We start from the raw sequence: 144,179 nt of genomic DNA, 5'->3' as shown, positions 1-144,179 counted from the left end.
AGAAGAACTATGGTACAATTAATTCTTATTGTAAACACGTTCAACTGTTTCTTCTGTGTATCTCTCTGAGAGCAAAACAAGCAAGCACAAGTGACAGGGTGTAAAGTAGTATATTGTTCCCATGAGTCTGAGGTTCTTATGTTCCGAGGTTGCAAAACCTAATCTCTCTGACCCGTAAACAGCGTAGGTCTTGCATGAAAGGGTACTATCTGAACTACACTAAACGGCGCCCAACGTGTTCTAACGGCACACAACGTGTCAAACATGGTTTGCCCAACGTGGTAAATACATGGCGCACATACTCAACAGTAGAATCTGAGTAGCTCATTTGTGCTTATTCTCAGAGACTCTACTTACAAAACCCAGAGACGTCTGGAGTAGGTGGGAAAAAGCTCCGCCACAGCTGAATAGGTGAGATATCCTATGTATTGGCTGTTGATTAATCAAGCTGGAAAGGAAATATTCCTAAAATTGTGCACAAAACCTTTGCATAAAACCTTTTTTAATTTCCTGGCAATGTTAGTCTGTGTTCTACACACAATGACTACTCCAATCCTAAACCCACTAGAGCAACCATTTCCTGATGATGAGGAAGATGCAGATGCAATACATATTGCACCCAAAGTAAGACAAAGTCTTACAGTTAAACTACTCAAACATGGGTTACCACCCAGAGGAGGTGTAGTAATATTCGTGATAGAGGCACACAAAGATTTCAAAACAGAGGTATTCTAATCATTGGTTATATTCCCACAAGCAGATTCTGTAATAAATACTTTTGATTATTACACACATGAAGAAGTTCCAGCGGCCTACACGGCATTTGAGGAGACTGAGATTCCGCTTGCTTTCCAGGAACATAATTTCTGGTTTAATGGTGCCACACCCCACAGGAGAACAAGAGCAATGCTTGGTCCTTTAGGAAGACCAGGAGCAACATGGCCGATATTAGTGACCTATGCACCACATCCAGACATTGACACAATCGCCACGTGATGAACTACTTGTTCAAATGCAAGAGTTGATAAAACTCTACAGGAACATGACACACTTTGTCTTAAGGACACTAGCGGTCCAACCTACAGTAATTAAGCCTACTGCAGCTCTTACCCAGAGCACTGGTACTAAAATTACTCCACAAACGTTACACGCGGTAATGGGCTAAGTGCCCACAAAACGTGAACAAATTTCTTTTTGGGTAGCTCAGAAAATAACCCAGTTAGAAGCAGTATTCCCAAATACAAACACGTTTGAAAAACACAGATGTTAACAATCTGTTTGCCCATGGGGATTACACCACAGTTAGAGGACTGCACATCTTGGGGTACAGTCTTTGCTGCCATATATACCAGAACTCATGGTATTCCTTCATTAGCAGTAACACCAGATGTATTAAGACAAATACAAAATGACTATGGAGCAGAACCAGCCCAAAACTTAGAGATGAAGTTATTAAATAACTACGACCAGGTATCAGCCACAATACTAGCAAATATTAAAGGGGAAGCAGCATCAGTGGCAATCCGCCAATGCCTAAAGGAGATCTCTCCATTAGATCAGGAGGCTGAACTACCCAAAATAATTGAACCTGCATACGCAGAATCAGGCAGAGATAGTTTGGGGGGAACAGCTTTAAACCCTCAACTAAAGGGCAGTCCTGAAAAGGACACTTCTAAGCAGACACATACTTCTTCTAAAAAGAAGTGAGATAATAAGAAAGAAAACTCCAAAGACAAGAGATCTTAATCCCGAGGTAGGTATTCTCAACAGGAGCCCTCGAAAGGAGGTATAACATTAGGAATAGGGATAACATTAGGAAACCTGACAGGTATCAGGATACTGATACAAGTTCCTCTCGTTCCTTTCAGGGCTCGAAGAAAAGCTTTGAAAGGGAAGTCCGGTCAGAAAATAGAGAGGAGCGCACACAGTCCAGACACAAGCAGCGCGCTCAAGACTTCACTTCTAAGAAAGAAGATAAGCAAATCCAAAACCTCAATTTAGGAAAAAGAAAGTTGCTGGTCTGAAAATCAGACATGGCCAGAATTCTGAGGAAACAACTTCTGAACGGGAAATGGGCTTTGACGATGCTAGAGAGTGTGCCAAAAGTAACAATGGCTTGCCTGAACCTGAAGTACTTTCTGGTGACAGAGGAGTTGAATGATTACATCACGGTGGACACCAGACACTAGGGTGAGCGCTCCACATAAGTTATATGAAATAACATTCCGGTTGGAGGGGGACAAGCCCATGAAAATAAAAGCTCGTTTTTGGAAGAACATTTCATCTGGTCATGAGATCCTGTTAGCAGAACAAGATTGACAGCCTGCATTCGTAATGGAGTGCCCCAGGGGAGAAAGTATAATTTTTCCTGCATTTTCTAACTACGTTCCCGTTCACCTTAAACATACATATGCACAGGAGTGGGCAGTAGCCCAGGCTCCAACATTGTACAAAAATCATGCAGGGTGGGATGAGAACTCAACCTACCATGTGATCCCGTTAAAAGTTTCACCTATTGCTCAGAGGCAATATCCAATAAAACAAGAAGCTAAAAAACAGGTCAGGGAGATCTTAGATCAACTTGAATACCAGGGAGTAATTGAAAAATGTACCTCTCCAATGAACAATCCTTTGTTTCCCGTCGCTAAACCCGACGAGAGGCACTTAACCAGGGTAAGGACCATTATCATAGGATTTGCCGCAGAAGGCTACAAATTCAACTTTAAAAAATCGAAAATAGCCCACCTCAATGTCCTATTTTTGGGATATGAGCTGTCAAGTGAAGGCAAAAGTCTGACAGCTAACTTTTTGGCTCCAGCCTCCAAAATCTTTAAAAAATGTACAATCAATACTAGGATTCCTAAATTTTGGCAGGACATGCATTTTAGAATACGCACAAAGGGTAAAACCTTTCTATGACTTAATAAAACCTGAATTTTCAGCCAGAGATTGGACACAAGAACATACTAATATTATTTGTTTACTCCAGGAAAACATGAATACTTCCAAACACTTACAAACACGCGTAAACGTACGCCACGTAGTGATCAGAATAATCGTGGGTCAATGCGGGTACACTTATTTGAACTTTAATGAAGGAGAAACTGTACCAATCGCATACAAATCACACCTGTACACAAATGCAGAAATGCGTTTCACTTCAACAGAAAAAATCCTCACAGCAGTTCAGACTGCTGTAGCAAGAGAAAGAGCACTGGCTCAGGGGAATCGCATTATTGTCGTAACTCCAGTACCGGCTTTAGAAGCTGTTACAAAGGCCAGAATCCCAAAATGCGAAAGCATTACATCCAAGTTGGATACAGTGGGCTAACTCTCTTACTGCAACAGACATTGAATACAGATTTGATACAAGTTTAAAAACACAAGCATTCCTTCAATATGAACAAAAATATCCTCTACCAAATCAAATCTTGCCTCTAGATCAGTATGAATATATTATTTATACTGACGGATCTGCACAACCGGCCATAGGAAGTAAGCAGTAATATTTTTCGGCTTGTGCTATCGTTAAAGGACACATGCGTGAAGGCAAGTTCCATCCTAGTTGCCCAAAAACATAATCCCTAGAAGATTGCACAGCTCAATTGGCAGAATTAGAAGCACTTATACTGGCACTTGTAAATACAGTTCAAGAATTCCCCACATTAATTGTGTGTGGTTCTTTTTACTGTGTACCGTCGTACAATGAGTACTTACAGCATTGGTAACAAAACGGGTTTAAAGACGCAAAAGGTGGGACCATTAAACACAAATTCCTATGGAAAGAGGTAGCGGAATTAAAATCCAAGCTACCGAGGACTTACGTGATCCATACACTGAGTCATCAACGCAATGGCGTTCCCGATGAAGGGAATTCCTTGACTGATAAAGCCGCAAAGTGGGCTGTTCACACGGTTTCCGTAGCTGCAGTGACCCGTTCAAAAACGAGGATAGACGGAGAAATAACTGTCATCGCATCACGCAAAAGCAGCACCGCAGTACCTAAAACATTTCCACTCAAATACTCCTACAAGTTAGATGCACAAAATATTCCATAGGCTCAGATTCCTGGAGTGGGGGATAGAGTAATACCAAATATGGATCATAGGCAAGGTTTAATATTAGCTGCAAGAGTTTAGGCTCTGCGCACACAGGCGTTACAGCAACTATTTCTTTATCGAAACAGCACTATTGGTGGCCAGGGTTAAATAAGCAAACTATAGACTATGTCTTGAGATGCAACATCTGCCAGCAGATGAAAGGCTCCACCGTTGCACGCCCGACACAGATGCCATTACTGAAGTCAGACAAACCTCTCTCTCGCATGTGTGTACTTGGACCACTGTGGCCCCTTACAAACGGACAGTGCTTACAGGTATATCATGGTAGCAGTGGATTCATGCTCAAGATTCCTATGGGTATGTCCTCAGCATTCTGCTGATGCTCGAACTGTTATAAAAGATTTGCAAGTCTTTATCAGTACATACGCAGTCAGCACGCTACACTCTGACCGCGGACCTGCATTTAGCTCTCTGGCTTACAAAGAGGCCATGGAAGGAATGGGGTTAGCATTGCGGTTCTCATCTCCGTACCATCCTGAGGGAAATTTGGTTGTGGAGAACAAAAAACGGGACTTAACGCAATCTTTAACAAATAGGGTACTAGGCAAGGGCGGTAGTTGGGTCAAACACCTATATGGGGTACAGCGGGCATTAAATAACCAGCCAAGAAGCTCTCTAGGGGGTGTCACTCCATATGAGATCCTCTTTGGAACACAAATGTGGGTACCTGATCTTGATTGTGAAGGTGCAGTGGCGGATGAAAAACATTGTTCGTGTGACTGTTTTACAGGATCTAAATGAATCCAGGACAAAAAAAAGCAATGTCCATCTAAAGCAGACCACCACTGAAGAAGTCAAGGTAGTCATAGCAAGACCAGTCTGGATCCCAGAAGTCGGGGATCTGGTCAGAGAGAAAATAGCAGACAAAAAGGAATTTGGACCCTCTTACAGAAAACCTGTACCAGTCCTTGCAGTACATGAAACAAGAACTGTGTTGCTCTTGCCTCTTGCCGGAAAAAAGGAGAAAAGATTTGTCTCAACTGACTTAATCAAACCACACTATGTGGCCGATATTAAACAGTATGCCTAGTGGACTCCGATGTAGCAGACGTCCTCCTCTATCTACAATCCAAGAAGTTCAAACAGAAAGACTCGTCACGTTTGAGGAGCAATCTGTAAGGAATGAAGGAATAAGAACAATGCTATGGAACTTGAGCCACTTGAACCAGACATTCAAAATCAAAATGAAAATCAAAAAAATTCACAAGTTGCAATTAGACCGAATACAGAAGTCTACATCACCATGCCTCGTCAAGAGGAAAATAACATTTCAACCAATCCCGATGCAATTCTAACAATTGATCGAACACCTTCTGGCTATTTCATTAACTTTGATACATTTTCTCTGGACCCAAGTGAGCCCAGAAACTACGCCAGCCAAAACACTGTTTAAGCAAGAACTAAAGAACTTTCTTCAAATATCTGGTATCACCTTGGACTGAACTCTGGGTAATTTCTGGGATATAATTTTTTTTACTTTTCTGGTTAGGCTTAGTATTGACTTTTAGTATGCTTATCAATGGACCCTTTCTTCAACAAGGATCCACAACCCAAAAGGTCAACATCCTACTGAAGCCACATCCATCATCACATCGTGAACAAAGAGACTTGTCATCAGTGAACATCACAACTGTTCCTATACCCGATGGTATAGTATGGGAGAAGGTTGATTTCAACATATTCGGACCTACCGAACTTTTAAAAATTAATCATGTATTTAAAATCTCATTAAGTGATTTCATTAACTTCAGTACATTTTCTGTTGATTGGAACACTGAAACAGCAAATAACATGATGTCTGATTTAGAGAAAACTGCTGCATTTTCTAATAACTAAATGTTAGAGGGTTCTTCAGACTATGACAAATTGTACTATTATCAACATTTTGGTCATCATTCCCTGCACAAATCCATTTCACCTAGGAGTAAATTTGAGTACAATCAGTGGAAACATTGCACAACACCACCAAAAATAGTTCACAAATGTTTGCACAGAAATGTGCATACTTTTCAGGGTTCAACACCATAGATCCAGCCTCATTTTATTATAAGGTTGTACAAAAATCCGCACTGAAAATGATGTTGACAAACACCAAACAGATTTACTCTGCTTCCTTTTTAGCCCAATTGTCTGTACAGGGTTTCAACCTACGGAAACACAAAATTGACTCAAATTCGATTTAGGGTTGAAGGAACTGGCAAGTCCATGGTACAGAGGCACTATTTAGAGCATGCCTCATTCCACAGCAGATGACCTTTTTAAATGATACTCTTCAACAGACATCCTGTCTTGGAATAGCCAACATAAAGAACCTGAACACTCCAAAGTTTCCTACACCATCACAGGGGTGGCAGAATTATTCTTCAAGGGAAGGGGCAACAATTGATGGCGTACTAACTTACAATAGATCAGACCCACATTGGAAGGAGTGGGTGGTTTGGCCCTTAGACACTAACACATGTCATAAACAGTGTCTGCACATCACTGAGGGACTCAGTATGCATAGGCCAGATCCACGTTATGTACAGAGAGAACATCCTGGGGTAGTGACATCCTATAGTGTTGGGAAGTTGTGCCTAGAATGGCTAGAAACCTCAACACTTGCAGAAGTGAAACAACACTTATCTTTACTCTCATAAGACATGGATCTTAGGGACTTTTTACTAGGACCTAGGAAACACGTCGAATCCATTTTGCAGTTCGCAAGGAAAAATCACCAGATCTCATGGAAAGGCCAGAGGATAATATTTACCCAGGATTTCTCCAAAGAAACTGTGGAAATACGAAAAGGATTTCTCCGGCTTAGAGACAAGCTGAAAGCGAAAAGTATCCTATTCTCCTTTGCTGGCCCATCCAAATTCAAATTCACCGAAAATGGCAAGCAACTTTTCTTCTCTGACCCACGTGATCTAGCACGTGATCTAGCACGCCACTTGGAAGGTTGCCCGGCACAGAACATGGACTTGTCAATTAGTTCATCCAACAAAAGGAAAGCGGACTACCAAGACACTCCAAATGCCTGAAAACTCCTGCTACTTGCTCATCATTAATACAGTCGTAGGTCTAACTAACTACACTGTTTATAACGTTTTGTCTGTTTTCTCTTCTCGACGATTAACCTGCTCGATTGTCACCAAGTTACAACATTTACTGTGCTCTTTCGCTCCCAGTAGGGCTTTCGTTAGTATTTTTGAGTAACTATAACTACGCAACACACTATGTTAAGTATGTTGAGAGCTATGCTAGTTGCATTTGCAGTTTATTTTTGCCTGCACTGTTTATATATAGTCACTATGTCGTTTTATAACCTACTCGTTGTCTAGCTACTTATAAGCTAATAACTACCTGTCTAAGGTCTATTGTGGGCTCTCCATATAACCTGACTATCCTGAAGTTCTATTGTCTCACTTATAACCTCTGTTCTGCTAGCAGACGGTACTGCAGTCGCACACTCTAACTTTCGATCACTGAGGAGGGTGGGAGGGGAGGGTTGGGAAGAGGGAAGATGAGGAAGGTAGGGAGGGGTCAAAATTGAGGTTTTTCACCTCACCGGTCGTTTCCACTTGTTTTGTTTTTTGCCTCTTTTTTGTTGTGAAGGCTGGCACATCTATGATAGTGCACAAATCATACACTCCCAAATGTCCACACACAAGAGTTGTACCTGGAAATCTCCAGTTAGCATTTCCACATCAGACGACAACTGGTTTGCATTGGCTAATTCCCGTAGCGATAATAACTAGGTAGATGGCTATGACTAATTCCCTAGCAGAGAACCTCACTGTAGTCTCACTGAATGTTAAGGGTATTAAACACCCTGTGAAAAGAAGGTCTTCGAATACCTCTCTAAATTAAAAGGGGATGTCATTCTGCTTCAAGAGACTAAGCTCTCAGAGGAGGACACACGCTTTATTAACCTTAACTGGATCTCCCTCACTCTCTGCTCCTCGGCAAACCATAAGAAGGGAGGGGTGATAACCCTAATCTCAAAAAAATCTAACCTATCTGTCACCTCGCATACACACGACACAGACGGTAGACTACTGATTACCCATCTGTTGAGAGACGATGACCCAATCCATGTGGTGAACATATATGGGCCCAATTCTGATACGCCTGACTTTTAGGAATCAGTCTCCTAAGAAATAGAAAACAACTCTCAGAATGAGCTCTTAGTGGTGGGTGGAGACTTCAACCTTCCCATGGACCCCTTATTAGACCGCCACTCAAAATGCTCATTCCAGCCTTCTCGATCCCACGATTCACTCACGTGCCTATGCAATTAATTCCTATTAAAAGATTCCTGGCGGCTCCAACACCCTGACGGGAAGGACTACACCTTTTACTCTGCCCCACACAACTCATATTCCAGAAATGACTATATCCTGATATCTAGCCCCTTTACTCACCTCATTGAGGAAACTGATATTGCTCCAAAGTTGATTTCCGATCATGCTTGCATTAGCGTCAAGCTCCCACTCGATCTTACCCCAAAGACGCTGGCGCTTTAATGACGAAATTCTATCAGATCCCGCAAACAAACAGTTAATAGAAAGCGCCATAATTGAATACATCTTAATGAATGACTCCCCTGAGATTCCCACTTCCACAGTCTGGGACGCACTAAAAGCCACAATTAGAGGGATAATTATTGGCATCAGAGCAAGAACAAATGAAGAATTAAATCAGTATCTAGATAGACTCGAAAAAGACATTAAATCCTTAGAAATCACCCACTCTACTGACTTGGACGACAAACGTGTTTTACAGCAATTGATCAGAAAGAAATACGAATATAACGCCATTGTCAGCAGAAGCTCAGGTGTCTGGCTCAATAAGTTCAAAGCCCTGAAACTATGCGATGGGAATAGAGCTGGGAAACTCCTCACATCCTACCTCAAGCGCAAACAGAAATTGCTTTCCATAACCTCAATCAAGGACCCGTTTAATATCACACACACCAGGCAGGGGAAGATTGTAGACACTTTCAAGTCCTTTTACGAAGACCTTTACAGAAATAAGATGTCATTTGACCCAGCAGCTTGCACGGAATACCTAGAGGTCTTGAATCTACCCAAACTCTCTGAAGAAGAGAATACTACATTAGGATACCCCATTAAAGACACTGAAGTTCTGTCCTCTATCAAATCACTTAAGAGCAACAAAGCCCCGGGTCCAGATGAGTTCTCTGCGAATTTCTATAAAACATTTGATAAGTCACCAACCCCCATGCTCCAAAAGCTCTTCAATTCGATAAGCCCCTCTGGTAGTGTTTCGAAGTCACCATAATTGTCATCCCGAAGGAAGGTAAAGATCCCCTCCTAACTAAAAACTACCGCCCCATCTCCCTCATAAATCTAGACTGCAAAGTCTACGCAAAAATTCTAGCGAACAGACTAAACGTCAATCTCCCCAAATTAATCAGTGATTCCTAGGTAAGGTTTTTAAAACACAGAATGTCCAACGACAACACACGGCTCCTTTGCTATATCCTTGAGAAAGCAAAGATAACACCCTCCCCAATGGTAGCCATAACCCTCGACGCTGAAAAAGCGTTTGATAGAGTCTCTTGGTCCTTTATTCATCATGGCATGACAGCCTTTAATCTAGGGAACTCCTACATCAACATGGTAATGGCCCTTTATTCTTCGCCGTCTGCCAGAATCGCCATCAATGGTACCCTTTCAGACTCATTCCGACTACAACAGGGCACCAGACAAGGATGCCCTCTCTCTCCGGTCCTGTTTCTTCTAGCCCTCGAACCTCTTCTATTAAATATAAAACAGAATAAAGATATAGCTGGAGTGAGCTTCGGTGACACACAAGTGAAACTAGCAGCCTACGCTGACGACATTCTAATTGCCACAGAGAAGCCCGAGACCTCCATAGAAGCTCTTATGGACACCATTGAAAGATACTCACTACACTCGGGATACAAATTAAATCGCGATAAATCAGAAGCAAAACCCCTAAACGTCCACGGTACCAGGTATATGCTAGGCTCCTCAGGCCTTACATGGCAAACTGGCTTCATTAAATACATGGGAATCGAATTCGGCAGCTCCCTTCTCGAAACACTTCAGCACAACGAATCCATCACTCTAAACAAAATTAAAACACAATTAGATGGCTGGTCCCCCCGCTTTATTACTTGGTGGGGAAGGGCCGAGACCATTAAAATGATGATCTCACCCCATGTCAATTATCTTATTATGATGCTCCCTCTCACCTTATACCAAGACTTCCACCATAAATTGGACAATCTTCTCTCTAAATTCCTGTGGAAAGGGAAAAAAGCTAGGATTAGCCTAAAAAAATTAAGCCTAGATAAATCCATGGGTGGAATCAACCTAGCGAATTTTAAATTATATCAGACGGCCTTTCTTGCCAAGGTCTCCAGACTCTTCAAAATGCTTTGTCCACAGCATTCTAACCTCAATAAAGAGCTCCGACAGTATTGGGAAGCTTACTCATCGTTACCATTTTCAGAAGGGGAATGGTCTAAAACATGGGAATCAGCCACAAGACATAAAATAAGCCCTACACTTTCCCAGATGAAATTTTGGCTGCTCCACAAAGCCTTCTGGACACCGGCGCGTCTCTTTACACATAACATTAGGGACAACGCTACATGCTGGAACTGTAACGAGAAAGATGGTGACCTTGAACACCTAATACTAAGCTGTACATGTGTTAAGATATTTTGGGACAAAATATTTGCATTAATCACAAAGGTTTTCTCCTCCCCTACCAGAGAATTCTCCACCTTAGTGACTGGTTTTACCAGAGCTGCTCCACTGTCGATGACAGGGCCCTACTCGACCTCATGTTCACTGCTGGAGTGAAAGTTATCCTAAATAACTGGAAAGACACCAGCAAGGCCTCCTTTAAATGCTGGCTAAACTGGGTCACATACCTGAGTGGTGCTGACAACATCTCACTCCAGAACGCCCCATGGCGACCCCCTCGCCGGCAAATGTGGATGTCTCTTGACAATTACTTCTGCTTGCACAAACCCCCATGACTCCCCGACTTGATCTCTCTGCCCGCCATGCTTATGGGTTTGTGTCTGCCCATCTCCAAATTTAGTCAGTAGTCTCTTGTCAGCTTTGGTTAACCTGCCCGGGGAGGGTTGATATCTGTGTACGAATGCTCAACACTTATGTGTAGATACCGTGCACAAAACTAATGTCTGCTATTATGTTAACTTCACTTACTATTCCATATCTTTCTGTTGTTGCATATATTCTTTTCTGTTTTCTGTAGTATTTCGAACCTCCCCCATTTATTTAACTTACCCGGAACTATGATGTTGTAATACCTCCATTTCCATTGTCTTCATTGCCAAACCATCTGAACTTAGTTTTGTCGCCTATGCTTTTTTAATGTATGTTTTTTTTTTGATTTTCTTTGTATATATACATTTTTTTTTTCTGGAAACTACCAATAAAAATGTGTGAAATAAAAAAAAAATGTTTCATATATGCAGGCATTTATGTTGCCCATAATGAAATCTGGAAGATTTCCCAACAAGAAGCCGCAGATAAGAATGGTGTCAGCCACACGTTTCGCTGTTCTGATGATTAGAATTAACTAGTTCGGCGTACAGCGCCACACTAATAATGACCAGTCTTTCAGAAACGTTTCGTCTTGGAGGAAAAGCCATTCTTATTGAGATTCAACTTTTGGAATCACAGATTAAAGCTTACATTACATCAACCTCTTTCAAAAAGAACCAGGAGGAATCGAACAAAACTAATAAAGAATTCAAGGATATGATCTTATTTGCCAAGATCGAGAAATTTAAGAAAGACTTGGCACGGTTCACCCATGAGAGGGTGTATCCGTATACAAATGATAATTATATTCCCCCTGAATTCAATAGTAAAGGACGGAAACATGGCTCCTCCTATGGAACATCTAGTTCGGAGGAAGGATAAAGTGACTCTGATTCCTCAACAAGAAGTGGCCAACAGACCAGAGGTCGTGGGAGAAACTATCAAACCAAGTGGAGGGTAGGACCGCCGAACCAGTACCAACCAGGGTGGCAACACAATCCGTGGGCCTTTGCTGCCCCTCCTTTCCAACCACCCATGGGACCATTTCCACCGGCACAATTTCCTAATAATTTCAATAACCAGCCTTTTTTAGGGTTTGGCCGTGGGCGCTCCAGAGGCAGACGGCGAAACGAACAGGCCCACGTATATTGGAGCCACCCTCCGTCTCCCAGGAGTCTGCACAGCAGCAAAAAAAAAACCACTAAAAGCAGGGACCAGCGTAGAGACAGACTAGTGGTCACTTTGAGCTCTCAATCAATATCTATGGATGAACAACTAGTTCTGAATAGAGGCTTAGGCTTTGTCTCTACTTTTAGAGGCGATCCCTTTCAGACCCAATGCGAACTTGCTAAATTCTTTCGCAAAATCCGTTTACACTTTTTCTTTAAGAAAGAACAACAAGAGCTCTCAGATGCAGGTGACATGAATACTGGTTTAAAGAAATGCTCAACCTTCAATCCACCAGCTCATCTAATACCTGCACAAGTTCAAAAACTTGCAGTGAGTAGCGATTTAATGGCACTCTGCAAAAGAGAGAACAATCCTTTCTGCAACCGTCCTAAGCAGGAACAGATGGCATTACGGAAACTCACTACAGAAGACCGGATTACAATCAAACCGGCAGATAAAGGCGGAGCGATCGTTGACACCTATCACACAGAATGCTTACGACAACTAGGTGACAGAAGATCCTATCGCCCATTAAAAGTCGATCCAACTGAGAAAATAAAAAACACCATCTCGATCATTGTAGTAGAAGCAGTGAATGAAGGTTGGATAACTACCCAGGAGGCAGCCTTTTTACAAACTGAACATCCGGTTATGCCCTATTTTTATGAATTACCCAAGGTGCATAAACTACAAAGGCAACTGCCTGGGCGACCTATTATTTCTGGACTGGGCTCAGTCCTGGAACCTCTGTCTACTTTTGTGGATCATTTCCTGAGACCTATGGTCAAGGAAATGCCCACATTTTTGCAACAAACAAAGAACGTGTTGCGCTTATTGCCACAGGTGGATTTTGAGATGGAAACTGAATTTTTAGTTTCATTCGATGTAGAGTCTCTCTATACTTCAATTCCTCAGGATGAGACACTTGGGGCCCGATGTAGGTAAACGCGATTTTCCGATTTCAAAATACCGAGGCGGGCCGAATCGGTATTCTGAAATCGGAAAACGAGATGTAGGAAAAAAATACCGATTGAAAACCGATTCGGTCGGCATCGGTAATGAGATTCGGTACGTTCCGATTCAGCTCGGTCCGAATCGGAAATTACCGAATCGGCCAACAACGAATCGGAAAACACCGAATCGGCTACCACCGAATCGGATATTTCCGATTCGGCGAATACCGATTCGGTAAAAGCCGATTCGGTAAAAACCGAATCGGCAATCATAGACCCATGGCGAAAAAGCCCATAGGAATGCATTGCATGAACCGATTCGGCTTTTACCGAATCGGATAATACCGATTCGGATTTTACCGATTCGGATTTTACCGAATCGGTAAAAGCCGACTCGGCAATAGGCGATTCAGCCAATGAGGTGGCTCCCCCTCCCCCACCCAAACAGGGAGTGGCAACCCTGGCAGGTGCAGCCAATTAAGAAGTTTCTAGAAGTTACTGGAAAGCCTGCCTGAGCCCAACACACAGTTAGCAGCAGTGGGAGAAGGAGGTTGCAGACTGAGCAGGAGCAGGAGAAAATGGCAGATCAGGCAGGAAGCCAGAAGTCCTCCCAAAAGAGGAAGCCCAAATTCACCACCACAGAACTTCAGGTGCTGGTTGAGGAGGTGGTGAGGGTGCACCGCCAGCTCTTTGGCAAGCTGTCCCTCAACGTGCCAGACAGCACCAAGAGGAGATTGTGGGCCGACATCGCCCAGAAGGTCAGTGCTGCTGGAGTCACCCCCAGGTCCATTGAGGAACTTAAGAAAAGGTTTTATGACCTCCGCAGCCTCACGAAGAGGAAGCTGGCCGACCTCCAAAGGCAGGCTGGACACACCGGAGGAGGCAAGAACCCGGCGCCACCCCTCACCGAGCTGGAGGAAATTGTCTCCAGCACCATCGAGAGGGAGAGCATCGTAGGGATCGGGACCCTGGACAGCACTGCGATGGCCACAGCTACAGGTAAGAAGCATGCGCATCATGACACACCCTACCAGACACCTCCCCATTAGACACAATGCACAGGCAAACACCAGCACTGTACTGTCACCAACATACAAGAGACAAGCATCATGGTACATGTAGTCAGCAGAAGTTAGCCAAATATGTCAGTGCAGAATCACAAGACAGGAAACAGTGTGACACGGTGTAAGGAGATGCAAGGACATGTGGAATGCCATAATTGTACTGACTGTAATACATCGGCACTCAGTTTACAAATGCTTCTTTGTACCTAGGGGCACCATCAGGCAGCACCACTGTGGCAGCAGAGGGAGCTTCGACTTCAAATACTGCAGTGGCAGGGCCGAGCACCAGCCAGCCTGGCCAGGAGGAGGAGGATGAGGATGAGGAAGGAGACACCCCAGGGCTTGGAATGGAGGGAGTCCTGGTGATTGATTTCCAGGCAGTGCACTCCCCAGTACTGCCCAGCTCACCCCCCTTGCAATTTTCACCATACAACTCCCCTACAAGGCAGACCATTCCGCCGACAACAGCTCCTGCCACAACCGTGGCCTTGCCACCCGTCCAACCTGTCGTGGGAGCAGGGGCTCCGGGACCGGCCAGCACCACACCACCACCAGTGGCACCCCAGCCCACTCAGCAGGCCGGAGGCAGCAGTGCCAGACGCCGTGCCACCACCACCACCACTGCTGCACCAGCACGGGAGGGCAGTGTGTTCCTGGGCCTGGAGGGCCAGATGGTAAAAATCCAGCGCCAACAGGCCAAATCCACCATGGCCTGCCAACGCCAGCTCCTGCAGCACAACCTGCAGATGGGGGAGTTGGTGAAGGGGTTCCAGGCTGTTGTGGACAGCAACAAGGAGGTGGCAGCAGGGTTGGGCAGGCTGACCACTGCCATCACCCACTCCTCTGCCAGGCAGGAGGAGCATGAGGTTGCGCGCAGGAGGGATGCCCGGGTGCTCAACCGGGCCATGGCCCGCCTTGCAGCGGCGACCGCACAGCTGTGCCATCGCAGCTCAAATCAGGAATCGGCACTCAGTCAGCATACAGCTGAGCTGACTAGGGGGATGGCCAGGATCACCACGGCCATGGAGGCCATGTTAATATCAAACGCCGCCTCCAATCCTGCCCTGGACCTGGGTGATGCTGGAGACAGCAGCAGCCGCAGCAGCCCGGCCAGCGCTGCTTCAGAGCCAAGGAGGAGCACCAGGCGATCCGCTGATGCTGCTGGCCATTCGGAGGGGGCCGAGGGACACCCCAGTGGGTCTGGAAAGCGGGCCAAAAAATAGGCTGGCAAGGGGGGATGAGCACACCAGAACCCTGGACTTTATTTTCGTTAACAATCTCCATTATTTGATGCACATCAGTGCTGTAACTGTGGTGCATCATTATTAAAACTTTTTTTTTCCAAGCAACATTTAGCTGTCTTTGCATCTGTACTCAGTCAGAAATAGTTTTCAGTGATCTCCTCACGTCTGTATCTGCCATCACATGGCGTACACACCCCAGCTGGCTGTGTCAGTGGCACAGCTTCGTCGTCGTCATAGTCCTCGTAGTCAGACAACTCCACCTCAGTGCCCTTCTTGACCGCAAGGTTGTGTAACATTGCACATACAGCTATGATCTTGCAGCAGGTGATGGGGGTATACTGCCTTGCACCTCCACTCTTGTGCAGGCATCTGAATCTACTTTTCCAGATGCCAAAGGTCCGTTCAACAACATTCCTGGTGCGTATGTGGGCCCGGTTATACCTCCTTTGGCTGGGTGTGGAGGGGTTGAGGTAGGGGGTGAGTATGAATGAGCGGAGGGCATATGCACTGTCGCCTGGAAGAGAAAGGGGTCACATTAGACACATGCATACATGTATTACACCTACCTACTATGTGTTATGGGGGTCTGATGATGTGGCTCACCTAGGAGGTATCCTTCTCCAAAATCGCCAGCCATCAGCCGTGCATATATGCCGCTCTGTTGGAATATATATGAGTCATGGGTACTTCCTGGAAATTTTGCTACCAGGTCTGTGATGGTGCACTTGGCATTGCAGATCACCTGCACGTTGATGGTGTGTGTAGATTTCCGATTGCGGTATATGTATTCGGTGTCCGCTGGTGGGCAAATCGGAATATGCGTGCCATCTATGCAACCGATGACTTGGGGAAAGTGTGCCATCTGGTAGAAGTCCGCTTTGGTTTGTAGCAGTTCTGCGTGGGTTGCAGGGAATGAGATGTATTGGTCCATCCTGTCTATCATGGCGTCAAGGAATATGTGGAAGAACCTTGACAGGCTGCTCTGGCTCACCCCTCCTGCTGCTGCTACTCCACTTTGATAGCTGCCAGACGCTACCAGGTGTAGGCTGCATAGCACCTGGACGTGCGCAGGGATGGCGTGTGCCCTTGGGGTGTGGTGGTCCAAGTATGGCTTAAGGTCCCTGATGAGCTCAAGTATGGTGTCAGAGTCCAGCCTGTATCTCTGTAGGATCTCAGCCTCAGTGAGCATGAACAGGGTTATCCTCTGTCTGTAGACCTGTTCATTTCTTAGCCATTCCCTCTGTCCTTCCTGCTGTAGCCGTAGCCGCCTCGCAATGACATAGAAAGCTGCCATCCTGCAAGTTGCAATGCATTTTGGGACTGTTTATATGGGTTGGAGTTGGTTACCACCTGATTGCAATCCATGGTAAATACCGAGTGAATTCTACCGATTTTGAGCCGATTTCGGTGTTTCTGTGCCTCCCTACATCTCCCCAACTGTCGGAATCGGGGAATTTCCCGATCGGAGATTCATACGAATCGGCATGTTTTCCGATTCGGATCATGTCCGAATCGTTATTTTTTCCGATTCGGTACATGGACCGAATCGGTGATTTTCCGATTCGGTGTCACTAACGAATCGGTAGTAGGACCGAATCGGTGATTTTCCGAATCGGTGTCACTAACGAATCGGTAGTAGGACCGAATCGGTGATTTTCCGAATCGGTGTCACTAACGAATAGGTAGTAGGACCGAATCGGTGATTTTCCGATTCGGTGTCACTAACGAATCGGTACATGGACCGATTCGGTCTTTGTAACCGAATCGGTGTTTTTCCGATTCGTTACATATCCGATTTTCGGTATGTACGTATCGGATTCTTTCACATTCTGTACACATTCCGAATCGGTTTTCTATCCGATTCGTTCTGTTTTTGGGTCCCTACATCTCGATGGCTGTTTACCGATCGGTAAGGGCCAAAAATCGGTATTTTCGGCCGATACCGATCGGTAAAGCCCTACCTACATCGGGCCCTTGATGCCATTGCATTATTACTGACTGAGAGAGATTTTTTAAGTTTGAAGACACTATTTATTTACAAGTCTCCGGTACCAGCATGGGAAGCGTATTCGCTCCCATTGTGGCTAAATTGTATGCATGTGTTGGCACAGATTAACCCCTTTCGGTCCTCAATACGTCTATGGAAGCGCTATATAGACGATGTCCTCGCTATATAGACGATGTCCTCGTCATTTGGTGAGGCAATACAGAGTCTATCGGACTATTCCAAACATGGCTCAACAGCAGGAATGAATTTCTTAAATTCATGGTGGAATATGATAAAAACAAGTTAGCCTTTTTGGATCTATTAATCGTAGCCACACCATCAGGCCTCGAGACAGAGCTATACAGAAAGCCGATGGGCAGAAACTTGTTACTGTGCTATGACAGCCACCATCCAAAGTTACTTCGTGACAATTTACCATGTGGCCAATTTCTTCGGATCCCGAGAAACTGTTCTACCAAAGAGAGATTTGTGAAAAATGCGACTACATTGTCATCCCAACTGTGTGCTAGGAAATATCCCAAAAAACTGGTGCGCCGCTCACTCAAACAGGCCATAAATAACAATAGAGAGGCCCTGTTGGACCTATCAGGACCTAGACCAGAACTGACTTGGCTTACCTTTGTCAACACTTTTAGCACCATGTCTAATAGCATCCAAAAGAGTGTATGTAAACATTGGTGCATACTAAACATGGGTAACAAACAAATCTCACCCCCTCTCTTCTCTTTTAAAAGGAGCACAAAAATTTGGGACTAACTAGTCCATACCAAACCCAAAACCAAATCTCCACCCGGTGTAGGGGCCCTCTGGGACCTCCCTGCTGTTCGGGCCACTTTCGCTGTGGGTCCTGCACAGCCTGTCCCCAAACACAACAATCCAAATTTGTGGACATAGGGAGTAATAGACAGTGGGTACAAAATAAGTTTACCAACTGTAATAGTGATAAACTCATTTATCTCATCACGTGTCCATGTAACTTACAATATGAGCATGACCACTCGCAGGATCAAGTTGAGGATCTTGGAACACAAGATTACGGTGAGATGTAAGAAACAAGCGACAAGACTGATGAGACATTTCCTTAAAGCAAACCACCGACCTGGTGACTTTAGTTGGGCTGTTTTGGAACAACCATTCATTCACGAACACATTACAGATATCTCCAGGTTCCTATTTGTTAGAGAACAAAAATGAGTTTATAAATTTCAGAGTGACAAATTAGGATTGAACTATGCAATACCATGGGTTGCACTGTAATCTGAACCCGAGGTTTTACAGCCAAATGCGTTATTTTGTTCGAGATTAGGAGAGAGGCTATACATATTTTTGTGCCATGAGATACAACCATTTCAGAGAATGGGGCTATACATTTCTTTTAGCCATGAGATACAACCATAAGAGTGATGAGGACCCGTTTTCCAGTAAGATGCCTGATAAAACCGGTCTTCATGGGTATCTATATGTATGTGGTGTGTATCTAATAATGTTGAGCGTCACACCAGAAAAGAGCCTTAGTGAACATGGTCCATTTCATGTAACCTCTATCATCAAACTGTGCATACATATTGCACACTTCCCTCAGTCACATTTATAAGCATAGACGTGGTACTATTAATGAAAATGAAGGGTTTAGCACCAGTGGGCGTATATCCTTTAACCATGTCTCAACTACATGGTGTGCAGAGAAATAGCAACTGCAATAACTGCTGTAACCACATATACTACAGCTGTAAAGATATGATCATACGGCTCAGTTCGGGTATGGAGGCTAGGTAGAGACATCCCCTGTATATATGAGTGATTGCGCACCTGAATTAACTGTGGTTAGTCAACAGAATGTTTGTTGAGCTCCAGAGATTGGCAGAACACTTGTATTTCGAAAAAAAAGAATAAATTAAGCCAGACGAAAGTATTTGGCATTGCTATTTGACAACAAGAAAATTTAGTAAATTTAGACATAATAACATCTGGTGTCCTTGATATTTATTGCCAAATACAAACTGCGGAAAATAGGAGTAGCTTGGGAGTCTTTGTCCCTGTTTCATTCATCACGCCAAATTTAGGAACTACAATTCCTGTGATTCCTATCGCCCTAGTTTTGGGCAAGTCATTTGACTTGGGTGTGCCCAAACATTGCGTGTGACGCATTAAGACTGCGGTTCTTTTAAAGATGGTGTATCCCTCCCTTCGGTAACTCCCCAGACGGCTTAATGAACTGACAGAGATACCGACCGACAGGTGAGCATGCAGCATTTATGTGCAGATACGGCGTGTTTTCTGCGTTTTTCCGTTTAAATTTGAGTTTATAGGTGGGAACCGGACTCGCGCATTAGCGTAGTTGTTAAGGAAAAGCCACTTCTGCGTCTTTTGTTTCAAGGGTAGTATCCCGGGATTTCCCCACTCCTAATCAGTTTGATCTGAAATGTTTTATCAGCGTATTCAGCACAGTTCTATAATCGGGCTCCAAAATAGATGGAGACTTGTCTTCCGGACACATAGGAACGGGTCCGGTGAATGTACAGCTCTGTTTTATAGGGAATGAGCTCTGTTATGTCATAAATGAGCACGATCAGATTGGTAGCCTGTGGTAATTGTTTCAATCAATCAATCAATCATAGTATTTGGAAAGCGCACTACTTACCCGTGAGGGTCTCACGGTGCTGGGGGGTGAGGGGGGAGTGCTGCTACTGCTCGAAGATCCAGATCTTAAGGAGTCTTCTGAAGGTCAGCAGGTCTTGGGTCTGTCGTAGGGTGTTCCAGGTCTTGGCAGCGAAGTGGAAGAACGATCTGCCGCCAGAGGTCGCTCTCCGGATGCGGGGGACTGTAGCAAGGGCGAGGTCGGCGGAGTGGAGCTGGCGGGTGTTGTGGAGTGCCATGTGTGCGTGGGTGAGGAGCTTGAAGGTTATCCTCTTGTTGACAGGGAGCCAGTGCAGATCTATCAGGCGGGTTGTGATGTGGCTGTGGCGAGGGATGTCGAGGATCAGATGTGCAGAGGTGTTCAGGATGCGTTGAAGCTATTTCAGGAGTTTGGCCAAGGCTCCAGCGTAGAGGGTGTTTCCGTAGTCCAACCTGCTGCTGACGAGGGGCTGGGTGACCGTTCATCTCGTTTTAGTGGGGATCCACTTGTAGATCTTGCGGAGCATGCGGAGGGTGCTGAAGCAGGCAGAAGAGACGGCGTTGACCTGCTTAGTCATGGAGTGGGTGGAGTCGAGGATAACCCCTAGGTTGCGAACATGGTCGGTGGGTATTGGAGCTGTCCTCAGTGCGTTCGGCCACCAGGAGTCGTCCCAGGCCGAGGGGGTGGATCCGATGATGAGGACCTCCGTCTTGTACGAGTTCAGCTTCAGTTGGCAGTTCCTCATCCATTCGGCGACAGCCTTCATTCCTTCGTGGAGGCTGGCTTTGGCTGTATGGGGGTCCTTGGTGAGGGAGAGGACCAGCTGGGTGTCATCGGCGTAAGAGATGTTGTTGAGGTCATGCAGTCGGGCAACGTGGGCGAGCTGTGCCATGTAGATGTTAAACAGCGTTGGGCTGAGTGATGAGCCCTGGGGTATGCCGCAGATGGTCTCAGTGGCTTCGGAGCAAAAGGGGGGGAGGTGGACGCTCTGTGTTCTGCCGGAGAGGAAGATGGTGGTCCAGTACAGGACATTCTCTTGGATCTGGCGTTGTGGAGGCGTGTGCGTAGTGTGCAGTTATAGACCGTGTCGAAAGCAGCTGACAGGTCCAGGAGGATGAGGGCTGCGGTCTCTCCGTTGTCTAGCAGGGTCCCTATGTCATTGGTGGCGGCGATGAGGGCAGTTTTGGTGCTGTGGTTGCTGCGGAACCCGAACTGGGATGGGTCCAGGATGCTGTTCTCCTCGAGGTAGCGGGTCAGTTGTTTGTTGACTGTCTTCTCGATGGCCTTCGCCGGGAACGGGAGCAGGGAGATGAGCCAGAGGTTCTTGATGTCCTTGGGGTCCGCCTTGGTTTCTTGAGTAAGGCGTTGATCTAGGCGTGCTTCCAGCTCTCCGGGATGGTTGCTGTCTCGAAGGAGATGTTGATGCCTTTCCGGAGATGGGATGCCATGGGGGTGCTGGCTTTGTTGAAGATGTGGTGTGGGCATGGGTCTGACGGAGATCTGGAGTGGATGGTGTTCATGATCTTGATGGTGTCGTCATCGTTCATGTTGGTCCAGGAGAGCAGGTGGTTGGTGTAGGAGAGTAGGGTCTGCAATCCTATGGTCACCCCAGATTTGTGCTTTTTGCTTCACTGGTTTACGACTTTCCCTGGCTGTGGGCCTGCTAATCAGACCCACAGCCTAGCTGTTCTCTCTCTAAATTGACATCCATGTACTTTAGGTACATTTACCAATTGGTATTGGGTCACTCTTGTAAGTCCTTGTACAGTGTACCATAGGTACCCAGGGCATAAGTGCACCCAAGGCCTACCAGGGGCTGCAGCACGTATTGTGCCACCCCTGGCTGGCCATCTAAACAGACACAACTGGCTGGTAACACAGCTGGGGCAAGGTGGTGTAATCACCCTTTGCTTTAGATATAGTATACCTATATCTAACCCTAAAATGGACACATATCCTCCTATAAGTCACTCCTATGGCAGGCCTTAACAATCCTGGAGGCAGAGTGCTTGAAATTACGTGAGATGGCGCTCTAGCATGAGCTGAGCCTGTCTGCAGCTTTCGGAACCAAGTCCTTTAGCTGTTTCCATGATAACGCTATACCATATACTCTTAAGTGCATTATAATCCTCGCGGTTATTGCTAACTTTGGCATAGAACTATCAAAACATGTCGAGTAAGGTGTCATACGAATTGAATACTACCCCCTCGCCAGTTCTGGCGACGGGGGTAGCATTCTACCCTTTTAGAGGGACACAACATGTATGTAACTGAGAACCCCGGTTAAAGTTAACTCGAGCCTCAGCATCACAAAATGGATGCTGCCACCACAGACACGAGTCTGACCTCCTGCTGCTGGGAGTCCTTCCAGCGAGGGAGGCCTGGACAAAGGGTTTCCTGGGAGTCCTTCCAGCGACGGAGGCCTGGACAAAGGGTTTCCTGCCTTGGAAGGGGCTAGCACCACCCCAGACAGGATTTTGTGTATTGAGGTATGTCAGGCTGAAAGGAATGAGACATGCCTGGGGCACACAAGGTGTCCCTGTGCATACCCCGGTTCAAACCAGTTGCTGGGGCACTCCAGCCCCAGCTCCGGCGCGAAACCGGACAAAGGATAGGGGGTGTAACCACCCCCTTCCTGGTCCCACCCATAGGAGGGACTTAGTCGCAGTACAGCCCCCCTTAGGAGAATAAAGGTAGGAGCTGGTCCCATTCCAAATTAGATTAATCCTGATTTGAAACTACAAAGAAGAAACTCTGGACTTTGACGTTCTGCTCCACAGAAGACTGAAGAAATCTCCCTTGTGGCCAAGGAGTGACCACCCTGCACCAGCAGGCACCATCAAGCGTCCTAGCGGTTCACTTTGTCGTCCTTCCCGGTGGAACCAGACTTCAGAGCCCGACGAGACCCGGACTTCGAGACCTCTCCGACCTCTACCTACATTTGCAGCACAGCTGAGATCCGTGGGTGCGACGAGACACGTGGGACCGGCCATCTTGGAGAAACTGCACTTCGCTTCCAGCACGACTTCAGAGGCATCCTCGACAAAATGCTTTTGGGATTGATAAGCCCCAACCCCGAGCAGCTCCTGCACAGAAGATCAGCCCTCCAGCATCCACGAGATCTGCATGGGGCCCTTTTGCTTGATTGCTGCTTGACGCGTTGTCTGGTCACTTGTCGGCTGGCTAGTGGCCTCCTAGACGACGATCCACGAAATCTGCACCGCTGGTCTGGTTGCTCCAGACTGGCCCTTGCTTCCCTGCAAAGGAGAAGCACCCCGGACCCTACTGGTCCGCACCAGACGTCATCTCCACTCACCGCGTGGGTTGCCTTTGCCAAGACCTGTTGACTCCGAATCCGGATCCGACACCGCCGACAGCGAGAGCCTGCGTGGGACAGCTCATGCCTCCATCCTGGTCGTCGAAGACACCTCCTGGTCCACGTGGGTGCAGAGTCAAGCGTCCACTCTTCACCTGATCGCGACGACAGCATCTGGTTCCTTCCTTGTTCCACTCCGGTCACTGGCTAGTGACTGTGATCATTGTCCCCTCTGCTTTCAGGTCTCCATCTTCCTCGATCCACCCTTGGATCGCTCTGGACATCTTCCTCCTGGTCGCCTGCCGCATCTTTCTTCAAGGCTCCATAGACTTCGACGCGGAAACCCGACACACTTTCACACCTATGCACCAGCAGCCCGTGGGTGAGGTAACGAGAGCATTTCAGTGCTCAAGGGTAGATTGACTCTCCTAGTGTCCAGGTATCCTGTCGTTTTAGTCTTAACTAGTCGGAACTGTCTTTTACTTCCCTTTTCGTAACTTGTAGTGTCCATTGACTTTGTCCCGCATCTCGCATGTGAGTTCACACTCTGCACACGCGTCCCGTGGGCCTCCTGCTCCTTACCTAGGGTTAGGGTAGTGTAGTTCCAGCGATCCTACAGCCTCTGGACATCTTCATTTCCTCTATCGATTTCCTTATACCATTTACTTAGTATATGGTTTGTCATGCCCCTAGGGCACCATTGTAATTTGTGCAACTTAACGTATTTTTCTTAAGAGTCTTGTCATGTGCTTAGCCCTCTGATCTCATAAAGAGTTCAGAGGTGTTTTGTTAGTAATTAATATCTTGTTTATTTTCATAACAACCTGTGTGGTGTCATTTCATTTGGTATTCAAGGGGTTATATGTGGTAAAACAGCTGGCTTCACATGCCAATAGAGTTTAGCCTAAGACTGCTTTGTCCATGCTACCATTAGGATAGCTGGTCTATAAGGTTGACTTACAACCAATCACCATAAGGGTTGTTTGGACTTATACAAGGTGATCACTAGAATTAGTGAGCATCATATATCAGGCCAACTTCTCAGTTGGTGCGGATGGTGGTCGTGGAAGTGGAGGTCTCAATGGTTGTCGGGCGATCGTGCCGTTGAAGTTGTCGTGGATTTCTGCGATCTTACAATGGAAAAAGGTGGCCAGCGAGTCACATAGGTCTTGTGAGGGTGAGATGTCGTTGGTGTTGGAGCTGGGGTTGTAGAGTTCCTTCAAGATGTTGAAGTGCTCTTTGCTGTTGTGTGCACTGTTGTCTAGGCGGTCTTTGAAGGAGGCCCTTCTGGCAGATCTGATGAGGTGATGGTGTCTGCGGGTTCTTGTGGGCTGCTTAGCTGTCCGGTGTTCGTTCAGGGTGCCAGTTCCTTTCGGCAGCTTTCGGCAGGTTTGCTTGGAGCCCTGGAGGTCTTCAGTGAACCAGCTGACTTTCTTGCAGGTGTGGCTGTTAGAGGGATTCTTGAGAAGGGGAGGGTGTTGGCGCAGTCGTCGATCCACTGTCTGAGGTTGCGGGCGGCGGTGTCGGGGTCGGTGGGGTCGGGTGGTGGGCTCAGGGCGAGGGTGGTGGTTAGCTGGTCTCCGGTGATTTTGTTCCAACAGCGGCGAGGCATCTGTTGGGTGCGGTGGTGCGTGGTGGCTTTCCGGAAGGTGAAGTGGATGAGACTATGGTCGGTCCAGTGGAGTTCGGTGGTGTGGCTGAAGGTGACGTGGGAGCTTGCAGAGAATATAGGGTCAAGCGTGTTGCCAGAGGAGTGGGTGGGTGTTGTGACGAGTTGTCTGAGTCCGAGGTTGGCGAGGTTGGCGATCAGGGTGGTGAAGTTGGAGTTGATGCTGTTCTCGAGGTGGAAGTTCAGGTCCCCGAGGAGGATGAAGTCAGTGGAGGCAAGGACGTGTGTGCTGACGAAGTCGGCGATGGAGTCGCTGAACTGTGGTCGGGGTCCTGGGGGGTCTGTAGATGAGGGTTCCTCTGAGGGTGGTGTTGGGGTCAGTGTGGATCTGGAAGTGCAGGTGTTCGGCGGTGCTGAGGGTGTCATCGGTGTTGGTCGAGATTTTAAGAGTGTTCCTGTGGACTATGGCGATTCCTCCTCCTACTCCGTTGGGGCGGTCTCTGCGGGTGATCTTGTAGCCTTTCGGGATGGCTATGGCGATGTCGGGTGCCGAGGAGGGGTTCAGCCAGGTCTCCGTCAGGAAGGCGACGTCTGGGGAGGTTGAGTCGAGTAGGTTCCAGAGTTCCACTGCGTTATTTCAGGCGGAGAGGATGTTGAGAAGAATGCAACTGAGGTAGTTGGGTTCTTTCCTGGTCGGTGGGTTGGCGGGCCGGATGCTGGTGAAGCTGCAGATCTGGCAGGAGAAGAGTCCTTGGGTGCGCTTTGGGGCGGCCAGACAGCAGGTGCGTGATCGTCCGGTGTTGAGTGCGAGGAGGGTGCTGGCATCGTAGCGGTGTCTGGTGTTGTGGCGGTCGCAGGGACCAGGAGTTCTAGCGCTGGGTGCGGTCCGGGAGCAGACGGGCGAGCGAGCGGTGCGGCCGCCCAGCGGCTGCCATAAGAAGGGAACAGTAGGTAGGAGGGAGGAGCAGCTGGGAGGTGGGAGCGGGTGAATGGGAGAGTGGGGGGGGCGGGGCCGCAGGGGACGCTGCGGCGGGAAATCGAGGGCAAAGACTGCGAGGGGTACAGAAGGCAAAACAGGGTACAGAATGGCACAAGGGGAAAAAGGAGCAATAAAAGGAGACAAAATAACAGTGACAGCAGCAGTACAATTACGCTAGGCAAGAGTGAAGTGAGCGGGAGCGGGGACGCAGGGGACGCAGCGGCGGGAAATCGAGAGCAAAGACCGCGAGGGATACAGAAGGCACAGGGCACAGAAGGCAAAAAGGGGAAGGGGGGAATGACCAACGAAGCAAAACAGTTACCAGGGGCCGTACAGTACAATGAAGCAAAAAACAATTAACAGAGGCAGTATAGTACAACGAAGCAAGAAACAATTAACAGAGGCGGTTTAGTACAAACAACCTACGGCCTACCACTGGCCACCAGTGATGAGGCGCAGGAGGTGGCCTGCTGTGGAGGAGGGCCTCGAACTTGCGGCGGAGCTACCAACATTGACCAAGGATACAGGGGCACAGCAGGTGGTGCTGTTGCAGCGTGGGGAGCGACCTGCCTGGAACACAGGAGAGGGCTCTGGCTGTGTGGTCTTAAGGTTGCCTCTCCGCTAATCAAGCATGTCATATCAGGCCAGTAAGCCCATGTGATAACGGGTGTTAAAAACTAACCGAGAATACGAGTATACATGCGGAGGCTGCTAGTACAATGACCATACTATTAATATAGAGAAAGAGAGTAGTGGAATGGCACCCTCATCCATAAAAAGTGTGTTGCAGTACAGACTTAGCACTGGAGAGTATGCGTGCATACTCTCATATAGAAATAGTTTTAACCCGAGTATATATCATGCTGGAATTGAACAGACCAGTGTATAAGTCAGCATTTTTAGTTTTTAGTCCTGGGTCCAGTTGTCGTTTGTGTGCACCGTGCTCCTTTTAAACATGAAATAAATGAGAGTAAAGAGAGAATAAGGTTACCATGAACATTTTGTGCTCTTTCCTATGTTCTCTCATAGAGCGGTGCTTCCTTTTTCCTGAGCCGTGGCCAGGTGAGGTGAGGTCTTTTCCTTGTGCAACACAGGTAAGCATGAAAAACATGCAATTATTAATGATCATAAATCATAGATGATGATGAAATATGTCACTATCTAATGTTTCAGTGTCTTGAGCTCATGAATCCCATTGTAAGTCGTGTCAACCTTTACAATTGGATCATTCTTTCACTCTTTTACAGATTCTAACAGTATTCCGTCACTTGCAGAGGACTTGCTAATCCCTGAACACAGGTGACTAGGTTGTATCTGTTCCAACCTTTTCTTATTTATATTTGGTTTTTCACTATTACAGTAGCAACATTTTGTGGTCCTGAAGAAGGCATAGGATGAATATATCCTTTTTTTTGCTGAAACCTGTTGACCCCTATTTTCTATTCACTGTCTTTTTTTAAAATTGTCATTTGCACTGTTTTTAAACTTGAGCTTTGAGAGTTATTAATAAAAGGTTTCTTCTCTCACTGTTCAATTTTAACTCACTATCTTTCATTATTTTGCACCGCACTCATCACCCCTACACGTATTGATTGCTCACATCTGTAGGACCAACCACAGCGTGTTTAATCGCTACCATCTGAATAGCATAAAAACATCTGCGAGCTCCCCTTTCCTTTTGAAAGGGTTGTAGCCCTTAGTGACACTAGTGTGTTACTAGGAGGAGACCCAGATGATGAAGCATGTCACCAATGGTGCGTGATGGGAATCCGTTCTTTTAAAGGATATTTCTTTGTAGCCTGCAAGAGGTGTATAGGTTAGTGGTTACGGGTTCCTTAGGTCTCATGTGGCTCCAACACATAGAAATTTAGTATGTCTTTATGAATAGACCCGTGGATACTGTGGTTTGTATCTAGCTTGTGACTGGGGAGTATATCCACGCCAGGTCTTAAAACATTCCCTTAGACCCTTTACACGTCTTAGTTTTTCTCGCATTGAATATGCCACCACAGTGTCACAAAAAAGTGATGCTACGCCGGCGTAAGGCCTCATAAATAAGGCCCAAAGTTCTAAGCTGTACGATCAGCAGCTCTTTAACCCGCCGTGGTGCAGTGAAATAATGGGTGGGAAAGATTTGGAGGGCTCCCGGCCATCCTCCACACACGGCCACTGTGATGTCGGACGGCCCCTGGAAAAGGGTTAATGGCAGTTTATAGGTTAGTGTGCGATATAAGGATAGTCAACTTATGAACTGAAAGTAAAAATAGGACCTTTATGGAAAAAGCAGTGGCTCGCTGTGCTATCCACATATAAAAAAGTTTTGAGATCTGCATGGTACATGTTCTTTGCAATAGACATATTTATCCTTTGCACTACTTTATGGTGAGACTCAAGTGCCACACGACAAAACACCCGACCTCTCTCCCTTAGGAACATCAATCACCAGAGGTATCTTGACATTTTCACTGTTCACTGAAAACTGCTAGACACACAAGGAACTCTGCCGTAGGTGTTTTAAACCCATAGTTTTTAACCCAATCAGGGGGAAAAGAACTGATGAAAGGCCTCGTAGGACGATCGAGGAGAAGTGATAGTTAAGGCTGGGATGACAACATACATGGGGTCCTAGAGAAAGATTTTCCAGCTCCCCCACATTCACCCTGACCGAAGATTCAAACAGAGGAAAGCTGTGCTTCTGGTTAAGGCGTTTGGCTTTCTAAAGAGTTTATTTAATATTGCTTAGATGGATTTGTTTCCCTTAGTGCTTAATGTGAGCCAGTGGTTTCCGGTACTCGGTGCCAGCAGTTAATTGTTGGCACAGACACTTAATTGTAGAGACCAGCACTTATGACAGCTGTCTCATGGTGCCCCTGTTAGTATTATTGAGAGATGAGCAGAACAACAACTGTTTATTTATTCCGTATGAATTAAAAACAGCTCATACCTGCCGCCCAAGCTAGTTTCATAGCTTTGGGGCCTGAAATAGTCTGAATTGTCACACTGGTAGCTGTGTGCTGGTTAGTGGTTGTGCAGGTAATGTCATTAGCAACGCTAGCAGTGGCGATGGGTAGTGCAAGATGCAGTGGCCTCCTGATTAGAGCCCTGGGCCTTACTTTTTTTTTTTTTTACAAATGAAGCCCTGGACTTCCCTCCGGCGTACAGCAGAGGTCCTGGGTGGCTCGCCTCCTCCATCAGCTGCATTAGGAGGGATGCTGTAAACGCCTCAGATTCCGGGCATAGGCAGGCTCCTGAGCCCCATACGTGCACACATAGCTCCGGCATCACTAATGTTCTATCTATATTATAGCCGCCGCCACTTGGCATCCACGATCATGTTTAATTGCAGCTGTTATTTATAGAGTTAAGTGTACATTTGATTTTGTCGCATTCGGTTTCTGATTTCCACCAGTAGAAGGTCACCCGTGCTGAATCAGCAGATGGGCCTGTATATAAGAAGGGATGGCGGCCCACTGCTGCAGCTTCAGACTTTACGGTAAGTGCAGCAGCCCTGGGCGCTGATTTAAGTCGTTTTACAGCTCGTTTGAGGGTGTGCAGCAAAGGTACCTCGCAAGAACTCCCTCACTCCAGGCTCCCTTCATCCCCTCAGGCACCCTTTCCCCTCACACCGAGTCCGAGCAAAACTAAGCATTGTGGCAAAAATGAAGCATTCCTAACTTAAAGTGGAAATGCATGCACGTAGCTCAAGCTGCTCGAAAGCAAACTGTGATGTGATGTTTGATCGGAAGGACTTACTGTACCGTGCTTGCTTTTTTGCAGGGGCTCCGGGAAGGATTTGGTTTCTGAAGCTAAAGGCATTGGGAGGTAAGACTCGAGTCCACTGAGGTGGACGTTAACGCATGAATCAACAGGTTTACACTCCCCTTGTAGTCCGTGCACGGGGTATTCAGTGCTGAGCTGCATACAAAAGCGCGTAGAAGTGAGCGAGGCTGGAGGGCAGAGAAGCCTCTCTACAGCCTGTGTGAGGGTGCACAGGGTAGCACCCACAGAGCCTTCAGACTCAGGTGAGGCCTCCCATCGATGGTGTGAGGAGGAGCGACAGATAACTTGCCAATGTTCCCACCAAGAAAAGATCTTCGTAGCTTCGCCTTCCTTCATTTGAAAGAAGCACCCACAAAGTTTAGGACACCGTTTGCACTCCAAGTCCAGACTTGCTGCGCTTCGGGCCAAGAGGCCATTCCCATGGGTCTGGGATGCAGTCACTCCCACAAAACCCCACTATTTCCAAACCTCTGACGTTTAGACTTTAATAGCAGAAGGTACATGGGGCTGGGAAAGAAGTTTAATCGAGAAAAACTGGGCAGCACACTGTCACCCTTAAAATGCACTCTTGGACAAAACAGAACACCCCCACGACTAGTTGTGAGATCTGTGGATACCTTTTCTTCGCTTTTTGAACCAGTGGGAGAGCTACAAAGTGAAGAATATACTCTACCATTACTTTAGAGTAATGATGTCACTAGAGTGCTATGCATGTACCAAATGCATATCCAGGAAACGCAAATAGCACATATTAAGAGGCCAACTTCTAAGACCGACCTGGAACACCTCAGAATCTCAAAAATTCAACAACTCTGTATGACACGAATCAGAAAATCCGTGTTTATTTTAATTGAAAAAACCGTCCGTATGAAAGTAAAGGTTATTCCTTGTTTCCTCCCACTGGAATGTCACATTTCTCAAGAGCTTTAGATGAAGTATGAATCATACGGTGAAACCAGGGAGGGGCACACAGTCTCATCTAACAAGCTACTGTAGTGCACCTTCCAGGAGCCTGGGCTGAGGTTCCCCCCCCCCCCCCCCTTCCTGGCACCTGTTCAGTGTGAGACAAATTGTCATTTGCTTCCCAGTTAGGTCTCTGAGGCTGGATCAGCAGTCATCCCTCCAGGGGGCTGAAGGCGACTCTCGCCTTATTAAGAGGCTTTTATTACAGCGCTTAGATGCCACTGCTAGTTAAATAGCTGCTTCTGGGTCGTTAACTATTTATTTATGGGACCTGGCTGACTTTCATGGGGCCGTAACTTTGAGACTTTAATGGGCTCAGTTGGGATTCTCTCATCGTGAGGCAGATTGGTGTAACTCTTGTGCGGTGGTCAGTCTTTGCGGTGCCGCGTCCCATATTTAACGGAATGCGCTAAAGAAACTCTTCCTTCAAGAGCCTTCTCTGCAGCTTTCAGACCCCCCCCCCCCTCCCCAAGCAGTGAAACACATCGAGGGGGCGCAGGGACATCTTAAGAATTTTGGAGCACTGGGCCAAAGTATTTTGGGGGCCTTGCTCGGATCAGCTTTGAATTTATGATCCCATTTCAGCTCTTTTATGCCCCCTGTGGGACACTGGTCCAAATTATAATTGTGTTTAACATCTAATATTCATGGGTAGTGGCATGTGTTTTCAAGTTTATAATACATAATCAGATAATTAATATTATTGCAAATAATCTCTGTGACCCCCCTTCAATTTATCACATGTGAGGTCCTCTTATGATCTAATAGAAAAGAATCAGATGTTGCATGGTGTGGAAAAATGTAAACATTTCTCTGCAAAATGTCTGTAATAGCCTCCCATACACCACCCACATTAAAACTAAATTAAAGGAAAATCGTACTTAAAACAATATGTTTAAGAATTATTCACGGTCATCAGGGCAAGACACTGGCGCTAGCTCTACCAGGGGGGCCCGTGGAAGACTGGTCTGTGGGCCAGGGCCCACTTTGGCCATGCCTTAAAACGTCTCTGAGGGGACCCCCTAGAATTGTAGCTCTGCACTGGGGCTTCAGCCCCATCCAGGCGGAGGCTGCACTGACACTCGCCTGTAGTGGGAGCTCATTCCCCAGGCACTCAGTACTCTGGGCGGAGGCTGCACTTACACTCGCCTGTAGTGGGAGCTCATTCCCCAGGCACTCAGTACTCCGGGCGGAGGCTGCACTTACACTCGCCTGTAGTGGGAGCTCATTCCCCAGGCACTCAGTACTCCGGGCGGAGGCTGCACTGACACTCGCCTGTAGTGGGAGCTCATTCCCCAGGCACTCAGTACTCCGGGCGGAGGCTGCACTGACACTCGCCTGTAGTGGGAGCTCATTCCCCAGGCACTCAGTACTCTGGGCGGAGGCTGCACTGACACTCGCTTGTAGTGGGAGATCATTCCCCAGGCACTCAGTACTCCGGGCGGAGGCTGCACCGACACTCGCCTGTAGTTAGAGCTCATTCCCCAGGCACTCAGTACTCCGGGCGGAAGCTGCACTGACACTCGCATGTAGTGGGAGCTCATTCCCCAGGCACTCAGTACTCCGGGCTGAGGCTGCACTGACACTCGCCTGTAGTGGGAGCTCATTCCCCAGGCACTCAGTACTCCGGGCGGAAGCTGCACTGACACTCGCCTGTAGTGGGAGCTCATTCCCCAGGCACTCAGTACTCCGGGCGGAGGCTGCACTGACACTCGCCTGTAGTGGGAGCTCATGCCTCAGGCACTCAGTACTCCGGGCGGAGGCTGTATTTACACTCGCCTGTAGTGGGACCTCATTCCCCAGGCACTCAGTATTCTGGGCGGAGGCTGCACTGACACTCGCTTGTAGTGGGAGATCATTCCCCAGGCACTCAGTACTCCGGGCGGAGGCTGCACTGACACTCACCTGTAGTGGGAGATCATTCCCCAGGCACTCAGTACTCCGGGCGGAAGCTGCACTGACACTCGCCTGTAGTGGGAGCTCACTCCCCAGGCACTCAGTACTCCGGGCGGAGGCTGCACTTAGACTCGCCTGTAGTGGGAGTTCATTCCCCAGGCACTCAGTACTCCGGGCGGAGGCTGCACTGACACTCGCCTGTAGTGGGAGCTCATTCCCCAGGCACTCAGTACTCAGGGCGGAAGCTGCACTGACACTCGCCTGTAGTGGGAGCTCATTCCCCAGGCACTCAGTACTCCGGGCGGAGGCTGCACTGACACTCGCCTGTAGTGGGAGCTCATTCCCCAGGCGCTCAGTACTCCGGGCGGAGGCTGCATTGACACTGGCCTGTAGTGGGAGCTCATTCCCCAGGCACTCAGTACTCAGGGCGGAAGCTGCACTGACACTCGCCTGTAGTGGGAGCTCATTCCCCAGGCGCTCAGTACTCCGGGCGGAGGCTGCACTGACACTGGCCTGTAGTGGGAGCTCATTCCCCAGGCACTCAGTACTCCGGGCGGAGGCTGCACTGACACTCGCCTGTAGTGGGAGCTCATTCCCCAGGCGCTCAGTACTCCGGGCGGAGGCTGCATTGACACTGGCCTGTAGTGGGAGCTCATTCCCCTGGCACTCAGTACTCTGGGCGGAGGCGGCACTGACACTCGCTTGTAGTGGGAGATCATTCCCCAGGCACTCAGTACTCTGGGCGGAGGCTGCACTGACACTCGCCTGTAGTGGGAGCTCATTCCCCAGGCACTCAGTACTCCGGGCGGAGGCTGCACTGACACTCGCCTGTAGTGGGAGCTCATTCCCCAGGCACTCATTACTCCGGGCGGAGGCTGCACTGACACTCGCCTGTAGTGGGAGCTCATGCCTCAGGCACTCAGTACTCCGGGCGGAAGCTGCACTGACACTCGCCTGTAGTGGGAGCTCATTCCCCAGGCACTCAGTACTCTGGGCGGAGGCTGCACCGACACTCGCCTGTAGTGGGAGCTCATTCCCCAGGCACTCAGTACTCCGGGCGGAGGCTGCACTGACACTCGCCTGTAGTGTGAGATCATTCCCCAGGCACTCAGTACTCTGGGCGGAGGCTGCACTGACATTGGCCTGTAGTGGGAGCTCATTCCCCAGGCACTCAGTACTCTGGGCGGAGGCTGCACTGACACTGGCCTGTAGTGGGAGCTCATTCCCCAGGCACTCAGTACTCTGGGCGGAGGCTGCACCGACACTCGCCTGTAGTTGGAGCTCATACGCCAGGTACTCAGTACTCCAGCCTGGACCCAGGCATGGGGAGTGACTGTCACCAACAGCACGCGCGGCCCTGCTCCATCACCTGGGAGATCAAAATGCGATATCTATCAGTCCATGACGCGTGATCCTCTAGGACCATCTGGTCCCAGATGAAGAACACCTTCTAGGAGGGGCTGCCAAGGACATCCAGCCAAGCCCTTCATGGAACTCCTCAGCACGGTGGGCATCAGCCTCTGTAGCCCATAGGGGAACCGGGCTCCTCTTGGGGCATGAAACCCAGCTTCTAGGACAATCTGGTCCCAGATGATGAACACCTTCTGGGAGGGGCTGCCAAGGACACCGAATCAATCCCTTCATGGAACTTCTCAGTACGGTGGGCATCAGCCTCTGTAGTCCATGGGGGGACCGGGCACCTCCTGGGGCATAGACCCAGCTTCAATGTGCCATTCTGCAAAGCTGCATTTGACTTGATACTGTGAAGGTTACCAATAAAGGGGATGGAAATTGTAGACAGGTGCATTTTATGTATAGTCTACAAGATCACATGGTGTCTGTGGGGTCGCCAGCAGCACTTCTCTGCCTAGAAGCACTTACCATAAAAGATATGGCACACTCCACCTTGTTGCAGGACAGCACTTTACAGTCAACGACCAGACACAGTACATTACCCTTCAAAATGCAAGCGTAAATTAAGGAATGACGTGAACTTATGTTTACTGTGCAACATTCAACTGAGGGATAGGTCTGCTTTCTAAAGCTGAGATTCTGACACTTGTGTTTTTTTCTAATTCAGCCCCTTTCAATGTATAGAATCATGTTTGATACTCCATCTGGTAGAAGCAGGGTGAGAAAAGGAAATTTGTTAGATATAGGTGGCTGACAAGACTATAATAATAATAATAATAATAATAAAACCACTTATAGAGCGCATGGTTACACTAAAGACAGTGTGTCCCCGCGCTAAGAAGTGCTACTGCTCCCTGAAGAGGCCGAGGACAGGGGATAGACTGCGTCCCGGGAATCCGAATCAGTTATTCCTTTGGGAAGAGGTAGGTTTTTAGTTTAGATCTGAACAATATTTCAGAAGGCTCCATGCGCAAGTCGAGGGGGAGATTGTTCCAGTGCTTGCTCGCAAGATAGCGGAAGGAGTTGCCTCCCATCCTGCTCCTGCGTACACAAGGAATTTGAAACAGCATTGCTCCCGCAGATCTGAGATCCCGGGTAGGGCGATGTATGGTCAGGAGGTTGCGCAAATACCATGGTCCTTTACCCTGGGCAATGCGGTGTGCAAAGCAGAGAGCTTTAAACTTGATGCGCTCCTCAATAGGGAGCCAGTGAAGTTTTTGTAATGCTGATATGCCAGATGCCCTGCGCGGGAGGTTGAGTACCATGCGGGCTGCAGCATTTTGTACGCTTTGTAATTGGTGTAAGCCTTTCCTGCTCAGTCCCAAAAGGAGGGCGTTACCGTTGTCCAAATGTGGAGTCACTAGGGCATGAACAAGAGTCTTCCTAGCACTGATGGGGAGCAGATCAAGAACTTTACGGAGTTTTTTTAGTATACCAAAGCATTTGCCCGTAATTTTGCTGATCTGTTGTTTGAAGGAGAGCTCTGCATCCAACCATATCCCAAGAATTTTAATGGAAAGTGCTGGACGGGGAACTACTCCGAGTTCTGGTGGCCACCAAGCCTGCGACCAAGCAGAGGAGGACTTGCCAACCATCAATAGCTCAGTTTTATCGCTATTGGAGCGGAGGCAGTTGTTATTCATCCAGTCTGCTACTGATCGCATGCAGTTGGAGAAATTGGTGGCATCCTCAGCCTGATTATTGGAGAGATTGATTATTAGTTGGGTATCGTCAGCATATGTGACGATATCCACGACTGAAGATGGTATTTATGTTTCGTAAACTTACAAAAGTTACTTTGAGAGCATATATCCAAATTAATTAAACTCCCTCTACAATCTATAGTTTTTAGTCCATTTATTTAAAGATTCTTGCACCTAATGCACATTTTAGTCTGATTTCCTTGGAAGATTAGTTATCTTAGTGTTCTGGATAGTTACAATAAGGCCAACCTTTCCCAAAGTCCACCAGCCGCCACTGAGTCAACACACAGTAAGGATTGAACCCTTTCAGGGACAGTGTGAGCTTTAAGGGGCAGATTGACAAGCCCCTTGCGCCTCTTTTACACCACCGTTGCGTCAGTTTTGTGACGCAGCGGCGGCGCAAATCCAGCGCCATGCTGCGGAGTATTTCCAACGTGACGCACGTTGGAAAGCCCTGCGCTACATGGAGGCGTTCCGGCGGGGGGGGGGGGGGGGGGGCGTTCTGGCACATGAACGCCTCCTAAAAGTGGCTGAGTGAAATCAACAAGGCGTAAGGATTGACGCAGCATGTTAGGGATAGGGCACCCCCGAGCCTTGCTGGAGCTGCCTTGCGCTTGCAACGCAACTCCAGTAATGCGCCGTCTTTCCGACGGGGATGCAACACGCATCTGCCCATCCGTGCGCCATGGTGCGCATGCGGCACAACAGTGGTGGGGCACGGGTGGGCAGATGTATCGGAACTCTTCTGGCGCTTCCCTGCTGATAAGCAGAGATGCGCCAGAAGTAGTAAATCTGCCCCTCAGTGTGCTGCAAGGTGCAGGGGGGAGAGCGCTGGAAACGCACCAGGTATTTCAAGCGCAGCAGGCTTCACGCATGCTGCAGCACAGCAAAGGTGATGATTGCTCTGCAGAGGCCCATCCAGGCTCCAGCTACATCAATGCTGGCCTCTCTGCAGTGACTACCACAGGGGTCCAATCAGAGGGAATTGTGGGTGGCTTTGGTGAATTGGACTTCTATCCACAGAGAAGTGGACAGAAACCATGAGCTCATCCCACACAGGCCTCTGAACAGACTGGAAATGATACCAAGCGTTTATCTTTACCTGATCAGAGTCCAACTCAACCACCAACCCAGAAGTACCACTCTGCACTAAGCTGACCAATTGATCTGGGATAGGTTATTGGTGATATTTTGAGCTTCATCCAATACACATAATTTGCAAAGGATGAAAGGCCATTCACATGGCTTTAAGTGGGCTGGGTCCCACCGGTGCTGAGTACAGGCAGCTTTTTAAAGGAGGCCTCGAAACGGGTCTCTATCGGGCTCTGTTTTGTGCTCAGACACTGGAGGCCGTTTTTTTCAGACTGCAGTGACAGCAGGCACATGGATGTGCGCATGCGCACACTGCTCACTTCTCGCTAGTGGAGATGCTACGGCATGACGTCATGCCAGCTGAAAGGTGAAGGGAAATCCTTTATAGAGAGTCATTTTCCTCTGATTTCCCTTCTCTCTGTGAAAGTCAGGAGCAGCAACATTGTCGTGGTGTCCCCAGGGCTTTAAGTGGAAGCTTTTTCAATATTATATACAAGCCATAGTTGCTGCTTATTTATCTCATGCAACTAACAACCATTGACATAGCCAATAGTCCTGACTTGCTGTAGGTATTATGTTACTTGTTGAATGGCATCAAACAGCTTATTGCCAACAACGGAAGTACTGGGGTTAATTGATTCTGTCATCTTCTCGAGTCCCACTCCCCTTGAGGCAAGGATAATACTGGATAAGGGAGGAAGTGATACATTTAATGGCCCGCCTAACACCCGGTCTGTATTGCCCTCAGGGAGGACATCAATGACCTCTTTGTCTGTCCTGTCGTGGAATATAGCGGGCTTGGGTTCCAAAACCAGCTCCCCTGAATGGCAATCTTTTATTTCTGGGCATGATTTGTGCCTGTTTCAGGAAACTTGGGCAATGTAAACGATCTATTGTGTGGGCTATTTGAATTTTTATGTTTCAGCAATTGCAGGTGGTAAAGGCGGGCCATCGGGCGGTCTATCAGTCTGGGTTCGCCAAGATGTTGGCTTTGTGGGGAAGGTTTTAGAATCTCACAGTATGGACATATTAATACTTAGATTCACATGGGGTGAGGGCAAAATGCTTGATGTGTATAACATCTCTGCGAGGGGCACTAAGGGAAAGAACTCGGATGTAATGGCCTCCCTAGACTCACTGCTTGACCAGCATTCTAGGGGCAGAGATGTAATGTTAGCAGGAGATTTTAACCCGACATTTGAACCCATTTTAAACGGGACTTCTAATTTTTATGATCTCGAAGATGTATTGTGGAATATCCCGAAATTAGAACTAATTCCCGTAAAAAAATAGACAGAAGCCATAATTCAGATGAATTCACTCTGTATGGAGAAAGGCCTGAGGGCCACAAATGGCAGAACTTAGTCAGACAAAGACGGTGCGCCCACATTTAACAATGGCACCAGTCAAAGCCGAATTGATTATGTTTTAATACATTTTCAGTTATGGCACAAACTAAGAGATATGAGTGTTGTTGTTCGCATCAATAGCAATCACAACCCGCTAGTTGTGGTCTTTGAAATTAGAGCAGACATAGTTACATCTCCCTCTGAAGGGGATTTGTTAACCCTTGTTCCAATTCCATCAAATAATATGAGGCGCTTGAAATGGGCTATTCTCCTAGTAAAACCGGAAGTTCTAGAGATGTTGGCAGTAGATGCAGTTAATGCAACTTCAGTCATGGAGGAACTTTTGTTTAATAGGGCCTCGTCTGAGGAGGTTATTAGATTCCACAGGGAGTTCTTTAGAACGCTTTGCACCTATTTTCTTAAGACTGGTAAAAATAATGGTACCATCCGGAAAAAGGGAAGTGCCTGGTTTAATAAGGAATGAAAAGAATCCCATAGCTCCCTGGGGAAAGCAATTAAGGGTGGTAATATTCCCTCAATTCGATATTCTAGGCATAAATATAGGAAAGCCCAGGAGATGGCAAAAAAATCTTGGGATGAAAAAAGGTGGCAGGAACTTAAAAGAGCCTGTGAAAATAAAAATCAGAAACTCTTCTGGGATGTAGTAAAATGGGGCAGAGGTGGGACCCATGCAGAACCAGTCAATTATGTGAGCCAAGATCAATAGGTCAAGCACTTTGAATCACAATATGAGTCTAGTAATGTTGACGAGGAACAGTCTGCCCCCCCATGGGTTTATTATGACGACCCTGCCTTCTTAAAAATGGATGTCGACATTTCACTAGGTACCCTGCAGGGAGGTAAAGCGCCAGGCCCTGACGGCATTCCAGTCGATATTTTTCTCCATGATAAAACTATATGGAGCTGTTACATCTTACTACTAATGAATGAAATTGCAATGGGTGCACCGATACCTGAGTCTTGGAAAGGTGCTGTGATCATCCCAATATTTAAAAATGGTGATAAATCCAATCCGGGAAATTATAGACTCATAAGTCTAATTGACTAATCCCAAAAGATCAGGGGTCGCCTTGTTTTAGATAAAATCCAGGACTGGCTTATTGAGCAGGACATCCTATCCCCCCTTCAAGCAGGCTTCCGTTCAGGCGTAAGCACTATTGATCAGACATTTCGCTTCACTTTCCTTTGTTGGAAAACAGTGGTCCTGGAAAAATGCAGCCTGTTTGCTGCCTTTGTAGACCTAAGGGCAGCTTTTGACCTAGTGCCTCGAAATACACTGTGGAGAGTTTTGTCTGATTTAAAGATGCCCCAAGATCTATTATCTCTTGTAGCTGGTCTCCAAGAGGACACCTATGCGAAGATTAGGTGGGGAAGTCAGGGCCAGGTTACTCCCGCATTTAGAGTGGGCAGGGGGGTGAGACAAGGTTACGTTATGGCCCCCACTTTGTTTTCCATCTTTATAAACGGGGTTGCAAAATTCTTGGAGGACACTCCAAAGGACGCACCTAAATTGGCGGGCGTAAGAATTCCAATTCTTATATTCGCCAATGACACCCTCTTAATAGCAAAATCTCCAAGTGGTTTACAGCGAGCATTAGTTCTCTTTAAGGAATTTTGTCACATACAGGGTCTTGAGATAAACGTCTCAAAAACGAAATACATGACATACAACCCGCAAAGATCCTCAGGAGGAGTAATGCTATTGAATAAGCATCCCTTGGAGAAGGTGAATGACTTCACATACCTAGGAGTTATTATCCAGGATAATATGAAGTGGGATAAGCATCTGGACATGGTCACATTAAAACATTGCCAGTTAGGGGGTACCATATTGTCCGAATTTAATGCATACCTTACCAAGCCAGTAAGTCCTCCTTTGACTATTTACAATATGAAAGTCGTTAGCGCAGTCCTCTATGGGGCAGAACTTTGGGGCTTTAATAACCTGTCTAAATTGGCTGTAGCGGAGAATAGCTTCTTTCGAAAATTAGCGAATCTTCCGCAAAGCACCCTGGTAAAGCCCATGCTCTACGATCTAGGAAGGAATGCACTCACGGATAGCGCTAGACTACGCCCCTTGATGTACTGGCGGAGAATCTGGACAACCCCGGAACTGGCTCACTATGCTAAGGGCTTTAAAGATCTGATACGCTGTGACCGTTTAAAAAAGATCTCATGGTTACAGCAGGTTAGATCACTTATGCTAAACACTGGTTTGGTGGCCCTGTGGGAAAACCCTGAGAACGCCCGGTTCCCATCCAGAGAACAAATGAAGGAAATATACTGGGGATGGGTAGATACCAATACATATAGGAAAAGTCACCCCTTGACTCTGACGGGCCAATTCCTCATGGTTAAACCAGTCCAAAACTTAAAACCTTACTAGGATGCTATCACAAAGTAACAAGATAGAAAGCTCGTGTTTCAATTGAGAGTAGGTGCGCTCCCAGTCAAACTGTTTACCGCAAGGTGGGAGGCCTCAATGGACACTCTTTGTCCTAGTTGCAAGGATACCTCTGAGTCTTTGGCTCATTTGCTATTTGCCTGCCCCACCTATATTCGCCCAAGACGAATATGGCTGGCCCCTATTTGTCGAGTCCTGGGGACAAGGAAATGCGATGAGGTGCTAAGATTGCTTCGCTCTGAAACATGGCTGCCACTTAATATCGCTGCAGCCAAATATTTAGGCTGGGCATGGACTATAAGAGCCAAAGCTACTGTGGCATCATGATTAATGTGCTTAGTGTGTATGTCTTTAATTGTTATAGAAACTTGTACATATATGAACTTATTCATAATCATGGCTCCAAAACTAGCAACATTGTACTGCTCCTTTTCTATTGTTACTATGAGCTGGGTTTCCATGTGTGTTTATTGCTCTAGTTGCACTGTTTTATAAAAAAAATGTATAGATGTTTTTTAACTGAGAGATGCTACTCATTTTACCTGATTATATCTGTTTTATTGGGAGCTGATGTAATGGTTTATGCTTTTATGACAAACTGTTGAATAAAGCTTAATTGATGATGACTTGTTGTATCATATATCTGGATGCTATGACAGAAACAGAAAAATACCAGTCGGGCGGCACATTATGCTAAGCACAGATTTTTAGCTTATGTGTTTTAAGCCACGCCCCTTTGAGTGACACCCCAGTTATTTCATCCTACTTAAAGCCCTGGCCATTCATTTTTCCCATTCACCAAATTTAAAGATACGCAGGGGTATGTTTGCAGGAGTAAAATGTATTCTTTATAACCAACTTGTTTTTTTACCCTAGTAACTGTCGGCAGTCATGTCGTCGGACTCAGAAATGGCGGTGTTTGGGGAGGCTGCGCAGTACTTGCGTAAGTCTGAAAAGGAAAGGTTGGAAGCCCAAAACAGGCCATTTGATGCCAAGAACACCTGCTTCGTAGATGACGAAAAAGAGCTCTTCGTCAAAGGAACCATCACGGCCCGAGAGGGTGGCAAAGTCACCGTGAAGACCGATGATGGAAGGGTAAAAATAATCTTATACCAACAACAGCGTACACAAGCCTAGCATCATCACACAGCCAGACATCTCTGCTCAACTCCAACTTTATCTTTGCCTTTCTTTCTTTCTTCCTAGACTGTAACAGTCAAAGACACCCAAGTCTACCCTCAGAATCCTCCCAAGTATGACAAGATTGAAGACATGGTCATAATGACCCATCTGAACGAAGCCTCCGTGCTGTTTAACCTCGCTGAGCGGTATGCAGCCTGGATGATCTACGTAAGTAAGAATGGAGAAGTTTGAAAGGCCAATAGACATATCGCAGAACACCCCCAAAGAATGTCCAGCCAATGAGCGCAGCCTGTGCTTTACCACCCGAAAAGCAAACCTATCCTCAGCGACCGTGTCTGAAATGTCCAGCCAATCAGCGCAGCCTGTGCTTTACCACCCGAAAAGCAAACCTATGAGCAGCGACTGTGTCTGAAATGTACACCTTTAATACTTTCACATTCTGACTTGAGGAGTGCCGAGGGGCCCCTCTTGATTCAGTCCATTTAGCTTCACAAACTAAATGAAGCAGCCATTTGCTCGTCATAGGTTAAGGTTGAGTTTAACCAAAGGGGGTTTACACCCATTAAACAGTTTACATAAATTAGCCTATTGAACAGTAGCAACACCCAACATAGCATTAAATTGCAGAGCACGTTGTTAGTATTTACAGAAGACATATAGGCAAAGGAAGCTTTATGTAAAAGAGTATGTCCCATACATTCCATGAACCAAGCACAGAATATCACACTCTTACTCATGTACATGACTTCACTGGAGGGAACGTACCCACCATTAGTACCAGTAGCAAAAACTAAATTCAGAGAGTGGACCTCTGACCAATCCCAACCACCAACCACTGAGTCCCAGTAGGTATGATGCCTGCCCCAAGCAGAAGCTAAATACAGAGATTGGACCTCTGACCAATCCCAACCACCAACCACTGAGTCCCAGTAGGTATGATGCCTGCCCCAAGCAGAAGCTAAATACAGAGATTGGACCTCTGACCAATCCCAACCACCGAGTCCCAGAGGTATGATGCCTGTCCCAGATGTATGATGCATGCCCCAAGCAGGAGCTAAGTGCAGAGAGTGGACCTCTGACCAATCCCAACCACCAACCACTGAGTCCCAGTAGGTATGATGTTTGCCCCAAGCAGAAGCTAAATACAGAGAGTGGACCTCTGACCAATCCCAACCACTGAGTCCCAGTAGGTATGATGTCTGCCCCAAGCAGAAGCTAAATACAGAGAGTGGACTTCTGACCAATCCCAACCACCAACCACCGAGTGCCAGAGGTATGATGTCTGTATTCCCACAGCTGCCCGGAGAAACAGAACAGAATAATCCCTGTGCCTGAGCGAGCATCAAACCAGCCCGCTCAGGCCAATCCTCATGCTGCTCTCATGCTAGGTATAGCATGAGAGAAGCGTCTAGATTGGATGAGGAGCCTGTGATGTTTTCCAGGGACTACTGGGAGCAGGAGAGCAGAGGAGCACGAGATGCAAGGTGGCCGGCACCATAGGGGAAGTCTTTTATTTATTTATCTTAACCACCACCCCTGTGCTCCCCTCCCGTGCTCCAACTGCGCTCCCTCCACCCACTCTTCGCTTTTCACTTGTATCAGCCGCCACTGCCAGACATCCCTTTGTGCATCACCACTCTGTTCCACTAAATCAAGAGACTAAACCTCAGCTCAAAATTGAAAGATCCACATATCTGGGCAGTGGATGGATGCCACTTTTAGGGTCTATCACAATACAAAAGATAACCTATATCCACAATGCAGAGAAGCACCCAAAATGGTTTACGTAGATTAAAACCTGTGGTTATAACAGCGTGGCAGTCATCACTTGGTAGTTATGATTCAGGACAGTTTTCCATTGAAAAGGCATTTTTTGAGATGCTGATAGCTTTTAACCCCATAGACATATATGATTCGAATTTGGCCATTGCATGCGTAGTCTGGTGAGTCCCGGCATGACAATTTTCATGCAGATCCTTGCAGGGGGAAAATTCTGCTTGCACATAGTCAATAGTGCTTAACAGATTTACGTCAAACTTCACCTGAACCTACAACCCTCCTCAGAAAGTGCTTCCTTTGATGTAGTATCATTCGCTTTCGTATTTTTGGAACTATAAGCCTGTAAAAATGGTGCAGAGCAGTCTCGAAAGTTTAACACTTTTTTATTTCTGTGCTCTTATGAGTCATGATTCAGTGATCTGAGCCCCTTGTCAACCACATTTGGATTTCTTCACAAATGTCATTAGCTGGTGAAGGTCTCTGGAGATATTTTTTTTGCCATCTTGAATACATAAGTCAAGTTTGATTCAGGACTTCTGAGCTGGGGGGGAAAAATGCACAGTAATGGGCAGACCCTAGTTGTTCCACCCCTGGGGAGTGCTAAGGGGCACCCAGTGATGTGGAAAAACTCAAGTACCAGAAGAATAAAATGCGAACAGAGTAAGTCGCAATTTCAAGGAGTAGATTTGATTTTCATTTTGGGAATAAATTGCGAGCTGGATTCAATTAATAATTTTTAAGACCGTAAAAAAATACAGAAAACGGGTGGCTCGGGGAGACGAAGAGAGACAGAGAGGGAGAAAACAAAGAAAGAGGAGGGATAGGGCACACAGGACTAGTGAGGTGGAGAGCCTGGCCGTGGGCCAAGCCCACTGTACACTATTAAAGACCATGCACAGTGGGAGCCGGTGTTTGTAAAGTGTGTTATTAACACCATCGATGCTAGTGTTATTTTCCTCCCTTGCTGATCATTTGATTTTCCCATTGTTCATGACGAGCTCAGCTCGTCATGAGTGTATGGAGGTGTACACCATGACGAGCTGAGCTCGTCATGAGCGTCGAAGGAGTTAAAAAAAACTTACAATTCACTGACAAATTTGAAAATAGATGTATGTCTTACAATATTTTGCTTTGGCCAGTCATATATTTTTACATTTAATTAAAATCCTTTTCTTTAATTTCATTATTTTGCTTTGGCCAGTCATCTATTTTTACATTTAATTAAAATCCCTTTCTTTAATTTCAGACGTACTCTGGTCTTTTCTGTGCCACTGTGAACCCCTACAAGTGGTTGCCAGTGTACAACCCCGAGGTAGTGGCTGCTTACAGAGGCAAGAAGCGCCAGGAAGCCCCGCCTCACATCTTCTCCATCTCTGATAACGCCTATCAGTTCATGTTGACAGGTGATGGTTTACTTGATTTAACAGTTATAATTGTTACTCAAATAGAGCATTTCTTAACACAATCGTTTCTGACATTTCTTGAACAGATCGTGAAAATCAGTCTGTCCTGATCACGTAAGTAATACATCATTAGTAGAAAGTTGAGGTGCTTAATTTACAGCACCAGCTTTATGTGGCTGAAGCACTTAAAAGAATTGTTCGGAATTTCCTATTTCTCTACAGCGGAGAATCTGGTGCAGGAAAGACTGTGAACACCAAGCGTGTCATCCAGTACTTTGCAACAATTGCTGTTGGTGGTGGTGACAAGAAAAAAGAAGCTGCCGGCACAGGCAACAAGATGCAGGTTTGTTTCTCTGCTCAACTCATTTTAACACCACACACTATATGTATGTCAGACAACTTAATTGATGGTGAAACCTTGGTTCTCTAATAGGGAACGCTGGAAGATCAAATCATCCAGGCTAACCCTCTGCTGGAAGCCTTTGGTAATGCCAAGACCGTGAGGAACGACAACTCATCCCGTTTTGTAAGACTTCCAATTTTTTCCAATTCACGGGTTTGAAGAACTATTTGCTGTCTCTTAATAAACACCTGAATTAATTCTACCCTCTATTTACTTTTTAGGGTAAATTTATCAGAATTCACTTTGGAACCACAGGAAAGCTGGCTTCTGCAGATATTGAAACATGTAAGACATACATATATCTACGTTTATATATACACGCAGACACATATCCCAAACGAAAAAGATATATATTTAGCAATTTGTCATCAATTATGTTTGCATTACAGACCTGCTGGAAAAGTCCCGAGTCACATTCCAGCTGTCAGCAGAAAGAAGCTACCACATCTTCTACCAGATCATGACCAATAAGAAGCCAGAGCTGGTTGGTTAGTATCTAACATGGTTCAAATCTCCCTTTATATGCACTCTATAGAAGTATGTGTTAAAAGATTATATTTTTGTAGCGTAAAAAAAACCAAAACATTGTGGCTCACTGAGTCCTGTTTGCTAGAATAACAGTCTCAGAGAGAAAAATGTGTAACTTAGTGAATGATTAATATGATTCAATCAAATTGTCTAAAAGGCAAAGTATTGCAGAATTGATATTAAATTGTAGTAAATAAAACATGTGGCCAGAAATCTAAATTCTGCATTGGTGGATTTCACTAACAAGATCAAAGTGTAAACGGATCATTTAGCACTTGCTGTCATCATTGATAGATTTTCCATTTTTATAATGGAAATGCAGCACACATTGATTACCTGCAAGAGTTTTTGATAAAAGTACAGCAAACAAACGGAATTCATAAATATGTAGGCGGTTGCCTAGTGTCTTACTGCATTATTTAATGCATTCAATTTTTTTGTCTACAACAGAAATGCTGCTCATCACCACGAACCCATATGACTACCCAACCGTCAGCCAGGGTGAGATTGCCGTGAAGAGCATTGATGACGAAGAAGAACTTCTGGCTACAGATGTAAGTGACAATGAACTGAGGCTTCCTCGCCTACTCACCCAAACCTGCTACAAGAAAGGGGTGTAAACGTTACCATACATGGTCATTCCATTAGGCAGGTCTCTCATTCATAAAAGGATCCCCCTTATTTCATGACAGAGTGCCATCGATATCCTGGGGTTCAACCAAGATGAGAAGATCGCCATCTACAAGCTGACAGGAGCAGTCATGCACCACGGAAACATGAAGTTCAAGCAGAAACAGCGTGAGGAGCAGGCCGAGCCCGACGGCACAGAAGGTAGGGCATGCTATAACCCTCATCTTAGATAATAGCATCAGACTTTAAAATGCATTAATTTTAAGAGGATTAATCTCATTATTCAAAGTGAAACTGGCCTTACTGTAGAAAGGTCAACATTAGAGGGTTAAGGAGAAACAACTGCATACCTTAAGATCAGTGTGAGCTGCAGAAATACACTAATTTTACCCTAGGCCGAAAGGGTATCCTGCTACAACATTGTTCAGTGTCACTCTCATCTGCTTGTTTCTTCCTCAATGGCTTTCCTTTTTCTTCTTGTATTTTTCCTCCCTGTGGAGCATGGCCTCTTTGTGATCCTTTGGACTGGATGACGTGTATCCTGCAACTTCTCACATATAACGAGCTACCTTTTCCTTTTTCTTTCAACATCCCATGGAAGTGCATGTATTTACTAGATCTCTCCCTCTTGTGCTGCTTTATTCCTCCCAAATCTCTTGCACTGTGATTCTCCTCACCCCTCCCAGATTGTCTATAAAGCACAAAAAGAAGAATATTTTTGCTGGGGTATAGCTGAATAGCAGACTTTAAGGATTCTTTTTATTTTCTCTCCTGCATTCTACATATTGCATGAAAGCACTGAAGACAGGCTCTTTGCAGCACCCAGTCAGCAGCTGTCTGAAGCAGAAGGTGTACTTAGCAGAACACATCTCCTGGAGGCCCCTAAATCTGCTCCCAGGGCCACTGCAGACAGAAAATGGCTGAATCTTGTGGATATTAAATTTGGCCTTGACAAGCGTTTCCCTTTACATTCTCAAGGGGCCAGATGTATGACCCATTTTTGCATGCGCAAACGGGTTAGTGACCCGTTTGCGCATGCAAAAACGAATAGGGCCATGAATAAACCCTATTTAGCGAGTTGCAATGTATTTGATCGCAATTTGCGAGTTGCTAAATGCCCCGGTTGTTCATATGGCCCATAATTCATAATTTAAAAAAAATTAGGTTCAAAGTTTCCTGAGAGAAAAGTATTTGAAACATAAGCCATGCCATAAAAAAAATAAAAACATTAAATTCAATGTAGTTTTGAGATACCATAAGACAATTATTTGCCTTTCTTTCAGAAATTTGAAATGTTTCTTTGCTTTTACTGTTCTTAAACAATACTTTACAGACAAATGTTGGCAAAGCCAACAGTTTGGCACACACCTTTTAAAGGCAAGATTTACTGCCTTTGCCAGTGCTTGTTTAAATGTACTAATCCCATTTTAATAATCTGTAAACTTTTACTGATTCTTAAAATGGGATTGCGAACCCATACTCATTTGGTATTTGAAAGGCGCTTGCTGTAGGTGTTTCTACCAAGTACCAAATCGTGCAACGTATCAATGTTTTATGTCTGTAGTAACATCGAAGAACTGTTGGCTATCAAATTGGGGTGGTAATACACTTGCTGACGGGAATTAAAAATATAATTTGTTAGGCAGTAGGGAGTGGTCCTGTGGACCTCTGCCAACTCTCAAGCAAACTTTTCACAAAACGAAATCTTTTCTTTTTAAATGCAGCAGTCTCCTTTTGAAAACAGGTTGCATTAAAAAAAACTGTATCTCATTGAAATGCAATCACGGACATGATGGTCTGCTGACCCTACTAGACTACCATACTTTTGATGGCCACCAATTGGAGTGAGTCGCCTACCTTATTAAAACATCCGGCCCACTCTGATTTGTAATGTAACAAGCGTGCCTATTAGTACATAGATCGATTCATTAAATGATTTCCCGGTTGCAAAAATACTAGTTGCTCATTGTGATTAGATATTTACGACCAGCAATTATTTCATCTGGTCTATTGTGCCCTTAGTTTGCACAATATTAACATACTCACCCGCCCAAAAATGGTATGATTCTAAATGCATGAGAGCAAATAGGCAAATGAGCCTTAACGGCGTTTCCCACGGTTCCTGCTGAGGTAGCGCATGCGCATAGATTTTATAAGGTAATATTGGATAATAGGAGGCAAGAGGTTAATGTAGCAAATGGTAGCAGTGGCTAAACTAAGCGATTCACAGGAATTGTAGACTATTGCCAAGATATGTAAGCTAGGCTTTTGTCAAGAAATCCTAATTAGCTGTCACATAAACACTGCAGCGTGGGTTAACCATTTCTCAGATGTTTATAGTACGATGGAGGGTGGATCATCAGCTATCCTGTCCGAGCCTAGGATATCTCATCCAGTTAAGTTGGACTTAAAACTAAAGGAGGTTAAGGAAGCCATCAAACTTAGAACAGGCCAGAAGGTTCCCGGACCAGATGGACTGCTGATAGATTTAAAGAAGTGGAATGTGGAATTATTGGCTCCCTTATTGACCAACGCTTACAATAACCTGCTTAGCAATAACCCCCCAAGCTGTTGTTCTTTCTCGATAATAGTACCAGATTTTGAAAAAGGTAATCTAATCAGGAAATCCCAAGTCCTACTGCCTGCTATCACTCATTGATTCCACAGTCAAGATAATTAATTTTCAATTGGATGTGTGCCTTGGCTCATAGTAACAAGGTTTTACAACCCGTTCAATACGGATTTAGGAAGTGACTTTATACAGTCGAGCAGTGCCATAAACTCCACCTTATTTTGGGCAAATACACCATTGACAAGAGCTGTCCACTGTACCGAGCTTTCATAGATTTGTTGACAGCCTTTGATTCAGTTAAGCACTATAAACTGTGTCAGATCTTACTGAAACAGGGCTTTGACCATACATTGGTTAATTTTTTGCACTTGTTCCATGCAAACTTCATAGCAACGTCTAGATATGGGGCCTGAGGGAAGCTCACAGTGTCGTTTTCAATGGGTAGAGGGGGATACTAGGGTTGTGTGCTTTCCTCATTGATATTTATTTTATATATTAACAATCTAACTCTGTCCTTGGCAAATTCCTTGTGTGATTTGTCCATTGCCAATAAGATACCACCACCGCCTCTGCTGTTTGCAGAAGAGGCTGTGTTCATAGTATTAACACCTAATGCTTTACATTCGTTGGTCGACGCATCTGTGGAATTCATGTCAAGTTTAGATCTCTTGATGAATTTTGGGAAGTCACACATTTTGGTTTGCGGCCACAAACAAAAACGTATTTCAACTATCATTCATGGTACCAGCCATTCAAATGATAATAATTTTTCATATTTAGGCATTTGTTCTGATTCATCAGAGTCATGGGCTACTCACGTCACCATCACCTAGCTAAAGTCCACCAGACACATAAGCAAGTAATTAAGGGCCTGATTACGAGTTTGGAAGTCTTAGAGTGGGCCGACACGCCAGCGCCCCGCTCCAAGACTCCAAACCTCTATTCAGTCAGCCCGCCGGATTACGAGTTATAATCCTGGCAGGCGGTCCTGCAGCGATGCCTTTCTATGGCTCATAGGAGAGCCTTAGGAAGGCATCGCCATAGGAGTGCCACAGCCCGTTCCTGCACAGTATAAATGCATAATATTGTGCATTTCTCTCCTTGCAAGAACAGGGGGTGCAAAAATACATAAGGACACAACATGTTCTCCCCTGCATGCACCCCAAGTGCACAGAGAGTATAGGGGGCCATGTAGGGCCCCAGTAGATTTCTCACCACACCACCTCAGCGGGATTAGGATTCCCCGACGGTTGCAATGGTCCTGTGGGGTCCCAAAGCCGTAGTTGTAATATGACGGTTGGACCGCCAATCTGGCAGTCCTGGGTTGGCCACCACAGGTTCAGCAGTCCGATGGGCCGCCAAACTCGTAATTCGGCCCCAAGTCTACCACACCTTTCTGGGCATATGGGCCTTATCCCAAATTGTGAGATCTATAAATGACAGTGAGTTCCAACTGTAGCCCATGGCACTGGGGTGTGGAGATTTGCTAACTGTACCAATTTATTGATAGAGGAGAACCATTTTTGTAAGAGGGTGTTAGATATCCTCTTCAGATATTGTCCATGGGGAATTAGGTCTCAGCAACATGGAAGATCACATTAAATTGGCACCTTTGGCTTTGTGGTTTCCGTATAGAGTAATCCAGAAGAAACCCTTAATCATATCAGCCAAAAGAACTGCCCGAGCCTAGAAAAAGCTTCTAGTATTCTCTGGTTGGTTGATGTATCAGAAACCTTAAGTAGAAAAGGCCTTTCCCATCTATTAGACAATCAGTCATTAATACTTGCACAAGATAAGAAGGCAGTGAAATCATGGTATATTGTGAGTAATCACCTCAGGAGGAAAAAGGCTGAAATCATGAAACCAGCTTTGAAAGAAATACTTTCCCTGAAGCTGGACATAGAAATGGCTTTTTAACAGTGTTTGGTGCTTGGTAGATGGGATAGGTCATTGCTGTTTATATTCCAGTCAGGAACGATTGTTTATCTACTTTGTTTCCTTTTGGCTAACAACATTCTCAGTCGTCTCAAATTTGTCAATGTGATGTGGCAGGCACTGAATTCCTCATACATTTAATTTTTTTCTCATTTCTATGTAGTATTTAATAAAAGGTTTTTATATTTCATATTTAAAACAATTAAAGTATGTACAATGTAGAGCAACCTGTCAGCATTCCCAATTATTAAATACTGCAGATTTGTTTTAGAGGTAATATTTATCTTAAACGTGCAGTTTTTTCTTGTAAAGGTATGCTATGGTAATTTTATAGGTTTTATATTTTTAATCCTTAATTAATTTCATTCTCTAAATTTCCATGAATTGTTTTTTAACTATATATTACTTCTATGTGTGTGTTTTACATGCAAATAAAGTGTGTTTGACTGACTCACTTAACATACCCACCCAATGAAAATGTCATATTAAAAGTGCGAAAAAGCTCCTATAGATGATTGAATTAAGAAAATATGCACTCAACTAGTCTAATAACATCGATGCAGCTACTACACAGACAGGGCCACAGACACATTAATGTCACAGAATCTTATTGACTATAAGGGAGCAGGAATGTAATAGAAATGAAGAACCAAAAAAAAAAAATGTAAGTGGAATGGGAGATAACATGTGTAGCTGAAAATCATATCAATTATTATGTGAAACAGTTTAAAAGGCCAACATAAAAAGGTAGCAGAAGTGACAAAGAAAATGTGAAATATACAGAGCAGAAATATAATACTCATCTGTTCTACCTTTAGTTGCTGACAAAATTGCTTACCTGATGGGTTTGAATTCAGCGGATTTGCTCAAAGCACTGTGCTACCCAAGAGTCAAGGTCGGCAATGAATTTGTCACCAAGGGGCAGACGGTTAATCAGGTAAATGTGTTTTTTTTTGCATGTGTTTCTCAGGAATATTGATTGCTTTTTATGAAGAAAAATATCTGCAAATATTTTATTGAGTACATTGTTTCAAGGTCTAATAGGTAATCTTTCCTCCATCAGGTCTATAACTCCATTGGCGCACTCTCTAAGTCTGTCTATGAGAAACTCTTCTTGTGGATGGTGATCCGTATCAACCAACAGCTGGACACCAAGCAAGCCAGGCAGTACTTCATTGGAGTCCTGGATATTGCAGGCTTTGAGATTTTTGATGTGAGTTTAACATATTTAGCTGTAGAAGCATTTTGATACTATAATCATAATGAATATCTACTCACTGAATGACTGTTCTGGTTTAGTTCAACACCTTGGAACAGCTGTGTATCAACTTCACCAATGAAAAACTGCAACAGTTCTTCAACCACCACATGTTTGTCTTGGAACAAGAGGAATACAAGAAGGAAGGCATTGACTGGGAGTTCATTGACTTTGGTATGGATCTCGCTGCCTGCATAGAACTTATTGAGAAGGTGGGTCATATTTATTTATTTATTTTGAAGGTTTTATAAAGCGCGAACAAGATCCTTGCGGATATCAGAGCGCTTTCCAGTGATCAGAGTTGAATTATACATAAAGAATACCATGACACATTATACAGGTAATAATATGAAGGAGAGAACAAGCATGGGATAATAGTACGAATGCACAGTAAAAGTCGTGGAGTACAGAAGCATGGGATAACAGTACAAAAAAGCACAGGAACAGTCGTAGAGAGCATAACATGAGTATCTCGATTGATTAAAGTCCAGGGCAAGATAACGTGCCTAGGAAGATTAGATGGACCCTTAAGAAGGTAGTAAGGGTACTATTGTTCTTCAGATTTGCTTAGTGAATTTGCTTATTGTGAATAATGTTTTAGTAAGGTTACAAATATGTAAGTGCTCACCCATAACATCTATTCTTTTCAGCCCATGGGCATTTTCTCCATCCTTGAAGAGGAGTGCATGTTCCCCAAGTCTACAGACACCTCCTTCAAGAACAAGCTGTACGACCAGCATCTGGGCAAGTGCAAGAACTTTGAGAAACCCAAGCCAGGCAAAGGAAAGGCTGAAGCTCACTTCTCTCTGGTGCATTACGCTGGTACTGTGGATTACAACATCACCGGCTGGCTGGAGAAGAACAAGGATCCATTGAATGAATCTGTCATCCAGCTGTACCAAAAGTCATCCCTTAAAGTTCTGTCCATGCTTTACAGCGCTACTGCAGCAGAAATCGGTAAATATCATGCTATATTGTATGCAAATAGTACAAAATGCAACAATAAAACTAAGTCATCTTGACAGAATGCCTGATGCATGTAATATTTTGTTACTTTCAAATCCTAGAAGCTGCAGCTGCTGCTGGTGGAAAAGGAGGAAAGAAGAAGAAGGGCGGGTCCTTCCAGACCGTGTCTGCTTTATTCAGAGTAAGTGTAACAGATAACTGTAGGTCACTGTGGTACAATTAGTCCTGTGACATGATATATCAGACAATACTGCTCGAGAGGTGTTTGTTTTACCCGATATTTCACAAGTGGTCTTCTATGTGTTTAGTGTGTTAAACACTTGTATTTCCCCTATTACAGGAAAACTTGGGCAAGCTGATGACTAACCTGAGGAGCACTCATCCCCACTTTGTGCGTTGCCTGATTCCCAATGAGACAAAGACTCCAGGTAGAGTGTCATTTTGATGATTACCCATTCATACAGTATTGGAGTATCACTGTGTTGCATGAGAGTGTTACGTGAACTGATATGGTCTCGACTCTCTGTCTGTAGGTGTAATGGACAATCATCTGCTGATCCATCAGTTGAGATGTAACGGTGTGTTAGAAGGCATCAGAATTTGTAGAAAGGGATTTCCAAGCAGGATCCTCTATGGTGACTTTAAGCAGAGGTAAAAAGATTGCAAGTAACACCTGTGTGAAATATAGTTGAATATACCCTGTCTTAAAGATAAAACATGATTTTACACTAAAGCTGCAATAAAAGCAAGGTTTCACTGGTTGTGAATTTCTTAACTTTCATAATATTCTTTAGATTGTAAATCATGTATTAACGTTATCCTATACATCAGTTACATAAAATTGTATTATAACACAGTAGCATTAATCCCAGAACTATGTTAAGTAAAACAATGTAGCAACACATTTTTCATTTGTGAATTGACCGTAAAACTAAGTTTAATCATAATTTATTTAAGGTACAAAGTGCTAAATGCAAGTGCTATCCCTGATGGTGCCTTCATTGACAGCAAGAAGGCTAGTGAGAAACTTTTAGGTTCCATTGATGTTGACCATGCTCAGTACAAGTTTGGCCACACAAAGGTAGGAAATTATATATATATTTAATTATTAAAATAAGGAAAATTAAGAACGCCAGTAAGTGTTCATCGTCCACTTCTTCATTGAAGGTGTTCTTCAAAGCCGGCCTCCTTGGTACCCTAGAAGAGATGAGAGATGAAAAGCTAGCAGAGCTTATCACCCGAACCCAGGCTGCCTGCAGGGGATTCCTCATGAGAGTAGAATTCAGGAAGATGATGGAAAGAAGGTATTTATTAAAATGCACAGTTCACTAAAATCTATATTAATGACTCAAACTGAACCTTTCATAATACATTTATTGTTTTTACCCCGAACAGAGAATCCATTATGACCATCCAGTACAATATCAGATCATTCATGAATGTTAAAACCTGGCCATGGATGAAGCTTTACTTTAAGATAAAGCCACTTCTGCAGAGCGCTGAGACAGAAAAGGAAATGGCAAATATGAAAGAAGAGTTTGAAAAGACAAAGGAAGCTCTGGTAAAATCTGAAGCAAGAAAGAAGGAATTGGAGGAGAAAATGGTAGTCCTTCTTCAGGAGAAGAATGATCTTGCATTACAGGTTCAAGCGGTAGGTGACAGTTCATAAGTCAAAGACAACTAGCTATACTTTTACAAAATAAATATTAAACACATTCTGTATTTAATATTCTATTAGGAAAGTGAAAACATGGCAGATGCAGAAGAAAGATGCGAAGGTCTCATTAAAAATAAGATCCAAATGGAAGCTAAAGTGAAAGAGCTGACAGAAAGACTTGAAGATGAGGAGGAAAGTAATGCAGAGTTGACAGCAAAGAAGAGGAAACTGGAGGACGAATGCTCTGAGCTCAAGAAAGATATTGATGACCTTGAGCTAACTCTAGCCAAAGTAGAGAAGGAAAAGCATGCCACAGAAAATAAGGTAAATGTAGACAGATTGTTTACATTAACAATAATATAGAAAGTAACTGCGTCCTAAATTATTTGTATTCATCTGAATATTTTAGGTGAAGAATCTCACAGAGGAAATGGCTGTGCTTGATGAAAACATAGCAAAAGTTTCAAAAGAAAAGAAATCTCTCCAGGAGGCCCATCAGCAAACCCTGGATGACCTACAGGCAGAGGAAGATAAAGTCAGCACTCTGACCAAAGCCAAAACTAAGCTGGAACAGCAAGTGGATGATGTAAGTATACATTTAAAAGGAAAGTGTTTCAAAGAGCATGAAAGGAAACCTTAGGTTGACGTTTCACATTATGTTATGGCATACAGTCCTCTACTAATACTTTCTTTAATACTATTTACCACTATTTGCAATACGATACTGTCACATTGTTACATGTACTACCTTAAGTTACATAAAAGACACATAATTCTACAAATGCTTTTATACCACTTGAGCAACATTGAGAGAGTCTATTTGTGCAGCAACTCACATATTATTTCAGGGAAAAATAGCTAAGCGCAAAACAACTAATTTTATGACATGGTGTGTTAGAGTAAAATATAGTTAAAACTCTTACATATGGATTCCAATTATAGGCAACTAGAAGCAGCAGCTGTAGGTTTTACGTGTTGTCCTTTGGTACTCCTAGTCTCACTAGCCATGAAAAGAGCAGCATGAAATTAAGGTAAACAAGGCTCTAGGAGACTTCTATTCTGTGATCTTTCTACACCTACTCAATGGGAGGCACTGGAAAGTGGGTCAATCCTTGATGGCAGAGAGTATCGAATAGTGTGTGAAACCTGTACATATTGCTTAAAATTTGGTGAACAGAAGATCATGTGCTCACACAAGGTTGAATTGGTTCTAAAAATTGTAAGATACCAAAAGACAGATTTCTCCCAGAGTGGGCACCTCTTTCGAGGTTGAAAGAGCATCTCACTTAGTACTAACTGATAAGAAACAATTGTCTATTAGTATGGTATATAGCAGGACCCATACAACTCTGTACACAAGAAGTTTCTGCTGTGTTGTCAAACAGATTCAGTGAGAAGTATTACATTATGTAATTGGTCATGAGAATGAATCAAAAGTAATCCTTTCCAAGCTTCATAAATAATGTATTTATTAAACAAACTTTACATTAATTAATGCTACAATGAAATATAACACCCTTCTCTGTAGTTAGGTACAAATATCTTTCAGTTGTACAATACTTCTGGGTAACTTATTACCATCTAATGTCATGCTCCAGTATGAAATTACTCCATATGAGCAAAGTAATATTGAATCCATGACAGGCAGAGTAAGTCTGACACCACGGTAACCTGAAACCATTATTTCAATTTACCATTACATATGATGCAGTCTAATTTTGGCCTACGCTATGCTGAAAACCTCAATAATGGAAATTTGAGAGAAAAAAAATGTTTTTACAGCGTTTTAGCTAAATCATTTGTGTTCATACTTACACACATGCACACACCCATCAACCCACATAGAAACAAACCTCTACCACCTTCCACAAATCTAACAAATAGTTTCTCTCATTTTGTTTGATTTAGCAATGCCTTAAAATCTCCTTGGTGAAACATTTTAACCAATAATACTCTATTTCTGACATAGTTCATGTCATTATGGATCCTGACCACATAAAAGAGCTAAACTTATCACATTCACACAATATTAAGCCTGCTAAATCAGTGTACCTGGGATTACTGCATTCTAGATAAGCTTGATACCAGAGATATTAAGAAGCAGATGTTAAAAATAGAGCTCAAAACTTTGGATTAAGCAAACTCTTTCTGTGAGCACCTTTTGCCAATATAGCAGTATACCATCACTTTGTCAAAAATGACCGTATTAATGTTCATAAAAAACTGAACCCTATTCATCATCATGGCATTTAAGATATGAATTTAAATACTCAGCTTGAAGGATCTTTGGAACAAGAAAAGAAACTTCGCATGGACCTTGAGAGGGCCAAGAGGAAGCTTGAAGGTGACCTGAAGCTGTCCCAGGAAACTGTGATGGATCTTGAGAATGATAAACAGCAAAGCGATGAAAAACTGAAGAAGTAAGTACATGTAAGGGGGATATAAAGCTATATAGTTTCAATGTTTCAATTCAATTACATGATTTCCATAGCTTTCTGAAAACGTTTGTAGTAAACTCTTTTACTGCAAAATGCTTATTTCAAAGATAGACATCACTGTCAAAGGTTAGTAACATTGTGAAGGTTGATATTGACAACGATTTCTGTTTTTCCTCTTCTCTGTCTTCAACTTTTTCTCGCATAAAATAATTTTTTAATAGAATTTGTTATTTATAAAGAAAATCAGGCACATTTGATTTATGTATGAATTTGTCTATTGTAACTTTTTTATTGTGTGATTCGCATTAAAGTTTCATTTTGGCTAAACTAGCGACTCTGAAGCAGGTCAGCATAACATGCAGACTAGAGCCTTAAATATACTAACATGCATTTATTTGTGAAATTCAGGAAAGACTTTGAATTAAGCCAAGTTCAGAGCAAGATTGAAGATGAACAATCTCTGGCAGCCCAGCTGCAGAAAAAAATCAAAGAACTCCAGGTACTGACTTTAATGTATCAATTATCAGCTTAGTTAGTGTAGTTAGTATTGCAGAAGTGGAGAATGTTATCATTAGAATGTCATTCTTAGAATGTGATATTTAATTTATCAGGCGCGCATTGAAGAGCTGGAAGAGGAAATTGAAGCAGAGCGTGCAGCTCGAGCAAAGGTTGAGAAACAAAGGGCTGATCTCTCCAGGGAACTTGAAGAAATCAGTGAAAGACTGGAAGAAGCTGGTGGAGCCACTTCAGCCCAGATTGAAATGAACAAGAAACGTGAAGCAGAGTTCCAGAAACTGAGACGAGACCTGGAAGAGTCCACTCTACAGCATGAAGCTACTGCTGCTGCCCTTCGTAAGAAGCATGCAGACAGTGTTGCAGAACTTGGGGAACAGATCGACAATCTGCAGCGGGTCAAACAAAAGCTGGAGAAAGAAAAGAGTGAATACAAAATGGAAATAGATGACCTTGCCAGCAACATGGAGAATGTATCCAAATCCAAGGTAAGCCAATGACAAGCAATCTTCTAATCAGTAAATATTGTTCTCTAAAGACTTCTAATTAAATTCCTCTTATTCTAAAGGCAAACCTGGAGAAGGTGAGCCGTGTACTTGAGGATCAGCTCAGCGAGATTAAGGCCAAAAATGATGAGCATCAGAGTCTTATTAATGACATCAGTACACAGAAGGCACGCTTTCAGACAGAAAACGGTAAGAATTTCAGTTATAACTTGCGTAGGAGATTCCAGTTTGTTCAAGTACAGCACACACATGTTCATATTTACACCAAGATTGTACTTACTAAGAACAATTCAGGGCTGTGCAGAGTCACTTTGTTTAGAGTAAAAACCCTGTCTGTGACCACAAGTGACACTAAACACTAGCCACTGGACCACGGGAAACGGCTACTACAACGCAGCCATTCCACGCACACCATAACCACACATGTATTACAACGCATGCGTGGTTACAACAAAAAGCCTTTGCCAAGCATACCTTTACTACGAAATAGGTAGTAAAGGCATGTGTGCTAAAGTAAAAAAAAAAAAGAAAAGGGGGGAGCTTGGGGGGGGGGTCTTCCACCCACCAAAAAAAAAGCGTGGGTTTTAAAACAAAAAAAGCACGTGTTTCTGAAAAAAAAAGAAAAAGATGTGAAGGCAATCGCTGTCATAAGAGGAAACGGAAAAACACTTCCGCTTCCTCTTAATGATGTACCGCGTCACCACAGAAAATCAAGGAGAGGAGAGGTAAGGAGTAATGAGCAGGTGGTGTGGCAGAGAGGTAAATTAAAAAGGTACATTTTTAGGGTGAAATTCCTTTAACATGAAAATGCCATTTACATGCATACTTTTTCACCGAAAATCGTTGTAAAAGTATGCGTGTAAAAGGAATTTTCGTGGTCAAGGATATTCATGGTGATGGCATTCGCGTTCTAATGCATGCGTGGTAAAGACATGCGTTATAACAGAATGTGCTGTAAAGTCATACAACCCTGGACCACAGTCAAGTAAAGCATTGTCTGACTAGCATTCAACAAAGGACAAATGCCCGACCTTTGTAACACGTTCCATATATAAACCAAAATGTGCCACTCTACTATCAATCAACATTAGTCTCATCATAAAATGGCCACAAGTGCATGTACACTCTATAGGTGCCGTTTTGGAATTAATACTGAAATTAATCTAAAATCCTGAAAGGTCCCAATAGGTCATCAATATTCAATGCACAAGACATGCAAGGTTGACATCCCCCAAGTAACTCACAATGCCAGGAGTTGATTTGGTCCACAAAATGCACAGTGTAAATACCATAACGAATTAATCAACAGATAAGTAGCATGCACCTACCACAGGTTTACACATGAGTATTTCATATATATGAATAGGTATGGTACCAGAATATCAAGGCATAACTATTGTCTTAGAAAAATAGTGCACTCTACATATTATCTGCAAAAATAGCACCACAATGGAGGTAATAATAGTAACTCAACACTCAACAGAGCTATACTTTTAAAAATGTGTTTTATAAGCCAGACAATATTTTTGCTTTTAGTAGTCTGACCTACAAGCTATTCTTGTTCTATTTCAAGAATGAGAGAAAGTAATGGGCTAAGGGGTGAAATTCAGGTATATTAATGGTACTGAAGCTATTTGGGCAAAAGTTAATTTTCTGTCACACCACAGAGTTCCTATCTAAAGGTCTCTCAAACATATTAAACACAGCATTCCAGAGGCCATTTTATTTCTAAGGATATACATTATTTACAGTTTATACTCTGAAGTGATTAAAAAAATAAAGAATTGCGCACAAATAAGTCAAATATTCAAATGCACTATAAAGTTACTTACATGGTTAACTACTTAACTATTTTTGATAAAAGGTGAACTCTCTCGCCAAGTGGAAGAAAAAGAATCTTTGGTCTCTCAGCTCACAAGAGGCAAGCAAGCCTTTACTCAGCAGACAGAAGAACTGAAGAGACAGCTGGAAGAAGAGACAAAGGTATCCTACTTTCCGACTTTATTATTAACTGTGTTCCATGGAAATATTACTGCTATAGTTACCATCTTACACATCACAAAAACATCCACTTAGGCACAATTGGGCATAACTGTCAAAAACAGCACAGCACATCCTTACAAATCTTCCATTCTGGCAGGGTGCTTCTATAGGAAACCTAAAAACAGAGAGCAGCAGACACTCTTAGATTAATCTTAAACCTACAACCTTTGGGGCATTCCAGAAGTGTAAAAGCAAAGATTTGATCTTGAACTGCTGTCTACAGGTCTGAGATAGGATATACGTACAATATGCTAATATTTAAAAACGGTGCATCACTCTCCCTTCATCCTCAAACCTGAGTTCCAGGTTAGAGTTGGTTCATCAATTTCCAAGCTCCCAGAATGACTGGTGCGTCATTCAAAACGGCTGGAAACATATGCAGCACACAATTGTAACCGGTCATTTTCACAATAACAATCCAGGAAGAATATTTAAGGTTCGAATAGTGAAATCCCTTTACTTCAGAAGTGCCAGAAGAAGAGCAGCCCAAATTGAACGCTAGGGATGGACAACTACTACTTGTGGAGTAGGTTTGCATATCTGGGTGTCTGTGGTCTTGTCAGAAAGAGAGCAGCGTTACCTGTAAGTCTTAGAGGATGCCAGAGATTACAAAATCACATGTGTTTCACAGAATCGATGCTTAAGTCCAGGATCACAACAGAGCTAAGCGAGGTGTTGAGGCTCATTTGCAGTTCAGTGTGGGTAAGCTTTCTGATATCCTTGTACATGGAAACGGGATAGCGACCATTGCTACACAAACAAGGGTTCCCTAGGAATTTTCTTGAAACACCTCACTGTGGATTACTATTTGAGGTTCTGCACAATCACAAGTGTAGGAGGCCCGCCATAAATCAGCAGATCTCCTGAACTGCAAAACATGTAGTTTCCCACCTCATTTAGAGGTTTGAGAAGCTGCAGGCTTACACCGGCAGAGCCCCAACGGTTTCAATTAGCATGAACCCTGACTTGGCAGCACATCTAACCCCGGACCGCAGGTCATAGTGACAGTTACCCCGCCCAATTTAAGGTGGGACAATCATCTTTCAAATTCCTTTTCTACGACAGCCGTGCATGACAGGGCCGTTAAATCAAATAATTAACCCAAGGCACTTTGTTTTTGGCAAAGTTCAGTGGCTTCAGTAGAGCTGCAACTCTAGTGGCTTCACTAAATAACAGAGATCAGTGTCTCTCTGGAAGTGATCTTTAAATTATGTGAGCGGTCCACCTCCAGTGGAGCGTAAACTACAGCTTGTGATGTACTGATGGGACAAATGCCCCTGACAACCATTTAAAAATGATGTCTAGGGAACATATCTTTGCTTAGTATCTTATTATCAAGATTCCCTATTACAAAATAAAGGGTAGTTCTTATGTTGATGATAACGTAAAGAACCTCAAGATGACTTGAATTCTAAATAGAACCAGCATAATATACCCACTAAGAAGAAATAGAATCTGGACACATTGCTTCCTCAGTCTGGCTTTGGAGGCTAGATCTGGGGATGTACTGAAGAGGTTTGTGTGTGCAAACCCTGTGGTTTGCAAAGGCAGATTTGCACGCAAGAATCATCCTCAAAGCATTCATGTTACCTTCTTGAAGACCACTAGGTTGAATTGGGAGGCTTTTCGACAGTGTTGACTGAACCGGGGTAGGTGTGAATGTGTGTTTACCTTTTTTATCTGTTTAAAGGCAAAGAACGCCCTGGCACACGCCTTGCAATCTGCTCGACATGATTGTGATCTGCTCCGTGAACAATATGAGGAGGAACAGGAAGCCAAGGCTGAGCTCCAACGCGCCCTGTCCAAAGCCAATGGGGAAGTTGCCCAATGGAGGACCAAGTATGAAACTGATGCCATTCAGCGCACAGAAGAACTGGAAGAGGCCAAGTATGTTCAATTCAGTAACAAGGTGCAAGAATGTGATTGGCTGTTTTTTTATGATCCACAATATTCTTGTTTTCTTCCAAAACTGCAGAAAGAAGCTGGCTCAGAGACTACAGGACGCAGAGGAGCAGGTTGAAGCTGTGAACTCCAAGTGCGCCTCTCTGGAAAAGACCAAGCAGAGACTGCAGGCTGAAGTGGAGGACCTCATGGTGGATGTGGAGAGAGCCAATGGTGCTGCCGCCGCTCTCGACAAGAAACAGAGGAACTTTGATAAGGTAACATCTGACACAAACCTTCAGAGAAAGCCTTAAGGTTCCCTTGCAATTCAGATTTGTAATATACACTATAAAATTTCTTTTACCAGGTCCTAGCAGATTGGAAACAGAAGTATGAGGAAGGTCAGGCTGAATTAGAAGCAGCGCTAAAGGATACCCGATCCTTGAGTACTGAGGTGTTTAAAATGAAGAACGCCTATGAAGAGTCTCTGGATCACCTTGAAACCCTGAAACGTGAAAACAAGAACCTGCAACGTAAGATTCTCCATTCTGTATAATGGCAGTTTAAATTATTCTAATTCTGATGATTATAAAGATAAGACAATGCAATTATTATTATTATTATTAATATAGGGACTTGTAAAAAGCGCATGGTTGCCCTGGGGCTTCCCAGCGCTGAGCGGTCAGGTGCTAAGTGCGGACAGTCCATGCCTTAAAGATATTGCATAAACAACCAGGTCTTGATCTCTTGATGGAACTGTAGTTCTCTGTCTATCCGTCTGTATTCCAACGGCAAAGAATCCCAAAGTTTTGGAGCTAAGTGGGAAAAAGATCTTCCTCCCCATTTCTCCCTCCTGACCCTAATCTGTTTTAGGCGTTCTTCCATATTAGATCGCAAGTGCCTCTTTGGAATATAGGGGGAGACTTGGCTCATGACTTTTTTGGGGTCTTTATTAGGTCCTGCTCTATGTGTAATGACCAATGCCTTGAATTTTATTCTGGCTTCTACCGGGAGCCAGTGAAGTTTAAGTAGATGCTTTTTTACTGATTCCCGTACTGGGATGTTACACAGTAGTCTTGCGGCTGCATTCTGGGCCACCTGCAGTTTCTGCAATGAAGTCGTACTCATAATAAGGAGCTGGTAATCAAGCCCATTATGTCAATAAATGTTTCTATGTCTTTTAGGCATGAAGACAGAAACCATTAACCTTTGCAACCAGTAATGATTTCTCATGTTGTACATAGAATGCTGTCATTTATAGGTTGCATAAAAAACGTTCTCGCCAATGAAGCACAATGCACACACTAAAGCATCAGCACTCTATGCTTGCTAAATCTATTTCTCTTATAGAGGAGATCTCAGATCTTACTGAACAAATTGGGGAAACCGGAAAGTGCATCCATGAATTGGAAAAATCCAAGAAGCAAGTTGAACAAGAAAAGAGTGAATTCCAGGCTGCCCTAGAAGAAGCGGAAGTGAGTGAGGGCTATCATTTTGGCAGTAACCAAACTACTTTAATGACCTACTGCCTAATACAAATATACAGATTAAAATGTTCTTTACTTACTAATTTTTATTTTCATGTTCTAAAAGGGATCATTGGAGCACGAAGAGGCCAAGATCCTGCGAATTCAGCTTGAGCTGAACCAGATCAAGGGTGAGGTCGACAGGAAGGTGGCAGAGAAAGATGAGGAGATTGAACAGCTGAAGAGGAACAACCAGAGGGCTGTAGATTCTCTGCAGGGTACATTGGACTCTGAGATCAGAAGCAGGAATGATGCCCTGAGGCTGAAGAAGAAAATGGAAGGAGATCTGAATGAAATAGAGATTCAGCTCAGCCATGCCAACCGCCAAGCCGCTGAATCGCAGAAGCAGCTGAGGAATGTACAGGGACAACTTAAGGTAAACTCGCTCACGTTGTATTTCGGCATCTTTAGCTTTTCATTATTGTACTATACACATTTTCAGAAAAATACATATATTACTAATCAGGCTTTGAACTACAGATTAGCCTTCAGTAGTATTCACATTATACTTTATTGGAAGGGGGGCTGGATTTTTAACTTTTTGTGAGTAGGTGTTGTTTACTTCTGAAATTTGTGACTTAGGGCCATATGTATCAAGATACCAATCAGCGATTCTGTAAAAGCGATTTTTAAGAAATCGCTATTTCAGAATCGCTAATTGGTATGTATCAGGAAAATCGCACATTTTAGCGATTTCTTGATATTCCTTAATCGCGAATTCGCAAATTGCGAATTCGCAATTAAGGAATACTTTTCCATTCATTTCTATGGGCCTCCTGGCCCATAGGAAGGAATGGGAATTTATTCTCAATTTGCGATTCGCAATTTTCTAATCGCAAATTGAGAATAATTTCAAGGGTGCAGAGGTGTCCAAAGAACACCCTGTTGCACCCCTGAAATAAGTATGGGTGCACATGTGGTGCACATACATGCCCTAAGGGCATGTATGTGCGTCACATGGCACTTTGAAAAATGCTGAAATTTGCATTTTTCAAGGAAATCGCAACTTACCACCAACTAGAAGTTGTTGGTAATTTGTGATTCCTTTAAGGACATTTTGGATTTTTTTTGCTTAATACATTGCATTTAAGGAATCGCAAAATTTGCGGTTCCTTAAATGCAATCGCAAAATAAGGAATCGCAAATTTTGTGATTCCTTATTTTGCATCCAAATTCTTTCATACATACCATTTTGCGAAAATGAGTTTGCAAACGCCGAAATTCTGCGAATTTTGACGTTTGCGAACCCATTTGGCCTTAATACATATGGCCCTAACTCCTTAATCGCTGTTAAGTCACACTCATGGAAAATAGTTGCGCAAATTGGACCATGTGTTTATACCAGTAGTGACCCTCAGACCTGCACCTAGACGCTGCATAAGTACACTCAGTCAACATGTATTGCTCTCTTTGATACAAGTTATATTTTGCAAGCATGTAAACAGAAGAAATATTGAAATCCATTCTGTAGAAAGTATTTTAGCAAGCACACGGCGCCCAATTTTGTTGGTACCTGTTGATAGATTCATGGTTTTCTGCCCTTATCTTCAGCAAAGCACTTAGGGGCACATGCATCAAGTAGTTTACCAGTCGCAAACGCGCTGATTCAAGAATCGGCCCGTTTGTGATGGGTAAAATGCCTTTCCCGGTGCAGTAAAAGACAATGCATTCGCAAAATAGGTAATCACAATTTTTGCGATTTCCTAACTTGCTAATACATTTAGGGAATCGCCATTTGCGATTTCCTAAATGGGATGTATGTAGGGTTTCCAAAATGCAACTTTGCATTTAGGAATCGCATATTACAATCAACTTCAAGTTGATGGTAATAAGGGAATCTTTTTGGGGGTGCATCAGTGGGGCCTTAGGCCCCCTGACACCCTTGCAATTGCATTAGCAATGTGCGATTACCAATTTGGTAATCTCAAATCGCGAATGCATTCCCATTTATTCCTATTGCCCTATAGGCCCATAGGAATGAATGGGAATGCATTTCCTAATAGTGAATTGCAATTTGCGATTCGCTATTAGGTCATGTTAAGGATCCGCAGAAATATTTGTGAATCCTTCATGCATAGGCATTTGCGATTACCAAATAGCGAATCCTTTAAATTCTCTATTTGGTAATTGCAAATGATTACATTGATGCAAGTGCCCCTTAATCAACAAAGGACCATAACTGTTCCGTTGTCTGCTAAGGGAAGTGGATTTGGAGACAGAACGTTCACAATAAGTGTTAGAAAGAAGGGTTTCAGTAGAGGTTGATATTATTCTGGGTGGTAGACTAGCACAAGGTATTGTGAAGTTAGAACTCAACTGTAATACGTCATTTGAGAATATTTATATAATTTTTCAATTGCACGTGGTCAGTGATGTCACAATTTGAGTAAATAAAAAATTGTGAACATTTGTATGTAGATTTTTCTGTAGGTTGTAGAGGTGAATGAGATGTTTCGCACACTATGGAAGTTACATTGTGGATCTCCTTCAGTGTATCATTATTTCCATTGCCACACAGTGCTTCTTTCACATAGCTAAGATATATTGATTGCTATCTTTGAGTTCCACGTACTTCCAATGGTAACTTGTCATATCAATCTTTGGCTCAAGAATATATGAAATCATTTAAAGTGTAATATATTTTCTGGAAGGATGCCCAACTTCATCTTGATGATGCTGTTAGAGGACAAGAGGATCTAAAGGAACAAGTGGCTGTCATTGAACGCAGAAACAACCTGCAGCAGGCGGAAATCGAAGAGATGAGGGCTGCTCTGGAACAGACAGAACGATCTCGCAAAGTTGCAGAACATGAACTTCTTGATGCAAGCGAACGTTTACAACTCCTCCATTCCCAGGTATAGCTTATGTTTTTTACATTGTTTACATGATATATCAACATAAGGTGTCGCATGTAATATAGGATAAACACTGAATTAATGAATGAATTTATTTTTAGAACACAAGTCTCATCAACACCAAGAAAAAGCTTGAGAGTGACAGTTCTCAGCTCCAGAGTGAAGTAGAGGAAGCCGTCCAGGAAGCCAGGAATGCTGAGGAAAAAGCCAAGAAGGCCATCACTGATGTAAGTTTCTTCTTAAAGAACTTGATAACTAAAGCTTTAAGTATGTTTTATTAGTGGTTTAAAATATCCTAAAAACAATATATATGTTATATCTTGGTGAGGTAAACCACAAACTCTGGCAATATTGTGATAATACAATCACATGTTATTACCACAGCACATTCATGGTATTTTACAACCCTGTGTAGATTACATGATTCACTGATCACTATGAAAAACCAAAACTCATATACTTAATTTTAGTCATAACAATAAACTTTCTGTTCTTTTTATAACTGAGACCTGACTCACACCAGACTATGGGCTTGATTGAAAGGAGGCTGGTCACAGCAAATATATGTGAAAGTGGCAGATTCAAGGTTTGTGCCGCTGGCAACAAGGCCACTGTATGTAGTACAGGGAGTGTATGTAGTATTAGGGAGACTGTGGAAGTCCCACCCTTGGAAATTTCCTCAGGTTTGCCATCTTCTCTGCTAATGTGTAGCAAAACCGGTACCAGAAATGGTTACAGGTCAGTCTAATGTCTAGAGTTGCTGTTCCACCAATATTTGTTGGAGGCAGAGCCCCTGATAGAGCCAGCTCTGTTCTGAAGAGTCTTGCTCTGATGAGTTTGAATACCCCTTTAACGGGTTGTTTTATATACCGTTTTCCTTTAAATTATTTTTTATGTGGGTGACATATTGGAGTCTATTACAGATACTTTGCAGAGAAAAGTTCGTGTTTTTCACACGATGAACATACATAAAATAAATTGTTTTAGATCAAAACAGGACTTCACTAATGAGAAATGGGAGGGGGAAGGTCACAAAGATTATTTGCAATATGATTAGTTAACTGCTTCTGTATTGTAATTTTAAAAACACACTACTTTCCTTCAATATCAGATGTAAAAACAGTTCGATTTTGGAGGAGTGTGCCTGAACACTGTCAATGATCTGGCCAAAGAGGGCATCAAAGAGATGAAATTGGATCCTAAATTCAAAGCTGTTTCAAACAGGGCCTCTCAAATTGCATTTGGTCCAGGGCCCCAAAAATCCTTAAGATGTCCCTGATCACTGGTTGGACCAAATCTCACTTCCAGCAGTTCAGACGTTTTGGTCAGCACAGGAGCTTGTCATCTTAATTCACTCTATGCACCCCCCCCCCCCCCCCCCCACCACCACCACCACAAACTCAGCTAGGCATATCCTATATCCAGTTGTTAATCCTTTTCCTTGTGTTCTGGAAGGTACTTCCTCCCACTTGTTCAAACATGGATATTTATCCAACTTCGCACTTCTTCACTGATCTTCTGCTAAAAACTACTAAACTCACCCAATCCTGAAAGAATGAAGAGACTGTACCCCTCGCTTTGGTAGTCTCTAAATTCCAGAAAGACCTTAACATTGGTAGATGTTCTAGCTTTCCAATGCAAATTTAAAGGTATGTTACTTGAAAATGTGTTCCATGCCTGGTGTGTGCTCTATCCATCCGAATCAACGTGTGGATGCCATTTCACCGCTAAAAGCATATTAACCAAATTTGAAAAAGCCTATTTCAACAAATGCAAACTTATGGCCCGAAAACGCAAACTCTCCTGCCTATTGTAGGAGTGATGTCACTACTTTTTGATGATGTTTGTGGAGCCATCCAATCTTTTACATCAAGGTTCAAACCTCTGCAGGAATACTGAAGCAGAGGATTTCCCTCTGTCTTCTGATATTTAGAATCTCAGAGACTAAATGTAAATGTAGTATACTTGTAAAGCGCACAGCTGCCCCAGCAACGGGGCATCCCGGCGCTGTATAACGCTGTGGAACCCTTCCTGGCTCTCCCTGTGAGATGCCCCTCCTGGGCACACCCAAGGTGAAGCCAGGCATCCCAGTGTTGTAGGGGCCATTGTGGAGATTAAGCAAGCTATTTCCCAGATTTGCAGCGTGGGACCCATGATTAGAGTAGGCGCTGAGGCAAGAATTATCGAGTCAGCGAACATTAACCCCAAGACCCTGCTGCGTCTGGACTTGAACCCTGGTCCCGGGCCTGATCTCTGCTTCAGAGTCTGCCGCTCTAACCAGTGAGCCACACTTCTCCACAACTACCTCTTATATTTCCCTTTTTTCATACTTTAAACCTCTATTGAAAGTTACTTTTATGAATCTGAGTCTTCTAATTATCAATCGAGACCATCCGGAAAGGAAACTTATAGGATTAACACCACTGCTGAAAAAAGCCTTTTTTAACCGACTTTCTAAATTCAGGCCCATTTCCCAGATGCCACTTCTGGGTAAATCATATTAACATGCTGGTATGGCTGAGCTTCAGCAGAAACCAGTAATATCCTGGACCCATTACAGGGGTGTTTTGGTCCAGGAATGAATATGTAATAATGGTTGTATAGGTAGCATATGAATGGCTAAAGGAGGCAAATGATGAAGGTGGTGTTTAGTTGGTTATTGTGGTGCGGCTGACTGCCACTTTTGACCCCACTGATGCCCATTCTTGCTTCAAGCCTCCAGATCTGCCATCAAGAAGCTGCACAGACACCTTTCAAATATACTCCTACATAAGTTAAATGGCATGCCCCAAAGGCTCGAAAATCTTGCATTTTTAACTATGATCTTTACCCTTTAGAAGCCCTTCACCATATCTGGTGGAGATTCATGTACACTGATGACAGCTATTTAATTTGCAGTTTAAAAAAATACATAGAAAGCCCAACAGCCCCCATTGGTTGTACTTGATGTTCTCTATCTGTGGATAATTACCACCTTTTTTTAAATTAAACTCTGCTCCTGCTTACCAGCACGGATGTTCTACTGTGAGTTTCAAGATGCTACTCCCAAAATAGGACTTGTGTGAAGGTAATTCTAATTGTGACCCATCTCTCATTATTGTCCATAGCTCAGCATCAACAGATTTAGATTGCTGCTGGCATACTATATGGTCGAAATTCATTTATTGTACTAAGATCAGGGCCCTCTTAGTGGCCTACAGAGCCTTGCTCATACTGGATTTATTTTATTACCACTCACCAGCTCAAAACCTTTGTGAGAGGAGCACAAAGAGCTCCTCTCACAAACCAAAATTTGTAATCTCCAAATTAAAATTATGCTTGGAGGGATATCTTTTGAATAGCTCTCAAACTCAATACTATGTTTTTTCGTAATGAAAGATTATACTTAAAATTAATTCAAGACAGCTTTTAAGACCCGACTTTACCTGCATAATTTGATAAATACATTATCCTGCCACAATATTTTGGGCGTTAGTGAAGTAAAAAGTGTTTTTACTAAAAAAGGTTAAAGTGCTTGGAAGAAAAACATGTCCTCTGCAATACTAAGCACAAACTTATGATTCAATGTAGGCTGCATTGATGGCGGAGGAGCTCAAGAAGGAGCAGGACACAAGTGCCCATCTTGAGAGAATGAAGAAGAACCTGGAGCAGACTGTGAAGGACCTGCAACATCGCCTGGATGAGGCCGAGCAGCTTGCGATGAAGGGTGGCAAGAAGCAGCTCCAGAAACTGGAGAGCAGAGTGAGTTACACAGCAGAGCTCGCATTGTTAGAGTATGGAGGTAGGGGTCAGTGAGAGAATAATATATCCATATTAATTCCACTTTTAGGTCCATGAACTCGAGAACGAGCTGGAAGCTGAACAGAAACGCGGGGCAGAAGCAATTAAAGGTGTCCGCAAGTACGAGAGGAGATTTAAGGAACTAACATATCAGGTATGTATAATTAACCACTGTTAGAAATGTGGTTACCGGTTGACAGGAGTATAAGCTCTGGTCAAGCAACAACCTCAAACCTAGTCAGGGTAAGGAGCACACAGACCCTAAATTAACCTTTGCTCATCCTCTGGCAGCTTGGCACAGAGCAGTCAGGTGTAACGTGGAAGCGATCTGTAAAGTATTTGTGTAACACTTCAAACAGTAAAACTGTGAAAACACCACACAAAAAGGTCCCACACATGTTAGAAAAAAGATCTGACCTCAATAAATCAAAAGAGACCAAAACAACAAAATTCTAATTAATAGAACCGGAGATATTGATTTCTAAAATTTATAGTGAAAAAAACGCCAAAAAGCACAAAGCGCTTTGGGGAATATCTGGTCACGCCAAACCAGGACAAAGTCACAAGCTCAGGCCGACCGCGATGCAAGGTGGGTCGGTTACATAGACCCAGTTAGACCTGCTGCACCTAAATCCTGGTTGCAGAGTGTTTGGTCCCAAGATGCGGATTGCAGCAGTGATACAAGTCATTTGAGTCAGATCCCAGCCACACCGCAGCAGGGGTGCAATGATTTGCTCAGGGTTGCGCTGTTCACCCAAGGATATGCATCGGTTCTGCTCGGGTATGTGTCACGCAACGGAGATGTTGTCAGTTCCACTGGCAAGCACCTTATGCCCACATCCAAGGGTCCAGTACTGGAGTGGTACCCCGTGGCGGGGTAGACTCATAGATGTCAGAGTCCAGGAGTAGGGGTTGGAAGCCTGCTATGTCCCTGATCAGGACACCAGCCAACTAACCTTTGGAGTCATTCTGGGCTTTGAGGGTCAAGAGATGCAGGTTCAGTCCTTCTCACCCAGTCAAGAGGGAAGCAGGCAGAAGAGCTGTACAGCAAAGCAGAAGTCCAGCAAAGCAGGAGTCCAGCACAGTGCAGTCCAGCACAGTGGCAGTCCTTCAGCAGCACAGCAGTCCTTCTTCCTGGCAGGGTATTCACAGGTTCAGAAGTGTACTGAAGTGGTGGCGTCTGAGATCCGGTACCTATACCCAGTGGTGCCTTTGAAGAGCGGGAGATTTCAAAGAAATTCTTTGAAGTGCACTGACATCTTCCTTTCCTGCCCTGGCTCCAAACTCACTACCACGGGGATATGCAGCCCTTTGTGTGTGGATAGGAGGATAGGACACGACCTATTTTGGTGGAAGTGAGGCTGTACCCAGCTCCTCCCCTTCATCCTGCCAGAGATGGCTCATTGAGACACACCAAAGCTCGCATTGTGTGTGGCTGTCTAGAAGAAATGCACAAAGCCCAACTGCCAACTACAAGTAGTCAAGTGATCAGAGCCAGGCTACAGGTACCATATGGCTAAAGCAGAAACCATACTCTGGAGAGAGAGCACAAACACTTTGGCACTGGTAAGCAGTGGTAAAGTGCGCGGAGTCCTGATACCAGCGCCAACGAGGTTAGAAAAGAGGAGGAGGGAGGAGAAAAGCTAGGGGTGAGACCACCCCAAGGCTATCAGGTCTAAAGATCATGATGCATAAAAATTTTATTCATAAATAAACAGAACTCCAATACTGTTTTTCTACTTACATATTACTGAATAACATAACAGAGGAGTATTTTATTCTGAAAAAATAAAATAACTTACAAATGTAAAGAGTTTCCCATTTCACCAATTCAGATGATGAAAATAACGGCTGTTACTAATGAATCAAACTCATTTTGTAATTATAGTCTGAGGAAGATAAGAAGAATGTCCTGAGACTGCAGGACTTGGCAGACAAACTGCAGTTGAAGGTTAAAGCCTACAAGAGACAGGCCGAGGACACGGTAAGATTTGGCAGTATTTTTCTAATTCCTCTTTTATGCAAATATATCCAATCACACATTTCATTATTATTGCTGATAAAATCCAAGCAAGATGCCTCATAGAATGGTGTAATAGCCAGAAATTCACCATAGCTTTCATTATTCTATATGACCATTGGTATGGTAACAATCTAACCACCTGACAAGTCATGAACAAGACAGGAGGGCCACAGTTTTCCAATGACAACCTGTTAGAATTACAGGATTTAACTTTTCTGATCTCCCACTCCGTAAATATTTAGGAGAACGGCCTTTTGGTACAGTCTCTTCACTGATATGAATAGGACAAACCAGAAGCTTGAAGGACCACTAATGCTTTTTTCATTTAAAAACAATACTTTTTCCCTCTCCTCTTGCATAATTGGGCACTTGCTATTTAATACTCATCATGTTAATCCTATCTGGTATTAGCTAATCCTATGTTATTGAAAAAGAGAGCACCTTTTCATCCTCTGCAGTTCCACCATCCTATTGACACTAACTTGTAGCCATACTCGAGGGGAGCTCGGCTTCCGCCCACCTCCTGTTAATGATTCTCATCCAGGCGCAATTTCAGTTGTCACAGTCTACCTATTATCTCCACGCGACTTTGTTCACTGACCATTCCCGTTTCTACGCAGATATTAAAAAGGAATTCCCTGACCTTCTCTCAGCCTTGAACTTCAAATATTTTCCATATGTCACACTTAAGGATCTCCTTCTCTCAACCTTCGACTGTCAATGCGCTTGAGTGCTCCTAAATCTGCTCCACCACTCATAAGGCTTCACCTTTGCTCATCACAGAATTGATACAGGGTTTGTCCCAGCCGGTCGCCATGCCTTCACGATCAACTACCCTCCCAACCTCTCAAAAAATTCAACCATGAAGCACAAACATAGGTTACCAAAAACCCGACCTGAAACTCTTATCTCTGAGTTTTACTTCTGTGCAAAAGCGGGGAAAATAACTAATGACCTGATCTTCTACACCAGAAAATGGGCACGATGGAGTACCATCTTCTACTCCATGCTTCGTATAAAAGGTACCAGGAAAACACAGAAAGGCCTCAAACTTACAGCTCACCCTTGTCACTCTACAGTGCAAACACCACCATTTCCCTTTACAATAACAGGATTATCCTAATTCAAGCTTCGGATAATATCTTCCCAACCCTCAAGATGGCTGTTAATTCAAAGTCTTCTCCTTCCCACTTAAAACATAATCTTACAAACTGTATCACTCTCATATCCCTCCTCAAGCCTCAGCTGACCGAATCTGATCATAACCACCCTCTCTCTCGAAGCAACCTCTGTTCCATCCAGTCCCCTGACTTAGTATAATCAGAACCTACACAGTCTACATCACCTATGAATCTAGCAGCTACTGGACCTACAGCTTCTCAAACTTCCCCGGGCTCCACACAGATGCAAATTGGATCCCTTGTTGAGAATTCTTTTCCTGCCTCCCCAACCCCTTCCTCCTCTGGTGAACCTCCCTGCTTGATCCACCCTAACGCACCTTCAACCCAGTCTATATCCAGGCAACTGCCTTCCAGGGATCTTATCACGCCTAACCCACTCATCCTTTCCTCGCTCCCATCCCATCTGCCACCACAACCCCTATCACCCGCCATCCACCAACGGCTCCTCTCCCCCCCTTAACAGAGATTCAACAAGACTGCACTGCTTCATGCACCCCCTCTAACCTCCTCAATGCCGCCTTGGTCCCCGCAGCGATCACACAAGGAAACCCCCGCCGGAACTACCCACACAACCCTTATCAAACTACCAAAAATCAGACTGGGCCGCTCGTCTAGATAAAATCTCGTGTCACCTGTGTCTTCTCACAGAAGAACTCCGAGAACTGAAGGCCATTACTATTGAACATCTCCCCTTACTCAAAACACTTAGCACGCTAAGGACCCAAACTAGTGTACTTATTTACAGAATTTCTGCACCTGTCACACATACTTTTCCCAACACCTTTAATACTTCACCCCTCCCAAATGCCTCCTCTTGCCCCAGAAGACATCAGGATTATCTCTCGACCAGTGAGATTCTTGATCTACTCGTATCTTAGTACGTCCCATTAGTCTCTGACAAGTCCATACCAGGTCAAATCCAAACTATCCACGCTAACCTGACAGAGAATCTGTCTACAATCCCAAAGCTATAAATAGCAAAAAACGCAAGTGGGTTAACATCCTCCAGACTCCTACTCCTCAATTGACTGACCAACTGAAATGCGTACTTCTCAACTGCAGAACATCTAGTAAACACACCACCGATATCTATGATCTCATCCTGACTAACAAACTGGATATATTTATCCTCACAAAACCTGGCTAAATTGTCTTCCTCCCTTACCCTTGAGCTTCTAGTACCACCTAGTTATGACATAATTTGTGTGGACAGATCCTTGAAACAGGGTGGAGTAATAGCCTGTATACACAGACGCACACCCTCGGTCTCACAGTCAGAAACCCCTGCTCCGATCTCCTGCGAATATCTATGCACCACCATATCGTGCAAAACGAGCCCGGTCTGCAAATTACATACATTTTCCACCCCACCCACCCCGTGGGAGACAATCTTTCCTTCATTCAACTCTTAATATAAATCATGTCTTCCAATTATGACCCTCTAGTGTCCCAAATCTTCTTGGGAGGCTTTAACCTACACTGGACTAACCCAAATGATCACATAGTGAATTGTCTCAAATCCTTCCTTTTGGATCAAGAACTGACACCCTTCTGTGATAGCTCAACTCATAACAAGGGTGAAACTCTGGACCTCATCATAGCCAAAGGAAACACCATCACACTGGACTCCATTACCCCATGTGATTGGTCTGACCACTACTGCATCCTCTTTTTCATTAACAGGAAGGTGTAGGTAAAGGGGGGTCCAGCCCATGAAAATGAAGCAATGGAAAAGGAATCTCAAAAATATAAACACTGAAGAACTAGCTACCTGTTGTAAAAATACCTTGTCTACCCAAGCAGACTTGATGGATGTTCATATCCTCACTGATTTTTACAATTCCTCTATCTCTGATGTCTTGGCTGCTAAAGCCCCTTTACAACATAAAAATGCCTCCCACAAACATTTTCAAACCTTGGTTCAACTCCAACCTAAACTTGGAACGTTGTAAACTGAGGGCAGCTGAAAGATCATGTAGATCGATACCATCCAGCGAACATTTAAAAATTCTTAGAGCTATCAGGAATTCTTGCAACAAAAAAATAAAGTCTGCAGAAGCAGACTTCTTTAGATCCCAACTTAATCAAGCTACAAACCGCCGTAAGAAACTTTCTGAACTCCTTAAACAACAATCGGTCAAGACACCCAACCGCCATGACCTTGGTGACGGCTCTCCTACGTGTGACGATTTAACCGCCTTCTTGTCCAAGAAAACTAATTGCATCAATATAGATATTGAATTAAAGAAGGCTCTTCTCCCAATGTATGAAACCTTGGCCCTTCTTACCTACCAAGAGGCACTCATCCCCCCTAGTTTAAGCCTCAAGAACAATGCATCTTGGCACACCTTTACTCAGTGAAATGTACAACACTCTTCTTGCAATCAATCCGTCTAACCACTTCAGCAACCCTCTTCCACCTCCCTTCTTCAAGGAAATAAAAGCCTCCACCCCTTATGGTGCAAGATCGTCAATGCTTCACTAGTGCAAGGCACAATCCCAGACTGTCTAAAAGCAGCACAGGTATCCCCCATTCGAAAAAAATCTAACGCAGACAGCTCCGATCTGAACAACTTCCGTCCCATTTCCAATATCCCCACTCTGGCGAAACATCTTGAAAAATGCGTGCTAATTCAACTGTGCTCACACATCGAGAAATTTCAATTGCTGGATCATCATGTTTCCTGGAGAGGGCACAGCACTGAATCTGCACTCACACACATCATAGGTGACATTTTATAGTTCCTAGACCATACTAAATCTTGCTTATTGATCCTCCTTGACTTACCTTCTGCCTTCGACCCTGTGAACCATATCAAATTACCATCTACTCTAGAACACAGGCTTATCAAGGTTGGTATTGAATTGGTTCACTTCCTTCCTTCAAAACAGATCCCAAAGTATCAAGATGAATCAATCTCTTTCTCAGCCCTGTACAGTAACAATGGGGGTTCCACAGGGTTCGCCCTATCACCAATACTCCTCAATTTACTCTTGGAACCGTTAGCAAATGCCTTGAACTCTGCGAACATTCTTTTTCATATGTATGCGGATGACAATCAACTGCATCTGAAAATCACCTCCCCAAAAGACATCATCTCACTCAACTCAATCCTGATGAACACTCAAAACTGGCTCACTGACAACTACCTCTTGCTCAACACATCCAAAACTGAATTTCTTCTCATCGCTTCCCGAATCACACTCCCAAGATTGACCTTTGGATGAAACACTTCACATCCTTCAACTGTTCCCCCCACATTATTGAATCAGCTAAATCCCTTGGTATCATGCTAGACATGCACTTGAATATGAAGAACCATATCAGCAATGCAAGCAAGGATGCTAAACACCAGATGAGTAAACTAAGGAATCTCAAACCATTCCTTCGATAGAAAGACTTCAAATTGGCAGTATAAGCTCTAGTTTTGTCAAGACTAGATAATGGTAGTTCCACGCTATGTTATGTGGTCTCCACAAACAGAGCCTGGCCCCACTAAGGGCTTCCCTTAATGCCGCAGCTAGATTGATTACTGGGACAAAAAGAAAAGAACACAGATCCCGAGCCCTAAAATCCCTAAACTGGTTACCATACGAGGCAAGAATACAGTTACAAATTTCCTGCATGATGCACAAAGCCCTTCATTCAAAGATACCCATTAATTCGGCTAAAAAAATAGAACTATCAGGGGACTGTAGAGTATCACGAAGTGCAAGTACAATGCTCCTTAAACCACAGGTTTTCCACAAAAGGTGATCGAGTAACAGAGCCTTCGCAGGCATTGCCCCGAAGATTTGGAACTCTCGTACTCTGAAAATCCATACAATCTCCTCCACAGCTTCCTTCAAAAAGGAAGTGAAAAAAATCCTAATACTCACGTTCCTGCCCTAATAGGCTTTGGCTCCTAGACTTCATTACTGCCCTCTACTTGGTTGTCTTGATTGACTTAAGACATGGTTATATACCTGGGAAAAAAATTGTTAGCATGTGTTGTACATACATATGTTCGAATGTTCCTCACCCATTACTGTATCCCCCCTACCCTTATATGAAGAGTTCTGATACCTACAGGAGCCTTGCACGCAACTTGCATCATTATGTAACAAATGTTTTGCTTCCCAATACTGTATACCTCTTACTCAAGATTGGAAAGTGCTCTGATACCCGTAAGGGTCACGTTCGTGCTATACAAAACTTTATAAATAAATATATTATCAAGAAAAGGAGAACATTCGTATAGAGAATCCTGTCAGCGTATCTGAACTAATCCATGTGTACAAAAATTATCTCTTCACCAAAGCAAAGGCAGAAGTGTGTGCAGGATTAAATATGTGCTGATAACCATTGTTTCTACTTTAAACAAATTTTTTAAATGTTCCAACTCTAGTGTGTGCAACAGTAAGGAAGGTGTTGGAGTTAAATCCAACACCTACCCACTGCTACACACCTTTTGCGTTGCAACGGCATGCGGGGTGATGGCATGCATTGTACCGCTTGCGGTGTAACTGCTGTTTCCCTTCCTTTCAAAATGCAAGTACATTGGTATTGTTGATTTTCTGGTATTAGGAGGAACAAGCCAATGCACATTTGACCAGATTCAGGAAGGTGCAACACGAGCTTGAAGAAGCTGAGGAAAGGGCCGACATTGCAGAATCCCAAGTCAATAAACTCAGAACCAAGACTCGTGATGCTGGGAGCAAGGTAAGATATTTCAAGCTGAAGGCAAGCTCTTCTCAACTCAAATCTGCCTTCATTTCAAAGGTTATTCTATCAGTTTCACCTAAGATGTAATTCTGCCAACATTAAAAAATGAGCAAATCCTAATTGCGTAACACCAGAATTAGTAGAACTTTTATTCTGACATGAAATGTCACACTGAATGCCTTCAGTACTGAAGGAGTTGGTGTCCTAAAAGGATAATGCAAGGAGTTTTAAAATTCTGCTTTTGTCAGGAAGGTATACAAATGAGAGATACCACAGGCACTCGAATCCCATTAGAGCATTAAAAAAAACCTTTTGGCATCCATATTAATGAGGGAAATTTGGTGGTAAGATTCATATTGTGCCGGTGGTTTGTCTGCTTATAAGAGTGTAATGAGGATGATCTCCCTCAGTGAGGGTATCATTATCTAGTGCCACATTATACACTTGCAACAGTTTAGGCACCAGTAACCTTGAGCATGACTTATAGAATTCAACTGGGAACCTGTAATTCCTAGGAGTCTTGCATGTGGGGAGACTAGAACTCACAGAGGTAATCTCATCTGAAGTGGCGGGTATCTCTAAAAGCTTCCTATGAGGGCCCTCCAGCCAGGCTAATGCTAAATAGTCAAAATAGGCAGCATAATCCATAGGGGGCTTGCACTCAGGATGTGTGTAGTTCAGTATAATATCTGACAAAGTCAGCCAGGATGGTCTGAGCATCGTTTCCACTAATAATGTAATGTCTTGTAGAGACTTTAAAGGAAGAATAAGGGAGGCCAGGGTCCTGCCCGGCCTCTCTGCCTCGCTGTATCTATGCGCCGTGGCATGTTTGTATAAGTGTTTCACCACTTGATCAGCAGTCTTATTAAATTCAGTAAGTGTGTCCCTAACACCAGCAAGTGCTCAGGCCATCTGTTGGCGAATATTTATTTTCAAGTGCTCCTAGCTGTTTTTCTAGCGTATCTAGTCATTCCATTAGAGCCCTGCGAACCCCATTATGCTTGGCCACACAAATTCCCCACATATAAGCTTTAAAAGCTTCTCATAGTGTGCCTGTTGATGGCACAGAGTGTTTATTTAGGTGAAAGCATGCTTCCATTTGTGTCTTAATCTCTTCCCTAAAGACATCGTCCAATAGGGTTGCAGGGGGCAGATGCCATGTAAATGCTCTATATGTGGGTGTGGGATCTCTATTACCAGGATATCGGGCAAATCATCAGACAATGTACGCAGAAGGTGGTCAACCCTAGTGGACCAGCTAAGAAGATCCCTTGTGCTAACTCAAAAGTCCAGACATGCCTAGGACCCATGTGCCCTTGAGATATGTGTGCCTTATTTTGTGTCAGGAAATCTATGTCTCCATGTATCTCCTAGACCGTCATCTCCCATAAAATTCCTGAGTGTTGATTCTTATGTGTGTCCGCATTCGACCAATCTGTCGGTCCAGTATCAAACTAAAATACCCTCCCCACAATATCATTTGAGGAGATACTGCCAAGGATTTGGCCTACAGTGGCCGCAGAAAGTTGGTATCACCCGTATTGGGGCCCCAGCAATTGAGTAATGTCACTTGCATTCCAACTATCAAGGATTGAATTATATTGTAACAGCCCTGTATGTCATTTGCCTCATCGAGGACCTGTAATCCAACACCCTGATTAACCCGTAGAGCAGTTCCTCTAGCATACAAAGGATAATCCACTAGTGATCTGTGGCAGCACCATTTTAATGCAAAGCGGACATCCCAGTTGCATCAAGGTATGTCGCCTGTAGGATAGCAAAGTCACTAATATGGCAGTTTAGATTTGCTAGTAAATGTAGTGTTTTTCAGGGGCTTTTTCCTCAGAAAATTCCATGTCAAAAATGAATAGTGCTATCAGTAGGATGTCCCATTATAATCTGGTATGTCAGCCTGATGATTATCAATGTGCAGATTAGCTCATCAGAAGGTGTTATCCTCTGTATGTCGTGTGCAGGATTGTGTCCCTCTTCCCTCCCATCTCCCACAATAGCCACTCCAACAAGCCAGTGAATTACCTCATACCAACAGTACTAAAACAAACAAGTAAAAAACATCCACTGATCAGACAACATTTCAACCCACAATGGAAGTACTCCTGACGGAGACCAGAATGCCAGCCAGTGAGGGGATGCCTGCTGCGCATATTGGTCCTAAGGACACACAGCCGGAGCCAGTAGAATGGAAGTGGAGGTGGGCTAAAGATGTGTGCCATCTTAGTCAAGTTCAATTGCTTCTCAATCCCAGACATCACTTATAAGCCCACTGGCTGCGCCATCATGAGGACCTCTCAATCATTTGAAAAGAAAAAGTTACTTACCTGCAGTAACAATATTACTGGTAGATACACTATCTACCTGCATATTCCTCACCTGTAGAACAATCCCCAGGCATCAGACTGGATCCGGCAAACTTCAAAGCCGCAATGCCGCCAGTAGAGGGCGTTGGACTCAGTCCACACCTAAGTGACGTCAAGCAATGCTCTTGAGTTCATGAAGCACCTACCAGAGGGTATCAACATCAGATTCCCTCCATTTTTTCCGAAGCCTTCGAGGTGAGATGGGGTGAAAAATTATTTGCCCGATATATATATATACGGTTCCCACTTTCTCAGTAGGAACTAGTTGAAGTTGAAAGGAATTTATTGAGCCCACGATGACCAGGCAGTTTCTTGGCGCTAGGGACAGATGTAAAGGAAGAACTACTCACTCAGCAAAGGTTTGTGAAAACAGCCAGGTTTTCAGCAGTTTGCAGAACTCCATATAAAAAGCTGTGGTTCTTGTAGTAAGCGGTAAGGATTTCCAAAAAACAGGGGCCAAATAGGAAAAACACCTACCACCATGTTTCTTCCTTTTAAAGCGGGGGACCTGCAATAGGTTTTTAGTGGAGGAACGAAGATCACGATTGGGAATGTAAGGCACAAATGACGGGGCGGATCCAGCTAATGCCTTAAAGATCTAAAAGCCAAGCTTAAACAAAGAACGTTCTGTGAGGGGTAACCAGTGGAGGGATTTAAGAAGGGGAGTAATGTGATGAGATTTAGGAAGCTTAAAAACTAGCCGTGCGGCTTGATTTTGAATGAGTTGAAGACGGCGAAGCTCGTAGACGGGTATACCGACATACAGAGCATTCGCGTAATCAAGACGCGAGATAACCATTGAACCATTGCTAGCAAGATCGATTTAAGCGCCTCAGTAGAAAAAAAACGGGATATCTTGCGTATGATACGCAAGTTAAGAAAACATGCCTAGACGCCACTGCACTAACTTGCTGATGCATAGAGAGGTCACTGCTGACTTTGATGCCTAAACTTTTTAACAGTGTGAGAAGGAGAGGGAGGAGAGCCAAGAGAAGGAGGCCAGATAATAGAAGACCAGGGACTAGGAGCACCACCAGTAAGGACCAGCTCGGTCTTATCTGGATTGAGTTTGAGATGGTTTGTGCTCATCCAGTCACTAATAAAGTCATATACAAAAGGACGGTGCACCAGAAGAAAGTATCCAAGAGCTCCAATTCGTATTACACAGTTTCTTTATTCAATTCCAATTAAAACAAACTCCTCAGCCAACGCGTTTTGTTCACAAAGAACTTCGTCAGGGCTGAAACAATTTAAAACACATAATCAATATTAAATATAAATAATTAAATATTAAAAAAATATAAGTGAATAAAAAAGGGGAAGAAAAAAATAGCCTAGTCATAAACACCACTTTGCAATACATGACAATATTAAAAACAATTTATTATCAAATAAATTGTGTATATAGACAATCTACAGTTCCTAACTTAACAAAAGGAAAGGGAACGCAACACATATAGTGCATGGAATAACCCTTCAAATGATTCATGATTTAAATCAATCAAAATATTTCATTATCATGATTCATGATTGGAAAGAAAGTTGCGTAAATTGATCGTAAGTAGTATTGAAGATTATACAGTCTGCACAATTCATTCCACATCTATAATGATTATCAAATACATTGTGTATATAATCAATCTACAGTTCCTAACTTAACAAAAGGAAAGGGAGCGCAACACATACAGTGCATGGGATGACCATTCAATTGATTCATGATTTAGACCCATCAAAATATTTCATTATCATGATTCATGATTAGAAAGAAAGTTGCGTAAATTGATCGTAAGTAGTATTGAAGATTATACAGTCTGCACAATTCATTCCACATCTATAATAACCCATAATTACTAATAGCAACGGGTGACTAACATATACAAAGGTTGAGGGGCAAAAAGAAAATAACTTAAAGTAAAAAGAGATAGAGAGGGAAAAAGGTTTAAAATGCAAAAGAAAAATTCCAACACCCACTGCGCAATAATACTGTACAACCACCAAGTATCTACCAATAGATTTAGATCAATTTAAAGCGTTTCTGTAAACCAAAACACAATCACAGCAATATCAACATAGACAGCTTCTTGCAATACTACACGGGATATATCTTGCAAAAAATTTCACATGATTTTATTACATTTGATAGTCATTAAAAAAATAGTTTTTTACAATTGTCAGGTAATATCCAGAGAGATTACCAAAGGTCAGTACACAGTATACAGTCTATTACACAATTTAAAAGACAATCAGAAAGAAAAATAGTAAACAAACATTTAAAAAAACCTTGAGATTAAAAAGTCGACGCGGTGTTTCGGTTAAAAACCTTCTTCAGGACAGTTTCTATAAGGAAACAGAATTACTTAAACAGTACTGACAATGTTCATAAAGTGTTTACACATGAATATAAAAAACTGACTATACATTTGCATATTAAGAAAATTTAGTGCAAAGAAGCTCTATATTCACAATATACCTTCCTAAATATTCGTGTTGTTTGGGTTTTATCAAGATTATAAGGAAGAATAACATTACAAATACATACTATTCAATGGTACCTATCTATTACACTATGGTCGTATATGTGCAATGCATCTTCTATTTTATATTGGTGGTTGTGCCAGTAAGCAAGCGGGATGTCTAGCTATTAGAAAATTTCATTTAAGATAAACGTGCAAAAAATAATACTGATACGCGATTATCTGCAGAATAGGGTAATCAATAAGGTAATGCTCTTACCTCAAAACAGTATTTCTGTATTGTGCTCAGGTATTAATTACTGAGATCTGATACTAAGATGGTGTCCTAATATAGGTCCACACTTGAGACAACGACTTGCCAACTTAATAAGGCTGGGTCTAGTTGTGTTTGGTAGTTTCTAAAAAAACGAAAACACATAGGGATATTTTTTAATTCATCCCATAAAATATACATGGTTGTGCTCATATTGTGTTCATTTGAACACAGTTACATATGAATATACCTTGTAGCCAAACTGATGAAATCCGTGCTGTGTCGGAGGTGCCACCGTTTATAAGTAGTATTGCTATTAGTCAATCTGCAAAATAAATATGAAAGGAGGCTCACTAAAACCCTTATACGTCAATACACCTTGGTTTTAGGAGATTATGCCTATCCATAAAGACTCACCAAGAGAGGAAGCTTTGTCAATTGCTTTAGCTGCGTGCTGTGTTTGCCTCGTCAGCTCTTTCTCGATATCGGGAAATCCTTGCGGGATCAAGAGACTTCTGTTGGAGTATGGATAATTCCCTATTAGTTTTTTTTATTAATTTAATTCTATTGCTTATTACATTTCAGCTTTGTTTGTCGTCTATGTATTATGCGATTTTTTTGCTAACTATACTTTTAAGTCCAAGTTGTTGTCGCTATTATTTATCTCAGTTTGGATTGGAATTTAAATGAATACGCATTTCTTTCGCGAGAGTTGAATCTTGCTAAATAATTCTAGTATTTTTCCACTCATCGCCTTTTGAATTTAGGAAACCGGAACACAAGTCACTATCAAGACCCTCCCGCCTTATTGTTTAATAGGCACATGTATTACATTTTAACAAATTATCCATTGTAACCGGCTGATTTGCTATGTCTCAAAACGGGAAGGGCATTGACTCAATAGCGTATCGACACCGCCCTCTTTAAACACTATCCTTCATGTCCCTTCGTGTGCTGACCGTGATTAAAAAGACCGGCCTCCCTGCTCCTCCGTACACAGCATCCGGGGTTCTGCTGTTTTCAATTGGAAACATCCAGTGCAAGACGAGAAGTGTTTAAATACAAAGGGCTTACGTATTGGATATTGTAAACGATAACGTAATTGGCTAATGCACTGTCACGTGATCGCGGAAAACTAAATACACTTTCGCTGTAGTCTTTTTTCTATAGATAATGTCTATAGAGTTCCGTAAAATATTCATTTAATTATTTTGAAAGAGTATTAGTGATTGTTATTCATACCTTGAGGTATCATTATTAAAGTTGAACCGCAACTACTGATGCCCGTGTGTACAGCCATGCCTGGCAATGTTCGATATTACTTTTCATAAATGAGACGCAGGGTGCAGCTATTAATGGGACAATACTCTTTTAGAAGAGTATAGTACATATCATCACTATCATTATAGTATACCAAAGGCAAGTATATATATTAATCTATCCATCTATTCAATGTCCCATTAATAGCTGCACCCTGCGTCCCATTTATGAAAAGTAATATCGAACATTGCCAGGCTCGGCTGTACACACGGGCATCAGTAGTTGTGGTTCAACTTTAATAATGATACCTCAAGGTATGAATAACAATCACTAATACTCTTTCAAAATAATTAAATGAATATTTTACGGAACTCTATAGACATTATCTATAGAAAAAAAGACTACAGCGAAAGTGTATTTAGTTTTCTGCGATCACGTGACAGTGCATTAGCCAATTACGTTATCGTTTACAATATCCAATACGTAAGCCCTTTGTATTTAAACACTTCTCGGCTTGCCCTGGATGTTTCCAATTGAAAACAGCAAAACCCTGGATGCTGTGTACGGAGGAGCAGGGAGGCCGGTCTTTTTAATCACGGTAAGTACACGAAGGGACATGAAGGATAGTGTTTAAAGAGGGCGGTGTCGATACGCTATAGTCAATGCCCTTCCTGTTTTGAGACATAGCAAATCAGCCGGTTACAATGGATAATTTGTTAAAATGTAATACATGTGCCTTATTAAACAATAAGGCGGGAGGGTCTTGATTGTGACTTGTGTTCCAGTTTCCTAAATTCAAAAGGCGATGAGTGGAAAAATACTAGAATTATTTAGCAAGATTTAACTCTCGCGAAAGAAATGCGTATTCATTTAAATTCCAATCCAAACTGAGATAAATAATAGCGACAACAACTTGGACTTAAAAGTATAGTTAGCAAAAAAATCGCATAATACATAGACGACAAACAAAGCTGAAATGTTATAAGCAATAGAATTAAATTAATAAAAAGAGCTAATAGGGAATTATCCATACTCCAACAGAAGTCTCTTGACACCGCGAGGATTTCCCGATATCGAGAAAGAGCTGACGAGGCAAACAAAGCACGCGGCTAAAGCAATTGACAAAGCTTCCTCTCTTGGTGAGTCTTTATGGATAGGCATAATCCCCTAAAACCAAGGTGTATTGACGTATAAGGGTTTTAGTGAGCCTCCTTTCATATTTATTTTGCAGATTGACTAATAGTAATACTACTTATGAACGGTGGCATCTCCGACACCGCACGGATTTCATCAGTTTGGCTACAAGGTATATTCATATGTAACTGTGCTCAAATAAACACAATATGAGCACAACCATATATATTTTATGGGATGAATTTAAAAATATCCCCATGTGTTTTCGATTTTTTAGAAACTACCAAACACAACTAGACCCAGCCTTATTAAGTTGGCAAGTCGTTGTCTCAAGTGTGGACCTATATTAGGACACCATCTTAGTATCTGATCTCAGTAATTAATACCCGAGCACGATACAGAAATACTGTTTTGAGGTAAGAGCATTACCTTATTGATTACCCTATTCTGCAGATAATCGCATATCAGTATTATTTTTTGCGCGTTTATCTTAAATGAAACTTTCTAATAGCTAGACATCCCGCTTGCTTACTGCAACAACCACCAATATAAAATAGAAGATGCATTGCACATATACGACCATAGTGTAATAGATAGGTACCATTGAATAGTATGTATTTGTAATGTTATTCTTCCTTATAATCTTGATAAAACCCAAACAACAAGAATATTTAGGAAGGTATATTGTGAATATAGAGCTTCTTTGCACTAAATTTTCTTAATATGCAAATGTATAGTCAGTTTTTTATATTCATGTGTAAACACTTTATGAACATTGTCAGTACTGTTTAAGTAATTCTGTGTTTCCTTATAGAAACTGTCCTGAAGAAGGTTTTTAAGCGAAACGCCGCGTCGACTTTTTAATCTCAAGGTTTTTTTAAATGTTTGTTTACTATTTTTCTTTCTGATTGTCTTTTAAATTGTGTAATAGACTGTATACTGTGTACTGACCTTTGGTAATCTCTCTGGATATTACCTGACAATTGTAAAAAAGCTATTTTTTTAATGACTATCAAATGTAATAAAATGACGTGAAATTTTATGCAAGATGTATCCCGTGTAGTATTGCAAGAAGCTGTCTATGTTGATATTGCTGTGATTGTGTTTTGGTTTACAGAAACGCTTTAAATTGATCTAAATCTATTGGTAGATACTTGGTAGTTGTACAGTATTATTGCGCAGTGGGTGTTGGAATTTTTCATTGATTAACCCCACGGGGGTCTTCACCCGTAGGGACTCCTCTACCGTTTTCAAGTCTATTCCCCTGGTCCCTGAACCTTCAAATTAGGGGTCCTCCTATACTTTCGTTAAAATACAAAAGGACAGCACCTAGGTCCTGGCAAGAATATTCGAGATCACTGGCTAAATTTCGACATGAAAGTGAGACGAGGTCATTCTCACTCCACATCAACCTGACTGTACCCTGGAGTGGACATATATACCGTCTAAGTTGAAGTAATGATAAGCACCTGGAGCAATTGTGGATCATATCATATCAGATCTCTCTATTTCTTTTTACTTTAAGTTATTTTCTTACAAAGAACTTGTGAGGGAAAAGGTTTAGGGATAGCCCTTGTGGATGTGGCAAGATCGTGGACAATAGAAAAGATATCCTTAGATTTATTAGAGGAAAGGAGAATTTTGGATGTAAAGTAAACCGATTTAGCAGAAAGAATAGATTTTGTTATAATCATTAAGCAAGGTGCGATAAATGGATTTTAAAGTGGGGCAATAGCCAAGCCTCCAGTGGCGTTCCGCGCGTCTAAGAGCCTGTTTTTTAGATTTTAGCTCAGGTGAGAACCATCTATTAGATTCATGAAGGCGTCGAGTTTTCAATAACTTAAGGGGCGCCAGCTGGTCACAAGTAGACGAAAGCCAATGGTTAACTGCTGTGGCCTGGTCATGGAGTGAAAGCCCAGCAAAATCAGGACGAGAGGACAAAAGAGAGGAACCAAGGAGGTACTTGTCCACACGTACCCAATTGCGAACCCAGGTGTTAAGGGGAAGCGAGGATGTGCCCATCTCCTTAAGGTCAAGAATAAAAGAGATGAGATGGTGGTCGACCAAAGACAAGGACTAATAATTGGAGTGGAAATATCTAATTTGTCCGACCAAACCTGGTCTTAAATATGACCATGGATATGGGTAGGAAAATGTATATGTTGGTCAAAATTCAAATTACAAAGAAGGTCAGTAAAATCTTTAGAATGAGTTATCCTCCCGAGGGTCAGAAGGCCAAAAGTTGAAATTGCCTAACACTAGGAGGCGAGAGTTGTTAACAACTAGGGTGGTGAGCAGTTCCCCAATTGCATGAGTAAAAAGGGGCATAGTGTGCGGGGACGATAAAAGAGGGCACAAATTAAAGGAGCAGTAGTAGAGGTTGATCTAATAATAAGATGATCTACTAATGGAATAGCTAAGGAAGGAATCGGCAAGAATTGGAGTTTCAAATGAATAATAATCGCAAAGCCACCTCCGGATTTCCCTGCTGGCCGGTCAGAGCGTGAAACGTAATAAGGATCAGGGACGGCCGCAGGATATCAGGAGAGGAATCATGTGACAGCCAAGTTTCAGTTAAAAACAGCATGTTAGGCCTAACTATAGGTCTATTTGGGCAACATCAGCGTTGGAATGGTGCTAGACTGATTCCATGCACCACCTCTGGATATGTTGGGTGATAGTCCTGCAAGCTCACAGTTCCTCCATGAGTACCCCTAAACCTGGTCACGTAACTAAAGGTTTGGGAAACCTCAGAACATGACAACCCTGACTCCCCAAGGAACCGCGATAACAGATATAAAAGTCACTCATGCATGCTCAGGTGGTAACACGAAATACACAAAAGGAGCATTTCAATAGTTATTGAACCATTGTGATTCTTGTATAGAATATATGCGCTGCCATGATTAATAGACAAAAGCAAATGAAAGTGATTAGCGATATGAGGACAGTGAAAAGAATAAACAATTTCACCATTGTGCTGAAGAAGTATATATTATGGCATATAAGTATTGTGTATAGTGTACTACCACTATGCGCTCCCTAACCTGTTAGCCTAGGACAAGTGTTCGGCCAAGAATATCCTACTGGAAGATCTAACTCCCCATTACCTGAAGGTAAGGGTGTGCAGGTCCCCGTCTTGATCACAGGTGAGACATTCCTCCTCGCAGAGGGTAAACAGGAATCAGCTGGGCTAAAACTGACAACAGCGGCCTCGCAATGACAGCATAGTGCTCCTCTGATTTGAACACGGAAATGAGTGTGTATTTATAATAACAGTATCCATGCTTATTCTCTTGTGATAGCCATGTCGCCTTATGAAAGAATAACAAACAACATTTTTACAATGTGTGTTTAGGCCTTGAACTAAATGTTCAGGGTGTCGTTATAGTGTACTTACAAAGTGGAATTTGTAAACAATGTGGTTTCAGCGAAACTAATCCTGCACTGTCACACAAGCAAATGTGTGCCAAAAGTCATTGTTAAGAAAAGAAGGCAACTTGAATAACGTGTGCATGTAAAATGGGAGTTACGTTACGTCAGGTTGACGCGTTCAACTAAATAGACATAAAGAATAGATCTTTTATTCAATTTTGCGAACTTCATTAAATCAATAAAGTTATATACCAACAACAATTAATTGAACAAAAGATTAAGTGTATTTATACATGATTTTAGTGACATGAAATGTTAAAAGGAATTGGGAAACTTTGTGGTGTGCAGCCCGTGTCATATCTTCCCTGGGTATTCGTGCTCAGACTTCAACTCCCATAACGCGTCCACGGTACCGCATGGTTGCGTTTAGTGGACTGTTCTTAGTGATTAATATTGGGGTCAGTGCCCAGTGCTGTTCTGACACTGGTTGAAACAGAATGTCGTTGGAAGCGAGTCAACGCCAATCGGAAACTAGGTATGCCAGGTGCTCCCTTGAGTAAGTCCCAGATTGAGGGGATAAAGGATGTGGGTCTCAGTAGTGACTGGTCAAAATAGCTATAGGGAAGGAGTAAAGTACCTGATTATGGTCATTCGGCTGTAGCAACCATAGAAGAGGTTTCACATTGGTGTCACTTCTCAGTGTAGATTATCGTTGAGTTCAGTGCTCATCGGTGTTGCACGTAGTGTGCCTTCTAGGATCTGAAAAAGATATAAAATAGGGTTAACCTTCAGTACGTCTCCAAGGGGATATGGTTATATATAATAACATAGCCATGGCGATGAGTAAGGCCCAAGGTGGGCAGTGTGGGTGGGAGCAGGGGTGTGCGGGGAGGATAAGATGTTTGCAGGTATATCATGTTACAACATGGGGGTATAGGTTGAGATAAAATCACCTTCAAAATCACATTGCATAGCTTTTTTTGAGAATACAGATCTGCCGGAATTCTCACAAATAATATTAATTTAATTTAAACATCAGTATTTGAATACAATAATATCAGTACAAAAGACAGTCATCCAGCTGCCTGTGTGTGGGAAGGGGGAAGTGGGGAGAGGAGAAAGGGGGAAGGAAAGTTGTGAGAGGGAACAGAGGAAAAGAGGGGGAGGAGGAAAGGGATAATACCCTTTCAGGCATAGTATGCCGCATGGATTGTGCAAAAAAGAAGCAGAACTCTGGATAGCTCTCAAGTTTAGGTGCAGTTCAGTTCCTCTATAGAACGCCAACAACACACTGAATTTGCTCACCTCAAATCTTTTAAGCATGGGATTAGCCCACTGAAAACCATGTCGAGATAGAAAGGGACAAAGTATTTTACAATTTCTACAGCAAAGTCTTTAAGCATAGGATTAGCACAGTGCCATAGAGGCCGAGCTCTAAAATGACAAAAGCCTTTTACCACTCCATGCAAAGTATTACAGCTTTGGATTAGTTAAATATCATCCAAGCAAAGCCAAACTGGACTGAATAAAGGCATTCCCTGTCGTGTTTCACTATTATTATAGCTCTTCAGAGAGGTTTAGCTTTGTCCAGACACAAGGAAGCACTCAGTATAAGTCAAACCAATACCCTTTCAAGCATAGAGTGCTGCATAAATTATGGAAAAAAGACGAAGTGAATTCTGGGTAGTTCCCAAGTTTAGGTAGAGAGCAGCTCCAGCTTGTGCATCCTACAATACCAGTGACACTCGGAATTTGCTCACCTCAAATGTCTGATTTTCTATCAAAGTTTTTAAGCATGAAATTAGCACATTGCCATCCGCACTGAGACAGAAAGGGACAGAGTATTTTGCCATTTCTACAGAAAAGTCTTTAAGCATGGGATTGACTGCAAGTAGGTAGTTTTAGTTAAGACCTAGTTTCCATAGGAAAAGCATGTTTTGATTTGCTAAAAACATCTTCGCGAATTGTTCACAACTAGTTTGCCAGTCACTTCAGCTGCTGTCTGAAAAGTTTTGGGGTGATCTGTCTAGAGGGAGCCGAGAAAAAGGGGGGTCCCAAAATCGTTTTAATCATGCAATTTCCCACAGTAATTTTAGACACTACTACAGCCCGTACCATTAACATGATTAACACCAAATTTTCCAGAAAGCTAAATCTTGGTCCAGAAAAAGTGTTTTGTAACTTGGTGTCAATCTGTTCAGTCGTTTCAGAGTCATTAAAGTAAAAATATTTATGTATATCTAGAGATGCGAATCCACCAATGCCGTGATTAACTGGCTGGAACGTGAGAGGAAAATTGTGGCTGCCATTTTGTGCATTGGGACACGATTCCCATGGGAAAGAAATGTACTGAAAAAGTTTTTTGACCCTGCAAGGATCAGCAGATCCATTCAGATCCTCACAGAACCAGGTGGATATGGGTGGATCTGTGGACTCAGACCCCAATTTAAAAAAAGACACATAGACCCACTCAGACTCATACACCTACTCACACATCCACTTACATACCCACAGAACACTCATACACCCACATATCCACTCACACACCCACTAAGTCAACAACTTACCAACCTACAAAACCACTCACACACCCTATCATGGACCCACACAGCCACTCACACACTTGCTTATATATACACACACAACAACTCATGCACTCACACACCCACTAACAGACCCATAAAACCACTCACATACCTACACAACCACTTACACACCTACACACACACCTATACACAGCCAGTCACACACCCACATAGCCACTCACACACCCACAAAGTTACTCACACAGCCACCCACACACAGGCAGTGATCCACTTATAGAAGTTGCAATAGCATATGTTTGTATTAAATGTGTTATTGTTTTAGTACTGAATTTGTTTAATAAAACTGACAGACACTTATTTGTCCAAGGATTTGCAACGGATCTGCGGATCCATAAACTGAATTAACCGCTTCGCCGCGGCGGCTTTTCCCGCTGTGCGCGGCATTTTCAAAAATGCCGCGTTACATGACGAGCCCAGCTCGTCATCCGCCCACGGCAGGTAAGGGTGATGACGAGCTGGGCTCGTCATCCGCCTCGAAGGGGTTAAAAAAAATAGAAAGACTGGGTGCATTGAATTTCTAGAAAGACTACATAAGTTACCATACCTTCATTTTTAAAATGTTAGTTTTAAAATATATACTAAGAATGGATTTGTGAATACAATATATTTATAAACTTGTGAGCAAATTGCAGCAAAATGTATATTAAAAAAACTGTGAAATTCACTAAAAAATGAAACGTTACAGGGGTGTTATAGTTAGGAAGTAGCATTAAAAAAGGTAGAAATTTGCTGGAAAAAAGGTTACAGGGACGTTATAGTTTGGAAATAAAATGATATAAACCTTAGAGCTTCACCAAAGTAAACAAGGGGTCTAGAGCCGTTATAGTCCGGTTCCGATTTTACACACACAAACCACAGAAATTCAGCAGTTATAGCTTGTGCCCTAAGGCAACTACAACTCACTCCCTCGACATGCCCTGCTAATTACCCCATATACTATATCACTTATGAAATCTTCTATGACATCATTGATAATATCACTGCAACATATGCAGGAAATTATTGATGAGAAAACTGTATATGGCGGGGGAGCGACTGGGCGGAGATATCCAGGACTACCTCCAGTAGAAGATGTCATTCATGATCAGAAAGAGGACAGTGGCTCAAGCTGTTGGCTCTAACCTTCAGAGACCACGCTAGGTCTTTGGCGGTGAGCCAGATCCCTTGTTGTGTGCCCAACACCACAGTTTCAAAGCCTTCAGACAAATTAGATGAGCCCCTACTCCCTCTTGCTTGTTCACATACCACATCGCAGTTGGGTTGTCTGTCAAGATCTGGACGGACCGGCCTACGATGGCGAGGTAGAAGACTTTCAGTGCCAGACGAATTGCTGGCAATTCTAGCAGGTCGATATGAAGGACCTGCTCCTCAAGAGACCAGAGGCCCCATATCTCTAAATTTTCCAGATCAGCTCCCTACCCCAGCATGGAAGCATCCATCACTACCGTAGCCACGTCTGGAAGGGAAGGAAAGACCATCCTGTATGTCAGGTTCGCCTCGTTCCCCCACCAAGCCACATCCGCCACAGCATGGGGAAATATCACAATGGAATCTGACAAGTCTCCCCGTACAGTAGTCACTGGCTGTGGAGGCACCATTGCATGGCCCTCATGTGAGAACGAACATGAGTCCCTGACTAGGAGAATGCAGGAAGCCAGCAGATCTATGATTCACGGGACTCTCAGAACTGGAACTCTTGCACCTGACTGAAAAGATGGAATCATATCCTTGATGTCTGAGATCCTCTGTAAAGGAGGGAAGGAGGGAAGGAGCAGAGAATGGTGGTGTTCAGTACCAACACTATGGACTAGAGTCATCGGAAGGGCCACCGTTGAGATTTGGTGAAGACTTGAGGTGCCGATGTCAACCCAAAGTGTAGTACCACATAGAACCCACTGCAAATCGCAAGTACTTCTTCTTATGGACAGCAGGATAGGGATGTGGAAGTGCCCACCCTGCAAGTCCAGTGACACTATCCAGTCTCCAAGCTCTATGCCAGTAGACTTGAGTCAGGGTCAGCATCTTGAACTTACCCTTTTTGAGGAAGACATTCAGGCTCCTGAGATCTAGAATGGGTTGCAGGCCACTGTCCTTCTTGGTGACCAGGAAGTAATATGTGTAGCAATCTATTTCCATGTCTGGCACTAACTCCACCACTCCCTTCAGAAGGAGAGCTGCCACTTGCTGCAAAATAGCCAAATGATCTGGCGGTGTTGAAGGGGGTGGGGTGGAGGGCGGAATCTAACGGAAGGGATGGATGTAGCCCTTTTCTATAATTTGAAGGATCTGGGCCAAAATAATGCCCATTTAGGGTGTAAGACAATGGGTCACCCGGACCAGAGGCTCCGTGTGAGGTTGGAGGTACAAACTAGGCCTGCTTTCCTTGAGGTGCAGGGGTGGAAGAAGACTAGGAGTAGGGTTGCAAGGTAGATCCCCTATATTGGCGAACAAAGGGATCGGTTGCTGCTGGAGCGGCTGAAATTGCCGGAAAGAGGAACCTCTCCTTTCTGGATCCAATCTGATGCTTGGAGATTGTTCTAGGGATGAGGAATCTGCAGGTAGAAGGATCCATCACAAAAATATTTCCACAATTTGCTCAAATCAGACTGCAAGCAAAACGATTCTCATAGTCACATCATTCCACATCGTTTAGGTTCTACTAAGATGTAACATGGTTTTTGGCTGAGTCTTTCTTGGAGTTGAGAGGAATATGCTACACAAATTGTGAGGCACTTTAAAGGATGGGGAACACGTGATGGTTTATCCCGATGCATAAACTTCAGGCACACTGTGCATAACATAACCTATGGTATGCCTGCTTGGCGCAGCTTGCAATTCATTGACAAAAACACATGCCACTCCGTTTGCACTGTAATTGAAAAGTTTGGGAACATTCATATAGAGATTCCCTCAAAGAATAATGCCGGTCACTCCTGTAACTGCTGCAGCACAGTATCCAATCTTTAAAATTGAGTAGCCTGTCAATAATCAGGGTGGGTGGTGCGTTAGGAGGGGGGAGAGTGAGCTCAAGGTACTAGTGCCCTCTCTCTACGGGAGGCAGCCATGACAACGCGGGCTTTACACGGCGCTGCCATTACAACGCAAGTCGTTACAACGACTTGCGCTGGATGGCGCTAGAGACTAAGGAATAGTAGATTTACTATTCCAACACCTTCCCTACTGCTGCGTAGGCTGGAGTTGGAATAGTAAATCATACTATTCCAAAATCCAGGGCCTACAGCGCAAGTCGTTGTAATGACTTGCGTTGTAATGGTTTCGTCGTAATGGCAGCGCAGTGTAAAAGCCCGCGTTGTCATGACGTACATCCCTCTCTACAGTGAACAGAGGGAAAGGATGCTCAGTCCCAAATAAGGATTTAAGAAGGATATTATCGAAATTTGTGAATTCAGGACACCCACCACACACAAAGTATTGTGCATGGGCCTACCTTCCAAATCTTCATTCTTGGAATTAATTATGGAGAGGATTTTGGCCATGTCTAAGAGCTTCTACTTTTGGTCAGCCATATCATCCTCTAGGATAGAAAAGTGTATTTTGCAGTTGAAATGCATTTTTCATGCTTATTCAGGGTCGTTGTTAATTTGTGACCCTATTGGATAAGTATCTAGCTTTTTGTCACCATATACATGAGACTTTTTTTTACATACGTAGGAGGAGGTTCTTTGTGTCTGGCTACTTTGAGTCGTGCACCGCTTCGTTCGCCACACCTCTTCCTCTTTCTCAGACCAGGTGTAGAGGTGAAGAATACAGGGGAAGAAATTCCCCTCCTAGGGAGACACCAGCCCTCAGTGGTTGGGTGGCACTGCAGATATTCAGGTCTACCAGTAGGGTGAAGAGTGGGGCCCAGCTCCCCCGGCCGGTCAGTGGTCTATGCCTCGAACAGGCCCTGTGCAGCCTCAGCCCCTCTCCCTCAAGTGAGCTCAGTCCCTCCGAAAGGCCAGGCCTCCCCCGGCCGGTCAGTGGTCTATGCCTCGAGCAGGCCCTGTGCAGCCTCAGCCCCTCTCCCTCAAGTGAGCTCAGTCCCTCCGAAAGGCCAGGCTGTCACCAGAGCTGCCATGAAGCCAATCCCACCCATGTCAGCTCTTGCCCCGGGACCACTTGTTCCTGCCTCTATGATACAGCATGCAAGAAACAGTTATATTCACTCTCAGTCGGCTCCCATGGGTCCATTCCAGGCCGATATTCTCGGCTGCATCACAGTTTGCGCCATACTTTTTTCTGTGGTCAGGCTCTCGGGCCATAATTGACTCACTCTCCATCAGAGGATCCGAAATTGTTGTCTCCAGCTGCTGGTAAATAAATAGTTTATCGGGTACAAAGAGCCTCACAAGTGTTTGGCCATCTTGGAGTCAAGCACTCTGGCATACCCAAAAAGTCGTCCTTAAATAATATGTTGGAAGCCACGTCCTCAAAATGTCAGTTTTCATTGCTAGTCATGTGAGGGTTCTGATGCATTAGTTACTGAGAATTTGATAATATCTATCTTCTATCATTTAAGTTAAAACTGTGGAATCATAAAGTATCAGATAAATGGATAAAGTGGGGTTGCATTCAATACAATGAAAAAATAATCTGCACAGCTATACTGTCTGTACCCTCTTAATTTATCCCTACTTGAGGATTTGGCTTGTGTCTTGGTACAACAATAATAATAATAATAAAAATAATAATAATTATTATTGTTATTATTATTGGTTTCTTAGTATCAGATGGTTCAGTAATGTAATCATATATTCAGGAGATTGCAACAATTTATATGTAACTTTCACATAACTATTTTAATAAACTTGATTTTATTTTCTCCTAGAAAACAGAGAGTGAAGAGTAATCATGCTTCCCTCAACAAGCAAAGAAACTGACATTTGCAAAATGTAAATTCCCTTGTTCTTTTCTTTCAATGTTTCTATATATTTTTGTTTCTTTATGTCTACCTCTTCCACAATAAAAACATTACCAAGCTGTCTGGCTGATTTATCTCTGCATCAACATTTTTTACTTTATAATCCTGTGAGTACTTGTTTGAGGGGTGAGTGAGTGAGTGTCTGAGTAATAATTGTATCACGTCTGAAGGCCTTTGTTAGGGGATGTAGAACGTCAGGGACTACCCAATGAAGAAAGCAGTCCATTACAACCCAAGCCATTACGACTGTGGTGACAAGGCCACTGGGGCAAGGGGAATGCCTATGCCACTGATTAGGGCCTACATACACACAATGAGGACACACAGACTCTCACTATATTTCTGGGCCGAAGACCCCGAGCGGTCTCGTGCCCGTTTATTTATCCCCTCGGGCGGTCCCGCCCAAGGGGTGTGTGTGTGCGTGACTGCGTGTGTGGACGGGCCGGGTGGCTCCGTTATTACATCCCTCCAATCTTTCGGACACATAGTCTCTGCTTGGGTGAGCATTAGATCTTCTTCATACACCATGCATAGTCTTTGACTGGGGGTCGGGTTCGGCCGGAGAGCATACCTCTGGCTCCGGGGTTTCTCGTTTGCTTCCGCATCTTGGGGATGTGCTGCAGGAATATTTTGACTCTCCGCGGCGCTTTCCCTGTTGCCGGTTGTCTCTGGTTCGGCCTCAAGTTGTTTCAGCCTTTCTTCTCCTAGGCACTGGGAAGTCTCTGCGGAGGCTGGTCCTTCTCCATGTTCGATATCTTCGGCCTGTTGATCTGCTGACCCCTGCTCTCTGGGGACTCTCTTGAACCATGACGTGTTCCGAGTGACCACTCGGGTGCCTCGTGCCGCCGACAAAATGGGTACCTGAATGTTGACTACCTCCCATACCTCGTAGGCAGTGCGGTATTTCCAGTTTGGATGTCGGTCTTTTAATATCACTTTGTCTCCAACTACGATGGTCATGGGTTGAGCTCTTCGAGCTTGGCTTGCTCTGTTGTTTGTCAGTTTCCTCCTGTTCTGGGTGGCGTTCTGGTCGAGTTCCGGGAGACTCCAGGACAGGTCCGCCGGCACACAGTCTCTGGGGACTTTTCTGAACAGTAGGTGTGCTGGGGCACACCGGGTAGTGCAATGCGGTGTGTGGCGGTAGGCACTAAGGAATTGTGAGATGCACTCTTCAGCAGCATCTCCCTTTTCTACCCCAATCCGGAGAGCTCGGTTCAGCGTGCGCATGAACCGCTCCACTTCCCCATTTGCCTGGGGCCACTGTGTGGTAATTTTCCAGTGCCGGATGCCACGGGACGCCAGATAGGCTTGAATGGCCCGTTGTCCGACCGGATCTCCTCCGGCAGACCCATCAAAGAGAATGCTCGATCTAGGACTGTCTTGACATGTGGGAACGCCATCGAGGGTACTACTTCCACTATGGGAAATCGTGAATGCGAGTCGATGAGCACGAGGGTACTCTGACCATCCGGGATTGAACCGAAGTCGATGCTCAGGTTGGACCACGGCTCGAGGCAGGGTTCTTCTGTGATTACGGGGTTTGGCACCGGATCACTGCTCGTGATGGTGCATGAGTGGCAGTTACACACCACCTCTTCCACCATGGCGTCCATCCCAGGAAACCACACTTTGCTTCTTAGTCGGGCTTTGGTCTTGGACGCACCTTGGTGACCCTGATGTGCTAGCCGAAGTACCTCCATCTGCAGACTTGTTGGGATCACGAGTGAGGTGCCCCGTAGTATCACCCCGTGAGGGTCTTCGCTGAGTTCGCTCTGAGCTCTCCAGACTTGTTGCCAAAAAACTTGCTCCGTTGCTGTGAGAGAACTGACGCCGTCGAGGAAGTGCTTCCAGTTCCGATTGGTCAGCGTGTTCTTTACTTTCATAAAACATTCGTCCGACTCCGTGGCTTTTCCTATGCTTTCCAGCATGAGGGCAACAGGACAGGCCTCCTGTGAGATCATTTGCACGAACTCTTCAACCTCCTCGACCTCGTCTTGCATGGGAGCTGGTAGGGCTGCGTTTGGGTTGCGCGACAGAAAATCAGCCGGATTGTCTGCTCCAGGTCAAAAGTGTACTTCAAAGCGATAAGTCTGCAATTGTACGCCCGCCTTTCTATCTGGGGTGGGGCAAGCCTAGCGGTTCCAGCAAACAGCAGGACAAGTGGCTTGGGGTCTGTGATTACACAGAATTCATGGCCATAGAGGTATAGGTGGAAGTGTTGGCTTGCCCATTTTATCGCCAATGCTTTGCGTTCAATCTGGGCATAACGCATTTCCGTGGTGGTCGGCGCCCTGCTGGTGCAGGCAGTGGGTACCCAATCTCTTGATTCTGTCTCCTGCATGAGAACAGCTCCGAGGCCAACGGGGCTTGCGTCAACAACGACCTCCGTGCGCCTTTTCGGGCGGAAGTTCGCCATCACCCTGTCGTCGATGAGGGCACTTTTGAGCTCTTGAAATGCCGCATTTTCGTTTGCTGACCACATCCATGCTTGTCCTGCCTTGGTCAGGACCCGAAGGGGCTCGGACAGGGGCGCGAGGTTGGGGATGAACCGGCCACAGTATGTGGCCATCCCCAAGAAGCTTCGGACCTCCGTAGCTGTTGTCAGCCTTGGTGCTGAGCAGATGGCTTCTGCCTTTCTTGAGTCAATGCGTAGCCCGTCCCTGGAGAAAATGTAGATAAAGAAGTCTACGGACTCTTGGTAAAAGGAACACTTTGCTCGGTGCAGGGTGAGCCCATGATCTGCCAGGAGCTGCAGAGTGGCCCTGAGATGGATGTGGTGGTCTTCGAGGGTCTTAGAGAAAACCAAAATGTCATTGCTCAACTTGATTACACCAGATAGCCCAGAGAGCGTCTCCCTTATGGCATTTTGAAAAACTTCTGCTGCTGAGGAGACACCGAAGCTTAGCCTCTTGTATCGGCGCAAACCAACGTGTGTAGAAAATGTGGTGATGTTGCTGCTGTCTGGGTGGAGCTCCAGTTGGTGGTATCCCGCTTTGAGATCTAACTTGGTGAACCACCGGGCCCCATTCAAATCTACGACTATGTCATCCATCGTAGGTGTAAGATGGCGCTCTCGCTTCATGGCCTTATTTGGTAGGCGCATGTGGACGCGCAGTCGAATGGCTCCTGGCTGCTTCGGTTTTAGGGCAACAACGAGGGGCGAAACCAACGTTGTCGGGCCCGACACCTTCTCGATGACCCCAAATTCTTGCAGCTTTCGAAGTTCTTCCTCTACATGGGGCCGCAGGTGGAATGGCACTCTCCTATGTCTCAATGCTGTCGGCCGGACCGTGTGGTCCACGTGCAGCTTGAAAGTCTTTCCCTTGAGGCAGCCGAGTCCTTCAGCATTTCCTCCGCATGTAGCTCGTGTAACTGGTTCACGAAGAATACAAGCTTCAAGTCTTCCGCTGTATGACAGCTGAGGAGAGTCCCTCTCTTTCCTTCCGTGACGTGGAATCTTGTTTTCAGGGTCTGTCCATTGCTGGCTATTTCCACCTCCATGACTCCACGTAGAGGGAGTGGTTCATCACTGTCGTACGTGTATATCTTCGCTCTGGATGGCAGAAGAGGGGGGCGAGGCAATAATTTGTCGTACTGAATACTGTCCATTACATTGACCGACGCCCCTGTATCTATCAGGGCATGCACCGGGTAACCTGCAACAGTGATGTCGCACATTGGTGGTGGTCGCCTTCTGGAGCCTTCCCTGCCGACGAACGACACAAAGAACATATCATTGTCGTCGTCTTCGAGATTGAAAGCTGATCGTGCTGTGTCACTGCAGGGTCCTGGATCCTCTAGCGTCAGCTGACGCACTCCCTGCGTGAGTCCGCGTGAGCCAGAATTGTTGCGTCGTCCACCACTGCTTCAGCACACTTTTGCGAAGTGGTTAAGTTTGCTGCACTCTGAGCTCGTTTTCCCCTTCGCAGAACATCTCGCCCCTGCATGATGGTCCATTCCACAGTTGCCGCACATGGGGGTCTGCGGAGTCCTTGCACCTCCCCTCAACTGTTGAGGCCGTCTGCGGATCACGTCTACCCTCTCCTCCTTGATTGCAGGTGTCCGTGTCGCCGCTACAGGACGATTCAGGGCCGCCTCCATCTCGTCAGCCTGCGTGTTGGACAGTTCATGAGATCTTGCGAGAACCTGTTGTCGTCAAGAGAAATGTGGGGTTGTCGGAGAATTAGACGCCTGAGCTGAACGGACCTGCAGCCTTGAATGAGCTGGGCACGAATTTCCAGTCTCTGATCTGGCAGTGAGGTGGCAAGTTTCCTTAGGCGGGCGTAATAGGCGTCGACGGTCTCTGTGTCCCTTTGCCGCGCCTGTCGAAGTTTGAACCACTCGTAGTCCGGGTTGATCTGAGGATCAAAGTGGCGATTTAGAGCAGGAACCACCTCGACGTAGTCATCATCTTTGACCCTGTCCGGCAGCGTCTCAAACAGGTCATAAAGTTCAGCTCCGCCATAGCACACGAGTAGCGACCTCTTTACTTTCCCATCCGTCTCTCTGACGCCAACGAAGTAGTGGTCCAGGCGACCGATCCAGGAGCACCATCGTGCCGCGGCGGTGGACGGGTCTGAAAGCTCGCTGAACGGCAGTTGCGGGGCAGCAATGCCGTGGCCGGGAGGAACAGGAGCCTGCTGGACAACCGGGGCGGGAGCATTGACCTGGGGGGCGGCCTTTTGCGGAGCCGGCGCGCCTTGCTGAACGGCGCCGCCGGGGGCGGCCGGATTACTCATTGCCACGAGGTGCAGCTGGTGGCGTGGCGCAGTGGAGGTCCTGTGCTCCTGCACACAATGATGGGCTGCCCCTCCTGGCAGGTAAGTGTGCCCTGTGGCTGCCTCAACACCTTTCACGCCCCTCCACACGAAATGGCTGTCCACCGGGGGCACGTGGGGCGCAGTTTTGTGTCACTCCGGGCCTAGGAGCAGGCCACGCCCAACTGCTGGTGCAGGCACGGAGTTGGGGCCTGATGAGGGCGTAGAGGCCACCAGCTGATGTGAAGGGGGGGCTGTGTGCAGAGCCAGCGAGAGGAGAGGAGCAGCGGTGGGGTCAGGATGCAAGCCACGCGAGGGCAGCGAGACACGAGGAGCGGAGGGGGCTCAGATCGCACTGGCTCCAGCTCGCGAGGGCCAACACAGTCCCTCCGTGCGAGCCTCCACAGCACGCGGACCCTAGTGCGAGGTCCCGCACGTTGGCCGCATCACATGCAGGAGCGCGCAACCAGGAAATGTGAGCACCCGGGCCAGCAGGCGGAGGCGGTGGAACGCGGGGAAGAGAGGCGCACACCGCGGCCGCCTCCGCACAGGAAAGGCTTCACCTGGGTGTTGCTCGTGGCGCTGGGCCGCCAATCGTTCTCCGTGGGTGCCGGACAGGCGCGAGCCTTTCCAGGAGGTGTGCTCCATGGGGTAGGCACCCGCAACGCGGTCTCGGCAGTGGCTCGAGCGCAGGAAGCGTGAGCGCCGCGGACAAGGGGCACAGGGCCGGCGAATGTCCGCGGGGGCGAGGCGTGGGATAGACCAGTGTGGTGACGGAGGCCACCGGGGCAAGGGGAATGCCTATGCCACTGATTAGGGCCTACATACACACAATGAAGACACAGACTCTCACTATATTTCTGGGCCGAAGACCCCGAGTGGTCTTGTGCCCGTTTATTTATCCCCTCAGGCGGTCCCGCCCTCGGGGTGTGTGTGTGCGTGACTGCGTGTGTGGACGGGCCGGGTGGCTCCGTTACTACAAGGACCTGAATCCTGTTAGTCCTTAGTTGCCAGTGGGGCAAAAGGGCAAGTTACATGTGTCATCTTGGCTCAAAGGCTAATTGTCTGCCTCTATTTGAAAATAATCCATTATTTGTATTTGATTCTGTTGGTTATTTGCAATTTACTACATTTCCAAACGCAAATTGTTTATGTACCTGTGAACCAACCTCATTGACAACGTTTTTTTTCTCTAAGTGTATATCTGAGAGTATGCAATCTACAAAGTTACAAAGATCCGGCTTGTTACAGACAAGGTGGGTGCCAGATTGAAGCTTACCATCTTAACTTAACCAACGTAGTTTAACAGGTTTTCTGTACTCAAATGGGAAGTGCAAGCAATCAAGTTTAAAGGTCTGCATCCTCTCGTGACTGAGGTATATGTCTATTTGTACATGTATTTTCAGATGTGTTATGCATCTGAAGATGGTAGCTTAAGAAACGGGTAGCTTCTCCTATAGGTGGTCAAATCTTCTCAGTGCTGCTCTGTCATTCGGTTGCACAGGCAGACATGTCATATGTATATAGGTGTTATAGAGCCCCTCAAATATTCTATTGAAATCCCCATGTACCCTGTATTGTGAGCAGAAAAAAATACATACACCTTTTTGTACACAAATGTACAGAGTATGCTGCTTGAAACACAGGTATTCAAGTATTTGTTTGTTTATTTTTATGTAACATGTCACTAGGTAAAAGCAGAGACACACGCATGCATACCTTCACAAACTTGGTGAGACTTACAACAGTGATATGGTGGGGATTGCTGTTTTATATTTGGTAGGCCTAACATTCTGAGCAGTCGATGAATAGTGAACCTTCAAGAGAAAAACAAGCATTTGCAATGCAATAGGTCTCGTATTACTTAAAGTTTGAGCTATTGGCGTTGCATTATTGTTTGCAAAAGCAATAGCTCAAACTTTCAGTAATGCGAGACCTATTGCACTGCAAATGCTTGTTATCTTAAGTGTAGAACAAAACAGTGGCCAATACTGGATAAACTTCAAAAAAGATCTAATTGGAACCTATATGAATCAAACATAACGTTCCTTTTTACGTCATTAGTCAAATTTTTATTTTACTAGTTGAGCATTGCAATTGAAATCATGTCAAAAACTTTAATCTGCATGTGTAGACAATTAGAAGGTTAGACGTATCAAACCAGCAACTTTATACATATTTACAATTTACAATTTAGACACATCCTACAAACAACATTCATCCTTCATTCACACAACTATACATAAACAACACAATAAGGCCCTTTGTCAACAAAAAAATAAGTAGTGAAATCAATAAATGGTATAATTTCCTTAGTTCAGACTATTTACATTTAAATGTATTGAACATAAATTCTTATTTTTAAAGTCAAGGATGACAATTTGTGAATGTTCGTAGCTGACAAAGAGTCCAGTCAAATTTTAGTTCTGGTCGACGCGTTTCAAACCCCTGATGTCGGGGTTTTCATCAGGACCAACCATTTCTAAAACAAAGACCAAATGCATGATTAAATAATCAGCTCTTAAATAGAGAATTACATAAACACGCCACCAGCTGGCAACTCCACTGTACCTTATAAATTCTGTCAATGGCCAAATTTGTGTGAGATGAGCAATCAACGATTTTGAAAATCACACTAGACAAAAAGAAACACGACAACACATGAAACCATACCAAAGAATTCTTTTGGGTAAATATTAAATGATAATCACTTATGGGCTACACTTACCTCTATTGGAAAGAGGTGAGGAAACCTAAAAGCGAACGTGAGTATAAATTTAGTCAAGGACTTGTAAGAGTGTGAAGCATATAGGGCAGGTGTTTTGCTCTGTTAGACAGAACTTACAGGGCTGTGGGGTTCTTACAGCTTACTGCCCGTAAGTTGTAGTCCGTATTATTCAGACTTCAATTTCACCTGAAAAGGGACATACAATTAGACTACTGTTTAGGAAAAAAGAGGGGGGGCGGGGGGGTTTCGGCCGCTGCATCGCTGCTGAAGTCCGGGGGGCCAGCTTCTTACCTAAAGTGAAACGCCGGTCGCGTCTAACGATACACAGCAAGGGAATGCGGGACGCTTGAGTCCTACATCGGTATTTACCCGGAAGGGTTTTGGAAGCACGTGACTCACCAATGAACACGGAAAGTATTTCTTCTATGTTCCGTGTGAAAGGCAGATGTCTTTGTTTACAATTGTAATTCCGACGATGTAATTTTAGCGGATCGAGATGTAAAGGAGCGTTGTATTAGGGCTTGAATGCTGCCTGAATTTGAAAACAAATGTCATGGTCACATACTCGTTTAAAGACATCGGATGAGGCTACATATATAATTAAAAGACATCAGATTGATGGGAAGACATCACAGGAAGCAAGGCAGCGTATTACGCAGCATAAATCACGCTTGAGAAATGAAACGCTAAATGCACCATTGGTTCTAAACTGGCAGATACATAAGCATCGTGAAGATGACTTCAAATGGACTATTCTGTCAAAAATAGACTCAGACCCGAGAGGAGGAGATACTGAAAGAAGACCCAGTCAGCGAGAAGCTCTGCTCATAATAAAGTATAGCACTGCAATGACGGGTCTGAATGAAATTTCAGAAATATTCAAAATAAATGCATGATCATTCCACTTCCCATCAATCTGATGTCTTTTAATTATATATGTAGCCTCATCCGATGTCTTTAAACGAGTATGTGACCATGACATTTGTTTATTGGTGAGTCACGTGCTTCCAAAACCCTTCCGGGTAAATACCGATGTAGGACTCAAGCGTCCCGCATTCACTTGCTGTGTATCGTTAGACGCGACCGGCGTTTCACTTTAGGTAAGAAGCTTGCCCCCCGGACTTCAGCAGCGATGCAGCGGCCGAAACCCCCCCGCCTCCCCCCACTTTTTTCCTAAACAGTAGTCTAATTGTATGTCCCTTTTCAGGTGAAATTGAAGTCTGAATAATACGGACTACAACTTACGGGCAGTAAGCTGTAAGAACCCCACAGCCCGGTAAGTTCTGTCTAACAGAGCAAAACACCTGCCCTATATGCTTCACACTCTTACAAGTCCTTGACTACATTTATACTCACGTTCGCTTTTAGGTTTCCTCACCTCTTGCCAATAGAGGTAAGTGTAGCCCATAAGTGATTATCATTTAATATTTACCCAAAAGAATTCTTTGGTATGGTTGTCATCCTTGACTTTAAAAATAAGAATTTATGTTCAATACATTTAAATGTAAATAGTCTGAACTAAGGAAATTATACCATTTATTGTTTTCACTACTTATTTTTTTGTTGACAAAGGGCCTTATTGTGTTGTTTATGTATAGTTGTGTGAATGTGTCTAAATTGTAAATTGTAAATATGTATAAAGTTGCTGGTTTGATACGTCTAACCTTCTAATTGTCTACACATGCAGATTAAAGTTTTTGACATGATTTCAATTGCAATGCTCAACTAGTAAAATAAAAATTTGACTTATGACGTAAAAAGGAACGTTATGTTTGATTCATATAGGTTCCAATTAGATCTTTTTTGAAGTTTATCCAGTATTGGCCAGTGTTTCGTTCTATAGTTATATTTGGCTTAGCCTTACTGGAAACAGCCAGGACCCTGTGTTGTTTTTTCCTGTTATCTTAAGTGGTCATCTGTATTGCAATAGTCATCATTGCGTTAAGTGAATGCATCATGAAATGTCCCTGTGATCTGCAGTGTAGCATTCTAGAAAGCTCCTTATTCTCTGAATGCATACCGCGGTGGGGGGCACAGTCCTTTCTTAGTGAGGCTCCTGTTTGTGATCTTCAGTGCAGCAGTCTAAATTGTGTTCTATTTACTGCATGCACACTGGGTGGGGGGGGGGGGTAAATGTCTTTTTAGTGAGTCTTCTGAGATGGACCTGTGATTTGCAATGTAGCCATCTAGATAGCACTTTATTTACCTCGTGCACTCTTGGGGGCATTAATTAAACAGGTTATGAAATGTGCCTGGCAACCTAGACTGTATTTCATTCTCTGTATGCACATTGATGTGTTTAACTTCCTTTCAGTGGGGTATGTGCCTGTGACCCTTAACACCACAGTCTAAACAGCACTTTATTCATTGTTGGCACATGGGGGGTGGGGTGGAGGGGTCAACATCTAATTAGTGGGGCTTTGAAATGTGCTTGTGATCTGCAAGATATCAGTCAAGACACCACCAGATACACTCTATGCCCTTTGGCGGCCTCAACATCTCTCCAGTGTGGCCCGGGTCTGGAAATGCAGGTCTTGGTTGGCCTGAGACCCATCATATCACTACCATGCCTGTTTTAATGGAGCTGAGATCTGATTTACATTTAAAAGACTAAAGTGGCAGGAAAATAAAGTAATTTGAAACACCACTCTGCTGAAAGCTGTAGAAACATTGAGAGCACTTTAATCTTTTTACATACTTTGGGTGGTGTATGTCCGGATACACATGTTTTGATTCGTATGTTTTGAAATCTGTGTTTTATTATGTATGTTTTTATCGGTTGTGAGTAGCTATTATTTCTAGACATTTGCACAATTTGAATACAGAGAATCCTAAGGAAGTACAAGAATGTTTGTCCACGTCTGCCACTGTTTGCCCTTTATTTTAGTCCTTAAGTGCCATGTAATATTTTTCTTGCTTTTTTGTTTTTCCTTCGAGAAACATGCCTGAAAACAATGCTAAGTTACTTTCTAATGGTAATAGTGTGTGGAATTACAGACTTTTGGTAATTGTTTTTATTAATCATTAATTGAATTGGAACTTCACTAACACCAATGCCATATATAATCTCCTAAATATCAAGCTACTTAAATAGTGCCTCAGACTGTTTCTAAGCACTTATAAGATTGTTTTCAGTTGTCTCTGCCGAGACTCGGTATCATACATGCTGTGCTGCTTTGATTATCACTGTGCCATTGTTTATTTTTGTTCGCCTGACATTTAAATAGCATTTGCCTGCCTGTACCATCTCTGCTCTGCTATTTGATTTTTGCGCGATATCCCCCCGGCGCCCTGCTCTGCTCCCCCCTCCATTTTGTCCCTGTTGTTGTTGTTGTGCTTGCTGAGCCCGCCCCGCCTCCCAGCTAAACAGCCCTCCCACTACCTATTTACGGCGCCCCTGGTCCTTGCAGCGCTGTGACCCCTCTTCGCCTCTGCCTTGAGTGGTTCGCTCCCCTGTGTCTCTGCCGAGACTCGGTATCGTACATGCTGTGCTGCTTTGATTATCACTGTGCCATTGTTTATTTTTGTTCGCCTGACATTTAATAGCGTTTGCCTGCCTGTACCATCTCTGCTCTGCTATTTGATTTTTGCGCGATATCCCCCCGGCGCCCTGCTCTGCTCCCCCCTCCATTTTGTCCCTGTTGTTGTTGTTGTGCTTGCTGAGCCCGCCCCGCCTCCCAGATAAACAGCCCTCGCCCCTCCCCCTCCACCTTCCATTTATGACAGTAGCTCCCGCGCGCAGCGTTTACGCGCAGCGACCGCGCCCCAGTCGCGCCGAAGGTGCGCCAAAGGTAAGCCCGTCTACGCCCGTCCGCGCCTGGACCGCGCCCAGCGCCAGACCCCCTGCCCCTCGCGCTCCCCAGCCCTCCCGCATTACCTACGATGCCGCCACCCTCCTAGCCCTTAACCCCGGTCGCGCCCCCAACTGCGTCCAAGCCGCTCCTGGACACACCCATGGACCTTTCTCTTGCTACTCCTGCAAATTCATCGGCACTGTCAACATCTCCGCTACGACCACACCACAGATCCCCGACCCCAATCACCTTCAATGCATCCTTCTCAACACCCGATCAGTCCACAGGCACGCCATTGACCTATGGAATCTACTAGACACCATTTCTCCGGACATCGCCTTCCTGACGGAAACATGGATGAATGCTTCCTCCGCTCCAGACATCACCATTGCCATCCCTGAAGACTATAAGATCACTCGCAAAGACCGTACCAGCCACACAGGAGGAGGAATCGCTATCGTCCATAAGAAATCAATCCGCATCTCAACCAGCTCTGACGCCAACCTCGCCAACTCCGAACACCTTCACTTCCAGATCCACATCGACCCCAAAACCACACTCAGAGGCACCCTCCTCTACAGACCACCAGGACCCCGCGCAAAATTCAGTGAAGACATCACGGACTTCATCACTCCACACGCGCTCCCCTCCAAAGACTACATCCTTTTGGGAGACCTCAACTTTCACCTTGAAAAGATCAACGACCGCAACACCACCACCCTCTTGGACAACCTCGCCAACCTCGGACTTAAACAACTAGTCACTTCCCCCACCCACATCGCAGGTCACACACTCGACCCCATCTTCACCTCCAGCAATCATGTCTCCTTCAGCCACACTACGGATCTCCTCTGGACTGACCACAGCTGCGTTCACTTCACCTACAACAAACCAAAACCCAACATCCACCTCCAACCTACCCTGCAAAGAAACTGGAACAAAATCACCACGGACCAAATCTCCGCATCGCTCCTTCGAAACTCCCCAGCCCTCTCTTCTAACGCTAACGAAGCCGCCGCCAACCTCACCCTATGGTTATCCAACACCGCCGACACCTTAGGTCCACTGAAAAAACGTCAAAGCAAACCTGGCAGCAAGAAAGCCTCATGGTTCAACGATGATCTCAAGAAGTCCAAGAAACTCTGCCGCTCCCTTGAAAAGGCCTGGAAAAAAGACCCAACCACCAGCACCAAGGACGCCTTCAAAAGCGCCACCCGCACTCACCACCAACTGATCCGAAAAGCCAAGAAAACAGCATTCAAGGATCGACTTGACAACAACGCCCACAACAGCAAGGAACTTTTCAACATCGTCAAGGAATTTTCCAATCCCTCGGCCAACTCCAACGACATCACCCCCTCTCAAACCCTCTGCGACTCCCTAGCCTAATTTTTCCACAACAAGATTGCAGACATCCACAACAGCTTTGACAACCAACCCGGAAACCAACCCACCCTACCACTTGCTGATCATCTTCCCCCCGTGAACACCCTTAACGACTGGAACCCAATCTCCACTGAGGACACCATCCGCCTGATGAATTCCATCCACTCAGGATCCCCCACAGACCCATGTCCTCACCACATCTTCAACAAAGCAGACTCCGTCATAGCACCGCACCTCCGAGACGTCATCAACTGCTCCTTCAACTCCGCCACCTTCCCGGAAGACTGGAAACACGCTGAACTCACCGCCCTTCTGAAAAAACCAACAGCGAACCCCACCGAACTCAGAAATTACCGCCCCATCTCGCTTCTTCCATTCCCTGCCAAAGTCATCGAGAAAGCTGTCAACAACCAGCTCGCCGCATTCCTCGAAGCCAACAAATCCCTCGACTCCTCACAGTCCGGCTTCCGAGCCAAGCACAGCACCGAAACCGCCCTCATCGCAGCAACAGATGACATTCGAACTCTACTGGACAATGGAGACACAGTCGCCCTCATCCTCCTTGACCTCTCTGCAGCTTTCGACACAGTCTGCCACAGCACCCTTTTACAACGCCTCAATAACATCGGAATCCAAGGAAAAGCACTTGAATGGATCACCTCATTCCTCACCGGAAGAACCCAGAGAGTCCGCCTTCCTCCATTCAAGTCCGAGGCCTCTGAAGTCATCTGCGGCGTACCACGAGGATCCTCACTCAGTCCCACCCTCTTCAACGTATACATGAGCCCCCTCGCGGCCATCGCACGCCAACACAACCTCAACATCATCTCTTACGCGGACGACACTCAACTGATCCTTTCTCTCACCAATGACCCCAGCACCGCCAAAACTAACCTACACGAAGGAATGAAAGAAGTTGCCGAATGGATGAAACAAAGCCGTCTGAAACTGAACTCTGACAAAACAGAAGTCCTCATCTTAGGTACATCCCCCTCTGCATGGGACGACTCCTGGTGGCCGGAAGCCCTCGGAAAAGCACCCATCCCGACAGACCACGCACGTAACCTAGGCGTTATCCTGGACTCTTCACTCTCAATGAACAGACAAGTCAGCGCCGTATCCTCTTCCTGCTTCAACATTCTTCGCATGCTCAGAAAAACATTTCGCTGGATCCCCACCGATACAAGGAAAACAGTCACCCACGCTCTGGTCACGAGCCGACTGGACTACGGAAACACCCTCTACGCAGGTACTAGCGCAAAACTCCAGAAGAAACTCCAACGAATCCAAAACGCCTCAGCCAGGATCATATTAGACATCCCGCGCAACGAACACATCTCTGGTCACCTTAAAGACCTCCACTGGCTACCCGTCAATAAGAGGATCACCTTCCGACTGCTTACCCACGCACACAAATCACTCTACGACATCGGACCAGACTGCCTCAACTCACGACTGTCCTTCTACACCCCCTCCCGCCGACTACGGTCTTCCAGCCAAGCCCTCGCCACTGTACCTCGCATCAACAGAACCACCATGGGAGGCAGATCCTTTTCATACCTGGCTGCTAAAACATGGAACTCACTCCCCGCTTACCTTCGCCTTACCCAGAACCACCTAGCATTCAGAAAGCAACTTAAAACGTGGATATTTGACAAGTAATCCTCCTCCCCTTCCTAAGCGCCTTGAAACCCTCTGGGTATGTAGTGCGCTATACAAATTATATGACTTGACTTGACTTACTTGGACATAGTGTGGCTTGCCCAGCATCAAAAAGTATGCTTGAGTAGGTGGCATAGAACCTCGGTTTCCAATGTTTGCAGGTTGTGTCAACTGCAGGGACTAGCACTCGTTTTGAAGGAGTGGGACCAACTTTTTTTTATTATCAGACTTTGACCCAGAACAAGAGAGTGAGAGGCAGAAAAGAGAGGAAGGAGGAAGATAAAGATAGGTAAATAAAAAAGCTTTAATGATGAAGAACCTACAAGTGAGATAGCGAAGGATTAAGGGTAGGGTGGTCAGAGGAAGAGGCATCAAGTGGAATCACTATGGGCAGCCTTGGTATTTAACTGTGGCATTCAGCAATGGCAACTTGAATTCCTAATAAACACTTTGAAACCGAGCACAATATATATACATAGTACCAATTGCAAACAGTTTCCATGGATTTCTTTCTGGTACAAAGCATTGTTTGCATTGGCGACAAAACATCCTGCAGTTCATGCACTTGGGGCATGATGTAGGAAGCCTAATACCGGTCGGTAATGGCCGAAATTACCGAATTTTGGCCGTTACCGACCGGTATTAGGCATTTGGGATGTAGGGGCATAATTTGAGGATTCGGTAATTTACCGAATCGGTAATTTAAGGAATCAGTAAATTACCAAATTCTTAAATACCGATTCAGTAAATTACCGAAACCTTAATGTAGGAAGCACTCAAGTGAGTGCTTTTCACTTGTAAGGATTCGTTATTTACCACCAACTACAAGTTGGTGGTAAATAACAAAAACCATTAAAAAAGCAATTTTGTGCTTTTTTAACAGTGTCATGTGGCAGACATACATACCCTTAGGGCATGTGTGTGCCACATGTGCACCCATGCACTATACAGGGTGTCAATGTGACCCCCTGCCACCCTTGTAGGTCTACCCCCTATTACCGATTCGGTATTTACCGAATCGGTAATTCTCATTCATTCCTATGGGCCCATAGGAATGATTGGGGAATACCGATTTGGTAAATACCGAATCAGTATTTACCGAATTTGACAGATTCTGTAAAATTTACCAAAAAATTACCTACATACTATTTACCTATTCTTAAATACCGAATCGGTAAAATTCGGTATTTAAGAATGGGTAAATAGTATTTACCTACATCTGGCCCTTGGTCTTTTATGCATTTAGCAATATGAACACTAATGCAGACGTTGCAGATAATTTGCTAAAGGTATGCTCAGGTTTTAACCATGGCATTGAATGACATTATTTTAACTATAGAAGTTAACAGTAGGACCAAAGGAATAAGTAACTTGGAAGTGGGGTGGGTGTCTTAAATTGTTTATCCGCTCTTTTGGCTCATCTTTCCAGAACTTTCTCTTCTACCCACCAATCTTTGAGGCTGTGAAGAGATGAATGCAAGGAAGCATGCCTTTTTCAGAATTAGTGAGTTAGGAATTTTATATTGAAATATTTTTGTGCTCCCTCCTATTAGTACCTCCAACTATTACTGTTCTCCCTAAGACACCTCAGTCCACAAAAATGATACACCTATTTGTTAACTCGGCATCCTTATTCATTCACTTGTGTATGCTTTGAAATGCTTCTATTTTGCCTCCATGTGATATCACTAAAGAATTCTTCTTCCCCACACAGACTGAACTCATTAATTCACTCGCTCAACCTCCCACTCCTTGGAGTAAAACCCTAGAGCAAAACGAGGTAGGGATCTATGGGCGGGCATCCTTCCAAAGGTCCCAAATTCCCCCGTATGCAAGTATTTTATTTAGTTGCTTCGCTGTGAAATGGATAAAAAAAAAAGCCTTGCAAGTGGTGCGCGAGCTACAGCGAGACGTGGTTTCAATTATTGCGCCCGTTTCTGGGCACGATAATTGAAACCACATGGCCTTTGGTGCACATAATAGACACCAATAGGCCATGGGCGGAGCAATGCGCTCGCCCTTGGCCAATTGTGTGCAGTCTTTTATAAAAAGACGCACGTAAAGGCCAATCGCGTCGCACAAAAGGAAAAGCACATGCACAAGCGAGTGCGATTCCTAGGTCAGTGCTGAAACCCTGGTTTTCACCTACTGTCTCGCGCTGCGCACTGCAATGCTAGGCGTGAGACCTAATTAGGTTTAAGACATCTTGGGAGAAGAATTAGGGACTGGGCTACTTTGTATGAGTCTTTGGAAAGGTACAGTCGAAGTAGGCCTTTTTCTGAACCCCTGTTGCTTCTTTCTACACTTCTCTTGCTTCTTTCTGCACCTTTCTTCCTCTTTCTAGACTTCTGATGCCTATTTCTGCATTTTTCTTGCTTCTTTCTGCATCTTTCCTCCTCTTTCTGCACCTCTCTTGCATCTTTCAGCACTTCTCTTTCCTCTTTCTGCTCCTTTCTTCCTCTTTCTGTACATGTCCTACCTATGTAGGCATAGTTAGAAATTAGCACAAAAAAAACCTTAGAAAATCACTGAAAAAAACACAGGTTACAAGGACGTTATAGTTAGTATTAGCATCTAAAAAACCTTAGAAATGCACAGAAAAAAACCACAGGTTTCATGGACGTTATAGTTAGGAATTAGCATTTAAAAAACCTTAGATATTCACTGAAAAAAACACAGGTTTCAGGGACATTATAGTTAGGCTGACATTTCACTCGTACAAAACCAGAGAAATTCAGCCGTTACAGTTAGCTGAGCTAACAGTAACTCGCCCCCCCACAATGCACTGATGATAACGTAACATTATCACTCATGACATTGTCAGTGACATCAATAATGGCATCTCAAATGACATCACTGATGATATCATCCACTTAATCTCTGATTCACCCCATACACTAATATAGCTTTTCATACACCCACTCTAAAACACAGACTATCATTCTCGAAACCATAGATACACCAATACCAGTTAGTACATACCCACACACTAATTCATAGGTCTACATACACACATCCACTCATTCATCCATAGTCCCTCATACACGCCGTCATTTATCAATACAGCCATTGATATATGCATTCATACACCCAGACACTCACACACCACTACTCGCCCATAACGTTACAATTATAATAAAAACAATACAAAACTTTAAAAAGAATCTATCACACTGTCATTTATTCACCTATACAGTTATAAACACACCACCTCACTTATTAATACAGATACTAACACAAACGTACTCTCTTCTACAATCACTGCCAAGCACACACTCATCCATACAGCCACTCTCACAATTATTCACCCTCACATATAGTCACTTATATACGCCAACACTCATATACTGCCTTTCACATATGTAGTTACTCACACATATACCACAGAGACATACACTCACTCACCAACACAGCCATACACACACTCACTCACTCACCCTCACAGCCCTTTGCAGATGCACTCATTACCCCATACACCCACTGAATCACCCACTCACACATCTATGCAGGGAGTCACACACCCCCACCGACCCACACCACTTTTGAGTACTTTAAGTCTATAGGCATAAAGATAAAATGGAATAAGATTGACAGAGATGCCTTTGTTAGAAAACTCATTCTTGTGAATAATGATGCCTTTTTAACATGTTTGTCCGGTGAGATTAACCTATGCGGTATACAATAACGCTTTAAGATTATATACTCTGCAATCTCAAAAATATTACTGTCTGTGTCAATCAAAATTGGGGCTAATCATCATAGATGGTTTAATGTCACTTGCTCTGCAGCCCATAAAAAGTTAGAATTTTCCCTCCATTCTTAACCAAGATCTCCTCAGAAGATAAAGCATTCATGCCGCATATATAAAAACAAGCTGGATGCACTTGAGCAGAAGATAAAGTGTAAGGCATGGAAAGATTTAATAGAAGCAGGGAGGGTAAGGGATTCCATGAGATTTGTGCGGTTATTTGTCCATTCTTTTCAAATCACACATATCCTAGGGTGGAGTCTCTAATCCCTGAGAATCATGGGTGAATCTCTATTCTCACATATTTTGAAACAGAAAAAGCGGATACTTGTACCCTAGAAACCGAGGGCGAAGGCAGTTGTCTATTACAGAAATACAAGCCTTCTGTAATACAATAGAGATTGGGAAGTGGCCTGGGCAATAAAAAGGAGTACTACAGTCCTTATGGGACACTCTTTTACCTAATGTGTTGAGAGCTGCAGTAATCGGCCCACTCCCAGGGACAAGGAGGGAAGCAACTACACTTCCAATTTTTGGGAAAGGGGATAGAAGTTTGCCTAGTTGCTATCACACCATCTCTTTGATTGATTAGAGTGCCAAAATTGTAGAACACGTCATCTTGTCTTGCATGGAAGTATGGGCAGATGAAAATAATATCTTATCGGAAATACAGTTTGGCTTCCATCCTGGAATTGGTATTGTGGAACAATGATTTACCCTTTATCTTTTAGCTGAGAAATGCGTTCTAGCAAGGCACGGGTGTTAGGGTGAGGAAAAAGCCAACCCCAAATTCACCGGTGCTCAACCCTATGGAAGCTTGGCACAGAGCAGTCAGGCTTAACTTAGAGACAATGTGTAAAGTATTTGTGCAACACTTCAAACAGTAATACAGTGACAAAACTACACAAAAAGGATGCCACACCAAGGTAGAATACAGTAAAATGTAATAAATAAAACAAAACCAAAATTACAAAAATCCAACCTGTAGAATCCGAGATAAGAGTTTTTAGTGAAAATAGTGATCACTGACAGAATATCGGAAACAGATATATTGTGTCAAAACTATCGAGGACCAAAATATTGAGAAGGTAAGTGCAAATAGGTAAGTATATATTTACTATTCTTTTTTTATTTTTATTTTTTTTATTGCATTTTCTTAACAGACATGAACAAAAAATACAGTCTCACAACCTGCAAACACAAGGTATTGGTACATTCTCAGAAATGACACTCAATCTAAAGATACGGTTTATGTTAGCCTGTCACCATACATATCATACTAGGAAACATGTAGGCAGTCCTTGATTCCGGGGCCGATTGTCCATAGTCTGTTATGAAAGCTCAATTATGATGCCCAGTAGTAGCGTGTATACAGTTCCATTTAACCAACAGGACAGAGCACCCATATGCACTTGCATCTTGTTCAAGTTTAATGCATCAAAAGGTACATCCAAACTCACTATTGTTTCCCTTCCCTGGCAGAGATATTAAAGAAGGGGGGCATACAAAACTATATCTATGTCTCACCATCTTCACCATTTAGCCCTCCACCCTCTTGTCTTGTGGCATGGTCCAATAGATAACCCTGTAATGGGCCCCAAATATCTTTGGGCCTGCTCCGAACAGGCTGTAGTTCCGCATAGATATTGTTTAGATCTTGGCAATAAATAACGTCACTAAGCCAGTCCTTAAATTTCGGAGCTCTTCCCCTCCCCCATCGACATGCAACCCTACGTTTCGCAAGCAGTAGAGCAATGTCCAGAAACTTCCTGTCCCATTTAGAAACAAGTCCCCCCATGTATTGATCTTAAGGCGTCTACACATTAATTGAAATCCTGTTTCCTGTAAGAGTGTCATCCGGGGATGATAGGCAAGTGGCAAAAGTGGAGAATATAGCAATTTTGTGTTTAGGACCTTTGCTATCCTTCTCCAGGCGTCTATTGTGCAAGTCACCGTGGTGAACGGAGTTTCCAAAATATCTACTGGGCCATGGATTAAGCCATTTAGAGGAAGAGGTCGTGCAACCCAATCCTCGGCTGCTAACTGCGGCATAAACGGCGTCGGAATAATCTAATGATACGCGTAATGCGCTTGTGCACTCATATAATAAATCTCGAAATCTGGGACATCAAAGTCACCCTTGTCATAAGGCTGGGTAATGATGGACCATTTCAGCCGCGGTTGCCTGCCGCCCCAAAACAAGCGAAGAAGTTCCGATCTCAGTCTTTTAAAAAAATATGCACCTGGATAATAAGGGATATTTTGGAAGAGATATAAAAAACGGGGCAGTATCACCATTTTGATGAGGGATGCTCTGCCCGCCATAGACAGTGGCAACGCCATCCAACGGGTAACGTTATCGGCCAGTTTGGTAACAGCGGTACCATAATTCAATCTAATTGTCTCTTCCCTATCAGTAGATACCATGATACCCAAGTAGCTGAGGTCTGACCCACACCACTCCAGCAGGTAATCCAGCGAGAAGCGCGTAACCGCCGATGTAAGTGGGAAGAACTGCGATTTTTTCCAGTTTTTTTTTAATACCTGAAAGCCGCCCAAACACCAGGAACTCACGTAGTATAGGATTAAGATTAACTTGAGGGTTCGTGACATATAGTGTTAGATCATCCGCACATAGTGATACTCCAATTTGTCGTTGAAAACATTTAAAAGCACTCGCTCTATGAAGTTGTCGAATGCGACATGCTAACGGCTCGATCACTATAGCGAAGAGCAATGGGGAAAGAGGGCATCTCTGTCTGGTGCCTCTAGTGATGGGCATCTGAGTTGACAACCCACCATTAATAATCACCCTTGCCACAGGCCTAGTATAAAGCAGCTTTATCCACGCTACAAACAGTTTGGGGAAACCCATTCTATGTAAGATGATGAAGAGATAGTTCCATTCAACTGAATCAAACGCTTTTGTAGCGTCAAGGAATATTGCAGCGACCGGGAAATCCGGAGCTATGGTGCGAATGAGTGAGAAGAGAGTGCGTAAATTATGATTAGTGGACCTACCTGGAACAAACCCAGCTTGATCCGGCAACACAATCTTCGTCATTATGAGAGACAGCCGAGTCGATAGAACCTTGGCAAGTATTTTAGCATCACAATTAATGAGCGATAGCGCACGATAGGAATCGCACTCTGCAGGGTTCTTTACAGGTTTCAAAAGGGACGTGATCACCACCTCACGCATTGTGCAAGGCAATACCCCAATTTCTAACAAATCCTCAAATACTTCCTTCAATACTGGTGCCATAATATCTATATAACATTTGTAGAATTCGGCAGGTAAACCGTCTAGTCCCGTTGCCTTCTCATTGTTTAGCGACATTATTGCCTCCTTAATTTCGTCCACTTCCAGTGGAGCACTAAGTCTCCAGGACGCCACGGGATACGGAACTACACGACAGGAGCACCCTATTATAGGTGCTTGGTGGTCATTGCCACAAACACATTATCAGATTACGGACTGGTGGCGGTTACGTCCACGTAATTGGCTCTTCCTGGAAAACGAAGTGATGAACCACACTATAAAATTCCCCACGAGATATACTAGAGCCCGCTTGGATATTTAATTCATTTGTGATTACCAACTTATGACATACCTGACATCAGACAGCCCTGGCCTACTGAGAAGACACCCTTAGGATTCCATCTTTTTCCTAGTGAGGACGCTGTCCTTTCAGATCTTAAGACTTTGACCTACATTTGGTGATTACTGGACTGATCCTTATAAACGTATCCAACATCGGCAACAGTACAGATATATATTCTTTTGCCCTGACGAAGTTCCTAAAGGCAGATGGAACGAAACGCGTTGGCTGTGCCTATGTCCAATGAACTTTACTAAATAAAGAAGAAAACACATAATACATTATTGCTCTTTGTGACTCTAATTGTGTGCACCTTCCATTTTGTGTGTGTATATTTCGGATTTATCCACCTCTTGGTAGCGGGTGGAGGAAGTAGCTTGCACCACCCTAAATCTAGAACTATAAGATCCTGAGTGCTTGACCTGGTCTGCTGCCTTGGTCTTTTTGAATTTCAGTGGAGCACTAAGGAATGTTCTGCGCAGATCACTTAACCAGCATAGTGCAATGTCATCTAGGAAATCCTCAAATCTCACTTCCCCTATTTGGTGTGTGGTGTATAGTTGCCCATAATGTGCCATAAACATTTCTTGAATCCCTTTAGTATCTTGACATACCCCGCCGTCTAACTTATTTATCTCCAATATGTGTGTGCCAAACCGTGGGTTCCTCGTGATCGCTGCTAACACCTTACCCGGTCTCTCCCCTTCGCAGTATCGCCGTGCAGTCCAGTGTTTTCCCCTAAATTTTGCTTCCCTAGCTGCCTCCTCTTCATAATGTGACAACTTTTCTCTAAATTCTTTATGTATTTTTGCACCTGCGCCTTGTGCCATCTGTGTTTCTAAACCTCTCAGTTCTTGCTCCAACTTCCTGATAGTATCCTTGATGTCTCTCAATACCCCAAAACTTTTAGATATACAGTACCCTCTGACCGTGACTTTAAACGCCTCCCATATCATTTCCACACTGTCTACAGAGCCCTTGTTCTTGGGAAAGAATGCTGCTATCTCCTCGCCCAGCTCAGTTTTAAAGACTGCATCTAACAGTGCCGTTGGGATAAGTCTCCATGGAGTACGTGGTCTACCATAGCCAGGTATACCCAATTGTACCAACACTGGACAATGATCAGAGTATGTACTAGCCAGATATGCAACCCTCCCCAAATCTACACTCAGTCCTCGGGATAATAAACAGTAATCAAGGCGAGCCCATGTGTTAGCATATGTCGTAAAATGTGTCTCTTCTTTTTGCATAGGATGAGCAAAAAGCCAACTATTTATCAGTCCGCCCTCCTTTATAATTCCGCTCATAACCTCCCTGGCCTGTCTATTGTACTGTAAGCATCCATCCGACCTGTCCATCCTTGGCACCAACGCAACATTAAAATCCCCTCCCCATATGATATGCATAGAGCCAATGTTCATCACCTTACCCCATAGTGTTGTAAAGAACTCGGGCGTATCTACGTTAGGAGCATAACAATTTACAATCGTAACAGTATCAGTTCCAAGTCTGCCCCACATCACCACATAACCTCCGTCAGGGTCTAATATATCCCCAAGTACTTGAAAGTTGACTGCTTTATTAATCAATATCGCTATGCCCCTGGCATATGAAGAATATGAGGAGAACCTCCTAAACGATGCCCATCTATTCGCAAACGTGTGACTGGATCGTGGATTTATATGTGTCTCTTGTAACAAAGCTATGTGCACTTTGTGCCTGTCCAAGTATGCCAACACATTTCTACCCTTTCTAGCATCATTTAAGCCCCGTACATTCCAGGACAACACTGATATCTTCCCAGCCCCATCATCATTCATCATCGTTGGTGGACGCATTACAACTGAGCAATATCATATGGCCAATCATGTTCCCGTTTCTGACAACTCGTAGCTGTATAGAGATATGCACCTGTACCTGAATGCGTACAACTTCAGAACAAAACTCTCTCTCCCCTGCCCCCTCCCATTGACATAACCCAATCATGTCAGACCGTCCCGCCCCTGCCCCACCCCCTCCCTGAACATTCCAGAGTCATTCTCATCCAATGCTAAAACAATAACAAAACTCCCTAGAACAATGCAATCCCACAAGCTCTTCCTCTTCCACCCACCCCCCTCCCACTGAAGCGACCCCAACTTGCCAGTATACTTTGCCTCCCCCCCTCCCTGCATACCCATCCACAACATTGTCTTCATCAAGTCAATAGTTCGTAACTAGGGGGAACACCCGTTGGGGAACACGTCTAGCTTGCTACACAGCCACCACCCCTCTCCATGCCCTACGACCTGGGGTACCTCCGGGCTGTGTCAGGGAGGAGAAGTGGGGCTTGGAATACATTACCACCGGAACAGCCGGAATCTGTAGGCTGAATGAGCATCAAGTGTTCCCAGCCCTCGGTATCATAGTCGACCCTTGTCCAATTAGCAACCAAAAGCCTCGGGGGAGGCATTCCCCGTCCGTGCGGAGGATCCTCAAGATTCTTCATCAGTCTCTGGCGATCGGGCCCGTCCCGCCGGACCACGGCCCGCCGGCCCACGCTGCGCCGCCTTCAGTGATCGCAGGTAATCTTCTGCCTGTTGTGGATTAGTGAAGAATCGTTGCTTCTCTTGATGGGTTACTCTAAGCCTGGCCGGATATGGCAAAGCGTAGTCTATCTGCGCAGTTCTAAGCTTTTTCTTCACCTCGAGGAATTTGTGCCTCTCTGCTTGGACCATCGGGGTGAAGTCCGGATATATGGAAAAAGTCACTCCATCATAATTTAGGGTTTGTTTGGTACGGGCCGCTCGCAGTGCCACATCCCGATCCCTATAATTCAGTAAACGTGCGATGATGGGTCTTGGAGGGGGTCCCAGATTTCGGCACAGGACCGAGGGAACGGTGGGCCCGTTCCACGATAAATTGAGTGGAGAAGGGGTCAGTACCAACAGCGGACAAGAGCAGTTTCTCAACATATTCTACCATATGACCAGTATTGGTGGACTCTGGCACCCCAGTTATGCGTATATTATTGCGTCTACTGCGGGCCTCCAAATCCTCGTTCTCCGTCGCTATGACCTGCAGTGGATTCTCCATTCGATCTAGTCGTGCCATATGACCCGCCGTGATATCGTCCTTCTCGGATATCCGCCGTTCCGTCCCCACAATACGTTCCTCATGCTGATCAATTTTGTGTACTATGGCGTCCATTCGGGACGACCTTTTGTCCACCTTGTCTACCACTGTGGCAAATCCCTGCCTAATTTCTTGCAGGAGCTGCTGGTTGTTCATCTCAGCGTTGGATGAGCCGCCCGTCGCCTGGTCAGCCCCACGCGACGGCGCACTGTCCTGACTGGAATTCGGGTATTTTTTTCGCAGTGTCAAATGTAAGAATTGGTTGGCGAGAATCCAGATACCACACAATCCCTTCACCTCCCGCTCAGCCTCTAATGTACGATTTCGCACAGTTCCTTTGGCCCTTCTGATGACGTAAGGGCAATTTGTCGCAGCTCACGGCTTGCGTTATCCCAATGCAAGGTCCAAAGCCGGTCGTGAGGTCTGGTGCTCTGATTTAGGCACTACCCTGTGCAGCACTATGCCACCCCAATCGTGGCAATACAGTGTGTGATCGCTGCAAGGTCAAACTCCACTGTGCGCATCCACCAAAAAGCAATGTCCAGTCGCTTCAGGGGGCTCCGATTCGGGGAACATCAAGCGCCCAAACTTGTGGTGGAATCAGGCAATCTTACTGTACCTCAAAGGCAGTCTGTATGGGCGCAGTTGTCAGCTCAGAGTGTGGTACAGTTCAAGCGTTTTAGGCGGGTTTCAGTCAGTACAATTACCAGCTATGCCACAAGGTGACTGGGCCCGACAATATAATCCCCTCTGCCAGCCAATATGATTAAGCCAGCTCAATGACACCACCTATGTGCCGCTCAAGCACGGTCCAATGCATCCGACCCGTCTTGCTAGTTACCACCAGTGAGTGGAGACCAGGCCGTTCGACGTCCGGTTAAAAAAGTGTATATCCAAAGGCACCTCTCCGTCCTGTGAGCCACACCCTCTATGGATGGCCTCTCCGTTAGTGTACTTGTCCGCCCCAACATCCAGCCAGCTCCATATGTGCCTCACCGCTATTTCCGAAATCTTTGGTGTCGAGCCACCGCACTTCAGGACGACAGTCACCGCTCCTAATTCTGTGGATGGGCGTACGCTGTTGCAGCCGAGTACAAGGGTGCCTGCGGGAAGATCGCAGCCGCGAGTGTCACCTTGTGCTTATCTCCCCTCGGGCAGTTGAGGCATCCGCTGCTGAGCTCCCATTATGTTGTTCTGTATGGCAGGCGCTGCGTTACTTACCCTCAGCAGAGCACTGTACCTGCACGCTCATTCCGGTCTCCGCGCTCTTCTCCCTCCCGTTTTTGGGCCCTGCGGCCTGCACTCCACGTATGCAGCCACGGTGTTTCCTGGCCTCAGCTGCCGGCGAAGTCCACCCTCGGACCTCCAGCTCCAGTCCCGGGCGAATTTCAGGGCTCCGTCGCGGCAGTTTCCGCGGTCCGATTTGCATAAAACTTGCACCGAGGGTAGGAAAGGTTACCATTCACAATTGCACGTAGTTTTCAGCCGATTCCGTCGCCGGTTTATAAGGATAATTGCCGGATTATATTCCAGGCTACAGGAGCCTCACCCTCAGGCGGCCATTCTGTAGTGCGCCCTCTAGCGCCCCCAGAGTTCCCATATATTTACTATTCTTAACTCTACATCTACATAGCTTGTATATATATATATTCACTGAAAAAACCATAGGTTTCACACCAGTTATAGTTAACTGGAAATTTTACTGACATAAAACCATAGAAATTCCAACGTTATAGTTAGTTGGACTCACTATAACAAGCGCGCCTGCAATGCACTGCTGATGACGTCACATATTACATCACTCATGACATCGTCAGTGACATCACTCATGACATCACTGATGACACCAGCCAGTGAATGTGTGTCTTTCTTTAAAATTAATATGTTTATATTTGTATTTGTAAAGGTTGATGGAAGAATAAATGGTTAAATAAGTGTGTAAATGGATGTTTTTTTAAAAAAAAGATTGGTTAACTGCCTTATTAAGTGTATTTTATTGAATACATATATTAGTGAGTAACTTTTAAGTATTGAAATATATGTATCAGTGTTTCACTTTGTGTATAAGTAGCTGCATGGGTTGGTGACTGACTCACTGTTTGTATGTGTTATGAAGACAGCATATGTGCAGGACTGTATGGGTGGATGAGTGTGTATATGTGTGTGTTAGTGAGTGAATGACTGTCTCACTATTGTCTTTTTTAGTAACGACATATATTTTAATCTAGTGTATGTGAGTTTTGATATATAAGAGTGAGTATATGTGAGAGTAAGAGATTGTAAGAGTTCCTGTTTAAATAAGTATATGTTTATATAAGTGATTGTTTAAGAGAGCAAGTATGTGTAAGTTTCCTTAGAAGTAAAGAGGTAGTGTGTGCATAGTTTTATATGCAAATACATGAATGTTCAATAATTTATTTGCATGTGTGAGTATGTGTGTGAGTAACTTTTGGATGACTGTCGGTGTATAACAGGATGTATAGATGTATCACTACATATGAAGAGTGAGTATATGTATGAGTGACTATATAGAACTGTTGGTAAATGAGTGGATGTGTATATAGATAGTGGAATTACTGAATTGGTTGTTGTAACTGGTATGGGTATCTCCATTTTTTTGAAAATGTTAGTTTCTATTTTTGAATATTTCAAGGGTTACATTACACTAAAAGGAGGTCTGTCACTCTGTCACAAGGATGGTGTCATAAGTGATGTCATGAGTGATGTCACTGACGATGTCATGAGTGATGTAATAGAAGGAGAGAACTACCCTGCCAGGGAATGATTATATGGTCCCTTCAGCGAGATCCAAAGAATGAAGGGGGGGGGGGTGACAAAAATTAATGCTTCGGAGCCAATGATATATCAGACACATTCAGAACCAATAGTGAAAAAGTAGAATTTTTTTTATTTTTCTGGAGATAACAATTCATAAATAGAGTCCATGAGGTAACATTCTAAAGCATATATGCACACACAGAAGAGAGGTTTTCCTCCTAGGGCTAAGTAAGTATCGTCATTAAAAAGTTCATACAAAAAATACGAATTTGTTGGCGTCCACACACTCCCACAGTCATTCACTAAGCAAACATACACTTCTCACTCTCTCTCACAATCGAAATAATACATTCATAACCATACAAGCATAGAGGGACCTGGGGGCCTGCAACATCACAATCAATGGCTGCTAGGGTAGAGAGACCAACATGGAGGCAGTTAAAGATGAGGTACAGTAAATGGTAATACACTGAAGGCCATCCATGTAGATCATGTCATGAGTGATGTAATGTGTGACGTCATCAGCAGTGTATTGCAGGCGCGCTTGTTATAGTGAGTCCAACTAACTATAACGTTGGAATTTCTATGGTTTTATGTCAGTAAAATTTCCAGCTAACTATAACTGGTGTGAAACCTATGGTTTTTTCAGTGAATTTAATAGGTTTTTGAAATGCTAATTCCTAACTATAACTGGTGTGAAACCTATGGTTTTTTCAGTGAATTTCATAGGTTTTTTAAATGCTAATTCCTAAGTATATATAGGGCCTCCAACCTATGAAATGTAATATTTTTTATAATGAATCCTATATTGTATATTTATATAATACAATTTTTTTTTCTTTTGCCTTGGAGCGCTCCCGGTGCGCGCCCCGGTGTGGGCAGTTTTCCGGCGCGCACCGGTGAGCGTACCGGTAGCGCTATTGCCGTGAACGAAAACATCATCGTGGCGTATCGCGTAGCCGCGTCCGCGTGATACGCACGGCCTAAGCGCACCCGGAAGGACTCGTGCGAATACGATCGCGCAGCGTAAACATCCAACGCGCTTACGCAACGCGGCGCGGGGCGCTTCGGGTCATGTGATCTGAAAATAACACTTTTTATTGGTGCAGAACAGTTTCGGTTTCCAAATGATGAAAGCCCGGGTCATGTGACCTGAAAATAACACTTTTCATTGGTTCAGGACACTTTTTTTTCCAAATGATGAAAGACCCCACCTTTTTTCCTTATTCTGACTTTGTCCTTTGACTGAGGAAGCCCTGTTTTGAGATCTTTGAGAAACATTTTGTACTTTAAAATGGCTACAATAGCAGCAGCAGCTGGAGCATCTGCACCACCACCACCACCACCAAGAGGACCACCACAACATCACATTGGTGGTCAAGAAGAAGAGGAGGAGGAGGAGGAGGAGAGAAGGTGGCTACAAGAAGACAATACCCCATACAGGCCAAAGCAGCACATTGTATGGGAGTTTTTTACCATCCCAGAGGGCAAGAAGAAAGTGAATGCGCCAAAGGTGACTTGCCAAATCTGTGGCATTGAACTTTCAAGGGGGAACCCCAATAAAAAATATTCATTTGGTAATAACACCATGATTAGGCACATGCAGCGCAAGCATCCCAACAACTATGCTGCCGCAGAGGTGAGAGAACTGGCCAGTAACCCTCCCCAATCATCACCCAGCACCTCTAAAAGAAAGCAACCCAGTCCATCGGGACCAGAGACAAGGGAGACGATCCCTTGCATACAACCACGGTTTGGGGAATTCAGGATCACAAGTATTTTTTGTGGTAAGACCATCTCCTATGGTGAGCAGAGCATAAAGCTCATCCTCCTTGCTGGTGACAACCACAATTGCCCCAAAAAAACATAATTTTTTCCTGATTTTTTTTTGCTCCAGTTGAGCCATTTTCAATTCCCTGTTTTTTGTTTCTCCCCATAAAAATACCAAAAAAAATATAAAATAGTTCAGAAAAGCCAAAAAAGTACAAAATGTTCAAAAAAGATTAAAAAAATATAAAACAACAAAAAGAAGAAAAAAAACTGTTTTTTTAGAACTAACTCTAAATTATAAAAAAAAGGCTACATTTTTTTAAAAACTCTACCATTCTTTTTTCGCCATGGTACGATCCCCGGTACGCTCCGCGGTGCGCCGCGAGGCCCTTTTATAGCCCCCACATCAAACCTAGGGGGTCAGGGGGGGTCTACTCTGCCCCCTTATGGTCATTTCCCCCTTTCTTTTGCCACCTCTTGTGTCTCGATCCTACCGAGACACAAGATGCGGCCCCTCCTGACTGTTTGGAATGTTTACACACACCCAAGAGCCAATCAGCTTTCCGCGCGCGAACTCGCGTAGCGCGCTGGTTCGCGCCCCGGTGCGCGTACCGGGGAGCGCTTATAGATATATATATTTTTTTGAACCTAAATTACTCAAAATCCACTGGAGCACATATCTTGAGACATAGCAAAGGCACATCGGGCTACCAGTCCCTACACTTTTGCCAGGTTTGGTGGAAATCCATTCAGCCGTTCGGGCTAAAAGTGAGGTCGACCGCCCTATGGAAATTAACATGGGGAAAACACGTTTTGGGACCCCCCCTTTTATCTCGGCCCCCGCTTGACAAATCCCCCCCAAACTTTCAGGGAAGGACCGGGGCGCCGCGAGGCAAATTTGAGGAAATTTTCAGGCAGATTCCTCAACCGGCGCCAAAGTTATTCACAATAGAATGTTGAGATTTTCTATTGAAAATAATCCTAACTATAACTACCTACTGGCGACGGCCAGTAGGTAATATATATCTATGGGGAACATCACTTACAACGCATTTTTTACAACGCACTACCATTACATCGCAACCATTACAACGCTTACCATTACAACGCATTGCGCTGGGGGGCGCTCTAGGATAGGGAATATATTTAATTTACTATCCAACACCTTCCCTGCTATCCACGGGGACTGGAGTTGGAATAGTAAATTAAATAATTCACTATCCAGCGCCTAAAAGCATTATGCGTTGTAATGGACTGCGTGGTAAAAACCGCGTTGTAAAGGCATGCGATGTAAAAGAATGCGTTGTAGTGACACCAATCCATATATATATATATATATATATATATATATATGTGTGTGTAAATTGTATATTGATACTTGTATAGCACCCTACTAACCCGCAAGGGTCTCAAGGTGCTTGTACGAATACTGCTGTGGAACCCATCCTGGCTTTCCCTGTGAGGCGTCCACTCCTGGGAACCCCCAAGGTGGAGGCCAGGCATCCTTAGCGTTGTGGAGATTAAGCAAGGTATTGCCCAGAGTTGCAGAGTGGGACTCCATGATTGGAATAGGCACCGAGGCGAGAATTATCAGGTCCGTGGAATTGTTGAGCCCAAGACCCGCCGAGGCAGGGAATTGAACCCTGGTCCCGGGCTAGACCTCTGCATTAGGGTCTGCCGCTCTAACCATTGAGCCAGACTTCTCCATGTATATATAGTGTCATGGTACATATATGTGGAGTTATATATAGGGTATGCACCTGTTACAACGCATTCGTTACTCCGCACTACCATTACAACGCGACTTTTATAACGCATACCATTACAACGCATTGCGCTGGGGGGCGCTATAGGATAGGGAATAAGTATAATTTACTATCCAACACCTTCCCTAGGGTCCACGGGGACTGGAGTTAGAATAGTAAATTATACTTACCACTATCCAGCACCCCAAAGCGCTATGCGTTGTAATGGTATGCGTTGTAATGGTCGCGTTGTAATGGTAGGTAGTTGTAACGGTATGCGGAGTAACGTCATACATCCTATATATAGTATTCAAATTCTTTATTCGGTACTTAAAAAGATACCATTAAAGAACATGAAAATACATACATACAGTATTTAAAAGCATTTTAAATAGCAATGTTAAAAATTACAGTTAAAAATAGATCTAAAAAAGGCAATAGAAAAATAAACAATAAATCATTGGGGGTCTCATACTGACATTGGTTCAGTCTATGTAGTGATGGTGTGGACAGTTGTTTCCCTAGTATTCCTCAGTCTTATGGCAACCTTAATAAAGCTTATAACACATAACAAAGTATATGGATCTGGGGCTTTTTGTAAAAAAAGGAGCGCTGCTTTGGCATGTTTCAGTCTTTGGTTTTTCGAAATCCTAACTAAAAACTTCCTTCTAGGCTCTGGATAAAAAGGACATAATAAAACAAAGTGACGGGTATCCTGCGGAGACCTAGTGTCGCAGCCGCAGGTACCCTTCAACTCTACCGTACGTGTGAATCCTGCGGGAACGGCCAATAAATGGTGAAGGAGATTCAGACGGAACCTAGTAATGTAAAATCTTTCCTGCGCATTGTACATTACCGCTAGGTATGGTTCCATTCTGAGTGTTGTAGATGTTAATGAGCCATGGGCCACCACGGATGTTTTCCTGTTTTCAGCGTGGGCCCTTCTGGCTGTTGCCCATGCACTAAATAGGTTTTTGGCCAGGGTTTTGTTCTGAGCGGTCATCGACTCCGGCTCAGAGAACAGATTCTTGCAGCCAATACATTCCATGGTGTCCTTTACATATTTGAGCCATGGAATCTGCCCCCCTCTATCCCGGCTCAGGCAATCCTTGATGATCTGTCTGCTGAGGCTAGCCTCCGGGTTTGTCCATATCTTGATCCAGGCCAGGATGGGTCGAACCATAATTTTGTCCTCAATATAAGGCTCGCCCAATTCCATGTGTGTTATATGTGAGGGGGTGCTCAGAGGAACCTTTAGTAGTTTTTTTAAAATTTGTTATCCTCAGCTTGTATCTGGTATACTTGATTAGTTTTACAGCCCCATACTTCTGCTCCATATGACACCTTGGCGCAGGAGACCGCTCTATAAAGGTTCAGTATCTGTTCCGGTGACCATCTACCTAACCTCCTTCCGTAAGCCATTATAGCGCCCGTTGAGGCCACCAATTTGGTTGCGTGTTTTTACGCCAGGTTCTTAAATTCCAATTTCTCATCAAAGAGAACGCCTAGGTAACAGAAGGACTTAACTCTTCCTAGCCTGTGTGAGCCTATGCTGTGTGAAAAGGTCTTTTTTGAGTTTAAGCCTGTGGACATAACAAAAGACTTGTCCAGGTTTGCTGAGAGATCCAATGAGTTCATAAAATTAACAAAACCATTGATTAACTTTTGTAAACCCAATGGAGTGCGGGCTAGCAGCACCGCGTCGTCCGCATACAAGAGAACGGGTACCGGACGCTGGCCAATCTTGGGGGAGTCCACTCCCAACTTCATAAGTTCTTGATCCAAATTGTTAATATACAAAGAAAATAAGAGAGGGGCTAAAATGCAGCCCTGCCGCACACCACTTGTGTAAGGAAATGGCTCTGTCTTCATTCCTTCTTTGTTATAGCGAACTGCAGCTGTGGTCTCCCAGTGTAATGCCTTCAAGGTGTCCACTAGCCCATGATCCACCCCCAAGGAGGTCATCAGGGCCCATAACTTCTGTCTGTTGACACGGTCAAAGGCCGCTGAGAGATCCATAAACCCCATATGGATGGTCCCCTTGGCGGCAATGGTGTATTTGGTGGTGAGAAGATACAAATTTAAACATTGGTCTGTTGTGGATCTCCCTTCTCTGAACCCATACTGTACATCTGTTAAAATGTGATTGTCCTCTGCCCAGATTTGTAAACGATTTAAAATCACTCGTCCCAGAACTTTAGCCGTAACATCTATTAATGAGATAGGACGGTAGCATTGAGGGTCGTCCCGGCTGCCCTTTTTGTGAATTGGGACAATAGTTACCGAGGACTAAGAGCGAGGCAGTCCTGCCACTACTGCCTCGTTCAAGACCCTGGTGAGAATAGGTGCCCATAGGTCAGTGTTGCTCAAATAGAGGTCAGGAGGGATACCATCGGGGCTTGGCGCTTTATTTTTTGAGAGCCCTTGGATAGCTGATTTTACTTCTCCCAACGAAAATTCTAAGCTTACGGGTGCTGCTGGTTTTGCGCCTTCTTCTTGCACTGCCATCCCAATGTGGTTGTAAAGACCACGATAGTGATTATACCATTGATCAGGGAGAATGGCATTCACTATGTCTGGCCCCCTTGGATCTTTAAAACATGGGTCATTTATAACTCTCCAAAAAGCTGTCATGTCGCCCCTCTCTGCTGCTTCCCTTAGATCCTCCCATGCTTGATTTTGTAGGGTTCTTTTGCGCGTTTTCAGGGCTTTTTTGTAATTGGATCTGCTCCCAGCTATTTTGGCTTTGTCCTTTGGTTGATCAGTGAGGCATTTTTTGAGGTCTTTCAGTGCCTTGGTGCAGTCATGATCAAACCAACGTGGGTTCTGGGGCCGTGTGATTCCTGTTCGGGGAGAGGATTTCAGTAAGGTATCTACAAGTTGGGCAATTTCTTCAAAGGCCCTAACCACAGTTAGTCCACCCATATTTTCGTCCAGGCATACTTGTATTTGTTTTTGGCCCTTCGTTACAAGGTTGAGATAAAACGTTTCTCCATTAATCTTGGCCCATTTCAGCCTTCTCCCTTGTGCTGTCGCCTGTTCTATGGCCTCGGGTACACCCTCTGCTGTTCTGAGGTTCATACATTTAAGATCCAATGCCAGCGGGTTGTGATCACTAAAGGGACTAATTACAATGTCAAAGTTTATAATCCATTTTCTGAGTGTTGGGGACATCATGACAAAATCTATGTAAGAGTGGCAACCCCTTCCTTTATACGTTGGATTAGGTTCCCTCATGTTGCCTATCTTTATTAAATCCATTACAAATGATAGGTTGTGCCTCTTTATAAATTTCTCCATCTCCTTGCCTTCAGTGGTGTGAGCAAAGTGTGGCCCCTTTTCATCCGGGCACCGTGATCAATCTTTATTTATTGGTCTTAATTTTTCACAAAGATGGCAGTTAAATTCTCCAGCTAGAATGGTATATGGTGACCCCTTGGAATGATTGGTTGAAGACATATTTTTAAAATGGTCATCCAATTCTTTCATAGTGTTATTTCTGCCACATGGACCCACTGCGTTGTACCAGTTTATCAGTGTGATTTTTAGACCCTTGTGGGAGAAGCCGATCGCTTGCATGTTTATAGAGTCCCAGCTCAGGTCTGACCAGCACCCCTGGATGCGAAGATCTACATATGTGATGAGTCCGCCAATAGCTCTTCCGGAAGGCGCCCTTACTGCGGGGACCGCAAAACATTTGAACCCTTCCAGTGAAAATTGATTGGGTTCGACAGCCCAGGTCTCCTGGAGGCAGATGATGTGGAAACTGGTTATAAAATCTCTCCACTCCTTCGCATTGTATTTGGCTGCCACCCCTGCAATGTTCCAGGATATAACTCTTATGCCAGACTCAGACTCAACCTTGTTTACGCCAGCCGCAGTAGGGCTACTGACTGTTGCCTCCCCCGATGCCACTGGGGTATCCATCTTGTCTAGCGAGGGTCCTCCCCTTGGCTCGATTACCTGCCCAGTCCTTGGGGTGTCATTCGGGTCAACTGCTATGGGTTCATGAGTGGGTACCATCAAGGCACTGCCTGTCTCTACTGGGGCAGTAAGTGGCAAGCACCCTATTTGTCGAGTTCTTTTCGTTGAGCTGCCCTCAGTTGGGTGAAATTGGCACTCTCTGTTCTGTTCGAGTCAGTCGACATTGTCCAAGGCACAGAACCTGTTCCAGTGTGCGTGCATTGCAGCTACAGGGTCGGAAAGGGGGAATGACTGCCAGGGAGTCTGCCAATTGTCTGCTCTATGTAACTGCAGAGGGTGTGGAGCCCTATTCACTCGAACCCTATTTGGTTGTGTTAGTCTATGTGAGGGTGGTAAGGGGTAGAAATAGGATAAAGGTAAGGGGTATATGTTAGTTTGTGGTCCTAACGAGGGAGAGTTACATATATGGGTAACTACAGAGGTATCCCTAAAATTAATTGCGATAACATCCCCGCAATAGTTTTCGCACCATTTCCTATCCATTGCCCCCTTCTAACAGACATATATATAGTAAAACTTTGCAGATAGAAACTTACCTTCACAATATTTGCGACCTCGATATTTTTGACACAATATTTTGGTCAACGATACTTCTGTTTCAAATATCTTGTCTAAATTTTAATAATATCACAAATACAAATCACAAAGCGCTAACTCGGGACACTAGATCATACTGGACCGGGTGAAAGTCACACTTTCAGGTCAACTGCGATGGAGCACAGGTCAGTTACAGTCATCAGATTCGGCCCACTGAAGTTCACCTGCTCAAGTCTGTGCCAAGAGGCCTGTTTGCATTTAGGAGAGCAGGGAGAGCATCACAGGAGGCTGTAGGCATAGCGTGAAGATCCAGCTAGCATCATGGTTAGGCATAGCTGGAGCTTTGCTCTGGCATTTGCCCTCCGGTGGTCCATGTTGGAGCATGAAGAGTCGTGCTGATGGAGCTTTGCACTGGAACGTGGTGTTAGTGGCGGGGTCTTGGTGTGAACAAGACTTACCAAGGGTCTAAGACCGGAGGGGCACTACTTGGAGGTCAGGAACTTACTTCAGCTGGGTCCAGAGGCTGGTGCTGGCTTTAACCCCTTCCATGCTCATGACGAGCTGAGCTCGTCATGAGGCACGGCTGAGCTGTGCTTATGACGAGCTGAGCTCGTCATGAATAAAGGGGCTTTCAAAAAAGTCAGCACCGGAGGGGAAAACCCTTAGCAGCCAAGGTGTTAATATCCCTGAGGCTCGGATCAGAAGGCCAGCAGACTTGCGCTTGGAGTTACTTTGGTGTCCTGGGTTCAAGATGAAGTTGCACATCCAGTTCTTCCACACCAGACCTATTCAAGTGTATGGTAGGGCTGGGTCCACCTCTTCCCTCCAATCCTGACAGCAGATGGCCTATCCAGTCACACCTAAGCTCCCCATTGTGTGTGGCTGTCAAGGAGGAATACACAAAGCCAAACAGTCACCCACATCCAGTCATGTGTCCCAGAGACAGGCTGCAGGCACTAAATGGCTAAGGCAAAACAATGTCAACTTTCAAAAAGTGGCATTTTCAAAATTGTAATAATAAAAAAATACTTTACCATATAGGATTTTTCTTTAAAATTCCAAAAACACTAAACATGAACTGCGCATCTCTTTCCAATTGGGAAATACATCTATAAAATGTAATATGGTAACCTCAATGATATCCTAAGTGAGAGGTAGGCCTTACAGTAGTGAAACATGAATTAAAGAGTTTTTCCCTACCAGGACATGTAAAAGTTAAAAGTACATATCCAACTTGTTAAATACTGTATGAAGCTGGCTCTGTATAAAATATACCAAAGTGAGGTATAGTGTGTACAGAGTCCAGTGGAACACAAATGGTAGGCAGAGGTAAAGTAGATAGCACCTCACTCTCTGTTTGTGGTAGTGTGATCAAGCAGTAAGACTTTATCAGAGGACAGTGTTAATCATTTGTTGTACACAATCAGTCAGCCAAAGAATTCACACACACAAAGACTGAACTTCAGACCAATTGTTTTTGTTTAAAAATATTCTTTAAGATATTTTATTTCCTAGAACCAAGAATGCCTGGCACAGGTAAGTAATAAATACTTTGCAGTAAATATACAGTTGGAAAACAGTTCAGATTGTAATTGCTTATGCACTTTGTTTTGATTTACAGTACTGTTACTGAGAAAAATGCTTTGAAAATACAGTACAAATACTTTGAATGGGCTTTTTAGTAAAATAACCAGTACTTTACTTTCAGATTATCTTTTTCACACAGTATAGTATACCTCGATACTACACTGGGACATTTCCTGCCTGTAAACAGGTAAGTAAAAGCATTTTTGTTATTTGTGATTTCTTAGATTTTCCAACTCCACACTTGGAAACTTCATAGAAAAACATTCAATGATATCCTATGGAGGAAAATAGTGTTATCGGTTCAAAGGTAAGTACTTTGTTGTGGGAGTTGGTATTCTGGGGTTAGACTCAGCAGTCCCCCAGGGTCAAGGATGCACTCTTGTTACACCCTCAGTGGCACAAGAGCGTCCGGGTGCAGAGTGCTGAGGCCCAATGTTATCCAATGGGGGATAGAGGGCCTCAAAACGTGGATATTCGACAAGTAACTCCCCACCCTTCTTCAAGCGCCTTGAGACCCTCTGGGTATGTAGCGCGCTATATAAATCTTTTGACTTGACTTGACTTGACTTGACTCCTGTTGGTGGCTGCTGATGAGCAGGCCACTGGGTTGTGGGAGCAACGCTGCTGGACTTAAGCTCAGGGCAAATAGTGGTTTAGGCCAGCACAGAAGATGTACCCTCAGAGGCACTGGGGCAGCCGGGTGCAGAGTGCTGTTTTGTCGTCGGAAGTCCTGTAGCTTTCAATGGGGAGTCTTCGGTTTGCAAAAGCACTGAGGCTCGGGATGAAGGTCTTCTGGGTGCGACCACCACTTGGAGAGGTAAGTTGGGATGTTGGGGGTTGGTTAGGCACCGTTGGCTGGGCCACCCAAGGCCATAGGGCGTCGGGTGCAAGGATGCCTTTTAGGGTTGGTACTACTTATCAGCTCCTGGTCGCCTTTGAAAGGACCTTCCGGTTTGAGGCTGCAGGCATCGGATGCTCGAGGCAGGTCAGGGATCACTGGATCTTGGATCAGGATCGCCAGGGAGACCTTCTCTTGGTGTTGGGCCACTCCAACTCGGGCCTTGGGCTTTGGGTGCAAACTCGCAGATCCTTGCAGAGCTGGAGTCTGTTGTTTGAACAAATCTGGGGTTCATGGGAGACAGAGTCTTTTGAATGGAAGACAGGCAGATCCTCCGGGTTTTTGGAGGTTGCTGGCTGTAGGACACACCAGGATTTCGCTGGAGCAGGTTCGAGGTTGGGACAGGCCGGTAGGGCTGAGGCCAATTTAGTGGGTTTCCTCCTCTTGTTAGCTTTGGCACGGCTGTTCAGTCCTTCTTTTCTTCTTCTGGTTTCTTGTCTGAGGAAGCCAGGTTCAGGGGTGCCCCTAAATACTAGATTTTGGGGTGTTACAGGTAGGTAAAAGTTTCGAACCAATGGCTCCCTTCCCTGGGGTGGGTACACCCCCCATTATGCCACCTTACAGTAGGAGGGGGCATAACCAGTAGGAGGGGGGCATAAGCCTTTCCCTGATGGACTGGGTCCCCCCATCTGCAAGATGGCGGGGACTGAGAGTTGTGCTTCACCTCGCCTCCCCATCTGAGGGGTGGAGTTGGCAGAGGTAGGCACACCTCTCTTCCTCACTTTTTTTGCCTGCTGGTTCTCCCGCCCAAAGTGGGGACCAGAACCAGTGGGGACCAGTTGCTAAAAGCAGCAAGTGGCCTGGGGAAGCTCACAAAGGCGGCAGGCCTTTGAAACTTCCCCTCGTGGACCCTGCCCATCCTGGGGGAGGAGGCTTGGCACTTCATCCCAGGATGTGCATTGTTTCAAACCCCTGAGAGCAGCATGCTCTCGTCCCAGGGGTCCAGAAACATGTCTGGACTTGGCAGCTGAAAGCATCCACTCAGCCTTGACACTAGTGGTAGGTTGTTTTTCTGGGGGCATCGCTGTGTGCATTTTTCATTAAATCCCACACTGCCATCAGTGTGAGTTTAATGTGCTCAGAAATTTGATATAAAACTTCTCAGTTTTCAGTGCAGCCATTATGGTTCTGTGGAGTTCGTAATGACAAACTCCCAGTACCATATACTCTTAATGGTAGCACTGCACTTACAATGTCTAAGTATGGACTTAGATACTGTAGGGGTACAGGGCTCATGTACCTATACCCTCACCTCTGGTATAGGGCACCCAGCTAGAGGGATGACTGATCTATGCCAGGGTAGTGGCTTGTAGGCACAGTGAAGGGAAGAGGTGTGGCGCAGTGGGCCGGGTGACTGACTCCGGAACCCGGGGGCTCACGGTTCGATCCCCGGCGCCGGCGGCAGATTAGCCCAGCACCATGTGACCCTGGGTAATAGCTTGCTTAATCTTCCCGACAGCCCCCAGCGCCTAGAGACCCTTACAGGTGATTGTTTGCACTTTACAAATGAGGATTATTATTATTATGTGTGTCATGTCAACTCTTCTCTTTGTTCTGCACCAAGACATGCAGCCTGCAAAGGCAGTGTGTGAGTGTAATGGTACAGGCCCTCTAAGGGTGGCACAATAAGTGCTGCAGCCCTTAGAGGTCTTCCCTGGTCATAGTGCCCTGGGTACCTGTGGTACCATTTACCAAGGGCTGGCCTGTGGCCAGAGATGCTCATCGGGTTTTGTTTTTAATGCAGGTTTAGGGAAAGAATGTATGCCCTGGGCACCTGATAGGCAAGAGCCCAGGACACCTTCAGTCAAAGCACATCAGCAGTTCAGCAAAAAGTGGGGCCTACCATGCAAAAAGAGGGCACTTTCTCACAAATACATTGCACCTTGTGCTCTGGACTGTCCAGGGACAACCCTAGGGGTAGGAAAAGAAGGCCTGGGCATAGCAAAAGGTTTATTTTGCTGGCTAAAATGGCATTTTAAAAACTGCATACACAGGCTGCGGTGACAGGACTAAGACAGGTTTAAAGGCCTACTTCAGTGGATGGCACAATCAGAACTGCAGACAGAATCTGGGGCCAATAAACAATGTAGAAACTACAATAGTTCAGGGATAACATTTTGAAAAAGGGGGTATGACAATTGTACCATAATCAAACCAAAGATGTACAATGCAAATCAACAATGAAAGCAAAAGACAGAAAGCAAAGTACCCAAAACAATTGTTTGTCAAACTTTTTTTTGCAATTTGAATACTATGGCAGGACAGTAGGCTTCAGATTAGGCTTTACTGTCTCCATTTATTTCACTCCAGCAGCTTTTATCAAAACGACATTAACAATAAAAATGGCATTTCCCATGATGAAGAGGGAAATGGAAAGCGAAAAAGTCCAACAGAAGTGACCAATCCTGAATGAGGACATCCAACAACTTCCTTCGAGGACGCTCTACCCTCCTCTTTCTTCGCTGTTCCAGCAGCATCAAGATAAGTGAATTTGTTCTGTCTTCATATATTTATTTATATTCATTAGATATTGTGCTAAAGTGCATGTTTTTGCTTGAGCGCGTCTGTTTATATTGTGGCAAGCCTTAGTTGAAGAGCAGGTTAGCAAAACTTCCCTTTTTAACGGCCGCTGGAGTGAATCTCGCTCCTTCACGGCCGAGTTATCTCTCTCAGCGCGGTGCATCCCTCATGCTGCTAGGGGACTGCGCTCCCTTGATTTTGCGCGTTTCAACACTCTTTACCTCCCGCACAGCCAGCGAGTCGTCTGTTCCACCTGTGTCTATTGCGGAGAGACTCGCTCGGCTGCGCTCCTGTGCACACACGGGGGAAGACGCTTTAAAGCCTAAAAACTTGGGTATTTGATTAGCGCTGTTGGAGCTTGGGCAGTTTTTTGTCACCGGGTAAGAATTATGGTTGTTTTAAAGGGACCAGCCCAGGCAGGAATTACTCTCAGCACCATATATGTGAGATAACAATCCCAGGTATACAATTAAGGTAATGGCACACTAGACTAAGGCAAACACACAACTAATTCAATATGAAAAAATACATTTTTAATATGATAGAGACATATAATAAAAATCATTACATTGATCCAAATTGATAAAATAACATTGTACTAATACATATGTTGTCACAATAAAAAGTCGTTTTTTAAGAAGAATAGATGGTTTCCTGCCGACGCGTTTCGACATACACACTATGCCTTCATCAGGACTTTTACCATCATATTTCAGTGAAAAAAGATTATAAAAATGTTTTACTACATGATTCCTTAATTCTATAACAGGATAATTATTTCAATCGAATCATGGTAGATTATGCCTAAAATGTAGCCCCTCTCCTTATTCTCATTAAACCAGATATATCGTGCACACGTTTTTGAAGAATGGCCGAATAAGTAATACAAACCCACGCTGTTTCCCGAAACGTTTAGACGAAATAACAAGTTTGAATTTGGACCATCATGGCATCACTCCTCATATTTTAGGTAAGCCTTGGTGCGCGAAAGAAACATTTAATTGAGGTTCCGCACATATATTTTTTTGGTCTGCAACTTCCTATCGTTTTATGTTTGTAGATTAAAACTCCCACAAAATTTTAAATTTGAAGATATCGCTGATTCGTTTTCCGTGGAGTAGCAATCAACTTGAAAATTATGGTAAGAGAGGCTATGTCTCCGGGTAAATAGAACGTTGCGGTGATTCCGTTAGAGGACTGATTACGTAATAATAATGCTTGTGTATAGGCAATTGTTGTGCAGGGAACAACATTGTTTTCATGCTGTCAAAGGGATCAATCTAAACCTACAGATTGAATATGGTCATTAAATTAGGATTGAAACTACGTTATTCTAAAAAACTAGTAAAAGCAATCCCCATAACCTAAATTCAAAAATGTTAAGGTCAGGCCCTGAATTATCACATCATTTTTCACCCGCAGATAATTGAAAAGCTAATTTTGGAATTTTGAAATCTGAACATCTAACTTTATACCAGCCTAAAACTACCCTACAATTTTATAAAGGTAAGAATCTGGAATGGGTATTGAATGCGACAAGGTACATCTCTTGAAGCTAGACCTCTGAATGTGGTATATGCCCTTACTCAGGAACGTGTAAATCTAGCCTTATACGAATATGAAAATAGTAGGAAATCTGTTAAGTCGACCATATTATATACCCGTACTCAGGTGTGTGAACATCTAGCTTGAAAAGAGGAAATGATTACGCTTGCTGGTCCAACTGCAACAGGCAGTAACACTTCTAGAGTCCCTGGTGTTTGTGATCAACAAATCCAAATCAGACCTTATCCCTTCTCAGAAGGTGCAATTCCTGGACTTCATGATAAATTCGGTCAACGCAACTGTATCCCTTCCGTCTCGCAAACTATCAAAGATCAGACACGGACTGAGACATTCACTAGCAAAGCCCACAATATCCTTACGCCACCTAGCCAGGGTGGTGGGACTTCTATTGTTGTCAATTCAGGCCATATTTCTGGGGCCCCTTCATTACAGAGCCCTTCAACACCTCAAAGGCTCTCATCTGCGCAAAGGCCTCACTTACTCCCAATTTGTGCCCCTCTCAGAAGAGGCCAAGACCATGTTACAATAGTGGATCTCCCACATGGAAGCCTGGAATAGCCGGGCCATCTTTGGATCTGAGCCCGGCCTGGTGATAGAATCAGACCCAAGTGGTTCCGGTTGGGGTGCCCGCTGCGGAGAAGTTTGTACCAACGGAAAATTGTCCTCCTCCGAGCAGTGTCTTCACATAAATTGCCTGGAATTAATGGCAGGTTCTTTCGCTGTGAAATGCTGGACTAAGGACAAGGTCAAGGTCCAATGCTGCGTCCTACTCAAGATGGACAATTTAGCAGCAATCCGCTACATCAACCATCTAGGGAAGACAAGGTCCAAAGCTCTATCGAATCTGGCATGAGATCTCTGGGAATATTGTCTGTCCAACCAGATATCTCTATCAGCGGAATATCTTCCGGGATCGGCAAACCAGGTGGCGGATTGGTGATCCCGCCACTGGAAAGACGCCAGTCTGTGGAAGCTACACCCCAAAGTATTCCGGGAAATTCAAGCTAGTTGGGGCCCCTTCTCAATAGACCTCTTTGCTTCCCAACTGGATGCCCAACTGGAAAGGTACTTCAGTTGGCGTCCCGATCCGGAATCTTTGGTTGTGGATGCATTCCTTCAGGATTGGAGCACGCAGCAGGGCTAGCATTTCCCCTCTTCGCAATGATAATGAGGGTGTCAACCCAGGTGAGGAGACAGCAGGCGGATCTGGTGGTGATCACCCCGATCTGGAGATCACAAGCCTGGTTTCTAGTTCTGATGTATCTTTCCTGGGATTTTTCAATCCGTCTAACCCCTCTGTCAAGGTCTCCTCAAAGATCCTCAGGGGAATCCCCATCACGTCCTTATCACGGGCGGTCTTAACCTGCTAGCCTGGCGGGTTACAGGCAACGCTGGAAAGTGCTGAGCCTTTTGGCAGAAGTTGCCTTGTCACTCGCAAAGTCTTGGGCAGAGAGCACCAATAAAAGATACCGTTCCGCTTGGTCACGTTGGAGGAGTTGGAGTCTTCAACAACAGGTGAATCCGATGGGGGCAGATGTTGTCTATGTCCTTAATTTCTTAGCCTCTTTGGCAAAGGAGGGCTTGGCCTATAGGTCGATTAATACATTTCGGTCAGCAATTTCAGCAGGCCATATTCCGGTAGACAGTCGCCCTATTGGCGAACATCCTCTAGTATGCAAGCTTCTGAGGGGTATCAGACTATCCGTACCCCAGGAACCTTGATACTCGGTTCTCTGGGATGTTAATAAAGTTTTAGACTTGTTCCGATCATGGCCATCCAATAAGTTCTTGTCCAGGAAACAAATGTCGGAAAAGCTAGCAACCCTTCTGTGTTTGATATCCTGTCTCAGAGTTTCCGATGTGAGGGCCCTGGATCTTACAAGTCGAGTCTTCACTCCAGAGGGAGTTACTTTTCATATTTCTAGAAGAACCAAAAGCAATTCGAAGTTAGTGTCCTATACTGCTTTTCCTGATGTCCCTAAATTATGTATGGTCAGAGCGCTCAAGGCATATGAAGTGGCGCCAATTGACATACGCCCACAGGGCTTCAGACAACTATTTATAGCCCTCACCAAACCACACGGGCGGTCTCATACCCTACGATTGAGAGATGGGTTTGCTGGACGATGCAGCAGGCAGGTATAGATAACTTCCGTATTGGGGCTCATTCGGTTCGAGGTGCAATGACATCAAAGGCTTTTTCTCTGGGGGCACAACTGGAAGATATCCTTAATGCCACAGACTGGTCCTCAGACACCACCTTCAAAAGTTTATGTAGTAATTTACACCACACAAGTGTAAATAAAGCTTCTTTTATTCAATTTCCAGGAACAGCAACCTACAGCAGCTCTAGGCTTCATCAACTTCCAGAACACCACATTCTAAATTATCTCAGAGCATTACATCAGCAAATACAATGTTTCTTACATATCTTTCCCCTTTTAAAGAAACATAATAATATACAATACATTTAAAATATAATAAATTATACAGTGAACATTAAGATTTTCCGTTATGATACGATTTATTCTTTCAACCAAACCATTCGCCTGAGGCCTAAACAATGCCCCTCTCTCATGTTTAATCCCCAGACGATCCAAGAAGCTTACCATTCCAGATGACACAAACTGCATTCCATTATCAGTTGTAATGACTCTTGGAACTCCTTTTTCCATAAAAACATCTTGTAAAATTCTCATTACATTCTCTGTTGTCATGTATTCCATAGTCCTAACAATAAACCATTTACTATGGTAATCAACAATGACCAATAAAAATCGAGACTGTCTTCCCAACTTCTCCACTGGTCCAATAAAGTCCATTGCTAAATATTCCCATGGTTTCTCAGGAATCTCCATACAACACAGGGGCGGTTCTCTCACTGCCTTGCTCTTATCTCTGTTGGACCCTGCTACACAATGTCTCACCTTTTCCTCCACCTCTCTATCCATTCCTGGCCACCATAAAAACGGTAATATCCTTCTTTTGATCAGACTTCTGCCCAAGTGTCCTTCGTGCCCCATATCAATTAACTTAGCTCTTAGACTGCTTGGAGGAACTACACGACCAGAACATAACACCTTGAATCCACAAACACTTAATTCATCCTTGACCATACCATATTGTTTAATTACTTGACTATCCTCACCTTCTTGATGCCAATCACCAGCAATCAAATCTTTCAACTTACTATATTCATCATCATCCACAGCAGCTCTATGCCAATCATCTCAGTTAAAGCAAGTCCAGTAAGTTCACAAATATCCAAATGAACAATATTTTTTCATCCTTGTCGTCCGAATCATCTTCAAAAGGCATACAGGATAAACAATCCTCAACCACATTTCTCTTTCCTTTTTACATATTCCACTACAAAGTTAAAATCCATTACTGACAATAACCATCTTGATATTCTTGGTGTCACCCCCCCCCCCCCCTTCAAGTCCTTTACCACATTTAAATATAAACAACAAAGGTTTATGATCAGTTCGAACTGTAAAGGGCAAACCCCACAAATAATATTTGAAATGATTTATCCCCCAACACCACGCTAAAGCTTCCTTTTCTATAGTAGAATAGGACGCTCAGCCCCTTGCAACCTCCTGGATGCAAATCCTACTATTCTTTCTTGATCATCCACTTTATGGGACAACATTGCCCCCAATCCCACATTGCTTGCATCAGTAGTTACAATTGTTTTGTTATTCACATTGAAATTATGCAATGCTGATGACATGCTGATAGAAGCCTAGCAGTAAAAGCAAGTTCACACTGCTCCCCCCAATCGTACGTAGCTGCAGTTTTTCAACAATAATCTCAAAGGTTCAACTTTTTGGGTAAAATGACTTATACATTTAGAGCAATACTCTAAAAACCCTAAAAAGGATTTTAACTGCTACTTATTTTAAGGCCTAGGTACTTCAGACATAGCTTTTACAATGCTTTTCTTAGGCTTAAAACCTGTAGCGGAAATTTCATGTCCCACATTTTTATCTGACACTTTTCCTTTTTTAGGGTCAGACCATGTTTCTCAATTCTTGATAATACCTCATCCAACATCTCATCATGTTCTACTTCAGATCCACCAACCACCAATATGTCCATTTTGAAAGCAAAGAACCTTTTGCATCCCTCTAAAAATTCCTTGCATCATCCTTTAGAAAGCAGCCGAAGCTGAAGCAGGTCAGAATGGCATCCTCCGATAACGAAAAGCCACACTGCTCCCCCCAATCGTACGTAGCTGCAGTTTTTCAACAATTATCTCAAAGGTTCAACTTTTTTGGTAAAATGACTTATAAATTTAGAGCAATACTCTAAAAGCCCTAAAAAGGATTTTAACTGCTACTTATTTTAAGGCCTAGGTACTTCAGATATAGCTTTTACAATGCTTTTCTTAGGCTTAAAACCTGTAGCGGAAATTTCATGTCCCGCATTTTTATCTGACACTTTTCCTTTTTTAGGGTCAGACCATGTTTCTCAATTCTTGATAATACCTCATCCAACATCTCATCATGTTCTACTTCAGATCCACCAACCACCAATATGTCCATTTTGAAAGCAAAGAACCTTTTGCATCCCTCTAAAATTTCCTTGCATCATCCTTTAGAAAGCAGCCGAAGCTGAAGCAAGTCAGAATGGCATCCTCCGATAACGAAAAGCCCCTAGCAGAGTGATGAATGAAGTTAGTGGCCTAGACTGTTCATGCAAGTTCACTTGATGATAGGCCGATGACATATCGAGAACACTGAACCATTTACCACCTCCCATCATAGTTAGCATCTCAGAAATGTTGGGTAACGGTTGTCTGTCCACCTATATATTAAGATTGCGCTCCCTCAAGTCTATACATAAACAGATTTTTCCACCATCCATGGGAGCCACAACCACTGGGGATAACCACTCTGAAGATTCGATTGGCTCTATAATTCCTTCTGCAAGTAGCTTATCCAGTTCCTTTTGTAATGGTTCTCTCATCAACTGTGGTATAGATCTTACCTTGTGTACAACTGGTATAGCTTTTCCCTTCAAAATAATTTTATGGGTAAATCCTTTTAACAATCCCAATTTATTTGAAAAGACTCGAGGAAATTTCTGTAATATGTTCTCACCTTCTGCAATCT

General features: G+C 44.3%; 2 protein-coding genes across 2 annotated transcripts; both read left to right on the top strand.

Annotated features, from left to right (window-relative positions):
• Positions 1-14,255: 14,255 nt before the first annotated feature.
• On the top strand, positions 14,256-15,713 carry LOC147684407 (uncharacterized). Its single transcript, XM_086942341.1, has 2 exons — positions 14,256-14,298; positions 14,574-15,713. The coding sequence occupies exons 1-2, from the start codon at positions 14,283-14,285 to the stop codon at positions 15,584-15,586; spliced, it is 1,029 nt and encodes a 342-aa protein (XP_086798467.1). The 5' UTR covers positions 14,256-14,282; the 3' UTR covers positions 15,587-15,713.
• A 14,151-nt stretch (positions 15,714-29,864) lies between these two features.
• Positions 29,865-96,945, top strand: LOC147684406 (myosin-4-like). Its single transcript, XM_086940332.1, has 40 exons — positions 29,865-29,958; positions 41,634-41,852; positions 41,964-42,107; positions 44,926-45,082; positions 45,169-45,196; positions 45,305-45,425; positions 45,516-45,608; positions 45,707-45,770; positions 45,875-45,973; positions 46,464-46,567; positions 46,706-46,844; positions 51,969-52,087; positions 52,214-52,363; positions 52,450-52,620; positions 53,059-53,365; positions 53,476-53,555; positions 53,715-53,802; positions 53,908-54,025; positions 54,332-54,455; positions 54,542-54,678; positions 54,770-55,025; positions 55,113-55,355; positions 55,441-55,617; positions 57,306-57,451; positions 57,878-57,968; positions 58,081-58,470; positions 58,551-58,677; positions 60,353-60,471; positions 62,222-62,418; positions 62,507-62,690; positions 62,780-62,945; positions 63,763-63,887; positions 64,006-64,314; positions 66,590-66,793; positions 66,895-67,020; positions 70,364-70,534; positions 70,623-70,727; positions 72,462-72,557; positions 78,345-78,479; positions 96,791-96,945. Exons 2-40 carry the CDS (start codon positions 41,649-41,651, stop codon positions 96,809-96,811), a joined length of 5,835 nt encoding a protein of 1,944 aa, XP_086796458.1. The 5' UTR covers positions 29,865-29,958; positions 41,634-41,648; the 3' UTR covers positions 96,812-96,945.
• Positions 96,946-144,179: the final 47,234 nt, after the last annotated feature.

The sequence above is a fragment of the Lissotriton vulgaris genome, chromosome 10, assembly GCF_964263255.1.
Source record: "Lissotriton vulgaris chromosome 10, aLisVul1.2, whole genome shotgun sequence".
Taxonomy (NCBI): Eukaryota; Metazoa; Chordata; class Amphibia; order Caudata; family Salamandridae; genus Lissotriton; species Lissotriton vulgaris.
Note: the sequence above shows the minus strand (reverse complement) of the source record. Positions and strands in the feature narration are given on the sequence as shown.

Coding starts and splice junctions, on each gene's coding strand:
- LOC147684406 (XM_086940332.1), top strand. CDS start 41,649: ATGTCGTCGGACTCAGAAATGGCGGTGTTTGGGGAGGCTGCGCAGTAC. Junction 57,969..58,080: donor AAAAAATCAAAGAACTCCAG/GTACTGACTTTA, acceptor TTAATTTATCAG/GCGCGCATTGAAGAGCTGGA. Junction 64,315..66,589: donor ATGTACAGGGACAACTTAAG/GTAAACTCGCTC, acceptor ATTTTCTGGAAG/GATGCCCAACTTCATCTTGA.